General features: G+C 39.4%; 1 protein-coding gene, 5 long non-coding RNA genes and 1 other non-coding gene across 18 annotated transcripts; 4 read left to right on the top strand and 3 right to left on the bottom strand.

Annotated features, from left to right (window-relative positions):
- The first annotated feature begins 431 nt into the window (after window positions 1–431).
- On the top strand, window positions 432–65,381 carry LOC131253504 (putative wall-associated receptor kinase-like 16). Of its 4 annotated transcripts, XR_009175217.1 has the most exons (4): window positions 432–1,337; window positions 1,693–1,857; window positions 3,384–4,616; window positions 4,797–4,940. XR_009175217.1 is itself a non-coding variant. In XM_058254533.1 (3 exons), exons 1-3 carry the CDS (start codon window positions 464–466, stop codon window positions 4,562–4,564), a joined length of 2,220 nt encoding a protein of 739 aa, XP_058110516.1. In that variant the 5' UTR covers window positions 432–463; the 3' UTR covers window positions 4,565–4,940. The 4 variants fall into 4 exon arrangements, 3 of the variants coding, with proteins under 3 accessions (XP_058110516.1, XP_058110515.1, XP_058110514.1); XM_058254533.1 differs by having other exon boundaries at window positions 3,384–4,940; XM_058254532.1 differs by lacking the exons at window positions 1,693–1,857; window positions 3,384–4,616; window positions 4,797–4,940 and adding exons at window positions 60,120–60,284; window positions 64,093–65,381 and having other exon boundaries at window positions 449–1,337.
- On the top strand, window positions 14,281–31,197 carry LOC131253507 (uncharacterized). 8 transcript variants are annotated; one of them, XR_009175225.1, is made up of 9 exons: window positions 14,282–14,813; window positions 14,927–14,953; window positions 15,532–15,734; window positions 16,863–16,932; window positions 17,530–17,641; window positions 17,745–18,086; window positions 20,520–21,157; window positions 28,602–28,802; window positions 30,557–31,197. It is a non-coding gene; the product is annotated as an uncharacterized LOC131253507 (long non-coding RNA). The 8 variants fall into 8 exon arrangements; XR_009175229.1 differs by having other exon boundaries at window positions 14,283–14,813; window positions 17,530–18,086; window positions 20,520–20,589; window positions 20,928–21,157; XR_009175230.1 differs by having other exon boundaries at window positions 14,284–14,813; window positions 17,530–18,086; window positions 20,520–20,589; window positions 21,071–21,157.
- On the top strand, window positions 45,690–50,223 carry LOC131253508 (uncharacterized). The gene is made up of 3 exons (XR_009175232.1): window positions 45,690–46,048; window positions 47,705–47,764; window positions 48,171–50,223. It is a non-coding gene; the product is annotated as an uncharacterized LOC131253508 (long non-coding RNA).
- On the bottom strand, window positions 63,909–64,203 carry LOC131253511 (uncharacterized). Its single transcript, XR_009175236.1, has 2 exons — window positions 64,075–64,203; window positions 63,909–64,034 (listed from the first exon to the last, which is right to left on the bottom strand). It is a non-coding gene; the product is annotated as an uncharacterized LOC131253511 (long non-coding RNA).
- Window positions 65,382–84,542: 19,161 nt separating the features above from the next.
- On the bottom strand, window positions 84,543–86,123 carry LOC131253509 (uncharacterized). 2 transcript variants are annotated; one of them, XR_009175234.1, is made up of 3 exons: window positions 86,014–86,123; window positions 84,732–84,854; window positions 84,543–84,651 (listed from the first exon to the last, which is right to left on the bottom strand). It is a non-coding gene; the product is annotated as an uncharacterized LOC131253509 (long non-coding RNA). The 2 variants fall into 2 exon arrangements; XR_009175233.1 differs by lacking the exon at window positions 86,014–86,123 and adding an exon at window positions 84,999–85,029.
- Window positions 86,124–91,944: 5,821 nt separating this feature from the next.
- LOC131253510 (uncharacterized) lies at window positions 91,945–92,558 on the top strand. The gene is made up of 3 exons (XR_009175235.1): window positions 91,945–91,971; window positions 92,060–92,128; window positions 92,419–92,558. It is a non-coding gene; the product is annotated as an uncharacterized LOC131253510 (long non-coding RNA).
- A 15,093-nt stretch (window positions 92,559–107,651) lies between these two features.
- LOC131254513 (small nucleolar RNA R71) lies at window positions 107,652–107,758 on the bottom strand. The gene has a single exon (XR_009175624.1). It is a non-coding gene; the product is annotated as a small nucleolar RNA R71 (small nucleolar RNA).
- Window positions 107,759–131,233: the final 23,475 nt, after the last annotated feature.

Here is a 131,233-nt window from a genome sequence, read left to right on the forward strand (position 1 = left end):
CAAAACTTCAGTGGGCCCAAAGAACCTTTCAAATGCATGCATCCAATCGTCACTTTTCCTTGTGGTGTGTTCCTAATTGGTTTTACATGGGCCTGATTTTTGGGACTAAGTGCTAATATGATATGGCACAAATGATAGACGAAGTGGATTTCACATACACGTTACTGTGGCATCACAGACCTTTGAAGGACTCCTTTCCAAAACTTTTGGTATGAGCGCGCGAATCGATCCACGTTTAGCCGTCTTCCAATCCGGATGTTTTTGGACATGGTTCCATAGCCTATACTTTCTTTTTTTAGAAAAAAATTAGATAAGGTTACATCAAACCAATGGTCACCACAAGTCAATCGTGGGCCCCACAGGTAAATACTTGGAACAACTGCAGCTTCAGATTGAGTGATGCGTGGCCTATTTATTGATACCATCTCCCACCTACTCTCCACAGATACATTTTTAGAGAGAGATGGCTTTGTATTTGTTGCTTCAGATCTTCTGGCTAGCAACAACGCTAGAAGGATTAGCATCACAACCTCAAGTAACAACCAAGCCCGGCTGCCCCGACAAATGTGGGAATGTTGAAATTCCCTACCCGTTTGGTATCGGCGATAGCTGCAACATTGGCGTGGGAGGCTTCAATATCACCTGCAACGACAGTGCTTATGACCCTCCGAAACCGTTTAAAGGCGGGCTTGAGGTTCTCGACATATCATTAGTCTCCGGGCTAATGAGGATTTCAGGCTATGTATGTTGGCAGTGTTTCAACGAGACAGGAGGAGTGGTTTCCACCTCCAGGAGACGGCTCAACTTGAACAGTAGTTCGTCATTCACGTTCTCTGAAACTCATAACAAATTCGTGGCCATCGGTTGTGATACCCATGCCTACATCATTGGCTCATTGGGCCGTAACTTCACAAGTGGTTGTATGTCATTTTGCAGCGACACTTACAGCATGATTGATGGCGATTGCTCCGGTATAGGATGTTGCCAAACCTCTATCCCAAAGGCTTTCAAGAGATACGAGGTGGATTTTGATAGCAACACTCAACATCAAAATGTCTTGAGTTTCAATCCGTGCAGCTTCGCCTTTCTGGTGGATCAAAATGCCTTCAGCTTCAAAGCATCAGATCTGAACAGATTGAATAGAAGCCAAACCATGCCGGTAGTGCTTGACTGGGGCATTGGAAATGAATCATGTGAGATTGCACGGAAGGACGCGACCACCTTCGCTTGCGTGAGTGAGCATAGCACCTGCTATGACTCCACTAATGGTGAGGGTTACCGGTGCAATTGCTCTAAAGGTTACCAAGGAAATCCTTATCTCAGTGGAGGGTGCCAAGGTATGATAATCCCTTCTTAGTCTATTATTATCTCATGCAAATGCTTAGGCACTGTGTGGTTGTTAAATGAGGTGGATTGGACAAGTCAACAATCCAATCATTTATCTGGACAGTAAATTCAGTCCAATCAACTCTTCAAGTGACACCCCAGGAAAAAAAAAAAAAAACAAAAATCACTTTGATCAGATTATTCTGCTTACATTTTAGATACAAACTAGATGTTCCAAACAGTGGACACAACCTCAAGATTGCCAATATCTTATACAAGTTGCTTTGATCTAACAATCCTAGCCATCTAATTAGCATAATATAAATTATTGACCTTTTCTTATTGCTTGTGATGGCTGGTTTGCAGATATCAACGAGTGTGAGGAGAATCACGAGAAGAAACTTTGTGAACATAATTGCATAAATTTGCCGGGAAGTTATTATTGTTCCTGTCAAAAGGGCTACAAAGTACTCCAGGATGATGAAAGATACTGCACCAAAAATAAAAGTGTGGTATTCGCTGTTCTTATGGGTAAGCCCTCAATTCCAATGAATATAACATTTCAAGAGCTCACTGGTCGATTGGAAACGCAGTCGAGTTAACTCAGTTTGAATTAAATCGGTCAATTCATCCAGATGGTCGATTGTTCAATTCTATTTCAATTTGTTATTTTTTTTTCAAGGTTTTTCTTTTTCTCTTTCTTTTAAGTTGTTACGAAGTCAATGAGTATTTGATGAATTTTCTGGTGTCATTTATAGGTTTTTTGTTTTTTAATGAATATCCCTCCACTTTTTTTTCTTTTTTCTTTTTTTTTTTTAATAGTGGAAAGGTTTTTTTTTTTTTTAATAGTGGAAAGGTGGAGAACACCAGCTCCGGTTTTAGCCTAATTAGACTAAAGCAGAGAGAGAGAGAGAGAGAGAGAGAGAGAGAGAGAGAGAGAGAGAGAGAGAGAGAGAGAGAGAGATTTTAATGAATATATGATGTAGAACCGGTTGTGGACACTTTCATGGCTAAGATGAACTAGAGAAGGCCTGTTGGAGGCGGAAGTGATCAGGACTGTTAGAACCCTAAAGCATGCTTATCTCACAAACCCGCGGAATGCGTTATTCAACGTACAATATATGATTTTGAGATAGGAGGAGCTACTTTAGCCAAACAACCTTACTATTTCGGGTTGCCCAAGCCCAATTTGCGAGAATCCATCAGATCGACGGTCAAAAGTACATTTTAGTTTTGTTTTTACTATTTTTAGTAAGTTTTAGTTTTATCATAACTCTTGATCCTTTAAGCTTTAGGAGTTGGGCCCAACATGAAAAGGGCTTAGAAAAATTAAGAGAATAATACGGTTAGGCCAAAGTGCATGGCAAATGCACTGGTGTGATGTCATCAAGCACGGGTTCGATCGGCGATGGTGGTACCTATCGTGGACAAGATTGATAGTGCTGGTCGGAGTTGGGGATGGTGTTGCCAATTGGGGATGGGTAGGGATCGAGGTTGGTGATGTCACCTGGTTTGATCGGGGATAGGGTGCTGCCAGTTGGACTGAGGTGGTGTCGATTAGAAATGGTGGTTGTCGGTTGGATAGAGGTGGTGCTGGACAAAAACAGGGATTGTGGGTGCTGGTTAGAATGTGGGAGATGGACGATGACAGACGGATTGCAACAACAACAAGATTGATGAAATCAATGGCTTGGATCATATCCAGGCTTTGATACCATGTGATCAAAGCAAGAAGTTAATGAATTGTGTGTATCTTTTGTTAAAGGTAATGGTGTTTAAAAGAGTGAGTTTCAACATTTAGATCCATACAAAGATTATTTTCATGCAAATTGACAAAGTTGAAAATGGACAATAGACAACATGTAAAACTCAAATGGGCCGATTTTCCTAATGTATCATTTGGATTGTAATGACAGGCTTACACAAATAAGACGTACCATAGACATGCTTTCAAACAATTATAGTGCTCTAAAAAGATCATTTTCTTATAACACGCTTAATGTATAGTTCTTGTCAAGTTTGCTTACTAATTCACTTACCTTTGAGCGTCCGTACAGGTGTAGGTATTGGTGTAAGTCTCTTGCTTTTACTTATTGGTGGTTTTTGGTCGTATTGGGCAAGGAGGAAAAGAAGGCTCATCAAACAAAAAGAAAAATTCTTTCAACAAAATGGAGGTTTTCTATTAGAAGAAAAGCGTCAATCATTTGCTGAGACATTCAAAATTTTTACAAGAGAAGAGTTACAAATGGCAACCAATAACTATGACAAAAGCCAAATCGTCGGTCAGGGCGGTTTTGGTACAGTTTACAAAGGAATATTACGTAACAATAAGATGGTTGCTGTTAAAAAGTCCAAAATAGTGGATAAGACCCAAATTGAGCAGTTTATAAATGAGGTCCACATCTTGTCGCAGATCAGCCACAGAAATATTGTTAAGCTCTTGGGTTGCTGTTTAGAAGAAGAAGTTCCAATCCTGGTGTATGAATTTATTTCCAATGGAACCCTCTCCGAGCATATCCATGGCGACGGCTTTGCATCGTCACTTTCCTTAGAAAACCGTCTAAGGATTGCTACAGAAACTGCAGGGGCACTTTACTATTTACACTCCATAGCTTCTGCTCCCATCTTTCATAGAGATGTGAAGTCCGCCAATGTACTTTTGGATAATAATTTCACAGCGAAAGTGTCTGATTTTGGAGCTTCAAGATTGGTTCGGCTGGATCAAACTCAAGTAACGACATTGGTGATGGGGACATGGGGATACTTAGATCCAGAGTATCATCAAACAGGCCAATTAACAGCAAAGAGCGATGTATATGGCTTTGGCATGATTCTTTTGGAGCTCTTGACGGGTGAGAGGCCCATTTCTTCCACTAGATCTGAAGAATATAAAAGCCTTTCCAGGTACTTCCTCTCATCGATGAAAGAGAATCGGCTATTTGAAATTTTAGAGGACCGAGTTCGAGATGAAGGGGGAGAAGAAGAGCTCATGGCAGTTGCTCAGCTTGCTAAGAGATGCCTAAAACATAAGGGGGAAGAACGACCTACAATGAAGGAAGTGGTAGTGGAGCTGGAGCGGCTAAGGTCCCATGAACATCCCTGGGAACCCAACAATCATGAAGAGATTGAGATCTTGTTAGGTGAAACTTCACAAGGCCATGCTAGCAATTCAACATATTCAACATGTGAATATAGTGTTGATAGCCACACGCTATCAGCATTAGAGATCGGACACTAGCGTGCCTTTTTTGTTAAGAAGATGAGTGTATTCATTCCTATTTGTTTCGATGGTAATTCTCTAGCATATTATTTTGTTTCAACAATTTGGTCATTTGGCAGTGTGAAATTCGACACCCAAAACCAACAAATTCTTACAAATCCCTCGAATTCCGCTCTGCCAAACGACCCTTAAAGGGAATTGATATATTTGTCTGGCTAGATTGTCTTGATCATTCCCACTTTTGTTTCAGGAATGGAACACTTGTGCTGCTACTCTTCAATTCCAAAAATGGAAAATAATGTATGCAAATCAACTGATGAGATTGTAAACAGTGGCTCCCTATTGTAATATGATATTTGAATTTTAATTAATGTGAGGAGATGTGTCTTGGGCATATTGTCCATGTATTGCATGTGTTGTAAGATGTTGTCCATAACAATGAAACTTTAAACTAAGAAGTAATATTAGAATGTTAGGAACACCTTGAGTACATATCCCACGGTGATTCTCTCAATTGAAGATGAAAGCTTTACTATTTTTGAAGTTTGAAAACTTTACATATTTTACAGTGTGCAACTTTAATGTGTGTGTGTGTGTGTGTGTGTGTGTGTGTGTTGAGTCAGCTTCAAATGGGCACTCTGGATGTGGTTGTTGGTGCTGCTGGATGGCCTTTGATTGATAACATCTTTAATTAGTAGTGATTGGATGTGGGAAAATAAGTAGAAGCTGAGGATAAGCAGTCCATTGATGAGAATGCTCCTTTGCCGCGGGAGGGATCTGAGTGCCAGCCTGTCTGAATTGCAAGGCTAGACAGGTCTGCCCATGGGGTTATTCTAAGTATAGGATGTGCATGGTTGGGATAATTGTATTTGTATTTGTTCTTGATGTGGGTAGACTAGTTCTGTATAGTCCCTGTTTATATGATAGGTGTGGCCTTCTCCTTTTCATCGAGACTGCCCGGATCAACGTACAATTTCTCCAGGAAAAAAAAAGACAAAAGAAGAAGAGGAAAAGTTTCAGCAATTTTGAAAGCAGTTTCACTGATCCCAGGTCCAAATTAACTAGCGATGTGTAGTTGCAGCAGCTCCAGCGATGGATGAGTTTTGTTGGCTTTCACCCCTATAAGCTGGCAGAGTTGTGATGCAGTCCACACTCTGGCTGCAGCAGCAACCTCCTTGTCACTTAGCTGCTCTTTTCCCTATTTTCTCTACTGGTACTTGCTGTTTAGCAATTCTTTTCTGGGGTCAGCCTGGGCTGTGATCTGTTTGCAGCGAAGGTCTGGTAGGGAGTTGAAGTTCAACCCAAGTGTGGTGTGTTCAATCTAGAAGCATGTCTTCTGGCACCTTCAGCTAAGCGTTCATAGGGAGTAGTTGGAATATGCCAACAATGGTTTGGCGTAGCAATTCCCATGCAAGGAAGCTCCAGTAATTTGAAGAATCTTCTCTCAATCATTCAGTTCATGGAGCAGCTCTGGCATTGAGATAACACTACACCAAAATCTTAATTTAGCAGCAGGTGTATCTTTAGTTCTAGAACAGTTCCAAACCGTTTCAAATTCAATATGGTTTAAAACCGTTTCAGATATTTTTATGCCTGGCAGTCTATCATATATATATATATAAAGGAAAGATGCCTCCATTTCAATATAACAAAAGGAGTACAAAGGGGAAAGAAGCCGCCCCTAAGATTCGGGCTTCCCCTAACAAAAATTTTTTTTTTTGGGGGGGGGGGGAAGCCTATCGTAAAGAAAGCATCAAAAGAAAGAAAATATTGCCGAGGGAGGCCACAAAAGGGGGCCAAGACCACTAGTGCTCCCTCCTGACTGAACCTAAACCCAACCTGTCTAGAAAAAGCAGACCCCTGACTTCGTGAGGGAGATCTGGACGGGCAGAAAATAGAGCCGATCCTTGCTTTACGCTACCTAATTTGGCCAAAAAGTCCGCCGGCCCATTACCCTCTCTACAAATATGAACAAAATTTACATTTAAGGAGGCGGTGAGGCTCTTGATTCTCGTGACCTAATAACTCCATTTCCATCCCGGGCAAGAAAGCCCCGAGAGAAACCGCACCACCAAAAGGGAGTCAGATTCCACAATAATGTTGGAGAAGCCGTAATGGATGCAATGCTGCAGGCCGTCGAGTACAACAGGAAGCTCCACTCTGTTGTTCGAAGCGCCGCCGTAACCTGCATAAAAACCGAAGCAAAACTTGCCTTTGTCTCCTCTACAGACGCCCCTACCGCCAGCTGCCCCTGGGTTACCCCTAGAAGAGTAGTCAATATTCAACTTTACCCAGCCCTGTGGAGGTTTGGTCCAAACAACAACCTGGGCCGGCTTCATCGGCTGGGGTTGCCATGAAATGCCCAAAGCCTCCAGCGCCCTGCTAGATGAAATCGCACGGGATCGAGGGGGCTTCCAATTTTCCAATAGACAACGAATCCAGCCTGTGACCCGCAAGATGATCACACCAGCGTTCATGATTACCCCGTCAAATTTCGACGCGTTTCTCCCTTTCCAAAGTTTCCAAAGAATGAAAAAAGGCACCATCTTCTTGAAAGGGGGGGACGGCCCGTTTGTAGATCGCAAACTCCACCAATGGACCAGCCATCTCTCCACCGACGGTAATGGTCTAAGCTGGATATCATAAATACGAGCAAAATGGGCCCAGACAGCTCTCGCTGGGCCGCTCCGCATAAACAGGTGGACAATAGATTCCACCGTAGGCCTCTGCGTCAGCTAGAGGCCCTCCACACAACAGCAGCAGCGGCAGGCAAGCTGAATCCCACGTGTTTGGACGACAACATCAACCGGCAGCGCCCCCCTTATAATTCTCCAGGCTAGTAAGGAGATCTTGGGCGGTAGTTTGGCGTTCCAAATATTCGTTCCCCAAGTCGTGTTGGGGTTGCACATCCTACAAACATCCCATGCTGACGAAACAGAGAAAACACCAAACGGATTTGGCTGTCAAACTGGAGAATATGGGCCATCAGATATGCATTGCCCACCATGGAAGATTTCGTCAATTACCTACTACGGGAGAACCGAGTAGACGGCCGATGGTGGAAGCGAGCCCATCCTACCCAGGATAGCATTGACCTGAAGAGGTCGAAGCGGCGGAGGGATATCGCACGACGTCATACCCTCCAGCAGCACACTACCTGTCCAGTTAGAGGTCCACAAGTCCAAATTACCAGCACCAATCTGCCATTAAACGTGAGCTTCCAAAATCGGGAACAAGCTTCTGATTTTCTTCTACAGGGGTGAGACAGAGTTCATAAACTGCGTCTGACCCGCAGTCTGAAAGTTGTGGGCATATCTGGTCTGCATGAACGAACCCCACAACCCCTTGTTTGCTTTGTACTTCACAATCTAAGCCATTTTGAGCCGGCACGCCTTCATGACTTCCGAAAGGCTCCTAATTCCCAAACCCCCTTCCAGCTTTGGCGTTGTAATGGTCCTCCATTTCTTCCAATGAAGTTTCTTTTTTCCATCAGCCCAACCCTAAAGGAAGTCAGCAAAACGAGTTTCTAAGCTCTTCAAGACCCCAACTGGGACATGGGTCGTTGCGAGAGTATGAACTAGGACACTAGCCAGGACATGCTTCACTAACGTGGCTCTACCTACCATTGATAGGCAACGAGCTTGCCAACCTTTGATACGTCCATCCACCTTGTCCACAAGTTTTTGAAAAGCGTCCTTCTTCTTTCTGCCTGCGGAAATTGGGACACCTAGATAGGTGATGATGTCCCTAATTCTCGCCATACCCAGTTCTCTTTGGACTGCCATGACTCTGGATGCAGACATACTTTCTGCGCACATAAACTGGCTCTTGTGGAAATTAACCTTCTGGCCCGACGCTCGCTGATATGCATAAAGGAAACACTTAGCTGCACAGATGGATCTGAGGTCACCATTGAGAAACAGTAGAGTGTCGTCGGCAAACAACAAATGAGAAACCACCACATTCCCACGCCGGCCTCTGAAAGGGAGACAAACACCTGAATCCATCTGTTTTTTAAAACCTCTCCCTAGCACCTCTGAAGCTAGGATAGACAAGCTAGGTGATAACGGGTCCCCTTATCGCAACCCGCGAGTGGATTTGAAGAAACCATTAGCTTCCTTGTTGACTAAAACTGAGAACTAGCAGTTATTCTAGCAGCGTTCCACGAGCTTAATCCAAGAAACCGAAAACCCAAAGCATTTCAGCACCCTTTTAAGAAAAGGTCACTTAACTCGATTATACGCTTTCTCCATGTCAAGCTTTACAAAAATATTACCTCCCCTTACCCTTCTATTCATATCCCGAAGGAGCTCTTGGGAGAGCGTGAGATTTTTCGAGATGGAACGACCTTGGACGAATGCTCCCTGCTCCAGGGAAATCAGCGAGGGCAGCAACACGTTCAACCTGGATGCAATCACTTTAGCAAAAATTTTGTACATGACATTGCATAAGCTGATGGGCCGGAAGTCTGAAAACCGCTTCGGGGTTGCCGCCTTGGGGATGAGGGTAATCAGCGAGGCGGTGATGGCCCTAGGCATAGAGCCTCCCTCAAATAAATGAGTAGCTGCTCTCCAAATATCCTAACCCACAATGTCCCAATAGCCCGTGAAGAAAGCAGCGGAAAATCCTTTCGGACCAGCGACTCTGTCCCTTGGAATGGAGATGACAGCCTGATGTACCTCCAACAGAGAAGGCGGGGCCATCAGCTTCGCGTTTTCCTCATCAGTAACCAATGAAGGGATGGACTCAAGCACTGGATTCTCCAACTCAACCACCCCAGCCGAGAATTGATGATGGAAGTATCTAACTGCCTCGAGCTTGTTATCCACCTGTGACTCAATAGTCTGACCCGTCTCCAATCTGATGGAACTGATCCACGCTCTTCTGGCTTTTTCTGTAGCTGAAGCATGGAAAAACACCGTGTTTCTATCCCCTTCCGCCAGCCAGCTATTTTTGGCTTTCTGTTTCCAGAAGGACTCCTCCATGAGTTCAAGGCAGGAGAGGGACACTCTAGCCTCCATTAACTCAGCCTGGGTAGCACTGTCGTCCTTAGCCTGACTCGCATCTTGCTGGATTTTCAGTTCCAGATCTGCCAATTTTCCCTCGCCCTACTTAACTGCCTAGAAGATATTCCCTACCACCTCCTTATTCCAGCGTTTCAGACTGGATTTCATAGCCTTCAATTTGGAAAGAATGTTAACCATAGGATGAGGGTCATCAACTGACACCCAAGCCTCCTTAACCAGAGGAAGGAAATCATCATGATGTAACCACATCCGCTGAAAGCGGAATGGTTTTGGGCCTGCATAATTCTGGATAGGTAGAACGAGCAGCAGGGGAGCATGATTGGAATTATGTCAAGGGAGGTGGCGTACCTGGAATGACGGGAAGGTGCTGCTCCACAAGGCATTGATCAGTACACGGTCCAGCCTAGCCCACACTCTAGAAGAGCCAACTTGATTGTTGGACCACGTGAACTGGTTCACAACAAACCCTGCGTCAAGAAGGCCAGCGTTGTTGATAGCCTCCACGAAATCCAGCGAGCTACCACTGTCATTGGCCCTTCTGCTACGCCTCTCTGAAGCATCGATAATCGCATTAAAATCCCTGCCCAGGACCCAGGGTCCCTGGACTGATCTAGACATGGAAGCCATATCATCCCACAAGGTTCTCTGGTGGATCCTCGAATAGCTCGCGTAGACAACAGAGAACGTGATCGGGTTGCTGCTTTGGTGAAGACCATGGTTAACGAGATCATCTGCTTCGTGATGGCTACGTCTGTCATAGTGGACTGATATTTACAAAACACCCAGATCTTGCCGCCAACTTCAACATTAGAGTACGAGGAATGAAAGCCAATACGCAGTCCGATCTGCGTTCTCTTAGATTCCCTGACCATAGGCTCAAGAATAGCCACGATCCAAGGGTTATGGGTCTTGATTAATCTCTTCAACGAACTGATAGTAGGTGAATTGCCTACCCCTCGGGCATTCCACACTAGGGCCTTATCCGTCATGGGTAACAATGCTAGAAACGGCCCTTCGCTGCAAGCTTCTCAGTCTGAATAACCATTCGTCCCTGGACACTGCACTCTGGGGATTTTTAAAGACCCTCTTTGGCCCTTTCTTCCTTGGTAGAATCTTCTGGCAGGCAGTTGTTCTCTTTCTCGGAGTGACTTGCTCACGGTTCGTAACCTTGGTCCAAGGGGGAGTTCTACCCACATCCCCAATAGACCCAATGGGCAGATTGTTTGGAGGTGGAATCTGGTTCTGAATGTTACGCCCATCGACATTCAGAGTAGCACTGATGGATCCTCTATCATCCCCCAATTGGGAGAAGTACGGTGAGAGGTCAACTACAATCCCTTTGTTTGACAAGGACCGATCAGCAGCGCAAGAGGAGGGAGTACAGGGGGAATTGGGGGAGGAGTATCCATCAATTGAAGGGGACATAGGGAGGCGATCTAGTCCAGGCCCTCACCTTGCTGCTCCAAACTGCAGGTCCCTAACTGATTTGGAACGGGTTGGTCCCGCCACAACCTTTTGGGATGGAATAATCAGGGATCTACATCGCCTCAGGGTGGACGCACACTGGTCTCTGGGAAGCGTAGTACTATGCCCCTTGAGGTGATCCAACATGATAAGTTGTCAAGCAAGGACCCATCTCGTCTGACTAGGGGCTGAGCAAGCAGGAGAGAAAACGTCACTGGGATTCAAGGCCTGATCGTTCCCTATATGAAATCCCACGAGGGCCTTGGACACCTGAGTATCATCCTGGAATTCAGTATGTTGGCCATCCACTTGAGGATCTGCTGGATGCGACATACCAACTCCCCTAAGGCCATCTATAAGGAGTAAGACCGGTTACATCAGACCTTGGTTCACATAAGCATTACCACAAACACCTTGGCAGCCAAGGTTGGGGCTGTCCGAATTCAGGACCCCTGCTCCCCTGGAATCTGCATCTGGCAATTGTTCAATCGCTTTGAAGTGTTCCTCGACCCATTGTTTGGTACTGCAACGAGGCGGGGTGGCCTCCCTTGGGACGTTTTCAATGTTGCCCAACCCCAACTCTGCTTCAACTACCGCATGAACTAGGAACTGTTGGCCCTGAACAACTAATCTCAGCACTCGCTGCAGATCTATTCCCGGTCATAATTTCACCTTAATTCGGGCAAAACCTTGGAACAGTCCAAAGGCAACTGATGGAATCAATCATTAGAACGCTGCCAAAATAATTACCTAGATCCAGCAGGACCGATTCAAACCAGGCGTGGCCTGGGATGCCGAACAGTCAGATCCATGTACCCCCTCCCACGCCTTCCTCAGCAGGTGACCAGGGAGCGATCACGACCAACCCCATTTATTGGTGTAGCTCCTTATCAGCAATGAATAGTTGGAGCTCCTCAGTTGTCTTCAGCTTTAGGAGAAAGCTAGTAGCTGTTAGGCGTACCACATCAATGCATGAGGAAGCAAATTTATAGGACCTGATAGCCCGAACGAGATGTAGAATCGATGTGTTTATGGCTACTCTACCTACCAACCCTAAGGGCCTGTGTGGATGCCTGTAACTTTTCTAAAATGTAAGTAAGTCACAGGTGACTTTGTTACAGTTGGCGTTTGGGGGAGGAAAGTCACAAGTGACTTTCTCTCAACCTGTAACTAAGTTACAGGAGAAAGAGCCGAAAATCTTATAGGCGCTGGAGTCATTTTTCAAGTTACCTGTGATTAAGTTACAGATAACGGTTGAGAATTTTGAAATGAAAATCACTGGGAAGAATCGCACCTGCATCTGTTTCCCTCTCTCAAGTCTCCTTCTCCCTCTCTCAGTCTACTTCTCCCTCTCCCATAGAGCTTCCGCAAGGTACGAACCCCTTTTCTCTCTTTTGCGTTTTCCTTTCTTTCCTTTTTTTTTTTTTTTTTTTTTCATTTTCTGTGTTGATGGAGGCAGTTTGGTGAGGTGGTGTGGATAACGTAGATGATCTGTGGGGCCCACCATATTGCATTTGTTTTATCCATGCCGTCCATCCATTCTTTTGGATCGTTTTAGGGCTTGATTCCAAAAATGAAGGATATCTAAATCTCAGGTGGACCACACCACTGAAAACAATAATGATTAAAAGTCCACCATTAAAAATCTACTAGGGCCCATTGTAATGTTTGTTTCACATCCAAGCTGTTGATTAGGTCATAAAAACTTGGATGAAAGGAACAAAACAAATATCAGTTTGATCGAAAACATTGGTGGCCCACCAAAAGTTTTTAATGATGGGTGTTCAATCAACATTGTTTCCAGTGATGTGGTCCACCTGAAATTTAATGTACCTTATTTTTGGACTGATGACTTAAAATTTTCTGGAATAATGGATAGATATGACTTAAAATTTTTTGGAATAATGGATAGATGGTATGGATGAAACAAATACATCATAGTAGGCCCACATAACACGTCACATGGCCATCATGACTTTTGCTGTTTTTTTATTTATTTGGTATTGATCCGAAGATTTGGGTCTATTGATATTGTTGTAATGAATTTCTTTTTCATGTTCTTCGTTTCTTTTTCTTTTTAAAAATGAGGATCTATTTTTCAGTTTCTATTTGTGGGTTCTGATGATTTAAGATTGATGTCTTGTTTCTTTCCATTTCTTGAGTATGAAATGATAAGATTGTTGTTATTTGTTATTTGTTTTTGACTTTCTTTCCCTTAAATCATTGTAAACATATCTTGTTAAGAAAATGAAAATTTTTGCTTGGATATGTTACTTCAAGTTTTTTGTTAATATTAATAGCATTTTGAAAACATGGGCCCACTTTTATGACTTTCCTGCTGATTAGTTTAGCCAAAGAATTGGTCAAACTATTCATTTACATGGGCTTAATAAAATGGAATAATTTTATTCCGATCTTTTGTATCCCGATCTTTTTTATGTGTAAATCTGATTTTTCAACGATTATCTATTTCAACTCGTTCTAGTGTCAATATCTAACTTATTACCCGTAACAAAGTTATAAGTTATCCAAACACAAAAACAAGTTACCTGTAAGTAAGTTACAACTTACAATCAAACAAGATAACACCAGCTCCAGTTTTGTTTTTTTCCTTCTTACTGCCCCTGAATGTGCTTGCGTGGTAAAGTCATCGTGAACCGGCATCGGCTCATGGGGAGCTCTGTTCCCTCCGAAATCGCTGCTGCAAATGTTTTCGCCGTGGGCTGGGGGAATAGGGATGTGGTGGCCAGTCTTCGATTCTGAAGACAGTTTGGAGGGTTGGGTAGATCTGGGATTCGCTCTCTTTACAAAGACGCGGCGGCCATCGAAACGTTTTCCGTTCAGCACATTCATCGCATTCTTAGCTTCCTGCTCGTAGAGAAAACGTACGAACGCAAATCCCTTACGTGTATTGGTTCCAGGACGCCTAGGGATAAATACATCTTGTATTCTACCGTATTTTCCAAAAATTTCAAACAAATCATGATGGGAACAGTCATAGGGAAGATTACCTACGAATAAGCTGAAATCATGGTGAATGGGGCTGCGATTACGCATGAGGGATCTCCCTCTGGAAGGTACTTTGAGCTGAGCGGCAGCAGATCTGCTTCTTCTTCGCATAGGGTCCCACCCCCGGAGACGGGACATCTCCAAGGGTGGAGGAGAGCACCCCGACGTCGATGTGGGGATTTTCTCGAACCCTAGCTATCCGCCCATCCGCGGTGTAATATATATATATATATATAAACTTGCCAGAAGTCATTTTCCAAATCGAGCGGACGCTCCCAAACCCTCATCTCTCAAAACCATTCTCTCATCTTCCTTCCTCCCTACAAAAACTGAACATCTCTATCTTCACTGCCCCAGCGAATCTAGTGAATGCCGTCCTCATAGGAAGAAGGTAAGGCAGCCATTAATGGCGGCAACAACCTTCTATAAAAGAACCCATTAAGATTAAATACCTATTAGGGGTTTTATTTTTCACCATCCTCAAAGAAAAGGGAGGCTACCATCACTGCCGATTTCAGCAAGGGCTTTCTCCATTGCTGCCGTAGTGATAGATGGCTGCCATGTATTGATGGTCCGTGGTGCAACGTATTGCAATTGGAGCTGTCGACCGCTGAAGGAATCGACTCTTGTCGCCATTGATTTCGACAGTGGTGGCTGTCAGTGTTGGAGGAGATGTTGAAAGCAGGGTTATCCATGAGAAGGAGCTAGTAGACGGGTTTACGGCTAGGATTTTCAACCTTATTGATTACCCGAAGCAGATTCCTAGTGTTTTATCTTTCCCCTTTCCCTCTCTTCTCGTTTTAAGATATTTTTTCTGAATCTATCTTGGATATGTGCTTATCTTTCTTCAATCTGATGAGATTTGGTCTTCTCTTTGTAGGTTGATGATTTTTTGCTGTTCGATCAGGTAAAATGGCTTATTCATTTGGTAGCCTCTTTATCATGTCTTAATGTTTCTCTTCTTCTTCTTCTTCTTCTTCTTCTTCTTGTTTTTTGTTTTTTGTTTTTTGTTTTTTGGTCTGAACTCTCCCTTAGTATTAGAAAAAAAATGCAGGGGAGTTGTTTGTTGAAATGCCAAAGAGATGTGATTTTGTGGAGAATAGTATACTTTCAGTTTGATTGTGTTCTCTCTCTATCCATTGATGGAAGATCGAGCATCAATGTACAGAACCATGAAAGGAGGGAAATCCTGTGGGAGATGAACGGCCTTTTATGGCACTCCACAGAATAGGCCAATGGAAAATGTTATGATCTGTTTTTTTATTCACTTTTGTCTTGGCATCTCTCATAGAAGCTTCATATGAATCCATGTTATGATTAAACGTCTTTGTCATGATGCAAATGTCTTAGTTTGATCATTTTTCATTCAATTGATTTGTTACTATAATCAGTTTTTGAGCTGACTACATGTATATCCCTGTTGACATGTATATATGCTTTTGTATGCATGAACATATGATGCATATAGAATTTTTTTTTTCTCAGGTGATGGTACACGGTGGAAGCGACATATATGGTCAGTTGAGGGAGCCATGAAAAATTTTCAGCACCAGTCCAAATGCTGGAAGGAGAAAGGTCATTGTCAGCATCTGGCTACATGCACGTTCCATTGCTCAGTTGATGAAGCTGAGCCGGCCGCCATTGGTGGGCTGTTTTGACTGGCTTTGAAGTTCTGCAGGCTGTGACAGGTTTTTTTTTTTTTTCCCAACACAGATTTCAATGACAACATGAAAACATTAGTCCAAGAACAAGTGATGAAAAATAAAAAGTAATTGCTATTCTACTAAAACAAATCCACATGTCAAGCTTAATAAGTGCATGAAACTGCTATCATTAATGCCATAGTTGCGAGTAGAATTTGAAAATTGGAAACATGCTACAAACAAGGAACCCTTTTTATACAATGGCATTGGCTGCGCTAGCGATACGGGGCCACAGATCAGCACACTCCTTTTCAATGGGGCCAGTGATTGCAGATCCTTTCATTTCACCCTTTGGGTTCACTATAGTGCCAACATTATCTTTGAAATACATGTAAACACCATCCTTTCGCCTAAAAGGTTTCCTTTGGCAAACGATCACAGCAGGCATCACCTTCTTCCGGAGATCTGGTTTACCTTTCTTCGAGGTGGCCATCACCATGTCGCCCACACAATTTGAAGGAAGCCTGTTAAGCCTGCCCTTGATGCCCTTGACAGGTTTTGGTCATACTCTAGTCATTATCTCCTATTTGTGGACCATGGAATGGATTAAATAGTTAGGATGCCCCAATCTGGAAGATTTCACATTTAATAAGAAGCAAAATGTTTGTCTTGAATGAGTGATTGGCCCTCACTTTTGAACAAGATATTTCGCCAATTGAAACTTTTTTTTGTACTGCATCCAAGCTTATTTCCATGAGTGGCATGTCTCAAATGGAAGCAGCCTGGATGGTTTTGATTATTAGGCATCTACTTTCTGTTTGAAGTACTTTATCCTTGAGCCCTTCTTTTCTCTTAAAGTCCATTTTTTAATTTCCAGCACTCTTGAACAGATCAATTTCCAGGCCTGCTGGTTTTTATTTAGATACGCCAAAGATGCTGCTAATTGGGTAAGTTCTCTTAATTTACTACACCTGAAATTCCACTGTTCTATCTGTTTTCTTTCCTTGGTGCCATCCACCCCGAGTGTGTCCCCGCATCCCACGGGCTTCCCCACTCGAGCCCGGTGTGAAATGCGCATTAATCACCCTGGTGAGGAGTCTTGAACACAAGACCTCCCCCGTGGGCCCCAAATCGCATGGGTTTTTCTCTTAAAGTCCATTTTTTAATTTCCAGCACTCTTGAACAGATCAATTTCCAGGCCTGCTGGTTTTTATTTAGATACGCCAAAGATGCTGCTAATTGGGTAAGTTCTCTTAATTTACTACACCTGAAATTCCACTGTTCTATCTGTTTTCTTTCCTTGGTGCCATTTAAATATCAATCCTTAATGTATTAGATTCCAAAGTCTCACATTATATTGTATAAAAAAAGGAGAATGGCATTTTTGGGCCATCAGCTCATTTTTATTCTATTTAATAGAGAACTAACGTAAAGCCTCTGATCATTTCGACTACAACTTCATACTCAAATGTCGATTTATGACGATCTAGAGCTCATTGGAAATTTTATCCGATGGGATTCAAAATAGTTGCAAAGATCATGGTAATTAGCCACGGGAGAGTAGAGCAAAGCGAGCCTCAAAACAACATTTTGCAGTAAAGGCTCCTAATAGTGAAAAAAGGATTTCCTCCAAGCAGCAAATTTATTATTATTATTATTATTATTTTTAATTGCAGTTTCTGGCAGAAAAAAAGGATTTCCAGTACCTAAAGAACATTGTTTTTGGTGCATGGAACTGTTCACTTCTACTGCATAACATCTTGCATTCATGTCTTCTTTATTGCAATATTTTAAAATGAAGTTCTAGGACTAGTTTCATATGGGCGCTCTGTTTTTGTAGCTGGATTGAGGAAATCAATCAACGGCAAGCAAAAGTACTAGATGCCCAACTGACGGTTGACCAGCTTCAACAACGAGATCAGTTGCTCACAGCCCAAAATGAGATGTTGAAGGTGTGGAGAATTCCTTTTTATATTGTTCGAGTTCATTACCATCTACCGTACCTTGCTTTAATGATGTTTGCTATCACTTCTACCTTTTGTATAAATGGACAAGGCTAATCTCAAGAGGAAGGTTGCAGAATTGGATGAGATGGTGAAGAAACTTTTTGGATCACAAGATATCCAAAAATGGGTTCACCAACCCACGAAGATCCAGGCATGAACACATATATGAATTGATTTTTTATTTTTTATTTTTTCCAAATTCTATATGCCAAAGTTTACTCAATCTTGCAGGAGAACAGCTTTCTGAGGATCGGCAAAGAGGAACTTTCCAAGAGGCTAGCCCATTCTATATGCCCTATGAATGCTAAGGAAATTACATTTGGAACTCCTGTAACTGCACTATTGAGCCCAAGCCCTATGAATGCTAAGGAAATTACATTTGGATAATTTGGTAATTCGTTTAATTAGTTATTGCGATTCAATACAATATTGCATCCAAACACAACAGCAAATTCTGCGTCGTTCATGGAATGCCTGTTTCTTCTCATTTGTAAATGCCTCTCCATGGTTGAACAGATAATTTGTATCATGTGCTATTCGTTTGTTAAGAACCTTATCATGTCATGCAATGTATGTACTTTTCATATGTACTAATTGGGTAGAGTATTTACTCTAGAGGACTGGTTGTACATTACAACCCAGTTTTTTCATGCCTTCTCTTCTTCTACAATCATCCATTTTTAAGAGGATGGTAGGTGATTTATAGACGATCAGTTCTCATTATTATCTTATTAACACTCTGTTTGTGGAGTTTATAACTTCACAACCTTTTGGCATGACTTTGATTATTGTTACATTCATATATTTATGTCATTCTGTTGACATGTCCAATCACAGCTCATTCCAAGTGTGGCATCCATCTGATGAGTGTTCAACCATGATTTTTTGACTGGGTCTTCTGCATAGCCTAGCTGTCCACATGTGCAGTTTGTTTTTCTTAGGAAACAGTCTAACATTGTCAGTAACCTCTAGCTAGAGAGCTTTGCCAGCTCTACACTCATCTCGGTGTGGCACGCAGGTGTTTATTCCTTTTTCTTTCTTTTTTTTTTTTTTTCTTTTTCTTTTCAGAAGTGAAACATGCTGTGGAACAAAAACTGGTGGAATTTGCAAGCAAGAATAAATCTATTATAGTCTGCGACTCATATGCAACTTACATCTCAAATGACAACCCAAGATCCATTTACCAAATTCCTGGCGCCAAAGAGGCATGCTCAATGATAAATTTTTTTTTTTTTTTTTTACATTGTAGGACGTTGAAGATGAATCTGTGGATGTGAGGAAACCGACTAAGAGTACCCAGCAAAGCCGAGTTACTAAGGAAGGCCTTTCTGTGTACTTTATAGATGCATGGTCCTGATAAGCAAGAACTGGAAAACAAGCAGTGGCCCTTTCTCCTTTAGGGGAACTGATTGCTTACAGACAGTCCATTCTAAAGGCTCACTGCTTATCAGTACTGGTGGGATAAGACCTCAAAATCAGAGTATGGGTCATAAATCTTATCCATGATGTTTGCTAATCACCAATGGAATACCAATTTCATGACCCACTTATGACAACTATAGAATCGCCTTAATGATTAAAATCCTAGAGCAGCTGAGGCCCTGCTATTCCGAAAGCACCTATTAGTTCTTTCCAACCAAACTGATCATGGGACCGCCAGCCTTTGAGGATTTTCAGCCTTTGTATTTGAGGACTTATAGGGAAAATTACAACACATCAACACATGCTCCTCTCGCTATCCTTTTTTCCCCTAAAGGAGGTGCTCGAGTCCAAGGGCTGGAATTGTCCAATCAGGGCTCACCTGATCATCAATTCAGATGAACTACACCTTACATGCGTGTGCAAATAATGAGTTGTTAATGTGCTATGCAAAAAGAAATTTTTTTTTTTCCCTCTGTGTGATATAGTTTCTGTTTGAACTAGTGAATATCTGATTCAATCATTCAAGTGTCATTTAATGTTTATTAAGCTACTGAAATTCGATTGTTGAATGTTCTCATATTGCTTTGTGTTTGTTGATGTTGTTCAAGGTGCTAATTTCCAGCACCTTTAGGGTGTGTGCACATTTGGATGATCTATCCAATTGAATTGAATACTAATCTAATAAAGATGGAATGATCCAATTGCAATTAATTTCTTTTATGATACTGAGGAATTGGAGGAACACCACCTGCAGCTTTTTACAGACTAGACTGTTTAAATGGAACGTTCAAATTCATCTCACATGCTCATCCAAACATTGCCAACTAGGTCCACCTGTGGAACCCACTTCATCTTAGACTGTGGGACCCCCAAGCAACCCATGCATGTATGGTCCAATTCATATGTGAGATCCAGAGAACCTATTTATAGAGATCCATATACATAAATATTTGGACTCTATGCATACACTTGTGCCACTACTTTATTCATGAAAGTCTGGGAAAACCTTAGAAGAGTCTAAAATCCTGTTTTAATTCCCCAAGTTTTCCACTCCCCACCTAGAAGTTGGGGCAAGATTTATGACCAAAAGGAATTCATGGGAAATGTAAAAACCAACCAAGAACTGATTTTTTTTTTTCAAGAAACCAAGGAATTACTAAGCTGAGAAATGTAAAACTCAGCAACCAAAAATTTTCCTCACATAATGAATGTATTTTATTTATGCCCACCATTCATCTTTTCAGCTCATTTTCAAGCTTGAATCCGAAAATGACGCAGATCCAAATCTAAGGTGGGCCACACCATAGTAAATTACGTAATTGAATGGCCACATCGTTAAAAACTTATCATGGGCTACAAAAGTTTTGTATCAAACTGATATTTATGTTTTCCCTTCATTCAGGTCTTTGTACCAACGGGTTTTAAAAAATAAGGAGCTCTTTGCTGTGAAATATATAGAGAGAGGGCAGAAGGTCAGAGAGACCTCTTGGATTTCAAAAATCGCTCTTTCTTTGCCTTTTCCCATCTAGGTTTTGTTTCTTGATGGTTGTGGCATTCATAATTCAAATTAAACCAAGTAAATTTTGGAAACCACTATTGCTAAGTTACAGTCTGAAAATCAGATTAGTTGAGCAGTCCTAGCCCCTGACTCGTTGATGCCTGTTTGTTGAAACCATTGGATATTTTTCATTTTTTAGACATTCCAATAAATTTCCACCAATCTGATAGATAATCAAATAAGCTTAACTTTTGGTTCGTCTTTTTTTTTTTTTTTTCAATGCATCTTGATTTGGTTTTTATGTTGTGCAAGGTTGTTTGGAATGTTGTTCAAAAATCCACTATTGAAAATCCTAACTTCCAAGAATCTATGCTGCGCCAAACGACTGCTTGGAAAAAACTGCTAAATGCAGCAATAAGAGGTTGGTTTTCTTAATTATGTTATTTGTTTTGTAGGGGATTTGGATTGGAATGTTGTTCGGCACGGTTGTTCATACTCTTGTACTATCTTACCTTACATGGAGAACTGACTGGGACAATCAGGTAATTCAATTTCATTTATATTCTCTTTTCCTAATCAGGATTGATAAATGCATTTCCAATATGAACAGAATTTTCATCTTTTTATATGTTCTTGGTTTATGAATGACCACCTTAGTGCCCATTTCACAAAAATAAAAATAAAATCACCCTCATCAGAAGGGAGGCAACCGTTGGATCTTCAAATCAATCGTGCCAGGAGCCCACCCACCATCCAACAGCCAACCATAACTGAAACCATAACCTATGGGCAATTTTTAAAAAAGGTAACACTCCAATGATTATCATAATGCTTTTGAGAATTTTCCTTTCCTTTCCATTTCTTAGTTCCCGTACTATTGCCGCTATAGCAATTCTCCATGAATGATCTTAAGCCATCCAAATCAGTGCAATCATGCAATTGATGAACTGATCTTTTATTGAGCTGTGTACTTTGTATCTTCTGCAAATGTTTAATGTGGTTAATTGCTCAATCTGCAACAGGTTTAGAGGAATGGACTTTTTTTTTTTTTTTGGAAAAAGGAGAAATTCATTGATGAGGCAAAATTTACAAGGAGGGAATTCGGGCAAAGACCAGAGACAAAAAGGCTGGCCCGCCTATCATATCGTATACATAGCCGATCTTCTCTTCCTAAAAGATCCCTGCCCTGTATTGTCCAAAAAGAAGGAACCTCTAGCAAGAGGAGGGAGATCTGAGGGAACCGAGAGGCGCTTGGATTCTTGGGATGTACTACTCTGCTTAGCTAAACAATCCGCCGGGCCGTTGGCCTCTCTAGGGATGAGGGCAAGGGAAAAGGACCCTTTGGTAAGGAGCTTCTTGATTCTATCTATCCAATATTTCCATTTCCACGCGACAGAGGACTTCCCTAGAATGCAATCAACGACCCATCTTGAGTCAGATTCAATGTGAACATTCGGCAGCCCGTGGAGGACGTACAGCTCCACCCCATCATGGAGAGCCCTGATTTCCGCTCTGTTGTTGGATGCTACGTCGTAGCCGTTGTAAAAAGCGAAAATCATGATGCCATTATGATCTCTGCAAATGCCGCCACCCTCGGCAGGCCCCGGATTCCCGATGGCTGATCCATCTACATTGAGCTTGCACCAACCGGCTGGGGGTTTTTTCCACCTCACGACCTCGAAACGAGTGGGAGGAAGGGAAGACATGGAGCTGGGGACAGCTAGGTTGGAGGGAGAAGACTGAGGAGGTCTGTGCCATGCGGCCGTATTCAACAGCCACCGTGAAGCTCTACGGAACACACCATGGACTGAGACTTTGTGGCCATCGAATCTAGACTCGTTCATGGCCTTTCAAATCTCCCATAACAGAAAAGCCGGCGCCAGACGGAATGCAGAAGATGCACAACTACGCGGGCATGGGAGAACCCACCACCACAAGAGTCGGTCAAGAATGGAGAAATGAGGAGCTGACGACACTTCCAGCATGTTGGCAACAAGGTTCCAGATCTCTTGCGCCAGGGACCCGTGCAGGAAAAGATGGGACAAAAATTCGGGGGAAGAAGAGAGATTATGCCCCAACTCGCGGCATTCGCACTTCAACGCGAGGGAGATTCCTTTTTTCCGAACATTTCCATCAATGGGGAGCACATTCATCAGAACCTTCCAAAGGAAAACAGAGATCTTAGGGGGAAGTAATGGGTGCCACACCCACTTGCCCATGCGTCCTCACCACCTCCCACCCTGAATTTATAGAAAAAATACCACCAGGGCCATGAGGCCAGATGTAAGAGTCGTCGCTGTTGGAAGTGCAGAATCCTCCATTGACGATGTGAGCCCGAATCGAGGCAGGAAGAGCTACCGGCGTGTCCTGCTTCAGGGTGTTAGCTGTAAGGAAATCAGCCACCAGAAGGTCCCGACGATCAGAAGGGATGATAATGGAAGGGATGTCTTGCAAAGGACCTAGGCTCGACCAATTACACCGCCACATATTGCAGTTGCCGCGGCCAATTTCCCACTGGCCATGCCTATCAAGAATGGGAAAGAAATTCACCTGATTATTCCAAAACGGCGAGCACCCAACGCCTGATCTGAAACTATTTGGATTCGGGCCAGTCAATCTATATTTAGACTGCATAAATTTCTCCCACAGATTATCTTCGTTGATGTACCTGACCCTCCACGCCATCTTGAGATGGAGAGCCCTCATGACATCCTTCAATTTTCTGATGCCCAGCCTGCCTTCAGCCTTAGGGGTAGAGACTAAATCCTAGCTCTTCCAATAGACCTTATTTCTACCTTCTCGCCAGCCCCACAAGAAGTTTGCAAGGCTAACATGATGTGCACCGGGATGCTGCACAGGACTTAAGAGATTAATGTAAGCCTACTCGCTTGAGAGAGGAGCCGACCATTCCACCCTTGAATCCTAGCTAATATCTTGCCAGTTAAGGGGCTGAAATCTCTACTGGAAGTTCTCCCTTGAACAATGGGGATACCCAGATATGTAAGGCCTCTAGGGGCTTTCCCAAAGCCTAAGGTCCTCTCGATGCTCCTGATCCTACTTGCAGGGAGCTTAGAAGAATAGAAAAATGCACTTTTCCATAGGTTAATGGACTGACGCTGACTGATATTTATGCAAGAAATCTCGAACTGCTGAGAGCGACTGGCGGGACCCATTGATGAGCAGCACCGTGTCATCTGCATACAGGAGGTGGGAGAGTTGGAGGCATCCCTGTTTCAACTTGAAAGGACTGCATAGCCCGTCCGCAATCAGAGTAGAGAAGCCCCTACTGAGAGCCTCGGCTGCAAGGATAAAAAGGCATGGGGATAACGAGTCACCCTGACGCAGCCCTCGGGTGGATTTGAAGAAGCCACAGCTCTCCCCATTAACTAGGACTGAGAACCAATTATTATACTAGCAAGATTCGATCATCTGGACCCAGGGAGGCGCAAAACCGAATTGAAGGACCCGTTTCAGGAAAGACCAGTCCACTTTGTCATAAGCCTTTTCTATATCCAGCTTTAACAAGAGATTCCCACCTCTAACCTTCTTGTTGATTTCTCTGAAAGCTTCATGGGCAATGGCAATATTTTCCACAGTTAATCTTCCCTTAACGAACTCGCTTTGTTCTTTGGAAATCAGCTTAGGCAAAATGGAACTTAGCCTGGCCACCACAATCTTTGCGAAGATCTTGTAAATACAGTTGCATAGACTAATGGGGCGATAGTCCGAGAAAGATTTCGGGCCCAGTAGACTTTGGGATCAAGGCAATCAGGGAGGAGGTGAAGGCCCGAGGAATCTCTCCCCCTTGAAAAAATTCTACCGTAGCTTTGTGGATATCAGCCCCCACAATGTCCCAGCAGCTAGCAAAGAATGCACCAAAGAAGGCATCAGGCCCAGGAGCACCATCTTGTGGAATAGCAACCACCGCGCATCGGACTTCCTCCAAGGATGTGATCTGCATGAGGATTGCGTTATCATCCTCCGAAATAAGCAAGGGGATAGAGAACTCAGCTGGATCCGCAGGCGGGCAACCAACAGGGGAAGAGGGTGCTGTCAGCAATGTTTGAAAGAAGCTGACAGCTTCCCACTTAATCGTCTCCTGATCGGTCGACGTAACACCTGAGTCAAACTTGATTTGGAAGATGCCCGACCTCCTAATCCTGTCAGAGGCTGATAAATGGAAGAATTTGGTGTTTTTATCGCCTTCAGTAAGCCACCTGTTGCGAGATTTCTGCTTCTAGAAAATCTCGCTTGCTAGTTCCATACGAGCCAACTTGGATCTGGTTGCCGCAATCTCTTGAGAGCTGATGTTCGGAAAAGGAGATTGGGCTGAACCCTCTAGCTGATCTAAAGCTTCTGCTGCGGCTTTGATGTTTTGGGAGACATTTCCAAAGACGTCGCGATTCCAAGATCTCAGATATCTCTTCACATTCTTGAGCTTAAGGAGAATGTTCAACATGGGCTGGTCTGATAATGAAGGTCTTCACGCTTCCTCAACCACTTTAAGAAAGGATTCATCTAGCACCCACATCCTCTGGAACCTAAAGGGCCTCGGGGCAGAAATGAAGGGCTTCGGGAAAGCCAAGGTCAAAGGAGAATGGTCAGAGTTCATCCGCGGCAGATGGTGAATATGAAAACCAGGAAAACTGCTCATCTAGTTCCCATTACACAAAACTCTATCAAGCCTCGCCCAGACCTTGGCCGTACCAGTACGGTTATTGCTCCAAGTAAAATTGTTACCTATGAAACCGGCATCCATAAGACCAGCCGAATCAATAGCATCTTGGAGCTCACTGGAGCTTGCCTGATCAAAATTCTTGCTGCCAATCCTCTCAGAAGGGTCTAGAACAGCATTGAAATCCCCACCGACAGACCATGGCCCAGAAAAACCTACTACAATCGACGTCAGGCTATCCCAGAGCAACCTTTGGTCAAGTCTGGAACATTTAGCATAGACAAAAGCCTGCAGGAGGGATAATAATCTGATGGACAAACATCTATAGAAATGATCTGGTTAGTCATATTAATGAGGGAGATAGAAATTGAATTGCTGCAGAAGACCCAAATTTTACCCCCTTCGCTGGCATTGGAGAAGGACAAGTGAAAGCCCAGCTTAAGCCCAATCCCAGCTCGTTTATGCTCACCCGCCATGGGTTCTAAGATGGCCAAAATCGCTGGGTTATGATCCTTAATCAACCTACGGACAGTTTGGGTAGTGGCCGAGTTAGCCATGCCCCGAACATTCCATATGAGGATATTATTCATTAAGAACACCCTCGGAGACGGACTCATTGCCATACAAACAAGACTTACTTCCCTTCCTGAAGTTGCTGCCCAAACGGGAGCCCGTAGCAATTTTCGAACACTCGATCTTCTTACGCATATCAGACCACGGAGTCCTGCTACCAAGCTTCATAGACGTGATAGGAGAGCGGTTGACAGCAGAGATATCTGATTGGGGGCAGGAAGCCTCACCGAATTGGGGAGCACCCTCAGCTAATGTACTACAAACAGGGCCGCCATTAGCCAGATTTTGGATTTCCTGGGGGCTGGTTCTATGATTTTCTCCTTCGCTGTGAGATAGCCGATAAGGGGAAAGATCGACCTAGAAGTCTTAACTTCCTATATACCGAGACGCAACCATTAGACAGGCTAGGCGGCATTGGCCATCCCACTGCATTCTCAATGGGTAGTGGAGTTTGGATAGGGGATTCAGAGCCTATCGAGTCCGGGTTGTAGTCACTGCCCTCTAAAGGATAGATTGGAGAGTTCCCGGCTGATCTGGATACTCCCGGGGGGCGGTAATCGAGCAGGACGCCACCCACAGGCGGTCGCTGGGGACCCGATGAAGCCAAACAACCTGGATGGGAATCTACAGTTCTATTATCAACATTTGTATTCTCAGAGAAATTGCGCACCTAACTGATTATCATTTCCTTCGATGAAGCCGAAGGTAGGTTATCCGGGTGAAGAGCCTTGTGCAACTGCTTCTCTGATTGGGCATTTTCTTCGGTAGCTGGATGCTCAGAGAAAGTATTATGCGATACATCAGTATCAGCGGGTTGGGAAGGGGGCAAATCGGCTGACTTTGCTGGGGGAGGGTGGACAATATTGACTGCTAGGAGCTTTGTGGAGATGCTGGAGGGGATGTCTTGTTCTTCAGGATTCAACCAAGGTAGCAATGGAAGGAGTGGGGTAGCTTCCAAGACTAGATCTCCTTGGTGAGTAGAGTAGTGTTGGTCGTGGTCCATCACAAGAGATGGGACTGAGGGTTGTGCAGGCCTTTCAATAGACTTGGTGCTGGCTTTAGCATTTGCCCAAACATCTGTGGGGCGCTCCTCTACACCGGATTTTCTGCCATAAAATCTGTTGAAAACCCACTCCCTAGTCGATTCGGGGGGCTGCATTATGATCACCTTTAGAGATGCTGTTGGGAAGGGCTGGGGCATAGGCCCTGATGTTCTCCAAATGGCACCAGATGGGGAAAGATTTCCCTGCAACCAGCAGGGAAAGTTGGGATTGAAAAAAGGAGCCCAGAGCCAATCTCACATGAATTCTTGCGAATCGCTGGAAGATCCCATATCGAGAGCATGTGTCTATCCGAAGAACCGAACCTAGTGTGGCTCCCAGATCGTGGAGCACTGACTTGGTCCACGCATGGGCAGGAATGCCATAGAGCCTGATCCAAACTTCTTCGCACAGAGGGTAGATATCCAGGGACCATGGGGATACCCTGACCAACCCAAAACCTTGCCAGAGGGAAGAATTCTCAACAAAATCAATCATTTCAGCCCTGGTTTTGAAGGTGAATAGGAAAAGGGAGTTGGAGAGTCTGACAATGTCTATTGCAGAAGCCCTGAACCTAGAGTCCCTGATACCACCCTGAAGATAAGTAACTGAAATCTCCTTCTCACCTGACCATCCAACCAAACCTAACTCCAGATCCTGCAGCTTGGCTGCCACCGCAACTGGGTCCGCCGTAATCTGTCTGTGGGAGGGACGCTCATCTCTCAGGTTTTTAGGGGGTGACTTCTAGCCTCTCCTCCTAGGGCTAGGGTTTCTACTGGGGGAGGGGTTTTGGCAGGCGGAAAAGGATGAAAATCGGAGGGTTTGGGTGGCGGATTGGAAGGGTATTTCGGGTTAGGGGTTTTAGGGTGAGCGAATAGGACAAACACCACTCTGCCATCAATCCTTTTACCATCAAGCACTCTAGCAGCTCTAGCGTCATCCTCATACATGAATCGGACAAACGCAAAACCCCTAGGTTTTCTGGTACCAAGTTAAAGGGGCAAATGAACCTCGACCACCCTACCGTATTTCTGGAAAATCTGGAAGAGGTCTGTGGTTGAGCAGCTGAACGCCAAGTTGCCGATGAAGAGAGTAAACGCAGGGAGTCCTTCCTTCTCCTGGCCGTGAATGAAGCAGAGACTCCTGTTCCCGTGGTGGCATGGGCTCTCGAGCGGCCCCACGCATGCCCTCTCGAATGCCTTCTTGAGCGCCCTCTCGTGGCGTCATCGACTAGCTATTTACCTGCAGAGTATTTTGTGCGCGCGCTGGGGCTGCAGGTTAGTTATGTAAAAATATAAATATTGATGAATGGGGCCAGTAGCTGCTATGGTTACATAAAAAAATAAAATAAAATAAAAATAATAATAATAAAAAGTGTGCACAAACCACAAGAGGGATTTTTTACCTTTTGTGAATCCTCTCTGTTCAATTAGTCTAGGTAGTGACACTTGCTTTGATTATTTAAGAGGTTGGATCAGTTGTGTCTGACTTCGTGTTCATATGGTGATAGGATCTGTCAATAGTGTGTTTAGGAATTTGTGTTTGGTACTAGATTATTTACCATTGCATGTTGCCATTATCATCCACAACACACAAACCACTGCATGCACACATTTTACTAATGTTCCAAATTTTATAATTTTGATGAAATGTCTAGATGTTGTATGTCTACTACATGTATTGATACATCTTTAGCAGGTACCATAATTTGGACAGTTTCTTAACCTATGCTGCTCAATCACCTTGGATACAGAGCATGAAAATCGAAGAAAATATATTGTTTGGTAAGGAAATGGATAGGGAGAAGTATGAGCATGTTCTTGAAGTGCGTTCTTTGAAGGAAGACTTGGAGTTTGAAGAAAGACTTGGAGATTCTATCATTTGGAAACTCTATCAGAAGTACATCTTTTTTTCCTTTTTTTTTTTTTTTTTTTTTTTTTTTTCCGAAAGGTACAACTTTGTAATCTAAAGAAGAATGGCTGAAGCTTAAAAGGTCACAATTTCCGATCTACGTGATTCTTGACTCAGGATGAAGCAACAACCAAACCCAAAAATAAAGTTATGTTGTACATGCCAATCGTAGGATAAAATTTCACCTCCAATTTGCAAAAATAACTTGTGGGAATTAATGAGAAACGATATCACACCACTAAAAAGGAGATTTAGATAAAATGAGCATCACATGCCACTTTATGGCCTCAGAGACAAATGCACTGACCAGTTTCCTTATTTAACTTATACAACCATTGTTGCTTGTGAATCAAGTTTAATTGGAAAAGGTTACTTGAATGTGATGGTAAACTAAGTAAAAATATGGACTAACTTGTCAATTATCCAATTCATGCTTGTCTATAGATGAACAGACATGTCTGAACATTGCAGTTGTGTTAACAATACTCACATCTGGGTCTATAACTTGATCGGGTAACCTTTGTAGCCTGCCAATCTGGTTGAATCACCTGTATCATGATTTGAACTGCTAAACCATGGGTATCTCCTGCTTGTCACGAAACCATTTTCATGGCCCAATAATTCCTCATTTTACTCTGCCGATTGATCTTATCAGCCTTGCACATGTAGTAGCTTTCTACCATTTCATGGGACCTGTTTTATACCAGATGTTATGAGAAATCAAAATTGTATTGTTTACTTTTTTTTTTTTTTGGTGTGTGTGTGTGTGCGCGCGTGCTCGTGCGCGTGCACATGGATGTATGTATACATACACCTACACGGCCGTACATGCACATATATACGGGAAATGTTCCTATGAGGTTGACCTTACCGTAGCTTACGGTAAGGTCGAGCTCTATGGACCCTACCATAATTGTCTCAGACAAGCTAATCCATGCATCCAGTGAATCCCCTCCAGGTGATGAGTTGTCCCAAAACCCAGCTGTATCCGAAAGTCAGGTGGGCCATACCATCTGGAACAGTGCAAAATCATGCTTAAAACATCTGACATCAATTCATGGGGCGCCCCTAAGTTTTGGAATAACTTGAAATTTGGTGGGACTCATCCAAGAGGGACACACAATAGATGAGTCAGATGTTTGGACCACACTTCGGTGAGTCCCCACAAGCAATCAGCAAGGTTTAATTGGTGGGTGTGGATCAGGCTGAATTTTGGGCTGTAGGCCTAGAAAGTGGGGGTACATCTGATGGATGGGGTCTACACAGCTTGACCTTTTCCTTACAGTAAGGTTGACCTTCTAGGAAGACTTTCCTTACACACACACACACACACACACACACACACACACATACATACATAATTTTGCTAAGCCTACACAATTCTACATGTAGCTGGCATGTGTAGGACATCCAACCCCTGCATCAGGTGTGTCCCTGTCAGCCTGATCCAACAATCAGGCCTGTCAGCTCATCACGCAGGAAACATTTACATTGCTTGCGTACTGGCTTTTTGACTGTGACACCTGGCCCACTTGTTGAGTTGATCAACCTAATTATTGGGCAGGTCATCTCCATGGTGGGATACCCCCACTTGATGCAAGGGTTATGCCAGGTTTGCATATGTGGCAATGTGTAGAAACACCCTGGCTCAGCAAAGCTAGTATACAAGCCTGTACCTTGTGTTTGGGCGTGTCATTTTGTTTGCTGAGTTGCTTATATTTCCACTTTGTATCTGTATGTAGGATGCTTGGAAAACCTCTCTACTCTTGAAAGCGAAGAATGCACTGAAAGCCAAAGAAGAAGAAGAAGAGGATGATCTTACCTAAGTCTTCTCTGTCTTTCACTCCATGCTTTCGGTTTGTATTTTACTAATTTGCATCATGCTGCGGTGGAACTCTCTTGTGCTTGCTTTCACTAGCAATATGATCAATCATTTGTATCTACCTTGGTTTGGGATATAACTCTTTAGATAGATTGGATTCACTTTCTTGAGTTGTCCATGGGTTGGCTCTTGAATGGTTAATTTGTGTTGATAATAAACAAGAACCTTTCACGGGAAAAGCGGATGATTTGAATTGTTGCTATAATGGTGACCTTGTGATTGGTCCCACCTTAGCAGGTTAGGTCCTTTCAGGCTACGAGGTTGGATTTGTATGGGATGCTTTGGACCCACACTAGAATTTTCTGCTTCCCAATTGATTGTGGGTGGTTGGGATTTGTTATTTTAGTAGGGATGGTGGGAGTCCTGAAATCGTACATTGTTCTTGGAACTCAAAATCTATGGTACTATGGATCTGTGGCGACCCTTAAATCTCTTCTCTGCTATATTCCTCTCTTCTATGGATTCCAATGTTATCCCGGAAGTGTTTATTTTGCTTGTTAATATGGCTGTCTTGAGGTTGTGTTTGGATGCAGGATTGAAATGAATTTCGAACTAAATGAATTGTAAATGTTCAATATGATGGAGAAATATGTTATGGAGATTTAGAAACTGCTTGCTTCCACCATTAGACTAGTAATTACTATTCCGATCAGGGATGCATCCAAATGCATGCAAAATCCAACGTCGGTTCCCTTGACACCCATCTGATTCCCAGACGTGGCATGTGGTTTGGTGATTTGGATATGGATTCATTTAATTGGCTTCATTGTCGGTGATGGCTCAAATTCGCATTAGATCAGATACTGGATTGGCGAGCATTGCCTCTTGTTTATCATCAATCTAGTTGCTGAGTTATTATTATTATTTTTTGTAGTCTGGAAATAGATTATATGTGATGTATGCATGGTTAAAAGACTTGGCCACTTGGATCGACTCAACTTGTATTGTTGAACGGGATTGGTTCCTACAGACTCTTTGAGTCAGTTGGGATAGGTCGCAACAGCATCGTCCAAGTCTTAAAACCATGGCTGTATGGGGATACCATTAGTTAAGAGCCATGCCACTCACATTATCATTCCCAGATTATTTACAGTTTTGGGCCTGACTTACCAGGCCGGCCTTGGAATTTTCTTTGTACAAACAGGCATCATGGTCCACTAATTCAAACCTTTAATGATGAGCCCTTACTGTGGAGGTACGCGCATTAGCTGACTTGTACACGCTTATGGGCTTAAACAGGTGGATTGATGTATGCCTTGATAAAAACAAGGGTTGCAGATGGATTTTGTTAGCTCTCTATTCGAATATTGTGGGCTCGTTACATGGGTTCTTAAACCTTCTAATATGCTGGCTGTTTCGTATGTTTTTGGTAAAACAACGATTAAATAGGCTGGGGCCAGAGTATGACAACCTTTAAGTGGGTCCATGGCTAGGCCAACGTCTCCCATCAATAAATAGATTTGAGTCGGACCTTTAGCCGTCCATTAATGGTCCCACAGGATGGGATGCAGACCTAAAAATGTCACGTCGATGTAACAACCCAAACTATCTAGTTACGGAACCTTTGCTGTCCATTCTTATAACAGCCTTTCGTTTATATAAAACCTTGGAATCACTTGATCTACCCTTGTTGCAACTGTCATTAACTCATGTTTTATGGATTAGAAAGAGGAATTCTAGGATCTCACTTCTAAGGACTATTGGCATGTGGAGAGCATGGTTGGATGATCTTAGCCATTGAGATGATATAGTAGTCACCATGGATGGAGGCAATCGTAATGTCCTAGTTCTAACACAGGGTTAACATACAAGAAAAGCGGCTGGAGAAAAAGGGTCAAATATCGAAGGTACATGATCTTCCAATCTGGGAGATTCTTGTAGTATCCCTCTCCATGGTGAGGTCCATCATATCCACGGTTTAGATCATTGAACCGTGGGCAACGTCCAAACCCTAAAATTCGTAAGAACACAAAAATCGGGGATGAGAAATCATCCACGTGGAAAGTCAAATACTGTAGATCGGACCGTCTACCTAGCAGTTTTTGCCCTGTACAGTAGATCTCTACCTAGTAGGACGGTCTTGATCGATGTCAGGAAGCATACAGTAGCTTCAAATCGAAGCTTCGTAAAGATTTTCTTCGTGGGTTCCGGTTTTGAAGGGTGTGGCTGCCGCAAGTGAAAGTTCCGGAAAATTAAACCCGGATTTCCAAACATTTTATGATGATTATCTGGTCATGAATCTTGTTGGAACATAACCAGGAGTCTCGTAACGTCTACGATCCGGATTTGATCGGGTTTCTCGTGTTTTTGGTTTGAAGATCTCTTCCACCGCACACTATTCCGACGAAAACGGAGGTTCGATCACTGTCGTAAGGTCCCGAAGTATCATGACAGTGGGTTCCACAACTTCAAATGACCTTGATCAGACATCACGTCTCCTGCTGTGATCGGGTCTTGAAGGAGACGTCATGCTGGAGGTGTATTTCAGGCCCGCATCTTGCGCCTTGTTTGGACGGCTGAGATCATTCTCAACGGATGGTTGAGATCAGACTAAGATGATTTGTGGGAATTTAAGTTTGATTGGGCTTTTAATTTAAAGGAATTAGACAGATATTCTTTCCTACGAACGCTCATCATGCACGCGGGAAGCAGATTTCTGTTTTTCGGTTTGTTTGTATGCAAACACGCACATGTGTTAGTTTGTACATGTGCAGAGTTAGGGTTGGTTTGTAAGTTGATTAAAGGTCCTATAGTCCCAAGACCCACCCAACATGTGATAATGGATCGTTATTAATTGATTCCTATCAATCGTCATTGCGTTAATGGCTATAAGAGATTTGGGATTGTATTTAATGGTCGGATTACGTTGGTAATATAGCTCAAGTGGTCCACATAGGTTTTTTGGGTTGTTATTGCATATATGTGTAAGTATTTTCTCAGATCAACGGTTAAATAGTGCTTTTATTAAGCGAGGGTGCATGATGAGGAATGTACATACGACTACTGTATATATTTTGAGTTTTAGAAATTACGGAGTGTGTAGGATTCTCCTTGGACGTGGGTGGACTAGGTATAGACATGATCTTTTGTGGATAACAACGACAGTCATTAAATGATTTTCGGTCAGGTCACCTAATGAATATACTGCTTAATTGTACTAGTTGAACATTGTCTGATACTCAGATCCATAGCTCAACTAGCAGACTGAGTGGAGATACCTCGTTTCAACACTTGAGGTCTTGGGATCGATCCCTAGTGGGGGTGGCTAACTTGGAGTGTGTGTACTGACACGGGTGTGTACTAACAAGCTATGGATTATGTTCTTGAAAATAGATTTTGTGAGGTTCATTGTCGGGTATAAACATATACACCCTAAAAAGCTATAGGTAATCCATGATGTATTTTTACCCATTAGAATTTGATTTCAATAATATAGAATATTCAACTATATAAGAAGATCATAATCTAACTAACCTATATAAGAAGATCATAATCTAACTAATGTTAAAATAGTTGATGATTGAGTTTACATGCTAAAATTATATACGATTTTCTAAAATTTCAAGTTAGGTTATTTCAGTTGCTACACATGTAATTAAATTTTCATGATAACATTTGAGGACTTTCAGTACTCTAGTATTGAAAAGTTTGGTGTATAAAAGGGGCCCACTAATTATGTCCATGATTCTAAGTCATCAAATTAAAAATCAGCCAAATCCACAATTCAGGTGGATCACACCAGGAGAATGATGGGAATAGGATTTTCCAACCATACGTTTGTGCAGGGTAAGCATGGTGTGCATCTTTCATCAAAACTGTTAATCAAATGTAATTCACTATCATGAAACGAAGATACAAAAAATAACTCCTCTAAAACATCGGTAGGCCAAACCACATGCACTTTAGAGTTGTAGGAGAAACTTTACATTGTTCCTTTTAGTTTGGCCTATATGAGTTTCCTTACTAATATTTTGCACGAATAGTTCAAATAAAGATTTCCCACTTGATATATAGAGTGGATTTACACAGAGGATACGGTGGGCACCACAAAGCTTGGAGTGCAGATGATCTACGTTAAGGGCACAATGATGTCCTGTGCCCTAAAATTCCATTTGGCCACGACATTTATGCTCATGTCAGCACAACAATGACAAAGAAAAGAGAAAATTAAACAAAAGAACAAACTAATGATTATGAATTTTACATTCCATTACTTAAAAATAAAATGACTCATCTTGTTCCTTTTGTCTGACATTCGCCACGCAAGCGATGGATGGCCTGGATGGTCCCACTGTGATGCTTATGTAAAATCAACCTTGACTGTCAAGTGTGTCACCTAATGCTATGTGACGAGCCCAAACCTCAGCCTCATCTATGATTAAACTAGACTACATGATTGGAACGATGTATAGGGCAACGCTCACCCTCCTAACAGTGTACGGGCCATATCCTATTCGAAGAGATAGCTACGAAAGAGGTTTTCATTATGAGATGAAGATTGGTAGGAAAAACCGGCCATATCCTGTTCTAAGAAATAATTTTCATTATGAGAGGAAGATGGTTGAGAAAAAGTGATGTAGAGCAGGTCACGGACACTTTCATATCTAAGATGGACCAAAGAAGGCCCAATAGAAGGTAGAAGTCATCAAGACCATTAGAACCTTAAAACAAGCATATCTCGCATACCGGAATGAATTATTTGACGTACTATATATGATTTTGGGGTAGGACAAGCTACTTTAGCCAACCAACCTGGCTGTGCCGGGTTCCCCATGCCGAATTTGTGAGATTTCATCAGTTCGGCAGTCGAATTCCATGTTTATTTTCATTTTTACTATTTTTAGTAAGTTTTATTTGATTATAATTCTTCATCCGTTGGGCTTTAGGAGTTGTGTCCAATATGAAAAGTGCTTAGAATAATTAGGAGAATAACGTGGTTAAGCTATATAGGACACTTATGGCCTGTTTGGTAACACTGAATTTTTGTACTTAACGTCGAATTTGGAAAATATTCCATGTTTAGTGGTGTTTGTTAACGTAGAAGAAAGAAAGCGCTCTACGATTTTTTGCCAAAAAATTTATGTGATAGGAGTCTAGCTTAATGGGGAATCAAAAATGCGCTCTGTGGTTATTTTTTTAAAATCCAAAATTGTCCTTTGCAAATGTAAATAGAGAGTGATCTAAGCGATAGAAAGATGTAGAAAGGCTTTTCAACTATGATAACCGTTGTTGTAATGGAAGAAGAATTTGGAAGAATATTAATAAGTTACAACATAAATTTATAGATAGCATGGGAAATCAACAGAGCAAGGCTAGTCCAACATAATCCAATAAAAAATAACTAATCAATTAATTTATCTTTTATCTCAGCTTATCGTAGGAGTAGCAATAATTCTTAGTTATAATTTTTAGCTGTAATTTAAATTTACGCTTATACGTCAGATTTGTTTTCTATTCAATATCACACAATTCTTTTAAGAGATGCATTATTGCAGTTACTTCTAGTGACCGATTGTGAATTTTTCATTTTATTTAATTGCACTGGTATTATAAAAGTTTTTTCTTGTAGAAGTCACAAAGCAACTCATCTTCGTAGGAAAAACTCTACCCTCTAATTATTGCTTGATTTTTATATAATTTTGCAAGTGGTTGAATAAGCAATCAATCTTCTCATAATCTGGCCATATATATTCATATTGAACTTATTTGATTATTTTAGTGCTTGGGGTTAAAGCTGATCAATTTATGTTGAGTTGTTTTATTGATTTTGACATGCATGCACACGCTACATATGACATAAATCAGACCCAACGGCCAACAACCATAAAGAGTTGATGAAGGAAAAATTACAAATATCAGCTTAATCCAAAACTTTTGTAACCCAGCAAGTTTTAATTGTGGGCGTTCAGTCACCACTATTACTGGTGAAATAGTCCACATGTGTTTAAATCTCTCGTGTTTTTGGGTTAATGCCTTAAAATGAGATGATAAAAGATAAAATAAGCAGACCGTACGCATAAAACATGGGCACCACCAACCAGTGCGGATCAGAGTCACCGCCAAGTCTTGAATTCTATTGCCAGCACCAACCACTGCGGATCAGAGTCACTGCGAAGTCTTTAATTCTACGGATACCGATTTAATTTGTACAAAAGACAGTGCCATTAGATGTATCTGAAAATAACGGAGGCACGTACGTCGACTTGACTTGTTGAGATGATTTGTTGCGATGAAGCACATACGGATCAGAGTCACTGCCAAGTCTTGAATTCTACGGATCCAGATTTTGGACAAAAGACAGTGTCATCCTTTCACGAGTCATGGCTTTTCTCCTCGTTAAATGCATGGGGAAATAATGAAGGTACGGACGACGACTGACTTGTTGAGATGAAGGACGCAGGTATTTGATGACTTGACTTGTTGGAATCAGAGTCACTGCCGGTCTTCATATCTCAGCTTATACGAAGTGGTCCCCTTCCCACGGAAAATTAACTAGGATATGCTGAAAGCATCTAAAACACCTGTTTTACGTAGAGCACAGAACACCCAAAGCCTATATGGCCCACTACCTTGTATATGTAAAATTCATTACGTCCACCAGGTTCAAACTTCATGCCATGACTTGTGGCAAGAAAAAGGAAGATGCAAAACTAAGGCTTGCCACATCACGGGAAACAATTGGATGGGATGCTGGACATACGTTTGTGTGCAGACAAACATGATACTATCTTTCATTGACGTAGAGAGGGATATGATGAGGTCAATCACCGATCTTTCGTAGGGAATAACTATTCGAAATCCATGGAGCTCTGTATACTATTCACTCAACTTCCTTGAATCCACGAGAGATAAAAGATAAAAATAATTCAACTTTTAGACTCAAACTTTCTAAAAATGTTGCGTACAATAAATAGCAAACTTATTATTTATAACCGGTCACCATATTCCTCGACTTCATGGTTTTTGCCCAAAAATAGTAAGTGTTAATTTAGCCTAGCCAAGTTGTTCTCTTGGCTTTTCTAAGCCATTTTCATGTTAGGCACGGCTTTGATAAGTCACATGATCAAAAGTTATATTCCAACTAAAAGTTACTATTTATAGGTTTTTTTTTTTATAAAAAAAGCAAAAATAAAAGGGACTTTTGACTGTCGATATGATGTAATCTCACAAATCTAGCATGGGCACCTTAACGTAGCAGGGTTGGTCAGCTAAAGTACCATCTCCTACCCAAAATCATATATGATATGTCCAAAATCTTATCCTGGTTTGTGAAATACAACTGTTTTAAGGTTCCGGCAGTCCGGATTATTACCATCTCAGTTCCCCCTTCTCTTGTCCTTCTTCGCCATGAATGTGTACGCCCACATCATTAATCAAATCCCTTCATAAGTATAACTCACGTGGATGTCCTGAAAATGGAGAAATGAGCCTCATCCAAAAAATTAGTATTGCCACACGTTAACGGAGGTTTTAGGAGTAGTTTTACGTTGCTTCCATTTGTGGGGCCCACCGTATCTTCTTATTTGGTCTGATCTTTTGTATGCATTGTTCAAATAATAGTTCTCACCTAATGCATGGAGTGGATTTACATATAAAACAAGGTCGGCTGCATATAGGAGCCTACAACATTTTTGCAAAGACTCCTGTGGGACCAGCCAATATTCAAAGTTTCTCATATCATATTCCAGCTGGCTTCGGATGGATTTAGATGGTGTGTGACCCGGCGTCTTGGTTTAGTGTTGCAGGGTTTTAAATTCCTCCTAGTGAGCATGTGGTAATTTAAGATTTAAAGGTGGTAACAATTTGATTTTGTACCACTTAATTAGTGTGAATTTGGATGGTTGGATAGCTAGTAAACTATCACAAAAGGCTAGGATATAAAATAGTAACTAGAATGAAACCTTCGTGGTATGCAAATGGTTAAGACAGTGCCGTCCTTTTACGAGTCATGGCTTTTCTCCTCATTAAATGTATGCGAAAATAACGTGGGTACGGATGACAAATAAAGCGGTAGTGGGTACGGACGACGACTTGATTTGTTGAAATGGAGATAGTGGGTGGTTGATGACTTGGCTTGTTGGAATCAAGGTCACGGGCCTACCACTATTCATAGGTCGGCTTATGCGAAGTGGTCCCTTTCCCATCGAAAAGAAATTAGTACAAGAGCATGTAAAACACCCAGGCTTATATGGCCCACCACCTTGTATACGTAAAATCCACTACGTCCATCAGGTTCAAACTTCGTGCCATGACTTGTGGCAAGAAAAAGAAAAGATGCAAAACTAAGGCTTGCCACATCACAGGAAACAATTGGATGGGATGCTGGACATACGTTTGTGTGCAGACAAACGTATGTCAATCACCATCTTCCATAGGGAATTACGTACTACTCCAAATCCATGGAGCTATCTGGGCTCTTCACACAACTTCCTTGAATCCACGTTGGATAAAAGATAAAAATACTTTCGACTAAATTCAAAAATAAATTTATTTATAATAAAAAATAAAATAAAATTACAACCTTTTAAATAATGAGCTCAAAGTGAGGATGGACTTTTAGATTCAAACTCTCTAAAAATGTGGCCTACTATAAATATTTAACTTATTGTTTATAAACGGTCACCACATTCCTCTAGACTTCATGGTTTTCGCGGGATAACAGTCAGTGTCTAATTTAGCTTAGCCAAGTTGTTCTCTTGACTTTTCTTAGCCATTTTCATGTTACGCACAAAAAAACAAAAAAAAAAAATGTTAGGCTACACTCCCATAAGTCACATGATCAAAAGTTATATTCCAACTAAAAGTTACTATTTATAGGTTTTCTTTTTTCTTCTTTTTTAAAACCAAAAATAAAAGGGGACTTTTGACTGTTGATATGATGTAATCTCACAAATCCAGCAAGGGCACCTTAACCACTACAAGAAATATGGTCTTTACCTACGAAAATATTCATAGGTAAAAGGTCTTTTGAATTGAAAACCTCACTTTTACCTGCGAAAGATAAGGTCGTAGGTAAAATCTATCTTTACCTACGAAAATTTTCGTAGCTAAAGGGTGTTTTGAATTTTTGAATTAAATCGTTTTTTAATCCACGGTTTACTTTTACCTACGAAATCTAATATCGTAGGTAAAAGCCATCTTTACCTACGCAAATTTTCATAGGTAAAGGGTGTTTTGAATTTTTCAAAAAAATAAAAAATCGAAAAGATTACTTTTACCGAGGAAATATAAATTCATAGGTAAAAGATATCTTCACCTACGAAGCTTTTAGTAGGCAAAAGGTGTTTTCAATTTTTCGGATTACTTTTACCAACGAAATATAATTTCATAAGTAAAAGATATCTTTACCTACGAAACTTTTGGTAGGCAAAAGGTGTTTTCAAATTTTCTATGTTCAAAAAATGAAAAGTTTACTTTTACCTAGTAAAAGCTATCTTTACCTACGAAAATATTCATAGGTAAAAGGTCTTTTGAATTGAAAACCTCACTTTTACCTGCGAAAGATAAGGTCGTAGGTAAAATCTATCTTTACCTACGAAAATTTTCGTAGCTAAAGGGTGTTTTGAATTTTTGAATTAAATCGTTAAGCGGGTTTGTCAAAAAGTCATCTTTACCTACGAAAACCTTGGTAGGTAAAGGGTGTTTCGCAATTAGCCCTATTTACCTACGAAAATTGTCGTAGCTAAAGGGTGTTCTCTATTTTTAAAAAAATCGAATAGCCTACTTTTACCTACCAAAGCCATATTTACCTACGAAAAAATCCGTAGCTAAAGGGTGTTCTGAATTTTCTAAATATCAAAAAGTTTACTTGTACCTACGATACTATATTTCATAGGTAAAATTCATCTTTACCTACAAATATTTTATGTCGTAGGAAAAATCCATCTTTACCTACGAATTCGTAGGTAAAGGGTGTTTTGAAATTTTTGATTATACCCAAAAGTCTACTTTTAGCAATGAAATTGGATTTCATAGGCAAAAGTCATAGGGTGTTTTGAAATTTTTGATTATACCCAAAAGTCTACTTTTAGCAATGAAATTGGATTTCATAGGCAAAAGTCATAGGGTGTTTTGAAATTTTCAAAATACAAAAATCGAAAACCTTACTTTTTACCTATGAAATAAAAGCCCTCTTTACCTACAAAACTTATCGTAGCTAAAGGGTGTTCTAAACATATTTACCTACGAAACTATTCGTAGTTAAAGGGTGATTTGAATCGAAAATAGTCATAGGTAAAGGGTGTTTTGAAATTGTAAATTCTAAATTTTTATGTACCTACGAAAATATTCGTAGGTAAAGGGTGTTTTGAAATTTAAATCTTTCTTCTATGTCGAAAAGTTTACGTTTACCTACGAAATAAGATAGTGTAGGTAAAAGTCATCTTTACCTACGAAAAGTTTCATAGGTAAAGGGTGTTTTGAACTTTTCAAAATATAGGTAAATGGTGTTTTGAATTTTTCAAAATACAACCATTGAAATCTTTAGTTTTACCTAGTCATCTTTACCTACGAAAATTTTCGTAGGTACAGTGTGTTTTGAATTTTTCAAAATACAAAAAATTATCAGCAAAAGTGTTTTTCCTAATGTAAAAATGTTTTAATTTTTAAAAAATTTTGTCAGTAAAAATGTGTGTGTGTGTGTGTGTATATATATGTTTAGTTTTTATATCATATGAATGGAAATTGTAGAGTTTTACTAAGCGCACACGCGTGTGCAATTAAACTCGTGTACGTGCCACACATATGCCAGCATGACACATACATGCTAGATCTCATCCATCCATCAGGTTGGTCCTACTCTGTATATGCTTTTTTCTTCAAAATAAAATCTGGTCCAATGAGTATGTGGGCCTCAATTTGGAAACAATGAATGGGTTAGAAAACTTCAACCAGGTTTTTCAGAGCCATACTTATTTTAAAAATTGTGGCCCACGTAACACCTGGACCAAACGGATTCTTGAATTAAGTTATTATTATTGTGTTTCTGTTCTGATGGATGGACTGGATCTCATATCTATTGTGCCATGCTGGCAAATATATGGCATGTACTCGAGCTGTATTGCACATGCGTGTGGGCTTAGCAAAGCTCGTAATACAATATTGATATTTCAACATTTTAAAAAGAGAACTAATCACCTATATGCAACGGTACCATGGCTCGCGTTACCGTGTCATTTATGGAGGACATCAGTACCATGAAAAAGGTAGGCCCCTCAATGAAGATTGTCCTTTTCGAAAAACAAGCTGATCGTCCATTCATTTTCCTTACGCGTGACAATGATGTACGACTATCCAGACCATCCAAATTGTGAGATTAAGCAAATCTCTAGAACCACAAGGTCAAGTAATCTTGACCATCCAATTAATGGCCATCAAATAGATTATTAAAAGAAAGCAGCGAGTGGTCCAAATTCAAAGTAAAAAATCAGGTGCATGGTTAATAATCTTCTCTTTGTCATTTTTCAATTATACTCCATCCACACTTGGTTTAGCGATTTGGACGGTTGTGATTACTGTAAAACCATGCCACCTGTACAGCTAAAGAATTACCTCCAATTTTTAAACGTTGCCCACTCTAGAGTCATTATGGTTGTACATTGAGCCTAGCAAATGGATCATATGGATATACAATATATAAATCAAAGTGGGCCCACAACTACCCCATCAGTCAAATGCACCATTCCATGGTGGGCCTAGGGCTTAAAATTCAAGTCAATTCGTGACTTTTTTGGGCCACACCACATACAAAAGTTGAGAGGGATTACCCTCCATTAAAATATTCATAATCATTTGTTAGGCCCACCGAGATGTGGTTCACAAATCTAGCTCATCCATTATGTGTGTCCCACTTGGATGAGGAGTCAGACCAAGTTTCATATGCATGAAAATTTCAAGTGAGCCCAACCAAGTGCTTTTATATGTTTTAGGCATTTATTCACATGAATTTAGAAGGTATGGCCCGCCTAAGATCCATATACGGCTGATTTTTGGGATATCTCATAATTTAAAGGGGGCCCATCAAATGCACGGTGATGATGTTTGACACATGTCATGGTGGAGCCCACACAACTTGACCTTTGTGTTTAATCCATGCCATCCCCATGAGGTCAAGCTGTGTGGGCCCCACCATGACATGTGTCAAACATCAACACCATGCATTTGATGGGTCCCCTTTAAATTATGCGATATGCCAAAAATCAACTGTATACGAAACTCCGTTGGGCCATACCATCTAAAATCATGTGAAGACATGCCTAAAACATATAAAAGCACTTGGTGGGCCTCACCTGAAATTTGGATGCGTCTGAAACTTGGTATGACCCCTCATCCAAGAGGCACACACATAATGGATGGGTTGGATTTGTGGGCCACATCTCGGTGGGCCCAAAAAATAATTATGAATGTTTTAATGGAGGGTAACCCCTCTCAACTTTTGTACGTGGTGTGGCTCACAAAAGTAATAGATTGATTTGATTTTTAATCCCTTGGCCCACCATGGGATGGTGCATCTGACTGATGGGGTAGATGTTTGACACGCATCATGGTGGGGCCCACTGAGCCATACCAGACCAAGGACTAAATTTGGGCGCGCGCTTAAAAACAAAGCCGCGCCCAAAAAAAACCCCCAAATCCCAAATCTCTCTCTCTCTCTCTCTCTCTCTCTCTTTCTCTCCCTGTTCCCTAACCCAGATCTGGTCTGTCTTCTCCTCTTCGGTGAAAAGAGGCCACGCCGACGGCCGAATGGCAGAAACGATCCCAGCCGTTGGATGATACTCTTCCTGCCTATAACAAGGATCCAGTTCCCTTCAGAGTTTTCACACAAAAAGGGGTGAGAAATGAAGAAGAAAAGGGAGAAGGAGTAGAGCCAAGCCCGGCTAGGTAATCAGTCCACAACTCAGCCTTTCTCTTCTTTCCTTCTTATCTGTTTCTCCTTCTTCCATATGTGTAGCTATAAGGCCCTGATATAAGCCAAGTTTGGGGCCACGATCCGTCCATGGCGGAGCTTGAATAGGGCCTGAATACGGTCCCTGTTTTGAGGATAAACGTGACCTGGTTACGGGCCCTGTTTGAGGCCGAACATGGCCTGAGTTCAGGCACTAGTTGGGGCCGAACAATGGCATGAAAATGGCCCCAGCTGAGGGCTAAAACTTAGTCCAGAAACAGTTCATAATCGGGCTCTGTTTGAGCTGCAACAAATCCCAGAAATCAGACTGATATCAGTCCGGAAATCCGGGTAAAAATGCCCCTGTTTTGGGCCGTTCCTTGGCAAGAAAAACGGCAGCCACCGTGCCTCTATTTAAACTCTGATGAGGGTTGAACATGGGCCCCACTTGTACAAGTTGAAAACCCAAACATGCCATAGAAAGCCTCAGGCCAAGCATTATATATACCTCAGTTTATAAACAAAAAGCCAAAAATAAGCAAACTTAATTACACCTTGTTAATACAACAAATCCATCTTTGAGTGCCTATAGATATACAACATCCTTAAAAACATAATGCAGCAGAACTCGAAGTCGACAACAACACTACATTCTTTTTTACTTGCGCATTAATACGTGATTTTGGATTTCTACTCTTACACTATTAGTAGAAAATCCAAAAACAGTTAAATGATATTCATGTGGATTTGAAAGAACTCTTTTGTTTTTTCCTAATACAACACAAAACATCCCCATTTGTTAACTTAGGAAAGTTATCCTTAATTTGTTCTTCTTTTTTTGTTTTTTTACAAATTTTAATTTATTTATTTTTCATATTTTTGATTTTTTTTTTTAATTTTCAAAAAAAAAAAAAAAACAAACAAAACAAAAATATGTTGTCGCATATGCAATTGCACATGATCAAATATGCAATTCAATAAAGTTGCTTGTCACAAATAAAAAAATTCTTATTTATTGCAATGTGATTGAACCACATTATCACAGACTACATTTAATGTAGCAATGTTGCCAATGTCGACGATGAAGAATTCAAAGAGCTTCATAGATTTGGAGTAGTTATCCTAAGGAAGACAGTGATCAACCTCATCATGTCTTTCCCTGAGTTAAATTTCAAGAAATAGATTCGGAGTAGATATTTTCTTTTAAGAATTGAATGGCCGTTTTATTTATAGTTTCACTATAGTTGATGGAACCATTGAAATCCTTCCATACTTTTAGAAGCTCTTGAAAATCTTAGATATTCATAATCTTGTTATTCCTTTTCTTTTGTAATTCAATATAGCAGTGTTGTTCGCCTTTTTGTACTTCCCAAGGTTCTGTCTCAGCTTTTGAAAGACTGTTGCTAGTTAATAAATAATTTATTTACTATACATGCATGCGATTCCCTTTTTATCTGATGCTCAATAATTTATCTGAAAACCAACAGTAATTTAATAAAAAGACAGGACTTTTGGAAAGGGGGAAAAAAAAAGAAAAAAAAAAATAATCTTGGTTGTCTTTGAGTCAACCGGCACACATTCATCTACCAAGCTTCATTCATTCTAGACTAAAGTCAAATGAAGGAGAAACAATGGTATTAAATAAACTATATGGTTAATGTAGAGATCAGTCTTGTATTTGCCTTTTGAAATAGAAATATGATTGCTAGGAGTAGGAAAGAGAATTTGGTTTTAAAGATGTATTTGGGAGGCAGACAGTCATGTGAACAGACTTGCGGTGGGTGACTGGATTGGAGCTAGTCATCTCCGATGCAATGCCTCTGTTGTATCTGAGCCCTTGTCAGCCCTCTCTGTATTTATGTTTCTCTTTCTTTAAAATAAAATCATCACTGATGTTTGGGAGAATGTCCTTTCATCTGCTATTGGAATGCAGGTTGTATAGGCACCTCCTCATTGTAACTTTCTCTGTTTGAGGTCCCACCTCCTCATTGTAAGTACTAGCAAATTTCTAGATGTAGCAAGTCTTATAGTTCCCCTGAAAACCAAACTTTTGCAGGTTCATCTTTTAGATGTTTTTAAAGAAGTGCCATCGTTGCCTTGAATTTGTTCACTGTTTGTCAACTTTGGGCTGCACTGAGTTTGTTTTCTTCCAAGTTCTTCCAGGCAGTCTCATCTGTCATTATGCATTTTCTAGTGAAACTTTTATGTAATTGTGTTAAAATGCAAACCTTTCTACAATTACGGCCATGCTTTGAGAATCTCACCTAAATCTCTCTTTTCTCTATTGAATTTCTTACTTGTTTGTAGGTCCTTATGGTTCATGAAGACATCTCCCATGTATAGCTTGAATTGATTCCCATGATTCAGGAAATACTTACTCAATGGATTATTCTCCACTTGGTGGGAACAACACCATCTGAGTCACCACTTTTGGAGGATTTTAGCTCCGCCTTTCGTCATTGCGCATTGGTAACTGCATGTTATGCTTCTTGTACAGCTGGAGCATTTTTCTCTTAGTTCTCAGTTTCCTTATTGCTCCATAACTTAAATCACCTAATAGACAATTTGAAATTACTAGAGCCTGTTGGCTGAGACAATTTCTATGCAAGTACCTATTAGCCTTGTTATTTTTTTAGGTTCTTTTTTCAAGTTTGCTTGTTGCATTAATAAAATTTTGATTTGTGGTGTAAATGGACTTTCTTGGATGTTGGGTTTTGCTTTATCAGTTATTTGCTTGAGGAGGAAGATCTCTTTTTCCTTATGAGGTACCATAAGAAACTTCTTTTGCCTTTATACAAAGCACAAAATGTATCCTTCTTGTTGCTGAAGTGGGGGTCAAATTGGGTTGGGTCTGGAACCTTTATTGCAGTACATATGGACAAAACTAGACAAAATTCGGGTTCAACTTCCGAATTTGAAGTGTTGTGGCATATTTCTGCACATGGTATTGTTCAAAAGTTAAGAGAACTTTTAATCATCACATGTGGCATATTTCTGCATATGGTATTGTCAGATTTCTTAACTCAGCTCCTTGTTGAATCTCACAAATTTCTGTTACTACGAAGAATACTATACTCAGAAAGTTGTGCTAGTGTTTTTTTTTTTTTTTTTTTCTGGTTGTATTTATTAAATAGGTATGAGATGAGTTGCACTAGTAGGAGCCTCACCTACTTTGAATTGGGTGTGTAGGATGCTATCGAATTTGGTTGCAATTAAAAGTATACTAAAGTGGAAATAAGCAAAAGTACCTGGCAATCATATTCAAGGACTTGGCTTCCAGTTGCAACTATGCCACTTTCAAGTCAGATTGGAAAGGAATATGGTTCCAGTTTGAGGCTTACTTCTTCATTACAATCATTAGGGAACACCATTAGCTTAATTGTACATACAAACATGGGTTTTTTTTTTTTTCCTTCTTAAATCTTATTTTCATAAATGTTGTACTTCAATTTTTAAAGACAGTTGGAAACATATTCTCATGTGTCTCTAGTGTTTGTGGTTGATAGAAATTAAATGTAAAAGTTGATTTTTATTTTTCATTATTTGTTTTCCTTTAAGATTTACGTGTCCTTGGAGGGTGTGGAGCAAGAGAAGGTGGAAACTGTTTTCAAGCCTGTCTGTTGATATTAAATTCCATGACGTTCAAGGGAAGAATTACCGTTGTGCCATACTGAAGTTGAACAAGGAGATTGTGCCTAAGCAATGTAAGGTGGTTGTTAAGCCCAACCGAGTCATTGTCACACTGTCTAAAACTTCAGAAGGGAATTGGCTTGATTTGCACTTCAAAGAAGATAAGGTAAATGCCAATTTTTCATTTCCTCTTTCATTTCCTGTGTCTTTGGATGATGAAAGAACATATGCATGGCATGGTAAAAAAAGGCATTGTTATTATTATATGGCAATCCACATTACTGCTATCCAAGGAGTCAGCCTGTCTTTGGATGATGAAAACCGAAATTGATATTGTTTTGTGAATTATAGTTGAATGTATATGTCCACATGGGTACTTGGGAACCTTGGAGATTATCATCTTTGAACAGCTCTATACATTCCAACTTGTGTGGTTTTGTCTCGGAAATGGTTATAAGGTTTGTTTTATTATTTTGCAGTTTTATTATTTTGCAGTTGAAGCCAAATATGGATACATAAAAGGATCCAATGGCTGGAATTATGGATTTGATGAAGGTAAGTCCTGTATCCATTCTTTTCTTGGGAAATGTCCTATGCCTCAGCCTGAACTAGCAGTTTTTTTTTTGAGCCAACATTCTGTGCATATGAGTCCTAGCTTTTGTTGTGCCCCATTGTTGATTGGGTAAATGCTGTGGAAACCACCTCAGGGAGAAGATCCTCGCCATCTATAATTGCTTTCCTATAAATGGATGATTAAAAACCGAAAAGCAGTTATGCTAGCATGAAATGAACTGTCTGGATCACTGAAAAGCAGGCCTCAAGTGTCCGGCATGCTGACACAATTGAAAATTGCCCTTTTTTTCTATAGGCTGAGCATCATACATTACCTCCTTTTGTCAACCACCATGGATATCAAGGGGTTGCACATTCTGGATTAAGCTGAGAAAATGACCTGTTGCAGAACATGTATGAGGACGGAGATGATGACATGAAGTGGACGATTGCAAAAGCATGGACAGATGCAAGATCTGGGAAAACAGCTAACCCATTGCAGGGATACCGGTGAAATTCCCTTAGCCTGATGATCAAATGGTAGAAATAGGAGGTTTACCGGTAATGCATCTAGGAGTTTGATTATACTGAATGAGTGGTACACTTGTGAAAGTTACTCTAAGGGTGTCCTCAGATGTTGCTGCTGAAATTTAGCTACCAGATGAATTGCTTTCATTTAAGAAAAAACACCCATTTGAGCGACTAACTCAGATGTTGCTGCTGAAATTTAGCTACCAGATGAATTACTTTCATTTGAGAAAAAACTCCCATTTGAGCAACTAACTCATGAGTGGGCTTCATTTAATAAAATAAAATAAAATAAAAAGCTATTCACAAGGTAGTGCATCTGCTGTAGTCCAAAATCCATGTTGGTTAATTCTCTTCAACTATCAATTATTTATTTATTGTACACATTTGGCCTTGCTGATGATAGTACCAGCCTGATTTGTAGGTAATGACAGTGGTCCCCACCTGATGAGTGGCATGGATCTTGTTTGGATGTGTTACGTTTCCATCTCTAATTAGGGTAGCCTCTGCATTGCTTGTCAACCAAATAATCCCGATGCCCCTACTTAGGTGAGCCTTTGATATTGTGGACCCATTAGTGTGGAACGGTCAGCTTTCCTCAGTGGGAGCAACTGGTCGCAGAATCACTCGAACTTGTATCTATTAAAATCATAAAACGAAATTCGATATGTTTAAGAGCCTGTTTGCACACAACTGGTGTTGAACTGCAGATCAGTTGAATAGGATTAGAATTAGCTCCATCCATTCGTTTCAAGTGGGGAGATGAAAGAAAATTGGTAGGAGAACTGCTGGATTCTGCCAGCTTCCAGCTTCCATCCCTGAAAGTATTTGAGATGTGTGCACCGTCTCATATTTGAATCCCCTTTCCTGTGACAAATCTGAAAAACTTGGATTTTTTTATTTTTTATTTTATTTCTAATCCCATATTCTGTCATTCCTAACACACCTTCGGAATTTTAAATTTGGAGAAAATGAGGAGGTATGGCCAGAATTACCCCCTCAGTTCATGGAGATTGCCAGAGTGGATTAAAGGTAAAAGATGCCTTTTCTTTTGGTGTTAAACCAAAAAATGGTAACACCTATTTGAGATTGGACTATTGGCAGCAACAAAAGCCTGCTAAACAATGTAAGAAAAACAAGGAAAGAAACTAACTCTTAATAAAAACCCACTTAACTTCCACTAACGAGCTCAACAATGTATATCCATCCCAAGAAAATACAAGCAGGACTACATCTCCAACTCATCTATGAAAGGCTGAAAACCAATCACCGCCGTTAAGGGCCTGCAGTTCTATAGATAGCAACTCATTTATTCCTGCAACAACCTGCTACAGCCTACAGCTAGGCAAAGGTGAAATTCCCTCAGTCTTCTTTTTTTTTTTTTTTTTTTTTTTGATGTATTCTATTTGTATCACTTGTATTCTTACATAATCGTTTGCGATGTGTATTTTCAGGCAGTGGAGTAAGATATGTGGGTCCACTAAATTCGCTTAACAATTGGATGAATGTAGTAAGGAGTAACTATGAGTTGGTTCGATCATGTTGCTCCATGGATGGTGATCTTTGACGCAACATTTAGGTCTCAGGTGTGATCCCAATTTACCTACCCACAGAAAAAAGGGGGAAGAAACTACTATTTGGTGGAATATACAATATATTGGAGTTTTCTCCTATTGCTTTATTGGCATGGAGGGAGGGGCTGGAGCTGGCTTGACTTCGTGATATTAAGAAATAATTTGAGTATTAAAAGATTATGAGTCTTAATGCTTTCTAAATGTCCAACTAAGTCTTAAAAATTGATATAACAGAAAATATTAATCCAAACATGAAAACATGATACAACAGTTTCATGTTTTTATGTTTTATTTGGAGAATTCATCACTGTTACTATGTGCAACATTTTACTTTTCTGTTTGAGTTACAGTTCATTTACAGCAACATGGAGCACCTATGAAGTCTCCTGGTTCTTGGCTTCAACTCTAAGATGGTATGTCCTAAGGTCATAGGATCCAGCTGCGTATTGTGTTTTCTAAGATGTTTATGTTTTGCTTATAATTGTTGATGATTGGAGCATTGTGATGCTTTTATGTGATTAGATTCCATTCACTAAGTTTTCATGTTCAACTTGAATATAAAGAAATTGTTGCTTATTTTATATTTGCACTCAATGACACATACGTAAGAGCTGTTGTTGAACATGGATGCTTTACTCTAGGAAAGCATTGATAGGTTATCCCAATGACATATCCAGAATCCTCTGTTTCTCTTTGTTTTCTTCAGTTCTGCTCTTGAAAAAGAAAAAGCAAAAAAAAAAGAAGAAAAGATGGTGTTGTCGTCCCAACCAGCATTAGATCAAATTAGTTTTGTAGAAAACCAGAATGCCTCAGGTCAAGGATGGATGTAGTTTGTGTTTGTTTGGAAAAATGCGAATGTGAATATAATGAAATATATTGTAACAGGTGTATAACAGGAAATTTTGCCTGGATTTGGGGGGAAAAAAGAGACTTTTACCATGCAAATTTTCGTAGGAAAAAGTCTTAGCAGTGTTTTTTAGCTACGGAAATATTTGTAGATAAAAGTCTAACACACTTTTTACCTACGAAAATGTTCATAGGTAAAAGTCTTGGCAACGGTGATTTACCGACGAACTATTTCGTAGGTAAACCTCTTTGCCTACGAAATAATATCATTTACCTACGAAATATTTCGTAGGTAAAAGTCTTATTAACGTTTTTAATTTCGTAGGTAAACGTCTTACCATTGCCAACGATGACATTTTTCGTTGGTAAAAACCTTTAGCCACGGTGTTTTACCAACGGAATTATCGACGGAATTTTTCGTCGGTAAAGCTCTTTGCCTACGACATAATATCATTTACCTACAAAATATTCGTAGGTAAAAGTCTTAATAACGTTTTTAATTTCGTAGGTAAATGTCTTACCATTGCCAACGATGAGATTTTTCGTCGGTAAAAACCTTTAGCCACGGTCTTTTACCAACGAAATTATCGACGAAATTGTTCGTAGGTAAAGCTCTTTGCCTACGAAATAATATCATTTACTTACGAAATTTTTCATAGGTAAAAGTGAAATTTCTTGTAGTGGAGGAATAAGAATATACGACTCTCACACTTAGTAACTTGTCAGATTGAGTCACATTTTGTACCGTTGTCTCAAGTTGCTTGATCAATGATCTCCTATACTTTAATCAGATCCCTTTTGCTCCCCTGATCATGATGTCAATGCTTTGTCAAAGCTTCAGCTCCAAGATCAAACACCTTACATGTAGTGTTCCTCTGAAGTGGCCAAGGTGATGGAAAGTTAGTTAAATTTCCTACAAGTAATGTGAAGTTGTATTTCCTAAGGGATTCACCTATATGGATCTTCTAGAGAATTTAAACAATGGTATGCCTATAGAGGTTGAGTTTAATTTCTAAAAAATATGAGAGTTCAAGCACATCTTCAAAGTAGAGGTTGGAATCCTTATTAGAGTGTTAATTTTAAGGAAGATGACTTACAACTCAATGGTATAGAGGTTTGGGATAAGGGATATGATCATATAATCACTTAAGCTTTTATTGCTCCAAAAACACATTCAAAAGCCTAAGAACCAACTTAGTTGATCGAAATCCAACAATGTAAGATTACGGACATCTAATTTAATTTACTCGTGCGGTACTGTAGTGAACAATAGTGATCAATACTTGTTACATTAAATGTAAGAGTTATATTTGGTGTGGTCAACTTGAGCGTTAGATTTGCCTCATTTTTTGGATCATGTCTTGCACTGATCTGTGAAAATGGATGGACGACGTGGATAAATAGATATATCACGGTGGGCCCCACAGGAGCGCTGGTCGGACGGCTTATTGTCCGAGTAGAGGTCGGACACAATTTACTTTTCAAAATGGCCTAATTTGACTAATTACCTGATAACCTTGCCTCCACAAACATATATGACGACCTAATTTGGCAGTATTTGATTGGGTTGCATGTTTTTATCAAAGATGGGCTCGGCCGAGTCCACCATCGACCTAATAACTTTCAAACATTCTTTGTTTGCATGGGCTCATCTTTCATAGTGTGGCATGTGGCCCAATGAAATATCGTCATGTCAAGTAGCCACGGCCGTCTATGGTAGTAGGGTCACTTTAGAATGGACATACTTATATTCAAAATGTAATGTCGTGGTTAATAGGGAAGTTGATTGGGTGCAACCCCTCCATTTACTCAAGTTAGTATATGCACAAAGTGGCTGGATTTTATTAGACCGCAAAATGTTGTCAGAGAAAGGGTCCATAGTGGATTAGGTGAGACCCCAAATCACCGAGGTGGTTAAGACCCCTAACTGTGGGGCTCATAGTGATGTGTGCCTTAAATCCACACCGTCCGACCATTTTCAAAGCTTATTTTAGGGCATGATCCCAAAAATGAAGCATGCCCAAATGTTAGGTGGACCACACCATAGGAAACAATCATGATTGAATCCCAACCGTTAAAAACTTCACGAAGTCCACCTGAATGTTTATTTGCCATCCAACATGTTGATAAGGTCACAAAGACCTATATAAAGATGCCACAAGAATTTGCTCACAATAAGTTTTTAATGGCCAACTACTAGCTACTATTTTCTATACTATGGTCCATCTAAGATTTGGATCTACTTTGTTTTTTACATCATGTCCTAAAATGAGTTTTCAATACAAATGAGGGCCTGGATGTAGTCATATACATCAAGGGGAACCCCGTGGTTAGGTTCCATGCATTTTGGTCAATGTGGGATCCACTGTAGTGGTACCCAAAAGGCCCAATAGGGCAGGCCCCACAGCATATGCCATCCAATTAAATCACACCATGTTATTCTAATGCCAGTGTCAGTATAGGCTAAGTAATACCAATAGGGGTGCACATCGAACTGGTAAAACCATAGAACCGGACCGGAACCGACCAAATGGTCCGATTTGGTCTGGTTCTAGAGTGCACCAGTTCCGGTTCTGGTTCCAAAAATCAAAGAACCGATTACATAGGTTCGGTTGTCGGTTTAGGGGTATGTAGAACCAAACCGAATTGTGAATCGAACCGTAGAACCGAACCTGGAACCGAACTTGGAACCGAACTAGGAACCCTTTGATTGTTTCCATATTTGACTCATGATTTATAGTTTATAATTCAACATTTGATTGTTTCTATAAATGTATTTTTGCACACCTTATATAATATCTAAACCATTCATCAAATTGATCACAACATGCATGGACATGAGCTAAATAATAAAATAAAACATGCAATTGGGTTGGATTATAAAAAGTCTAGAATCGTGGAACCGATCCGAAACCGAACCGGTTTTAACGGTTCGGTTCTGGTTCGGTTCTACAGTGATAACGGTCTAGTTCCGGTTTCGAATATCCTAGAACCGTTAGGAATGGTTTGGTTCTAATTTCACCCCAGAACCGGACCGAACCGACCTGCGTGCACTCCAAAATACCAATCCACATTAGTTGTCTACAGTGAAAACTAGTTCCCAACAGAAAACAGCGCCATTTTATTGATGACGTATTTTTCATGAGTAATCTTCCCATTGATTGCTCATTTTTAAAATATACTGACCATGATGGACCATGTTTGGATAAAAAGTTAAAGAGCCAATCTTTTTGGATTTTAAAAATCATGACTCTTCTTCCATCAGTTTTTATTTTTTATTTTTATTTTTTATGTCAAAGAGCATATAAAGTTAAAGAGCAATCATGACTCTCCTTCCATGATAGTGGTCCGACGGGCGACCTTCCTTTTTTCTTTTTTCTTTTTTTGTTTGGTGGGAATCTACGCTTTCAAGGGACTACCACTTTACTTTTATTTTATTTTTTAAAAGTTAAAGAGCATAAAAAGTTAAAGAGCAATCATGACTCTTCTTCAATGACAGTGGTCCGACGGGCGACCTTTTTTTTTTTTTTTTTGTGGAATCCACGCTTCAAGGGCCCGCAACTTTGCTTTTATTTTATTTTATTTTAATAATTTTTATTTTAAATCCACCCTATCTTTTTTGTATCGACGACAATGAGACAACGTACAAGGCCTACCACTTGTACCATGCCTAATTTCTGACTAAGTGGGTCTCATTCATCCAGCACCTAGCACTTGTCGTAGAACGCCCAAGCTTGTAGGGTCCACCATATCTTATAATATTTAAAATCCACTCCGTCCATCAGCTTCAACCCTCGTGCTAGGACCTGCAACCAAAAATAAAATAAAATGCCACAACCCATTCATTTGATAGCAATCAATTGGATGGTCGGGATTTTATTTTATTTTTAAATCAGTATGAATTTGGGTGGTTGAGATTGCTTAATCAGTGTGAATTTGGATGACCTGACAGTATAAAATGGTAAATAAATCAAGCCGAATCGGACTGCCATGTACCACCCGTGGTGTGTTTACGTCACCAAGTTCTGTGGTCCCCACCATGATGTGTGTATTATATCCTAACCATCCATCCATTTTGGAAGATCGTTTTAGATAACGAGTCTACAAATAATGCAGATCCAGACCTTAACTGGACCACACCACATAAAGCAATGTCACAAGTGAAGCCTACTGTTGAAACTTTCTTAGGGCCCACCATGATGTATATTTGCCATCCAAACTGTTCATAAAGCATAGCCAAATCTCAGGTGAACCACACAACAGGAAACTGCATTGATCAACCGCTTGAAAACTTCTTATGGGCCACAAAAGTTATGGACCAAGCTAATTTTGCATGGTCCCTTCATCTAGGTATGTGTGACCTTACCAAAATGTTGGATGGCAAATAAACATTCTGATAGCCCTCAAAAAGTTTTTAATGGTGGGTATTCAATCACTACTATTTCCCTGTGTGGTCAACCTGAGATTTGATATTCTTCAATTTTAGGGATAATGCCCTAAGATGAGCTTTTAAAATGGATGGACGGAGTGGATGTAAAGAACATACATGACGGTGGGCCCCACAGTCAGGGATCGACCATAGCCACGCCCCTTTTCCGCGGCTGGCGGGGGTAGGATGCAGTCCACATCCATTTTCCACGGACGTAGATTATTCAAAGTCTCATACGGTGGGCCCCACGTAGCCCTTGCCCTGCCAGTCCGTCCTGGCAGCGGTTCCGCCTGTAATCGACTTTTCCACAAACATGCAACAGTGACGTGCAGCATTTACAAAAAATGGCCAAAAAATCCGGTGACAAAATGACGAAAATGTCATTTTTACTCTAAGAAGGAACGTGCACACATTGGATTGAGCATAACTTTCCATTTTATTAAATGTTAAACATTGGATGTAAGTTGAGCCACCTATTGAAGGAATTATGTGGTATCCAAGTAGTAGATTTCTGTAGTCCTCCTGCTACTATGAAGATTATGATCTGACAATCTGGACTGTTGATATGATGGGAGTACAAAGGATGGAACAAGCCCTAAATGCCCATCAAATTGTGTGCCATCAAATAGATGGTTTGGATCTTTTATCCATGAGATCCCTTTGAAAAGAATCCACTCATTGATTGTAATCAACTTATATAATAGAGGGTTGGATGGCGTTTGATTTTAATCAGGTGTGAAAGTATTTTGCAGTTCAACCTTGGGAGTTTTATAGTCTCATAGTTGATTCCAACACTAATAAACGAGGGGGTAGCATCATGATTATAAAAATATTAATATATAAGATATACATGTTTTTCTTTTAATGTTTTTTGCAAAACTCTTCGTAATAAAATTTGAATGACCATTCAATAATGTCTTAGAAAAATTTCCCGTGCATCATCACCGTGAAATGATCATCTACAATCTTCTATATACCATCTACATGATCTGATGTTAGATGTTATTAGGCTGCTTTTCTAGCATGCTTTTGGCCCAATTGAATGAATTTACACCTAAGTTAATGTCATATCATTTTTAGTGTACAATAATAAAGTAATATGAATATTAGAGTCATATACAATACTAACATACGCAACAATTGCAATGGAACAGATACATCACTTGCAGATAATAATTGGTCTTGCATCTCATGCAGCTTAATTGACACCTGTGAATTATTAAGCTTTCGTCATTAATGTAGTTATCACAATGGTTTTATCCATTCAACCAATGATCTATCCCTGCTACAACATATAGGCTTGTATGATCTGACTGGATACTAGCTGATTGTGTCTGTCACTGTGAGATCTCATCTAGATTATCTTATAAATTAGGAGATACATATTATATGCATATGCATCTCAGTATAATTACTCTAGTTGTACCGTAACAATAGTTCAGACACCAGAAGCTAGCGGACCAAACTTTTAATCGATCCAGTATTGGTCACATCTTAGCGTGACAGTACTGAAAAACAATGTTTATGCATATAAATCAGTGTGGAATAATCACATGCACATGTACAAAAGAAAAAAAAAAAAGTGTATTAATATTAGAACAGCAGGAGGCAAAAAGTCTAATAGGAAGTGTCTTACACTCCGCGCTACCCAACCCATTTGCCATCTACTTATGTCCATACTGTTGGCACTTTATGTGTTTTCTGTCACATGTGGTGTGTACAGGTATACTAGAATTGATATAGCAGTTCAATTCAAATCGATCAACTTTGACCCCAAGCACCGAAATAAGTAGATACGTCCAATATAAATGTTTATGATTTTTTTATTTTTATTTTTGGTTACCTTGTTAGTACACACCATGTCAGTACACACACTCCATGTTAACCACCCTCACTAGGGATCGATACCAAGACCTCAAGTGTTGAAACGAGGTATCTCCACTCAGTCTACCAGTTGAGCTATGGATCTGGGTGTTAAATATATATGATTAGAATATGAGAAAATTGGTTGCCAACTCAGTCACTTGCAAAAGTTTTGTAATGATCAGGCGATAATCAGAGGGTAGAGTTCTTACTCCGACAATAGGTTGCACTTTGCATTTCACAATAAAAGGCTTTTCAGTATACCAGTGTAATTAAATAAAATGAAACTTACAATCAGTTGCTAAGAGCGACTGCAAGAATGTATTTCTTAAAAGAACTATTTGATATTAGATAAGGATCAAGTCCAACGTATAACCGTGGACCTATAATATTATCGCTACTCCTATAATAACTTCAAATAAAGTAAATTGATATATTTGGTTGGATTAGTGTGAGACTTATTTCTCTGTTAATTTCGTCAACTATTTATGAATTTTTCCTACTGCTTTCCTTCACATATTTTATTTAATTCGGTAGTTACGGTAGTCAAAGAGTCTCTATCTATATCCTTCTCTTGTAAAGTTTTTCTTTCTTATTGTTTAGGTTTTTTTTTTTTCCTTCTACCAAGCCCTGTATTTTTATTTTTCGATCACCGCTCATTTTTTACTATTTACTCACGGTCGGATGCTATAGGACCCCACCGGAACTGGAGCTATTTACTATTAGATCGGATCTAGGGCGCAAACAGGTGGCGGATTTCGTGTAGCCCATGCAACCTGAATCTCCGTGGGCCCACTGCAATATCATGTGACATCCACTCAATCTATCAGTTTTGTCCACACATATTATAACATGAGACGAGAAATGGAGGAGATCTAAATTTCAAATGGACCAGACCACAGGAACCAAATGAACCAGTGGTGATGGAATGCTCACCACTAAAAACTTCCTAGGGGCCACTAAAATGTTTATTTGACATCTAACCGGTTGATAAGGTCACATGGTACTGGACGAAGGGAAAACACAAATATCAGCTTGATTCAAAACTTTGGTGGCCTCCAAGAATTTTTCAATGGTAGACATTCAATTTATACTGTTTCCTATGGCGTGGTCCACTTGAGCCTTTTAAATGCTTCATGAATTTAAAAAAAAAATAAATCAGTACTAAGCCTCCTGAGTTAGGCAGTATGCAATCCGCTTCCTTCTTTGACGGACTCCTTTCCTAAAATTTTGGTGCGAGTTCGGGCTACAGTTGCCAACGTTCCACGTTTAGCCATCTTCCAACCCCGGAGGTTTCTAGGCATGTTCCAAAGCTCACTACAGGTTACATCAAGCCAATAGTCATTAGTCAGTATCAGGGAAGCGGATCGCGTCCTGCCCCTATGTCGCCACCATGATACATGGGCTTCATCCATGCCGTTGATCAAAATTTAAAGATCATTCTATAGCACGAAAAAATAAATGAGGTCGATCCAAGGCTCAAGTGGACCACACCACAGGATACAGAGACGATGATGATCCCCACTGTTGAAACCTTCCTAGGACCCCTCATGATGTTTACGAAAAATCCAAGGTCACACAAATGTCAGATTGAGCCAAAACTTTTGTGGCCCCAGTAAGTTTTTAGTATGGACCACTTGAGCCTTTGATCTGCCTTATTTTTAGGTTCATACACTAAAATGATATGGAAAATTGGATGAACGGCATGGATAAAACCCATACATTACGGTGGGTCCCACAGATCCCTCTCTGGACCGATTCCTTCCAGGCGGAGTAGGACGCAATCCGCTTCCCAGTATCAGTCAATCGTGGGCCCCACTTTTAGAAACTCGGAGCAAGTGTGGCCCGAGGTTCACTGATGTTTGGTCTATTTATAGGACCATCTCTCACCTACTGTCCACAGATATATTTTGAGAGAGAGAGAGAGAGAGAGAGAGAGAGAGAGAGAGAGATGGGTTTTTATCTGTTGCTTCAGCTCTTATGTCTAGCAACAACAATAAAAGCATTATCATCACAACCTCTCGTGACAACGAAGCCGGGCTGCCTTCACAAATGCAGGAACGTTGACATTCCCTATCCGTTTGGCATCGGCAAAGGCTGCCACATTGGCATGAGAGGCTTCAATTTCACCTGCAACCACACTTTTAAACCTCCGAAACCATTTTGGGGAAAGCATGAGGTAGTCAACATATCATTAGCGTCGGGCATAATGAAACTTTCAAACGATATGAGCTACGAGTGCTACAACAAGACGGGAGGATTGGACAACTACTCCGACAATGGGCTCAGCTTGTATGAAAATTACTCATTCACATTCTCAAAAACCCTTAACAGATTCATGGCCATCGGTTGCAATAACGTTGGCTTGATTTATGACTTATCCGAAGTTGACTTGCTTCTTGGTAGTTGTTCATCATTGTGCACAACAAATGATAGCGCGACCGACGGCACTTGCTCTGGGACAGGATGTTGCCAAACCAAAATCCCAAAGGTTTTCAAGAGATACGAGGTGTCTGCTAATAGATTGTTATGGAGAAATGGCTCAAGTTTCAGTCCGTGCAGCTTTGCATTTCTGGGGGAAAAAGATGCGTTCAGCTTCAAACGTTCGGATCTGAACGATACCAACTTTTTAAAAAGAAACAAAGCCATTCCGGTGGTGGTTGACTGGGCCATCGGAAATGAAACATGCGAGATCGCACGGAAAAACTCGGCCACCTTCGCTTGTGTGAGTGAGAATAGCGACTGCTACAAATCGACTAACGGCCTGGGTTACCGTTGTAATTGCTCGAAAGGCTATGAGTGGAATCCTTATCTCCATGAAGGGTGCCAAGGTATGATGATCCTTTCCAAGTCTATTTATTATCCCATGAAAATGATTAGGCACACCGTGTGGTCGTGAAAATGATCTGTAATGGACACGTACAAAGTTCCATCATCGATCTTAACTGTTAATTACTTGGGTGCTGCCCACTCTTTCGGTCTTAATTTATATATAAACTAGACAGTTCAAATAGTGGATCGTTAGAGTCAGTTTGATCCAATTAATGATCCTAACCATCCCATCAATGTGATGTAAATTACTGATTTATAACCGTTGCTTGTGATGGCTGATTTGTAGATATCGACGAGTGTGATGAGGATCACGAGAAGAAACTTTGTCAACATGGTTGCAAAAATCTTCCAGGAAAGTATTCTTGTTTCTGTCGAAAGGGCTACAGACTCCACGAAGATAACAAATACTGCATTAAAGATACAAAATTTCCAGTACTCGATTTTGTTCTAGGTAATCATTCAATTCCAATTCACATTCTAGTTCTGGAACTTGATGGTCGATTAGAAACTTGGTCAAGTCAACTACGCTTGAAATAGAAAGAAAGTAGTATTTCATGATTTTTCAGCACCATTTTATAAGCTTTTTTGTTTTTAATAATGTAAACCCATACATATTTTAGCCTAATTAGATAGAACCACCGAAAAAAAAGAAGAAAAAAAAAGGAAAAAACTTCAGGAGTCAGCACTTGTATTTTTCTTAACACGGTTGCTCCATTTTTTTATTTTTTATTTTCGAAATGACAAAATTATTCATAATCAGTTGTAACCTTTCGTATATTTTTTTCTAAGAACATCCGACTCACCTTAACGGTGAACAAGAGCCGTAATATGAAGCATCTTACCATGCAAGAGATTAGTTCACCACCTGATTCATGATTTGGATCTATCAAAAGTGGCTTGCCAAAAATCATGATAATCAAAATCTCAGGTAGCGCATGGCACAGGAGCAATTGGTATGGAACACCCATCATTAATATTTTTGTAGTACACACCTTGGTGTTTATATGCCATCAAATTCATTAATTTGATGTTGATCATTAAATGAAAGAATTTTCAAAATCACGGTATTTCAAAACGCAGGTGAGCCATAAAATGTGAATTTAGTGGTTTTTTTATGGGTTAGTCCAAACTAGGGGTGGTGTACCTGATGAATGGCATGGATTGTATGCGCATCAAAACATTCACCAAGGTTAGTGAAAGTAACCCTGGTAGTACATAGGCCAGTTACCAAAGTGTCTTCTCGCATAAAATGGTATCATGATCAGAAGAGTTATAGGAGGCTGCATATGATGTCAGGCACACACAAAATGTATATGTGGCATATTTTAACTCAAAACAGAACCGACTATATATATTTTATATCCCACTGTCTCCAAGTCATAGTCCTAAGATCAGATTCGTTGAACAATCATTGTAACCTGTGATTTGTGGACCCTTGTTTGTGGAAATAGGACGGTTGGATTTTTTTCATTTTTAACCATTCAATGTATGTCCATCAATCCAATTTTCAAATAATCTTAATGGTTGGTTCATAATACATCTACACCGGGTTCCATATTTTGGAAGGTTCATTTTGACTACTAGCATGTATCGTGTGCAATTTCTATGTAATTTCTCAGTGTTTGTGAATCATCCATTACATGACCTTCCTCCCACCCTCTCTTTCTTTCTCACGACACTCCTCTCACAACTCTCTGCCTTACAACTCCACTGTCAACAGGCCAGATCATTTTCCACAATAATTGGATGGTCTAGATCGTTGTCCATTGACTTTTAAATGTTCTAGATTGTTGTCAACCATAGTTGGATGGTTCATATCACTGTTTATAGATTTTTGTATGGCCCATATTGCTTCACACCATCACTGGACGGTCCAGATCGCGTCCACATCCCACATCAATAGATAATCTAGACCACTAACCATGGACTTTTGAATGGCCTAGATCACTTTTCACCATTATGGACAGGTCCAGATTGCTATCCACTGACTTTTAAATGGTCCAGATTGCTGTCCACCATATCCTTGGATGGTCTACATAATTGACCATGGGTTTTAAACAGTCCAAATTGTTCTACACCATCATTGAATGGTCCAGATAGCTGTCCGCGGACTTTTGAATGGTGTAGGTTCTTGTCCAGCATCATTGGATGGTCCAGATCCTTTTCTACATCCCCTTTTGAACGGATGATTACTTTCTAATATAATTCGAGGCGAAATCGGATTGCCTACTGAGTTACTTTTACGCTTTTATTTTACTGAGTAAACTAAGTTGAGCCCACTGTGAATGTATGTTGTTTATCGACACCGTCCATCCGTTTTTCCCGCTAATTTTAACGGTTAAGCCCAAATTTGAAGTATATCCAAAGCTCAAGTGGACCATACCACAGGAAATAGTGTGGAATAATGATTTCCACCGTTGAAACCTTCCGAGGGTCCACGGTAATGTTGATTTGTCATCCAATCTGTTCATAAGATCACAAAGTCATGGATGAAGAGAAAACACAAACATCAGATTTATACAAAACTTCTGTGGCCTCCAAGAAATTTTCAATGGTAGAGGTTCAATCACACTGTTTTCTGTAGTGTGGTCCACTTGGGTTTTGGATATGCTACTTTTTTGGGATCAAACACTGAAATTATCTGTTACATTGGATGAACGGAGTGGATAAAATAAATAAATAACAGTGGACCCACAGAGTTTACTCAATACGCTGAGTTACTCAATACGCAATCCGCTTCCACTGAACTTTCTAGATTGTCGTTCATTTTGATTGGACGGCCCAGATGAGGAAGCAACGTCGCGTGCCTTTCATCTGAACAACTAAAATATCCAATGTATTAGGTGGGCATTTATGTCAATTTGGTAGTAGAGAAGGTATTCCCTTAGTTTGCATTTAAGGGCTAGTTTTTTCTTTTAAACAAGATAAGGTCAAACTGAAAATATGGTGCTGACTTCTTAATTTTATTTATTTATTTATTTTGGATGGTTACTAAAAAGTGGGTGGATTTCATAGAAAAGACTAACTATTATTCACATCCAACCATTGATTTATTTTTCTGGACATTTGTTTATCTTTACTTATGCATTCATTATAATTAATTTTTACATTTTAGGAGGTTTAGTTGATTAATAATACAATAGGTGGTGTGCCCCCACGTTTTCAAAAAATAAGGATATAAATCAAATGGCCGGGTCCAGCACTTGTTAGCTGGAAACATGGTCTAATAGTATAGAAAATAGCGAGGGCCTTTACTCTCTCGACATTTTAGATGCCCTATGCACACCTCTATGTGCCTCATGTGCAATCGTTGTAGAATAAACTTATTCTCTCAGCCTCTGCAATAGCAATCCATTACTTTTCATGTAGAAAAAGAAGGCGTTACTCATGGTACATGTAGCTTGTTTCCATTGATCTAAAACATCGATATGATAAACCCTATTGTGAGTTGGCGTGCACTGAAATTTTTTCTAGAGAGGAAGATCTTTAGCATTTGATCTTTTGTGTGCCCTTTGTCAAATATTGAATGTGTGAAATTTTTTATTTACTTATGTTCATAGATATTAGAAATTTATTTTTATTTAAGCTGGGTTTGATAGAAACATACATAGCCTTACTACTCACCTGCCTATAAAGAGAAATTTTAAATATTTTTTAAAAGATTTTTGTTGTATTTGTGTCTTGTTTGTATTTTACCTTATTTTGGCCCTTCCTATCTGATTTTTCAGGATGACATATCTTATATCATTGTTTACTCGAAGTTTGGGCAATATGAACCTAGTTGCCCATCTATGATTAATTCTTCTTTAAAAAAATAGAAAAGAAAAAGGGCAATTTCAATTCCTATTTCATTTCAAGTCCAAAAATTCTCCTTTCCTAAGCTCAAAATTACCAGATCAACCATTCGAGCAGTTATATAGATTGAATTAAAGCCACAGACAAAAACTCCTCAAATTATCAAGGTTAAAACAATAAGTCTCAACATTTAGATCCATACAGATTATTTGCTTGCAAATTGACAAAGGTGAAATGGGCAATTGACAACATGTAAAAATCAAATTGCCCAACTGTCCTAATGTATCATTTGGATGGTAATGACAAGCTTAGGCAAGTGAGACATGTACAACAGGCATGTTCTCAAACAATAAATTTATAGTGGTCTAAAAAGATCATTTTATTAGAACATGCCTAACATATAGCTCTCATCTTCTAGGCATATTATCAACATCTAATTCACTTACCTTTGAATGTCTATGCAGGCATCGGCTTAAGTCTCTTACTCATACTCATTGGTGGTCCTTCCTTGTATTGGGTATGGAGGAAAAGAAAGCTCATCAAACTCAAAGAGAAATTCTTTCAACAAAATGGAGGTTTGCTATTACAAGAAAAGATATCATCTTGTCAATCATTCGCTGAGCTGTGCAAAATCTTTACTACAGAAGAACTGGAAAAGGCAACACAAAACTATGACAAGAGCCAAATTGTTGGTGAGGGAGGTTATGGTACAGTTTATAAAGGAATTTTACCAGACAATAGAATCGTTGCTGTTAAAAAGTCCAAAATAGTGGATGAGACCCAAATTGAGCAATTTATAAATGAGGTCCATGTCTTATCTCAGATCAACCATAGGAACATTGTGAGGCTCTTGGGTTTTTGTTTAGAAGCAGAAGTTCCCATCCTAGTGTACGAATTTATTTCCAATGGAACCCTCTCCCAGCATATCCATGGTGAGGGCTATAATTCATCAATTTCATTGGAAAACCGTCTAAGGATTGCTGCAGAAACTGCAGGGGCACTTTACTATTTACACTCTGCAGCTTCCACACCCATCTTTCATAGAGATGTCAAATCTGCTAACATACTCTTGGACGATAATTTCACAGCGAAAGTGTCGGATTTTGGAGCTTCGAGATTGGTTCCATTAGACCACACTCGGGTAACAACATTAGTGATGGGAACATGGGGATACTTAGACCCAGAGTACCATCAAACCGGCCAATTAACAGGAAAGAGTGATGTTTATAGCTTTGGCATAGTTCTTGTGGAACTCTTGACAGGTGAGGGGACCGTTTCTTCCACTAGATCCCAAGAAAATAGAAGCCTTTCCAACTACTTCCTCTCATCGATGAAAGAGAATCGGCTCTTTGAAATTTTAGAGGAACGAGTTCGAGATGAAGGGAGAGAAGAACAGCTTATCGCAGTTGCTCAGCTTGCTGAGAGATGTTTGAAACTTAAGGGGGAAGAACGACCTACGATGAAAGAAGTGGTGGCAGAGCTAGAAGGTTTAAGAAGGTTTCATGAACATCCTTGGGATTCAAAGAAGCATAAAGAGACTGAGAATTTATTAGGCGAACCTGGATCTTCACGGGGCTACAATAGCAATGTAATAAGCGAATATAGTGTGGATGGCCACGTCCTATCAACACTTACGACAGGGCGTTGATTAGCGTACATTTCATTTCCATTAAGGGCCAGTTTGTTTCGCCAATTAACACAAAAATGTAAAGGAGATGGGGAATGATTACAAATTACTTTACCTATTTCCTGATATTAACTGCATTTAATTGTTACTTTACCTAAAAAAATCACTTAGATTTTATCTTCGGCTATTATAATGATGGTTGAGAAGGAAAATACTTACATTATCAAATATAAGTGGGATGAACGGTAAAAAAAATAAAAATAATTGAATGGATAGGATTGTCTTGTGGTTATATATTTAAATGTTGCTAACAGTCTTAGTGCTAATGCATGGGTGGACCTGATCAGTGCATTAGTCAGCCATATGTTCTATGGGTGGTACTCGTATTCAATTCCCAAAATGAAAAACTAGTGTATGCAAATCACCAAAATGGTTGTAAATAGTGGCTCCCTGTCTTAATATGGTGTCCGACTTAACATTTTGGGTAGAATAGTGTTGTATTGTATAAAGGGAGATGTTTTTCATGCACTAGCACTGCACCAAAATCTGACGCATGGAAGGACGTGAGGTCAAGCACCATCTTCCTCGGGGGATAAATGTTCCTAATCCACAAAACTTCTCACTCTCACAAAAAAACCTTGAATCCATAAAGAAAAAAACAAGAAAAATATAAATAAATTCTATAAAATTCGTAATTTGATTGATATCTAAATAAATGAATTTAAACCCCTTTAAACAGGGATACTAATTTATGGAAGAAGTTTCAAAATTAAACAACTAAAACTCTTAGCATTCACGACTTACTATAAATAGTAAACATACTATTTATAGACAATCGTGATTCCTACCAGTGCGCATGGTTTGCAGCCAAAAATAATAAGTGTCCTATTTGGCTTCACCACACTGTTCTCCTAATTATCCTAAGCATTTTTCATGTTGGGCACAACTCCTAGAGCCTAACGGATGAAGAGTTATAATTAAACTAAAACTTCATATAAATAGTAAAATCGAAATTAAAATAGGGATTCGACTATTGATCTGATGGAATTTCGTAAATTTGGCAAGCGCAAGGGTGGCTAAACTAGCTCGTCCTACCCCAAAATCATATATGGTACATCTGATAGATCATTTTGGTTTGTGTGAGATATGTCCATTTTAAGTTTTGACGGTTTGAATCATTTCCATCTCCAATCGGGCCTTTACTGATCCATCTTGATCATGAAAGTGTCTGAGATCCACTCTACATCAAAATCCCTAATTAGGAATGGTTGAAAGCCTTTTGATTTTTTTCAGAGTTAATCATTCTTCAATCTTTTTTTTTTCTTCATAAATTCTTGTTTTTGTATTCGAATTTTTTCCTTTTTTTTTGTTGTTGTTGTTGTTGTTTTCATTCAATCAAACAATAAGTAGTAACCTTTTTCGATATACTCTCAATTGTTTTCAAGAAAACCAATGAACAAGATAAATAAGGTTCAAGGGGCTTGGTTCCTAGCACTCTAAGTAATCATCGGGTTATCAATTCTTGTGTCAAATTTAGCCCTTGGTAGTGTAAGCCTGAATTTCACATTTCGCTATTGGCATCAATAATGTTTATGAAGTTTCATAAAAAAATTAATAAAAAGAACTCATCGTTGAACTTTACAAGTCAACTAATTTCTAAGCTTCAAATTTCATATCACCAAGTGCCTTATCATTCCAATATTCAAATTACTTTCAAATCATGTGAATACATATAAATCAAACTATTTATTTAATTCAGCCCTAAATAGCAAAAGACCACAATTTGAAATAACTTCCCGCAGGAAACCCATGCCTAACATAAATGATACATTATTCGTAATGTTAAAAAATGAATGCATACAAGAATAAAAGCAACATGTGAGCCAATGAAATGTAAAGAATGTTGAGGGTCAAATATTACATATTATACCCTAGTTATTGCCTGGATTTACGAACATGGTACTGTTTAACGGCCCAATTTAATCGTATTTGTGATGCAAGGTGTATTTAGGAGCTTGGACTGAAACAAGATGCTAAAAGCATGGATTTAACGCTCTGAAATCACCAAGACAAGGGATGGATCCCAGGAGACCAAGATCGAAGAATCTATATGCCAGAGATTGGAAAAAATCACGCGACTCGCGTTAAACGGGCCTGAAAACCGTCCAGAATGCAAGATCACAGGGTTCCCACCATCCATTCGGCTTTAAACTTCTTATATGGTCTAAGGACCATAAATTAACCGTATATGTTTAATTTCACCCATTTTATCCTTGTGGAAGTGGCCTAATATACAGATCAGTCCTTAAAATATTGATCTGGAGCCCACTTGACCTCTATATATACTTCAGTTTGGTATAACACCTTAAATGGGGTAGTACAATGAATGGACGGAGTAGATTTCACATATACATTACAGTGGACCTTGAATATAAGGAGAGAGTGCACCGAACGATGCACTCCTGCGCCGCACCGGACGCCAGGCTTGGTCATGGTCAAATTGCATTTGACCCGAGCTATCTCATGCGCAGAGACAGCGAATGGAACCAATCCGCCAGTTCGTGATAGTGGGCCCCACATATCTCATATTTCAATGATCTGAACCGTTAATTAGTCCCGGAAGGAGGCCACGACAACAACCATGCTGTATTTTGACCCCATGCAAGACGTTAAACGCAGGATGGACGGCAGAGTAGAAGATCTTGTGGGCCACTCGTATTTCACTCCAAAAACCACCATTACCGAACGGTTTTTTGAGGCTAACACAACGGTCGGACTAGATTTCCTGTCTGGCGCCAATCCTGGGCCCCACCATCTCACCAACGCGATAGAGCTGCGTAAGCTCTGTTCTACGGTCGGATCTGTCGATCTAGGTGGGCCACCACGGCTGTTCAAAAAGATCTAATCTATCCATTATATTGGCCGTCCAAAAATGTCCTAGGTGACGTTAATTTTTGGGAAATAAAGCAAGGAAAGCGGAAGGTTCACGTCTATTTTCTTAGCTGCGTAAACAGCTTTACGCAGACAGTTTCTTGGCTGCGCAAGGAAGCACCGCCTCTGGCACACATAACCGACTTCGTTGCCTATAAAAGAGATACAGAGGGCCATAGATCATGATCTTGGAGACGTTGGAAGCTAAGAAGAGCAAGAAGGAGAGAGAGAGTTCAGCCGGCTGGTTCCGTTTCTTCCCTGTTCTTCTCAATATTAATTGTTTTCTTTTAGGATGTTTAGCCTAATCATATATATGCTAAGCTAAACCTCTTAGCTAGGGCTAAGAGGTGAAGCTTGTAAAGTGATGGGGAGACTTTTTTGTTTATGCCTTTTGTTTAGAGTGAACTGATCTTGAATTTGGTTTAATTATGGAAAATGTTTTCAGTTTTTAATGGTCGTTGTGACTGAAATTATAATGGGTCTGAAATAGCTTTGAGCATGTTCATTTCCTTATTTTGATTATGACGTCAGGAAGCCTTGTTGTTCACCATCGTCTCCTGGCATGGTTGGATGACAGAACCCTTCATAACCTTCATATATCTTGTTGATTGGTTACCTATTGGTTTAATTCTGTTGTTTACTTTATCTCCTAGGCATGGTTTGGTGACGGAATCCATTCTAATTCTTATACCTTTCATCTCTTAAAAACTAGATCAAAAGAAGTTCAATTTTGATTTTCACGGTTACACCCTTCAACTGGATGAGATGGGACTCTAAGTCCAGTTGAGTTCTTGATTTAAGCATAAGATCTACCTGATCTCTACAAGTGGATCCTTTGAATCCCTAGTTTCTTATTTCTGAATTCTTTAAGTTTTAAATTAATATTTCACCATTATTCCCTCAAATTCATTCGATTTAGATTTCATCTTAGTCTAGTTCTAGTTCTACTTAGGTTTAGATTATGTACAGGTTTCAGTCCCTTGAGATTCGACCTCAGTCTCGCTGAGTTTATTACTACATCCCAACCCTATACTTGGGAAGTGAACAAAGAACAAGGAAGAGAATAATCATAAGTGATAGAATTCTCTATGTAGTTAGTATTAGTAGAACTCAGCAGGACAATACGTTGGATGGCGTCAATGGTGGTGTTTGAAATTTGAAATCTCCTAATTTCTTGCAAGTGTCAACGGTGGTGTTTGAAATTTGAAATCCCCTGATTTCTTGCAATCAGTTTTTCATGCAATCAACGGATTTCTTGCAATCAACATATTTCAAAAATCCCCTGATTTCATGCAATCCAGATGATGCGCCCAGACTTCATGCAATTAACACCCTGACTTCTTGAAATTTGAAATTTGAAGAGATGCAGTGCCAGATTTCTTGCTATCAATAGCTTTCATGAAAATTCCCATTGCTGATTTCATACAGTCTGTTTTTTGTACATTTAAATATCAATCCTCTGTATTAGAATAAATGATGACCATTGCTTGAATACAATCACCATTGCCGAGTGTTCACGTTTTTAAACATCTCCATTGTTTTTCAACTTTTCCTCTTCGTATCAAAGCCCTGTGTGACCACAAGGCACAACCCAGTAGCTCTTTGCAACCATGACTTCACTATCTCTCAATGTTGGTAACTTCATTACCCTCAAACTCAGTCCTACAAATTATCCCTTGTGGCGTGAACAAGCTTTGGCTCTTGCAGAAAGCCAAGAACTGGTCGGCCACCTTACCAATGAAGATCCTATCCCCACCAAATACACCATACCAGATTCAAATAACATCACAGATATAGAAAGTTCTGCACTAAGATTAACCGAAACATACATTGCCTGGTGAAAGGCAGATCGTCTTCTTTGTGGGTGGATAATTGTAACACTCTTTGAAGAAACACTTGGCCTCGTTGTTGGCTTAGACACAGCCCATGCTGTCTGGGATGCACTTAAGAATGCATATACAGAAGATTCACAAGAACGTAAATTCACACTCAAGCAACAGGTAACATATCTTCGCAAAGAAGATGACAAACCAATTGGAGAACATATTTGCACCTTCAAGGGTTTTACGATAGTCTTGCAGCTATCGGGAAACCTGTCCCAGACAAAGAAAAAGTTTTCTCCCTTCTCAGTAGCCTTGACCCTCAATATGAAACTTTCACCACTACCATGCTAAAGCCACCAAGGCCTTCATATGCTGAGCTGGTCTCATAACTCCAAAGTTTTGATCAGCGACGCAGTTAGTTCTCTAATCATACAAATGTCCCAAACTCATTCACTCCTCAAATGGCATTTTATGGGCAACAAAAACAGTGCTTCCAGCAATCCTCCTCAGGATATCATGGCAACAAACAAAAATTCATATCAACTAGGAGAGGATTTCAGGCACAACAACCAAAAGAATGAAACCATGCTTATTCTGCTAGCCCCACTTCGGGCTCTCAACAAAGACGTCCTCCACCACCTGGAGAACGCCGTATGACTCCTGCAAAACGAGAGCTTTACCGTGAAGAAAAATGCCAGTACTGTGGCACGGTGGGACATATTGCAAAAATATGTTGGTGGGTGCCCAAAAAACCAACTCAACATGATGACATACCACAAGCTCTTGCAGCTCTCACCTTGGATAACACCATCACTAAAACAGAGTGGACCTCAGACACAGGAGCCTCTAACCACATGACAGGTAAGCCAGGTATGTTAACCAATATTCGCAATTACTTTGGTGCAGATTCAGTTCTTATTGGTGATGGATCTTCTCTACCAATTCTTGGTATTGGAGATTCTAGCATTAAGCAAAAAAATAATACCTTACCTCTTCACGATGTCCTACTAGTTCCTGACTTAAAAAAAAATTTGGTCTCTGTAAGTCAGCTAACAACTCAGTTTCCTGTTAATTGTGAATTCTCTAATATTGACTTTTGTGTTAAGGAACGACAAACCGGACAACCGGTGATCACAGGGAGGCGAAAGGGTGATCTCTATGTTCTTCCCACTTCGCCAGAGCTCTATTTTTCTCATCGATTCAAATCCGGCTCAACTGACGTTTAGCATCAACGCTTAGGACATCCTCAGTTTTCTGCTTTACAGTTATTAAAGAATAAAGGATTGATTGATGTTATAGGCGCTGTAAAAACTGAACACATTTGTGATAGTTGTCAATTAGGAAAGCTTAGTAGATTACTGTTTTCCTATTCTGAACATTCTAGTTCTGGTATTTTAAAAAAAATTCATTGTGACTTGTGGAGACCTATTCCTATTTTATTAATTGAAAAATTCAGATATTATGCATGTTTGGTAGATGACTTTTCTAAGTATACTTGGATCATTCCCTTACAATATAAATCTGATTTTACAAATGCTTATTTAGTCTTTGAATAATATGTTACTAGACAATTCAACAAACAAATCAAGATTTTTCACTCTGATGGAGGAGGAGAATTCATAAACTCCAAGCTATCATCTCATTTTCTTTCCACAGGTATCATTCATCAAGTATCATGCCCATATACTCTAGAGCATGGTTGAAAGATGACATAAGATAATACGGGAACTAGGTATGACTATGTTATTTCACAGTGGTGCCCATTTATTTTTATGGGTTGAAGCTTTCACTACCGCTGTCTACCTTATTAATCGGTTGCCTTCGTCTGCTCTTAATTTTGAAACTCCATACTTTGCACTGCATAGCACTCATCCTGATTATTCTTCAATTCATGTCTTTGGGTCTAAATGTTTTCCTTACCCAGGGATACACGGCGACACAAGTTTGATCCAAAAACCGTACTTTGCATCTTTGTCGGCTATAATAATAAACATAAAGGATACAAGTGTTTTCATCCTTCTAGCAAAATTTTTTTTATCTCCCGCCATGTGGTTTTTGATGAGTTGTTTTTTCCTTATATAAACGTACTCAGAATCAAAGCATTACTCTTCCTACATCACATGTCATTAGCATCTTTGATTCATGGTTACCTCCTACTGACTCCAATCCTGTTGTAAAGACTCAGTTGCCAACCCTTACACCACCATGTTTGAGTCCTTTACTGGCAGTGTCAATATCCCCTCCAGATTCAAAATCCTCTGCACGTTCTCTCTCTCCAACTGAAAATATAAGTCAAAATGGGAACCAACAGCTTAGGTCTAAACCTGAATCCGAGATGCAGTTGGCACCCCTTGAGTACGAGTCACTCCAACTCGAGTCTGAGATGCATGAGCAACCCACACATTCTTCATAGCCTGAGTCTGAGCCCTCTCAAACAGTCTCACAGCCCCAAATTGAAATAATTCAACCTCCACAAGCACAAGCACCCCTCTCACATTCCATGGTTACTCGCTCACATAGAGGAATTGTTAAACCCAATCCAAAATATGCCTTGACTTCCTCCACATCCTCAGCCAATATCCCTCGTGAACCTCGTAATATTCAATCTGCCTTAGCTCACCCTGGCTGGAAGGCTACAATGGATGAGGAACTTGAGGCTCTTCATAAAAATCAGACTTGGCAACTAGTTCTTCGCACTCCTGACATGCATGTTATTAGCTCTAAATGGGTGTTCAAGCCAAAACTCAAACCAGATGGCTCACTAGATCGTCTCAAAGCTCATGTTGTAGCAAAGGGGTATCATCAAGTTGATGGGTTGCACTATACCGAGACCTTTTCTCTAGTAATAAAACCTGGAATTATCCGCTTGGTCATCACTATAGCACTTGTTCAAAAATGGTCCATACGTCAACTTGACGTAAAAAATGCTTTCCTGCATGGTCTACTTTCGGAAGATATCTACATGAAATAACCTCCAGGAATGATTGACCCTCAATATCCAACACATGTTTGCAAGCTTCAAAAAGGTCTCTATGGTCTCAAACAAGCACCTCATGCTTGGTTTGATTGATTTAGTGCTTTTCTTCTTAAATATGATTTCTTTTGCAGCCTAGCAGACCCATCCTTATTTATTCTTCATTCTGATTTTGGTTCACTAATTCTTCTTCTTTATGTAGATGATATACTTCTCACAGGATCCTCTACTGCCCTCGTTACAACCTTCATTCAGCTTCTGAGTTCCGAATTTGCGATGAAGGACTTGAGACCAGTTCATCACTTTCTTGGGATCGAGATCTCTCAAACACTTGCTGGCCTCCACCTGTCCCAGTCACACTATGCCCTTACCATCCTTGAATGAGCCAGCATGGTGGATTGTAAGCCCATGAGCACACCACTTAAAGCAAAGACCAAGACCTCATCTAATGACATCTTATTGGAAGATCCAAGTTACTTTCGAGGACTTGTCGGTGCTTTACAGTATCTAACTCTCACACGTCCAGATCTTTCATACAGTGTTAACTATGTATCTCAATTCATGCATGCTCCTACTATCGTGCATTTAAAAATGGTTCACCGTATCTTAAGATACGTCAAAGGGACTATTGACATAGGCTTACACTTTACTTCCAATACTACACTTGATATATGTGCTTTCTCAGATGCAGATTGGGCGGGCTGTCCCACCACAAGGCGCTCCACCACTAGATATTGCACATTTCTTGGAGGAAATCTCATCTCCTGGTGCGTAAAAAACCAGCATACCATATCTCGATCTAGCACCGAAGCGGAATATCGTGCCATGGCCAACACTGCAGCTGAACTCACTTGGATGACATTTATTCTAAAAGATCTTCACATTCCACTTGCCTCTCCTCCGATCCTCTACTGTGACAATCTTAGTACTCTTCATATGACAATTAATCCAGTGTTTCATGCTCGTAGTAAACATATTGAGTTGGATTATCATTTTGTGCGCGAACGAGTTGCACTTGGCTTTCTCATCACTCAACACATCTCCACTAATGATCAAGTAGCAGACCTCTTCACTAAACCAATGTCCAAGGGACGTCTCAGTTACTTTCTAACCAAACTCTGCCTCGAACCCCGGCACCGTTTGAGGGAGGGTATTAGCACAACTCAGCAGGACAATACGTTGGATGGCGTCAACGGTGGTGTTTGAAATTTGAAATCTCCTGATTTCTTGCAAGCGTCAACGGTGGTGTTTGAAATTTGAAATCCCCTGATTTCTTGCAATCAGTTTTCATGCAATCAACGGATTTCTTGCAATCAACAGATTTCAAAAATCCCCTGATTTCATGCAATCCAGATGCTGCGCCCAGACTTCATGCACTCAATGCCCAGACTTCATGCAATCAAACCCCCTGATTTCATGCAATCCAGATGCTGCACCTAGACTTCATGCAATCAACACCCTGACTTCTTGAAATTTGAAATTTGAAGAGATGCAGCGCCAGATTTCTTGCTATCAATAGATTTCATGAAAATTCCCATTGCTGATTTCATACAGTCTGTTTTTTGTACATTTAAATATCAGTCCTCTGTATTAGAATAAATGATGACCATTGCTTGAATACAATCACCATTGCCGAGTGTTCACGTTTTTAAACATCTCCATTGTTTTTCAACTTTTCTTCTTAATAGTTAGAACAAGAAAAATACAAACAAAAACAATAAACCTAATCTACTAATATATATATAAAATGAATTTCTATCAAACTAGAAGAGCAATTCTTATAAACGGGATCTTTAAGAGGTATAGACTCTTCCTATAAGGATAATTTCCCAACAAATGACTTCAAATATTGTCCATTGATCCAACTTATTGATAATATCAAGAAAATCTGAATTAAGGGAAAGTAGAAATATCACATTAATAAAAAAAACTCTTGTAACTTAGAAAAAGTTTTTTTTTTTTTTTTTTTAATGGTTATTCATCTCTATTTCTATTGGTATGGTCCACCTGAAATGTGCATCTTCTTCTAATCTGGGATCATGTCTTTAAATAAGATGGAAAGGTCCACCTGAAATGTGCATCTTCTTCTAATCTGGGATCATGTCTTTAAAAAAGATGGAAAAACATATAGACGGCATTAAAAAAAAATAAAAATACATCAAGGTGTGCCCTACACTGTTATGGTAACACCCACTGGGTAACAGCTAATCCACTCCCGGTCCAATATCGGTTTGAAAGGAGAGGGGATCAAGGATGCCAAAGATGTCTTCGAAATTGGACACGGCGAGATCTTGTGTCCATGTGGAGGCGGCGCGGACAGAAGAGAAGGGGTATTCTCGAGCAGACGCGGATTTCCTGCCAAAGCCTGCTCAAGGATTCTGGTTGGGATCCACTGTGATGTTTCTGAGAAATCCAACCCGTCCATCCGTTTTTAAATATCATTTTAGGATATTAGACCAAAAATAAGGTGGATCCAAGATGAAAATAAGCCACACGAGAGGAAACAGTGCAGATTTAGTGACCACCGTTGACATATTTATATGGCGACAAAAGTTTTGTATCGGTCTAATTATTTTTTGTGTTTTCACTTAATCCTAATAAAAATGACCTTATAAACGATTTGGATGGCATATAAACATCAAGGTGGAGCCTAGGAAGGTTTCAACGGTTGGAATTCCTTTCCCACTGTTTCATCTTGTATTGCCCAGTTGAGTTTTAGATCTATTTAATTTCTGGTCGCATGTCATAAAATGAGTTCAAAAAATGGATGGACAGGTTGGATTTCTCATAAACATCATGGTGGACCCTAACTTCCAGCGCATGAACTTCATACGAAAGGCTTTCGCAGGAAATCCGCGTCCTTACGGAGCTTTGGCGGGAGATTCTTTGGCACATTTGGATTTGGAAGCTGAGGATGAGGATTTGGAGGAATAGAAGCAGAACGATGGGGAAGGAAGGGAAAAAAAAAAGAAGGAGATTTTGATGGGACGGGGATTGGCTGTGTCGGGATTCGAGAATTTGAGGGTTTGTGATTCGTGCCAATGGTGGTGATTATGATGTTGTTCGGAGTGAGCGGAAGAGATTCTACATCTTTGAAATGCAGAGAGAATGTGAGAGAGTGAGGGTTTTCAGAGGTTTTGGAGGTAGGAGATTGTGAACTACAAGTGGGCTGGCAATGGGTCGAGTTGGCCTGTCGATCAAATGGCAGGACCTGCTTCCTAGTCGGGTTTGGGCCATGCTAAATGGGTAGTCGATCGGCCCTGACTATAAATGAGGCCCATTTAAGCAAGATTCAGATTCGGGAGTGACCCCTCCAGTACCCAGTTCCGTGCTCTATGGCCCCTACCATGATACGTATGTTTTAGCCACACCATCAATCCATTTTTTCAGCTCATTTTGGGGTGTGAGCCCAAAAATGAGGCAAATCAAAATCTCAGGTAGACCACAGAACAGAAAATAGTAGCGATTGATCATCTACCATTAAAATTTTCATAGCGCCAACTGCAATGTTTATTTGCCATCCAACCTGTTGATTAGGTGACACAGGCCTGGACGAAGCGAAAACACAAATTTCAGATTAATCGAAAACTTTTGTAGCCCCAAGAAGTTTTTAACGGTGGGCATGCAGTCAATCACCAGTATTTCCTTTGGTGTGGTCCACCTAATATTTGGATCTGCCTCATTTTTCAGATCTTGCCCTAAAATGATTTGGAAAAATGGATGGATGGTATTGGCAAGACAAATAATCTTGGTGGGCCGACAAAGTATTGACTAATAACAACTTCCGTACAAGATGAGTTACTATGGAATCCCACTCTGATTAAACAAATGGGCCCGGCTCAGGTTGTTAATGTGGCCGTCTAAGCAAATGGGTCAAGCTCCGGTTGAACCCCATCCCACATGCCATATGTGCGACATGGGCCACCAATCATCTTCAAACATGCCAAAATATGCCAATCTGTCACTTGAGGCAATGTGACGTAAACATGGCAATCCATTTTCAATTCATATATGTTCATCTGGTCTTTTAGTAAAAAAATTTAAAATTATTTTTCTCCAAATATCGTATCATGAAATGAAGAAAAAAATTCCAAGAAAATCTTGTTAAAAAACAATTAAGAGACAGACTTTCATTTATCACTGATTCCTAAAAACAATATTTCCTTAAAAATGCCACTTTTCTCACAATTTTTAATCCAAAATGAGGAGGTATAGGATGCTTAGAGAACCTTATGACGCTTAGGACTGTCAGTGGGCTGAGCCTGGGTTGGCTGGGCCCGGATTTTGAACTGTTTAAGCCAGGCGTGACGGACTACCCATATTCAAAATTTTGATTTTGCTTGGCTTGAGCAAAGACCATTGACATGATATGGAGCACTAACAAATTGTATACGAGGCATGCATTAGCTCAAGTTAACCCTCTTAAATTGTGGAGCCTTGTACTGTTACTAAGTCTCTGTCCCAAACTCAGATTGGTCTATAAATCCTAACCTCTCATTTGTGGACAGTGCGTTGTTGGAACAGGACCATTGGATTTTTGCATTTTAAACCGTCGAATGAATGTTTACAATTCCTTTGGTGTGGCCCATCTGAATCATAAACCAGCTTGGTGTTTTGGTTCACAGGCCTAATGTTGGATTACATAACTAATGGTGGGAGTAGGTTTCACATACACATCACTGTGAGTCTGACCAAAAATTGACAGTGGCATCCTTCCCGCAAGTAATACACGAAGAGATTTACAAAGCGTGTTGTGCTCATATATGTGTCATATCCACACCGTCCATCATTTTGCAATATCAAGTCGGGGCCCAAAAATGAGACAAATTCAAAGCTTAAGTTGACCAGCTACATTATAGAAATCCACCATTAAACCTTCCTAAGGCCCACCGTGATGTTTATTTTTCATCCAACCTGTTCATAAGGCCACAAAGACAAAAGGCACAAGGACAAAGGGAAAACACAAATATCAACTTGATCCAAAACTTCGGTGGCCCTCGAAAAGTTTTCAATGGTAGACTTTCAATTCCCACTGGTTTTTATGGTGTGGTCCACTTTTCTTTAGACTGGTCTCATTTTTTGCCCATGCCCTAAGATGATCTCAAAAAATAGAAGGACGATTACACGCATTGTGATGGGGCCAATAAAACTTGGTGATGTACAAACAACCACCAAAACTGATGGACACCAGGCAATCTACCTCTGGAGATCCAGCTTTGGTACATGTGGTGGCGTCATCCCCCGCTATTGATTGAAGATATCTACCCTTTTCTTTTCTTTTTTTCTTTTTACACACGCACACACACCCCCACACACTCAGGCCAGTGGGATTTCACCACCTATGGATACTTGAACCCTCATCGGGAGTTGAAACTCCTAAGAGTCTACCACCCGAGCAAGAGTAAGGATCCATTGAAGATATCTAACTTTCCTATATTACAAGAAGAAGAAAACTTATAGCAGGCACACCTAATCCCGTTGCAATGTGCATGTGAAGCTCACTCCAACCATTAGTTGCGTAATCCCACAATAGGCATTAGACCAAAAAATAGGCTGACTTGTGATTTAGATGGACTCCACCAGAGGCAACAATTGCAAGAGATGTCTAACATTGATTTTTTACAGGGTCCACCGTGAATATTATAAGAAATCCACTCCAACCATTCTATTCTACACAAACATTTAAGCATAGGGCTAAAGAATTAGCACAATCCATCATTTAGGTGAGTCACACAGAGGAAACAACTTAGAGGGTGGGATTGAATTGGATTTTTGAAAATACAACAAGTTATGGCTAACATAATTTCTGATTTCTCAAAGTTCCATACCAAGGAAAGACCGGTTATGCAAAAAGTAATTTTAATTTTCCATCCTACATTTACACCGGCAGAGGAATGTTTTCACCAAATATAAAAAGTCGAGAATATCATATGCTCACAGGCTGCTAGGGAATTATAACTTGAAAAGGTTTAATTAATGGGAAATGGTACCATGAGGTCGACCTCATGGGAAGTTCCGGTGAGGTCTGAGCTGTGTGGGCCTCACCATGATGTGTGTTGAACATCAACACCGTGCATTTGATGGGTCCCCTTTATGTTATGGGATATCCCAAAAATCAACAATATATGGAACTCAGGTGAGCCATACCATCTAAAACCATGTGAAGACATGCCTAAAACATATAAAACACTTGATAGGGCTCACCTGAGTTTTGGGTGCGGCTGAAACTTGGTCCGACCCCTCATCCAAGTGGGGCACACACAATGGATGGGCTGGATTTGTGAACTACATCTTGGTGGGCCCATTAAATGGTTATGAATGTTTTAATGGGAGGGTAAACCCTCTCAACTGATGGATGTGGTGTATCCCACTCAAGTGATGGATTGACTTGATTTTTAAGCCCGGGCCCACCATGGAATGGTACATCTGACTGATAGGGTAGATTTTCGACATACATCATGATGCCCCACACAGCTTGAACTCATGAGAAGTTCCCATGAGGTGGAACTCAAGTACCATTTCCCTTAATTAATTTACGGCATCCGTCACACACTGCCAGAGCATCAAAGTTTCCCTCTCTAACCTTCATGCTCCTCTTTCTCTGGGCTATCATTGTTAAGCTGGTCATGATCACAAGCGGCTGTTAGTCACTCTACGATGAACTGTGTATGGCCCACCCTTGATGTTTATTAAGAATCCAAAACATTAGTCGGTGAGACTCATCATTCGAGTCATGCATCGATCCATGAACCATCCCAGTTAAAAACTTAGATGGAAGACACCACATTGTTCAGTGTAGAGTCATACCTACATCCTACGCATTCTTTTGTTGTCCCCCAGTTAAATTCTGGAACGTTTTGAATTTCAATGTGTGCCGGCCTCACTTTCTAGATGGGATGGATGAAAAATATAAAAGATGGACATTTCATCCAGAAGTTTTTTATTGTGGCGTTGGATCAGACTAATGATCTTAAAGCCAATCTACATCAGGTAGTCTTTCCTTAAAATCATTAGAATAAGACTATTAATCTTCAATAATATTGCTCCCATTGGATTGCTGTTGAGAGTCAAATATTACATATTATACTCCAGTTATTATTTGGATTTACGAAAATGATACTGTTTAATGCCCTATTTTAATCGTGTTTGTGTTGCAAGGTAAATTTAAGAGTCTAGACTGAAAAAGGGTATTAAAAGCATAGATTTAACACCCTAAAATCACTAAGGTAAGGGATAGACCCCAGAGGACCAAGATCGAAGAATTTACACGCCAAATATCCGAGAAAATCAAGTATTTCATGCTAAAGAGGCTTGAAATTCGTCAAGAATACAAGATCGCAGGGTTACTACCATCCGTTTGACTCTAAACTTCATATCTGGCCTAGGGACCCTAAATTAACTGTACACGTCGAATTCTAACCCTTGGATCCCTGTGGAAGTGGCCCAACGGTCAAATCAGCCCATGAATCATCAACCTGGGGCCCACTTGATCTCTAGATATGCTTCAAACTTAGGCTTGACCCATTAAATTATTTGAAAGATCAGACGATCTTTGCTGTGGTCGGATCAGCAATCCAGACCATCCATAATCTTTAAAAGGGGGTCACGACCCTTCCCATGAAGTCAGACTAGACGGTTTGGATACTCCCTTCGCCAAAACTTGTTCCAACCGCGGCTGTTTTCGAGCCTTCGCTGCACAACGTGCATAAACAGAGTCGGTTCATCTGACTCCCGAACCGACATGCTGGGCTGCTTATAAAAGAAAGAAAGGAACGTGAAAGGGGGATCAATCTTAGTTGGGAACGCGCACAAGAGAGAGCTGGTTTTTCAGTTTTTTTTTTCTTTTCTATTGAGTATTAGCTTAATCATGCTTGTGTTTAGTTAACCTCTTAGCTAGGGCTAAGAGGAGAAGCTTGTAGCGTGATGGGACAAATTTTACGGCTTTGATTTATATCCTGAATAGATTTTGATTTAATTTAATTTTAAGGAATGCCTCTAGTTCTTAATGGTTTGTTGTGACTGAAATTACAATAGATCTACGATGGCTTTGAGTATTTCCTTTTCATTATTGTGATTATGCAGTTAGGAAGCCCTGTTGTTCACCATCTCCCCTTGGACATGGTTGGATGACGGAATCCTTCCTAACATTCATACATTGCTCAGATTAGCTGTGGATTGGTTTAATTCTGTTGTTTGCTTTGTCTCATGGGCATGGTTTTGTGATGGAATCCATTCTAATTTACATCCATCTTATCTCTTAAAAACTAGATAAAAAAAAACGTTCAGATTTGATTTTCAGGTTATATCTTCCAACTGGATGAAGATGGGACTCGAAGTCCAATTGAGTTCATGAATCAAGCGTAGATCTCCTTGATCTCTACAAGTGGATCCTTGGCACCCTAGTTTTCTACCTTTGAATTTTACAAATTTTAGTTTTCTATTTTACCATTATTCCCTCATATTCACTTGATTTAGATTACATCTTATTCTAGTTCTAGTCCTGGTTAATTTTAGATTACGTATAGGTTTTAGTCCTTATGGATTTGACCTCGATCTTACCGAGTTTATTACTACATCACAACCCTATACTTGGGGTATGAAAAAGTTTTTTGCGCCATTGCCCGGGATTGACGGTTACGTTTTTCTGAAATTGATTAGTTTTAGAATTATGATAAGATTTGGATTTTCTATCTTTAGGTTTAGACTTTTCTGATTTCTAGAAAATAATCTATTTTTTTGTTTTGTATGACCTTGCGATACACATTCTAAATTGGTAATATTTTTCTAATTTTCTAGTCTTTCATGTCTTTCTGTTTTCTATTTTAAATTAGGTTTTATCTTTAGAAACTTTCTAATTATAGGATTTCTTCTAATTTAGAAACTAACTTTCTTTCTGGGTTTAGAATTTTCCTAATTTGTTTTTAGAAACTTTCTATTTCCCCTTTTAGAAAATTTTCCTTTTTTAGAAACTAGTTTACTTTTTATTTTAGGATATCTTGCTATTTCTAGAGTTTCTATCTGTAGAAACTAACTTGGTTTGTTTTGTTTTGTAAGTTCTTAATTTAGGACTTCTAATTTGGTAACTTCCTTCCAACTCCTTTCTCTTATTTTGTAGATTTGTATTTCTTCCTTTCTTTTAGGTATAGGTTTAGAATTTGAATTGAGGGCTGCAAGTGTTTCATACCCAAGTGGGTTTGTAACAACACTCTACGTCTCAAGGAGGATTGGTTGAGGGGTTATCTATCCATCGTAGGATTAGACACCACTTGAGATCTTCAGAGTTAACTGAGGTTATGACCGCAAATCAACCTCTTCTACCCCAACCTAGGGTGAAGGACATCCAGGATGAGAATGAGGTGCATCAAGCACCCCTGCCTCATACTTTACGAGATTATTTACAACAGGCGGGGATGAGTATGTCCTCATGCATGGTTTTTTCTAAAAATACAAGCACATAAATATCAAGCTAGGGGTGATCCAACTCCTTCCAAAGTTTCATGGGCTTGAATCTGAAAATCTGTATCTACACTTGAAAGAGTTTGATGAAATCATAGCCATTTTATACTTTCCTAATGTGTCTGAGGACACGGTCAGGTTGAAACTCTTTCCCTTTTCTTTGAAAGAGAAAGCTAAGACGTGGTTACATTCACTACGTCCCCGATCTATTGGCACATGGAATGACATGATAAGGCACTACCAGAAAACAAGGAAAAGGCTACGGATAAAAACCGTAGCTAAAAGTCTATGGCTACGGTTAAAATCCGTAGCACGACCGTAGCCATTGGTTCCGTAGCCATAGGTCTAAAAGCTATGGATATAATCCGTAGCTATAGAGATAATAGATACGGATTAAAGCCGTAGCCATTGCTTCTATAGTGGTCAAGGATTTACGACTACGGATTATATCTGTAGCCAAAAGTTGGGCAAGAACCGTAGCAATAGGTTGAAATTAGCAACAGCTACAGTTTTCAGATACAATGCTACGGTTAATAGCCGTAGCTAATGAATGTATAGATACGGATTAAATCCATAGCAATATTATTCGTAGTTTAAAATTACATACAGCTACGGATTTTATCTGTAGCGAAAAGTAGAATGAGAACCGTAGCAAAAAGCTAATTTTAGCAAGAGCTACGGTTTCAACAAAGGGCTACGGTGAATAGCCGTAGCTAATGCTTGTTGTTAATAGAAAATTTAATTAGTAATGGCAGCTCTTACCATTGTAGTATACCCTGATAAATCATTCATTCATTCAATCAAACACAATCATTCATTTTCATTCACAAAAGTACAATGCCAACATAATAATAGTTATATGTCTATTTAAAGTTCTCATTAACAACAAGATCCAATCGGCATCGACAGTAAATACTCATAATCACTTGCTCTTACAACTATTCCCACCTCCGGTGTCTCTTCATTTTCTTCTGTTTCCATTACCTCGCTGGTATCAATGCCTTTGGTTTTAAGGAACGGTGTGAAACCCTTCTGCTGTAACTCGAGGACCAGATCTGCTCTCTTCCTGTTACTTACAATAATCTCTCCTTCTACCACCCCAATGATGAATCTAACTTTATTAGACAATCTCAACAGCTTTATTTCAAGACTATCCAACATTACTTTCTGCATGAAAGTAGCAAGTCAATACTACTATCTTCTCAATTACCAAAAAGAAAAAATGGGGGGCCTAAATCAAAGCTCACCTTTCTCTTTATATAGAACTCAAGTCTTAAATGAAAGAATTCTTCAAGAACTGCAAGAAAATAAGGCACGGTGATGAGAAAGCATATATAGATTTAAGAAATTCATAGCAAGTACATAGAATAAGCAAGCTTACTTTGTTCGGGACTGTCATATTTCTTGATGACACCCCTCACGTCGAATGAGCATATCAATGATCTTACCGAGACTGAACATGATGAGCATATCAATGATCTTACCGAGACTGAACATGGCCATCCCAAGACCTGCATTCGACAAGATCGTGACAAAATTTTTCATGATTTGAGGCTTCTTAACACCCCATCTATGGTAAGAAAGATGTTAGAAGAAAATCAGGTTCACATGGAAAGAGCAACACATCTAAAATTCAAATCTCTATCGGAAAAAAAGAAAACTATAATTCCAAATACCCACTTTCAGTTCATGAAGAAAGACTAAAGATCACATTGAAATCCATTGCTCTCCCCGAGGACCTGAAATTCCAAACTCCCAACCTCAAATTCAAGAAAAAAAGAGCAAAAGAACAAAGATAAATTCAAATATCTCTCTGAAAATCTATAAAACCCTTCACCAACTGTTCTATACAACAGCAACTGTTCAACTAAACCCTTCATACCCCAACAACTGTTCCACACACTTTAAAAATCTGCTACCATTGTTCTGTACAGCAACAGCATTAAGATATATTTAAACAACAACGGTGAGTGAAGGGCCAGTGAATAATCATACATTTTGACCTGTGTTTGGACAGAGATGCTAAAAAAGATTATTTTCTGTTGATCTGAAGAGGCTAGTGAATAATCAGATATGATGCATCATGTGTTCATGAATCTGTAGCTCCACCATTTTGCAGTCTTGGATTAGCATGCATAGATGATGCCTGCAACCTTCTCAATTCCTAAGAAAGTTGGTGGGAGATGAGCTAGCCAGAATGGGCTTGAAGGACCTGTGAAATATTCATGTGCATAATAGTTCTCTATGACGCTATGTATAGGTAATAGAAAAAGAAATTTTGGAAGTAAAAACCTTCAAAAGAGTAGAACTTGTCTCTAGATAAAGATTCATGATAGAGCTGGAATGTTGGAAAGGATTGGCAGATGCATCATTTGTTGCTGCAGAAGGTATTTCTTTTAAGAACTTGAGGCAATCCTGGGAAAAAAAGAAAGAAAGACGTCCATGAGTGGACTCTTAAACATTTTCATGTTCAAGAAGCTTTAAGAGAAAAAAAAATGCAGCATATATTGAGGACAAGTTCATTCATACAATGGCAATGAAATAAAGCATGTGAATCACCTCGAAAAAAGTATCCTTGTATGTGCACAGAAGTTTTGAATCAAGCTTATATTTTTGTTTAAATGGACCACACTACATGAAACAGATAAAATGTTCTACGATTGAAAATTTCTTGGGGGGCACAAAAGTTTTGAATCAAGCTTATATTCTTGTTTTCCATTCATCCATGTCTGTATGATCTTATGAACAGGTTGGATGACAAATAAACATCACTGTGGGGTCTAGCAATCCAATTTCCTTAAAATGTCATGTCCACATTCAATTGGAAAAGTCAAACTGCATGTGCAAGATTTTCCAGAGGTGAACTTTGGGAACAAATTCATGATGGCGCCACCAGTGAATGGTCAGGTCACAGAAATGTGAAGGCCAACGGCACCATTGCTAGCAAAACCAAAAACACCTTTTTGTTCGGCCAAACATCATCTCTATCCTTGTAAATTCATCAGAAATTGGGTCAAGTAAAAAGAATTGATGTATTTTTTAAACAGTTAAGATTTATCCTTCAAACTTCATCAGGTTTGAGAAATCAAGTTCTGTTTTCAACTATTCTCATCCGAGGAAAACATCAAGATTCATGCATTCCGTGTGAAAGCTGACCCCAAATGGCTAGGACAAGGCTACTACTATGATGACAACATGCCTTTACAGTGTATCCTTCTCTTCTGATCGATAAGCTAAAGCAGAAACATTTCAATGCAATATCACAATGTCGCAGAGTCAGATCCATTTATCTGCTGCTACTGGGGCCAACTAAGAGTCTGCACCAAGACAGTGACAAGAAAGGAATGCTAATAATAGTTCATTTATGACCAGAAGACGCTTGTTTTTTGTCCAGTTATGATAGAATTTCATTGTTAGGAAATGAATGAATGACCAGCCAAGTTTTCAAAGAAATCAAAGTTAGATTATGCTGCATTTGGTCTAAAATACCCAAGAAAAATTTAACAACAGATAGCTAATCCCATGATATACTACATAAGAAAAGCGTTCAAGAAACGAGGGAATGGAGACTTACTGCAATACATCGACAACACGACCACGGTCCATTAAGAACTCCCGTAGCTGCAACAGAGCATCAAGACGATCAGACAATGCTATGAATTATATTAGTCTTTGTTGCTCGTAGCTGTCACTGTTCACACCCCAAGTGCAGGGTTGTGATGTAGTAATAAACTCGGTAAGACCGAGGTCGAATCCACAGGGACTGATACCTGTACGTTACCTGAAACCAAGTAGAACTAGAACTAGACTAAGATGCGATCTAAACAAAATAGAATTTGAGAAATAATTGTGGAATAATTATCTAAAACTTTAAGAAATTCTGAGGAAGGAAACTAGGGATTCAGAGGATCCACTTGTAGAGATCAGGGAGATCTTATGCCTGCACCAAGGATTCAAACTGAACTTGATCTGGTTTTCAAGAGATGAAAAGTATAGAATTAGAATGGATTCCATCATCTAACCATGCCCAGGAGACAAAGTAAACAACAGAATTAAACTAATTATCAATCATCCAACAACGTATGAAGATCAGGAAGGGTACTGTCATCCTACCATGCCCATGGAGCAATGATGAACAACAGGGCTTCCTGACTTCATAAACATAAAAAAAAAAAAAAGAAATATTCAAAGCCATTGCAAACCCATTGTAATTTCAGTCACAACAGACCATTAAAGACTAATAAAAATCTTCCTTATAATAATCATCAAAGAACAGATTCAGTTCATGCATTCATATTTAAAGCATAAAGTAGTCTCCCATCTCGCTACAGGCTTCACCTCTTAGCCCTAGCTAAGAGGTTTAGCCGACCATGATTAGGAAAAAATCCTTAGGGTTCATAAGAATAGAAAAGATCAACAACCCAGAAAAATAAAAAATAAAAAGAAAAGAGAATCGAGCAAACACTTCCCTTTCTTCCTTCCTTCCTTCACATGTGCCAGAACGAGCAACTCCCTGACATGCAGCAGCAACTCCGTCCAGCCTTACACGCCCAGCAGCTCCCCACGAAACGTCTAGCTCCCTCCCTGATGTGCAGCAACAGCCGTAGCTCCCTTTTTCTCTCCTTTCTTCCGTCGTTTCCTCCTCCTTACTCTTTCTCCCTCTCCTCCTTTTATAGCATTCTCGTCGGGGCCCAAGAAAACTCCTCACGTTTGCTGATGTGGAGTCCTGAAGGGATTCGGCTGCTGAAAGCTTCGCAGCCAGCGATGCAGCAACGTGCGTAGCAACGCAAGAGGAGTTGCGTTTGGCCTCAGGTTGGGTGGCTCTCCGTCCAGTAATCTCAAAACCGACTTCATGGGTAGGGTCATTCTTGGCTTGGTCATCATCTGGACGGTTTGGATCACCAATCCGATCACAGGCAGTGGCCCACAATCGGCCGAAAATTTTGGATTTCCCGGACGCGAAAACAGGGTAGCGTCATTGACGCTGTGACGATGGTGGGCCCCACGTCACGGTCTTTTTGGAAAATCTGATCCGTCCACTGCGTTCTACTCGAAAAATCAGGTGGGAAGCACTACTTTTGGACCAAATTCCATGTGGCCCACAATACCTTCTACTCCGCCGTTCATCCTGTCTTTAACGGTTAGGATTCTGTAACATTTTACATGTTCTCAAAAGGCTGCCTTGGTGAGGTAAATACCCCACCTACGCGCACAATGGACGGTCCCGATTGGTGCTATACATGATGTGTGGGGCCCACAAGTAGAACCGACGGTCGGCAGCGTTACGTTGCTGCGTAATTTTTAAAAAATCTGAGTTTGAGTCGGTCAGCGCCTGCTGACCGACTTTGAATGCACGGGTGCACGGCTGGTGCACGTGATTGCTATGCACATTCATCACCGGCGGGGCCCCACAGAGATGTTAATGAGAAATCCGTTCTGTCCATCAGTTTTGTCAGCTCATTTAAACTGTTGAGACCAAAAATGGAGAATATCCAGATATCAGGTGGGCCCCACTTAAGGATTTAAGGGGCTGATCTGTCCGTTGGGCCACTTTCACAGTGATCCAGGGGCTGAAATTTTACGTGTACGGTTTATTTATGGTCCTCAAGCCACGTGTGAAGTTTCGAACTGATCAGATGGTGGGAACCCTATGATCTTGCATTCTGGACACTTTTCAGGCCACTTGAGCTTCGATTCCTCGATTTCCGCAGACCCCTGGTATATAATTTCGTCTCTCTTGGTCTTCTAGAGTCCGTCCCATGCTTTAGTGTCATCAAATCGGTAAATCCATGCTTTTTCGTGTCCTTTCCCAGTCCAAGCTCATGAAGACGCCCTGCATCACAAATTCAATTAAATTAGGCTATTAAACAGTGTCATGCTTGTAAATCCATGCAATAAATGGGTCTGATATGCAATATTTGACCCTCAACAGTCACCTTTATCATTACCTTCGCATTCTCCTTTGCTTCCTGCTGAAGTTTCTTTGACTCTTGGACCACCCTTTCCATGATGAGTTCTTGTTCAACAAAAGAAAAAAGAAAAAGATTCTTCCTTTTCACGCTTCTCCTGTTCAGCCGCTACCCTTTCTGCCTCTGCAGCAGCCAGTCGGGCTTGGAGATCTCGGCACATCTGGTATAAAATGCAAGATAAGGTTAGAGAAGAGGTGAGATCTGAAAATATTAATATCTTTCTATCAAAACAGTGGGTGGCATTTGAAACAATTGATACTATCAAACATAATAATTGCTAAAATTAAATATATTATTTAAAGCATTTGGCTGAAAACCAATCCAACAAACGTCCTTGGTTTTGGTGCAAATATATATAAGCCATCATTAGTGACAAGTTCTCAATCAGGTAGCTACACATTCCATAGAATTTCAAGTTTAAAGGCTATGACAGATTACAAACACTGATGAAGAGATTGGTGCCATGTCTTTTTCTTTTCTTTTCTTTTTTGTTTTTTGCCATTTTTGGTTTCATGAAAAACAGAACCCAGATTCAGATAGCAATGAACTGAACACAACATTATTCATGCAGTGCTCATACCAGGATCATGATATGATGATACCAATGCCAATCACTATTCAAATTCACTGTTCAAACTAGATTAATGTTCAAATTCACTGTGCAAAACCTCAGAATTTGATGGCGTGTTTGCATGGTCCGTGTCAAAGAATTCGATGACAGGCATGCATCCATTTTAAACCAGTGCTTTGGAAATAAATAACCTACAATAGGTGGTTGTTTGATTAATTCAAACTAGGAGGAATTTACCAAGGCCTCTAATTGAATGCACAAATAACCTCCCTAACTGCTGCTGCTGCTGCCACCATCAAAGTCCCAAACAAGAACAGCTTGCATATCAGTGAGCTTCACATCAAGTCATCATAATTTGGAAACATTGAAACTGTTTAAATCAAATTCATTCATGGTTGAAAAGAGACGTCTACTTCTCACAAACTTTCCTAGGAGCCTTCTGTATGTATATCACAAACCTGACCTTTGGAGAGCATGTGGAGGCATGGACAGCTTACAGAGCACCATCACTTTTCACCCTCGCTTGGTGGCTTATCTTCATCTTTCTTTGATGCCAACAAATCCTTAACTGAAGGATCATTAGGGTTAACTCCAGGAAGCGAAGCAACAATAGATGACAAGAAAGATTGGTCTCTAAGCACCTTGCTCATGTCATTCTGGCTCTGACATATCTGTATCTCCCACAAACACATCACCAGATTGACTAGATATAGGATCATCCATTGACATTGCTAGGGCTTGCTCAAGCAAGGCAGTCTCATCCTCTGTGAGATCAGCTCTTTTAACACCCTGCCAATACAATTCATATAAGAATTCAATCGATTTCTATGTTAAGAAAACAAAAAAAAAAAAAAATCCTGACAGATGGTTCACAGCTGATCTCTACTGCCGCCTGGAGCATGCAAAAACAAAAAAGAAAAAGAAGATGAATATGCTAAATGGGTAGTAGTCAAAATTGTCATTTCGTTTCATTTAGGTGGGAAGCAGGCCCTTAATTTCAATCAAATTCAAAAAAGCATTCACTTTGACAAAAAACCAGTAACAAGCACGCTGCTAGAGGGGAAAAGACCGAAACTGCAAATTCAGATGATTTTGAGTCTGAATTAAAATACATGATATGCAATGCCAACCTCATTCAAATTAGAATAATGATACCTGATTCAAGATTGTTTTTTTCCATTTTTCTTTGTTTCCTTTAGTTCAATTCAATGAGCATGCCTTGCATCCAAACACGCCTTACGTTTAATATAACAACCCATCACCTAAGATGAGAACCCATACTCCCAACAATGACCCCCTTACAACATTTAATAATTTAATTGGCAATGGACGCTCATTTAGACTGATGTCAACTGAACATCCAAGATACAATGAACCAGCCATTTTCATCACTCGACTCAAAAACATGAAGGACAATGTGTTGTGATATTGGGTCTAGCAAAAATAGATTAAGCTGCTACCTGTTCAGCTTGAGGAGCTACAGGTGGTGAGTTAGCAATCATACCCATTTTCTCTTCAAATAGCTGCTCAATTTCTTCACTCTGCCCTGCTTTCCCAAAAGCATCCAATACAGACTCGTGGAGTGCTTTCCCAAAAGCATCCAAAGAATTATGACTTGCAAATTACAATGCTTTTGGATTTTAGAGTGTGACTGTCCCATTGTACTGTTTTTACGAATAGCAAATTTTTAACAAAATGGGACTTTTCATGTTAGAGTGAACTAATCCCATCATGGTTTAGGATTCTCAGGACAAGAGCATGGTTATTATGATCACTTGAGGGAAGAGAAGAACGATGAACTTGGTATTTCCTCAGGGAAAGAGAGAACTCACACATGAGGTTGCAACAGATCATCCCATTGCTCCTGATACTGTTCATATATACCCAAACTATGATGGAAACATTCATCAATTTAGTTTCCATTCATTGCATGAAGCTCAGTCAGAAAAAAAAAAAAAAAAGATCGCTACCTTAATAACTAAAACCACAAGCTTTGCATACATATCAATAACAGCAAATGAGAGATGCTGGACTTGTTGTGGCGTTTGTAGGGACAATGAGCTTGGATTAATCATGTCAGTGGCCAAACAATTTGCTACAAAAATTTCCTGAAATTATAGGTAGAAAGAGAAGGAAAACTCTTAACAACTGTGAGGGTCTAGAGGATTCTCATGGAAACATAATAAAAACCACAGAAAAAGTTTACCATGAGGATTCAAAAAAAGCGATCCGTGTGGTCATCCCCTTTAAGCAACCCACTTTGTTGTAACTGTGAGATATAATGGGTATAAGCTACATCATACAAAGTCAACTAAAGTTCTGCATTTAGCTTTATAAAAATTTAGACTATATTTAAATTTGAATTTGAATTTGTTTATGGATTCTTTAAATATTTTCACGCTTTTAATTGGATAGTCTTCTGTTTGTTTAATTCATTTCAAGGTTTTTTGAGACTGATCAGGTTATTAGCTTTGAAAGAATTCCAAGTATGCTACATTAGCTTTTTTGTTTTTCCTTTATCAAGAATACATGGACTTCAACTCAAGAATACACATGATATACTCATGTATTCAGTTTACACTAGTGAGGTCCATGATTCATTTACACAGAGCATTAGTCTCAGCTTGGCAGGAGGGGAAAAGGAAGGTGGGTGACCCAACTGGAAAATGATTCATTTATACCCATTTTTTGCTTTCACATGGCCTTTACTGTTATGCAACTGTAACACCAGCCAGCTTTTTTGTGGTCACAATTCCATTTGCTGACAGGAACATTGTCTCCTGATATGTGCCAATTGACTGGCCTATGGTACTTGTACCTGGATACTAATGGAACTTGCATCAATGGTTGTCTGGGAATTTATATTTGAGATTTTGTTCATACCCTTGTTTGAACCATCTCTACCGGTGTTGTTGCAGTGATGTGAGCGGAACAATAACCTCTCAGGAACCATACCGGACAACATTGGGAATTGTACGAGCTACGAAATCCTGTAAGATGGCTGGCATTCCTTTTGGTGTGGGCGTTGTGCTTGTTCTGTCTTCAATTGCTTATGGTCTATTGACTGTTATGACTTCCAGGGATATTTCTTACAATCAAATCACTGGAGAGATTCCTTACAACATTGGTTTCCTGCAAGTAGCTACATTGTATGTTTCCATCTCTCAAAAGCTCTGCTGTATCTCTTTTCATCTGCAAATAACTATTCGTTTCATCTACTAATCAACCAACTAGAATCATTCAGCTACTGATATTTTCGAACTCTTCTAGTTAAACTGCTTGCTGTAGTATACTCCACTGACATTACAGCTGACAATCTGCAACTTTTTTTCTTTTATTTTTTGCTCCAGTTGTCATCCATTCTTATTGCATTTAATTAGGTTTGTTTTTCTTGAAAATGGTGTGCTGACCCTAACGAAAAAAAACTTTCTATTATTAGGTCTCTTCAGGGAAATAGGCTTACTAGGAAGATTCCAGAAGTGATAGGACTCATGCAAGCTCTTGCTGTTTTGTAAGTTTTGTACTGTCTTCTCAAATTCTTTTCATTTTTTTTTTTCAAAATTTCTTTTCTTCCTAAATAACTGCATGCATGCATCTTTTAAGAAATAAGCTCACATAACCAAATCCAACTATAATTTTGACTATAGTGCAATTTTTTTTTAAAAAATGAAAATTCTTAACTGACCTTTCAGAGGGGATGGTGTCAATATCATCACTCAGTTTTAGCAATGATGCAACCTCCTCAGCTATCCTTTGCTTCTCAACAGAAGCTGGTCCAAAGAGCAATTATAGGACTTAGGTAAGAGATGACGTTGTCAATGAGTATATGCAGTGTTCTTCTTTTTTAAAAAATTAAAAGGGAAAACGGAAAAATAGAAAAAATCACATGATGATATGCCTGACCATATTCTTCCACAGAACATGTGACTTGAATGAATCTTTTGACAATGAAGGCTACAGAAGATCAGCTACTAGAGCTTAAAATCTGTGTAATTTCTGGAAGCTGCAACCTTATTAGAATAAGCATTTTCCAAGCCAACAACAAATGGTGACCAAGCCTGAAAACAAAAAGCAGAACATAAGTGTAGTCAATCCACAGAACAAAAGTACTTTTGGATCAAGCTGATATTTGTGTTTTGCGTGAGATATAATGGGTATAAGCTACATCAATATAATTAGTTTCACAACGCATAACATCAACTTGAAAGTAAATCATAAGTACAAAACAGTAGTTTTCCAAGAAGTTATGGACACCGAAATTTCGGCAGTCTAAAATGGTTGTATATTCTCCACTGTACAACTTAACAGTCCACCATGTACAGCTTTCAATTTCCGTACTAAAAAAAAAAAACTGTACAAGTATGAAGCATGCTAACCTATGTGTGATTTGGAGACGATTAGATTGTTATATCACCTCCCAATTCATCAATGACCATATCTACTCTAGTCATAAAATCTGGTAAGAATTGAACAGAAGTAGCATCATAAAAAGGAGTAAGAACAGACTGCTGACCAATAAGAAGAATATTGGGTCGTTCATCTAATCCATGTTTAACTCTTGATCCATAACAATTGGACTAACTAAATGAAGAGTCTAGATCTCACTAAAGACTAATTACAATATAGGAGGACAGTGACTTCCATACTACTTACTGGGTGTTGATTAATGAAGCCCATATATATATTATGGGGAAGAGCTCGTTTTTTTGTTCTTTTTTTTTTTTTTGCTTTTTCTTTTTTCCTTTTTCGAAGCAAATAGTGAGGAAGAGCTTTACTAAGCCCACAGACGAGCACAGTCAACTCATGCTCACACCAGAACATGTGACAGCATGGTACATATGTATGAGCCAATCCATCCAATAGAAGGATCCCACCATCTTGATGCCCTGTACAAAGAATCAGGTCGATCTAGGCACAACCTTCAGATTAGAAGCAGAGAACTAGTAATGGAAGAAATTCACATACCATGAAAAGAAGAATCGGATATGCATCTCTGCAACCAAAAAAGTTCAAAATTTTAAAACTACACAAATAGAGAGAAGGTCATACTAAAGAAACTAGTAAATATAGTTTGCATATCTTACCATTGTTCTCATGTTCAGTCAAACGGCCAGTCAATAGTTCAATGAAGCTAGGAGGCAAAGCTGAGAAAACAGTTCCGAAGTTGTTGTCAAGTAATGGTTGCTGAGAACACTCAAGCTGCTCACTGTCAACTCTGGAAACAGGCATCTTGGTATGATAACTAACATCATGTTTAACAAAGCTCGACTCCTAATTAGTTCTGCAAGACTAAAGAATTTGTATGACTAATGCTCTTTCTTTTTACGTTTTACAGAAACTCAAATTAATCAACCAAATGGAGTATAAAGAAAACAAAGATGCATCAAATCCTTTGAAAAATTTCTACACATGGATATTTTACCCTCTCCTGCTCCTACATCCAAGTAATGAGTTACATGCGTAGAAACCACTGCAAGGCATGGAATGAATAAGTTCCTGAATTGAAGTAGGGGAAAAAAGGATCACAACTGCGAAAGGAAAAAATAGGAATTTGGGGATTGTAGGGTGGATTTGTCAATGCATATGGCTAGGATCATATAATTCCTGGCAGAGGATCATATAATTCCTGTTTACATTAGATATGTTGGAGTCCTTGAGGAATTCTATTATGGTGAGTGAATGATTGAAGCAATATGCAGTTCCCTCATCACTGTACACATGAAAAACATGTATGGTAATTGGGACTGTCTGGCGGGAGTGGGTTAGAATTGACCTAAGATAAGTTTTGTTGTTTTTCTTGCTATTTTTTGTATGTGGCTAATTTTATTTTATTTTATCTTAACTACTCTCTCCAGTGTGGCCCACTTGAGTTTTGGATCTACCTCATTTTTCATCCCATGTTTTAAAATGACCTCAAAAAACATATGGATATAAACTATGTGGGGCCCACTATGGATGTATGTCTTATCTACACTGTCCATCCATTTTTCCAGCTCATTTCAGGGCATGAGCGAAAAATTGAAGCATATCAAAGGCTTAACTGGACCACACCACAGGAAACAGCGAGGACAATTGCATCCAACTGTTCATATGGTCACATGGACATGGATGAAGGGAAAACACAAATATCGGCTCGATCCAAGACTTCTTTAGCCACTTAACAATTTTCAGCCATAGGCGTTACATTCATACAGTTTCCTTTGGTGTAGTCCAATTGCATCTTCATCTTGGATATGCTTCAATTTTCGATTCAAGCCCTAAAAGAAGCTTCACGGATCATATACCCCAACAAAAAAGATTTTTTTTTTTTAAAAAAAACAATGCTGCATGATAAACAGCTTGCATTGACTCAGAGACACATCCCCAAAGCAATACTAACAATTAACTTCCTTCTCAGCTGAGCATTGTGTCTGCTTCCCGAGAGTACACCTCCTCCCAATCCAAAAATCGACTCTGAGCTTCCAAACAGAGCATGAAGACTGATCCTTGAACTAACTTGCTAACCAGAAAAGCAAGGCAATTCAAATTCTTTGCATAACAAAGATTCCCCATGCAACCCAACTTTTGTTAACATTTTCAGGTACACTTCCAAACAACTAATATGTTGCTGAGTTGCAGTTGCAAATTTCTTTTGGGTTGCAGGGCTGAGAAAAATGAGAATGCAAAGGTGGCATTCTCTTAGTATGCTATTATTACTCTTAATGCAGGCATGAGAAAAATGAGAATGGAGAGCTGTCCATTAATTTATGAGCTCATTTTAGACATGAAACAGAAAATGAGGCAATTCCAAAGCTCAAGTAGACAACACCACAGGAAGTAGTAGGGATAATGACACCCACCTTGAAACATTCACAGGGCTACTATGATGGCTAATTGCCATCCAACTTGTTCATAAGGTCACAAAATTTGCTTACAGTCAAGCAGTCCAAAGTGGATCAAGGTCACTACCGATCCGGTTTTAAATGGATCATGGTTCTTTTTTCTTTTTTCTTTTTTCTTTTTACCCATTTAAAATTCAAGTTAGTCATAGGTCCACAATGTTAGACCTGATTTTGTTTTTTTTTTTTTCAAGTTACTCATAGGTCCACAAAATTTACGATTACTCTTCTACCTTTGTATAAGCTAACTACCTCACATAGAGACACCCCAACAACAACTAGGATCTGAGAGATATCAATAGACAGACATTTGATACTCCAACACATTAAAAACCAGGCTTCTCAGGAGCATTCATCTCTTATCAAAGTAATCATAAAAACTCTTTGAGTTGCTCGTCAGAAAATATGCAGGTTGAGTTGAATGGGGCCCAAGTACTAAAAAATTATGGAAAACAAACTATAACATATTCTTGTAAACTAACTGTAAAGAGATAACATTCCTATCTGTTGTCCCAAATGTAAACAGTGTAATTCTTTTAAATCAAATAACTACTGTACTTAAATTTTGTAACCACATCTCAGTAAGTTCAAAATGTGTGTAAACCAAGGATCAGAGCAAGATCGTACCTGCAATAAGTTCAAAACCCAGTATGCTATCGAACAGGTTGCCGTGTAATGCTGCATCAAACAGGTCAAGCTACTGATCGGTTTGCTCATGTTCTAACCTAGTATGCTATCGAATAGGAATTGTAAGTCTCAAAAAAAAAAAATCCTATTTTCCACAGAATAAAATTCCAAACTCTGCTTACAGCTGGAAATACAGAGTTCTGAAGAGCTCTTTTTGCCTGAATCTCCTATAGTTAGGTTGGAAAAAACAAAGATTTTTAACTACAAAACTTCAAAATAGAGAAATTCAAGAAAGTAATCTGATCTATGACTTCTCATTTCCCATTGCTGCATACAACCAAAAGAGTAAGACCAATATTAAAATCAATATAAAGAAGGCTAAGGAGCTGTCCTCATTGGTAGGCAGATTTGTAACAATTAAAAAGCTCATAAAGAAGGCTGAGAAGTGTTCTGCATGCTTACTTTGAATAAATGCAACCTGTTCTGGAAGCCATGTGTCGAGTGTAGCAGATCGTACCTACAGCACATAGCCAATACTTTCATTTTTAGACCTAGCAGGGATACAAAGCTAACCAGTAAATAGATGTGTACAAAAGGGATGTGTACACAACTTACCTTCATAGGCTTTCAATTTTGGAATAGTGATTTGTTTGGGGCTACAAATTCCTGTAACCATATCAAATTTCAGGATCTTCGACAAACAACGTAACTAGCAAAAAATAAATAAATCTCACGGGCCTGCCACACGTATAAAAACATATTCTTAGGTCTGAGGGCCATAGACACTTCTGTCTAACCTGAAAGCCATCATTAGTGATAGATTCGTTTTGCTGCAAATATATATAAGCCATCATTAGTGACAAGTTCTCAATCAGGTAGCTACACATTCCATAGAATTTTGAGGGATGAAATGTGCAAGACATTTTGGATTTTGGGCCTCAAGGAATCTCCATTTTTTGGTTTTTACCTATGTATAGAAGGATATGGGATAATCTCTCATCGTCCCTTTCCAAGAAGGAGAAGAAGAAGAACTGACAGGTCAGTGGTTAACTTCAGAGAATCGGTATTCTCTTTTTGTCAAGATATTAAAAAAAAAAAAAAAAAAAAAAAAAAAAAAAAAAAAAGAATACAGAAGGGTTAAGGGTGTTTTTAGACTGAAAGATAAAGGATCCCAGAAGCCAAGTGTTTCTGTTTCATGTTCTTCAAACACCAAAAACAAGCCATAAGACCATCGAAATCTTCATGATTCAGAGTTTCAAGGCAGAAGAATAGAGATGGACCTTTTTAATATCCTCTAATAGAAGGGTTTTTGTAAACAGTGACAAGGGATGACAAGGTGAGGATTCTAGGTAAAACGACGAGGAATAAGAAGACTATTTGCACTGACCGGTAGCCTCAGCAAAGGATCAGAATGACAAGAAGACGATGAATTATGTTTCATTCTACCTGTCCAAACTCTCTCTTAGATGCTTCATTTTTATTTTGTAATTTTTGGTCTAGCCAATTGAGCTGAACATGACCCCCACGAACCACAATGCCCTAGATGATGTTCAAAAAATTATGGCTTAATTGTCCGAATACATGAGCTTGTTGTCAATGCAGGCATCATTGAAGGAGGGTAACTTCTAGCTAAAAAGGATGATAAACTAATAGACATGGGTGACTGTGCAGTTTAGGTGTACATGTGTGTGCGCGCATGCACAATGTGTATTGAATACATGAGCAGTTACAGTACAATTTTTTTAGAGGTGTGCAGGAACAGAACAATGCACATAATAGAGATTAAGAGGTTCCACAACTGGTAAACAAGAGTGAGAAGTGATGGGAATATCTGTTCAAGATTGTGGGCTGCAAATAAAGGGAACTGATAGATATAATGGCACACAGCAACATTTCACAGCAATCTTCAAAAAGCATCTAACCTGAATGGAAGTCAAACAGTGAGCTGCTCTGATTGCCCTTGATGCAAGCACCGACCCAAAGCTATAGATCCAAAAAGAATAGAAAAATATCATGGAGAGAACATTGAGGTGATTTGAACATGTAAGTGATAATATTGAGATGATTTTAGTGTATACGCAAGTGAGAGGTTTAGCCTTACGTTGCCTTCTCAAGAGAATAGATGCGCAGCTCATACATGACTTGGTACATGCGCCTCGATCAAGGTTTGCCACTTACGGACTAGCGATCTTAATTTGTCGGTTGTAAAATCCTGTAGGACTGATCCTCATCAGCCTGAAGGTCAGCCAAGGAATACTCAAACACTCGGTGTTTGAGACCTTCATTCTGCAAGTTACAGACATTAAAATAAATGTGAGGCTTGTGACTTTAAACAGACATTAAAAATACTGTAATAATGTCTTCATACTGCACTTCTAGCAGCAAATATTTAGCATACAATTTGCTCCTTAGATTTCCACCATTGGAAACTCATTTTCTAACTTTAAATAGTATCATTTTCAATACGACCAAGCGTGTCAACACATTTAATAAGCTGTCCTTCATATTCCAATAATTCGTAAATAATATGAAATTACTGTGCTCCATACTCAGAAAATGCTCCAGCTCCCTTAGATCACTATAAGTTACTGTGCTCCTAGTATAACCAAAGAAAAAGATCCAAATACAACTTCACCTTGAACTGCAGGGTACTGTTGATAGCATCACTTATCAGCTCCCAGTTTGGACCCATATCATGCATGAGGACAACAAGTGCCTGAAATAAGAAAATTTTAGTTAGGGAGTTCTCAATTGTCCTTGCAATTAGATTTCATATTTATTCTATTTACACGAGTTTCAATTTCTCAAAATCATTAAAATGACCAAACAGAATTTTCAAAAACAGAGTGTCTCCATAAACATCATAATCCACTGAATGTAAAATCATAAGATACAACATGAATGAACTTATAGGCCAATGATCCTGTTAAGTTCCATGCGTACCTCTAAGAATTGTAAGGCCATATGCCAACATATGCGAGTAAATCTGCCAGCCTGCAAGCAAAAATAAACTCAAAAGCTATAACAGCTTCAAAAAATGAAAAAAAAATAATGATAAAACTCACCTTGAAGCCCTTCCCCCTCCTCCTTTAGACCGGCAATGCAAGGAGTTGCATTGGCAGAGTTAAAAAAGGGCTTAAGCTCCATTTGGTTTGAGATAAATTTACATTCATAAACACCAATGTGATGACCAAATGGAGCCTAAGACTATAAATATATTCAAATATATAGTGCAAAATTCAAGCAGACTATAAATATCGATGAACTATAGAGTACGAAAAAAAAAAACAAGCCAAACATCATGTAGAGTAACTACTTAGGCCAAACATCATATAGAGTAACGACTTAAGCCAAAAAACAGCATCATGTAAGCCCCAACCAAAACCCACTTAAGCCAAATTACTATATGTTCAATTATATAGTACTATATTTGTTCAAATTATAGGAATCTCATTGATTGCTTCCCCCATTGCACAAGTGATCCCGGACCGGCCTCTCCAAGTGTAGATGCGAATCCATCTTCTTTCCACAAAGGAGCATCAGGGTGTATAATCTCAGTTAGGATAACAACAAAAGCTCCCTCTGCTAATGGCTCACAATGGACAACTGCATTTGGACTAACTTCGTGTACTTGACCACGAGCAACAACACCACGTAAGCCCCAACCAAGCAACTCGCATTTCTTACCATATCCGGCGACATGTACACATATAAAATGGCGTTAGTATTATTAGCATTTATAATATAATTGCAAGCTTATTACATTAGCGAAATTATAATTGCATACCGATGATCCCTGAGTAGATTTAGCCACTGGTGGTGATGGGAGGTTTTGACCAGACTGTGCCTCTTGATGCATACCCACCCAGGACTTTATATCAATCAATGATTTCTTTATCTCTAATATCTCCTGCACTAGGCATTCTCTTTCTTTTGCCATATTATGTAGCTTTGAACGGGCAGGGGTTGACTTCTTCAGTCCTGTTTTGCTTATCGAGCAACCCAGACCACGCATTCGTCCTCTACTATCAGAACCAACCAACTGTAAAATATTGCAAATCAAGTTATTAGAAAATTCATAATTACCGTAAAACTCAAGTAATTTTAAAACTTTATTAGTACCTGTGTAAGGGCATCGTCAACACCGGTCATCTTAGAAGCAGGATTGCTACTATAAAGCTCATCTAGTTTTTGCTGTGATAAAATTAATACAAATAAACGTAAAATAATTTAAAGTTATATAATGACATTTCATAATGGTACTAGTTAGTGGTAAGAGGGGCGCACTTACAACAAGGTCAGGATACTGGATGACTTTTTCCTTGCTCGTATGGGCTCTTAAGTAGACATCACCTCTACCTATCTCGGCATCAGAGGTAAGATTCCTCTCCATCGCCTTTGGCATATAACATATCGTTCAAATACACATCATTAATAGAGTTAATTAGATCAAAATTAAATTTAATTTTAAACTATAATACCTATCTTTATATACATACCATCTGATGGCGAGTAATAGCCATGCTGCGCCTCCCAAGACACGCAGGTCCTTTTAGCTTTACCCGATTGACTTTATTCCTTGCACTTACTCTCTTGAATTGCTCGGTGTTGTGTTGATCCACAAAGGTCCTCCAATCCTCCATAGGGACACCTGGGGGGGGCAAGACTATCTCTAACAACTATAGGATCATTGTTTTTTATATATTGTTTAGTCAACCTTTTCTTATAATTTCTCCATGTTTCATTGATGCGTTGTGTTATGTACCAAACACCTGCATCCCAACTTTGACCCTCAAACTCATAAAACAGTGACAATGTTTCTATAACCTTTTGAATGTGTGCACAAGGCACCTGGCGAAAGTCCTCGTATATGATCGGGATATGAGCACGGGCTAGGACACCGATATGCGATTCAAAGTCTTTGTGATTGGGACTGTCCTCATTCGGTTGCCCGAATTCATTTGTCTTAAGGACTTTTTTCCTATCAGGTTGCACATGTAAAGAAGCACCCTTAGTAGGGCCTCTCTTTCTAGATGAAGAAGAAGCTGGAACATCTACATAAAAAAGAATAATAATTATATATAAACATCGTTGATTACCGCTAATATATAAGAAAAATGAAATCTACGTATCTAATTAATGAGAACTATCTTGTTACCTTTGGTGTTGCTTGCATTTGCAACCAATGCCTCTGGCTGTGAGTCCATGTGCTTATTTATATGCTAATAGAAAAAAAAAACCCTAATAGTAAAGAAACAATTTAGATAACAGATAAAGCAAAAACAATTCACTATATTATCCATACCTTCATTATATTTCCTTCGATATATATCATTTTGTTACATGGATTAAAAATATAAAGAATTCAATAGATTCTCCTTGATCGCTTTCTTTTCTTTGTTTTCTTAACTACAACGCTGACTTCTTCAGGTTCATTGAATATCAACTCATCGGCATTTGCTAAGGTGGTGAGATCAGGTCCTGCATCAGCATCAGTTACAGCCTTCAATCGTTCTGATAGAAGGCATGTCTCCTCTTTGACAAAAATCTTTTTTGGAACCTCCAAGACCACGTGCCATTCAGGATTTTTATGATCTTTGGAGTAGAAAACTTGTACGGCATGCTCCGCGAGGATGAACGGCTCGTCACCCACTTTGTCTGAACTATAAAGACTAGATAAATTTACTAATCTCAGATTCGCTTCAACATCAACAGCAACACCATGATGTGTCACCTTCACCCAATCACACTTAAATAGGATGGGCTTATACCCTGTACGGTACTCCAATTGGATAATTCTATGAAGGACTCCATAGTAAGGTTGATTTTCATCCACTGTATTTATATCCTTAGCACTAGATTGGAAAGTGGTCATACCCTCTGTCATAACCCCACTATTTTGGTTCATTTTATTCTCCTCATATTCCTTAGTGACAAAAAGGAAACCATTAATACAATACTTATTGTATTGCATAGCAAAAGCTAGAGGTCCTCTCACTATATCTTTAAATTCTTCTTCGTTAGATTCGTTGAACTCTGTTTGTCTCTTCAACCAAGGTATGAATTCATCCTCGCTAGGCACCTTGTTAGTCCTCCTGTAGCATCGTTGCAAGAAATCTTTGTACTTCCTGTGGGTTATTCGATACCAATGTTATATTGAAATTGCATAAAGTAAAGAAGATATATATGAGCTAAAAGTACATACCCTTCCCACGCATCATAGCTGGGATAACTCTTCATGACCCAAGTACGAGCTTGTTTATATTCGATACCCATTAGGATAACACTTTGACTCGAACCTACTGGACCAACATTGTCATCATTAGAATCATCGTCAATAATTTCTTGTAACTTTTGTGGTTTGCAATGACTCCATCAAAACGTTTTTCCAGCTTTTCCAAGAGGCTTGTTTTATGTTTTCCTCTGTATTGGTTGCAGTATATAACCGTCTCCTCTTGGATGTATTGTTCTGCAATGCAACCCTCAAGTTGCGTCTTGTTACGGACATAAGCCTTGAATATCTTCATGAACCTGACAAAAATAATGATACATTACATATACATGCATCTTTAGACGTTTCACCTACTTACTCTTACTAAGTTCATAGCGTACCTTTCGAATGGATACATCCATCGATAGTATACAGGACTACATATGCGAGCCTCATAGGCCAAGTGGATGGTAAGATGCATCATCATGACAAATATCGATGGAGGGCATATAATCTCAAGCTAACATAACGTCCTAGCCATGCCCCTCTCGAGAGTAATGAGCGTTTGAAGGTCTATGGTTGACGAGCACAAGGCATTAAAGAAGGTGCAAAAGCTTATAATTATAGGACGAATGACCCTCTTATCCTTGAATGCATGCTGGATAAGAACCGGGAGTAGATGTTGCATCAACACATGATAAGAATGAGACTTCATTCCCTTTAAATCCATGCAATCTTCCGTTACAATGGTCTTCCAGTTCACACTAAAACCAATAGGAACACGCAGATTATGTAAAGTCTAAATGAAAAGCTTTTTCTCTTCTTTTCTTAGACAGAAAGGACCTTGTTCTGAATCGTCTTGCCATTACTCTTTTTCAGCCATAGACGCTTCTTAATTCCCAACCATTTCAGGTCCCTGCGCGCATTAACATCATCCTTGGTTTTACCGGGCGTGTTCAACATCAAAGCGACAAGGATTTCACATATATTTTTCTCGACATGCATAACATCAAGGTTGTGGCGCACGGGAATATCTTTCCAATACTCCAGATCAAATAATATAGACCGTTTGAAGAACCACAGTGATTCAACGTCATCGATTAGCTCTTATCGGCCTCCATCAATACCTCTTCTATTCTTCTTCCCAAACTTCCCCCACCGCATATTGAGGTTCGCAGTTTGTCTTTCGACCTCAATCCCATCCAGACGGATCGGTTGTCGTCGTATCTCCACTTTCTTATTGTAAGTGCCAGCACTTGTGTCCTTTCTAGCCTGGTCCAACATTGGCAACCACCGTCTATGGCCCATATAAACATGTTTCTTTCCATACTTGAGTCGCAAGGAATCTGTGTTGGGACCACATACAGGACAACCATATTTACCCTTGGTTCTACAACCGGAAACGTTGCCATATGCTGGAAAGTCATGGATTGTCCAGAGTAGAACTGCACGCATATTGAAATTGCTTTCATGGTATGCGTCGAACGTCATGACCCCTTTCTGCCGTAAGTCTTGAAGTTCATCAATCAATGGTTGTAAGTAAACGTCAATATCCTTTCCCGGTTGTCGTGGTCCCTTAATGAGCAAAGTCAATATAGTAAATTGAGGTTTCATACAAAGCTTAGGTGGAAGATTATATGTCACACACATAACGGGCCATGAACTATATGAAGCGCTATAAGTGCCGTATGGGTTAAACCCATCTGTAGCCAAACCCAATCGAATATTACGAGACTCAGCTGAAAAATCCGTATACTTGTCATCGAGATTCCTCCATGCAATAGAATCAGCTGGATGCTCCATCTTTTCATGTTGCAATTTCCTGATTGAGTGCCAGGACATTTCTTTCGCCAACCATGGCACACTGAACATTCTTTGTAGCCTTGGTGTTAATGGAAAATACCTTAACACCTTGGTAGGTACTTGAAATTGTTTTCTGTCATCATCCATTTCTGTCTTGAACCTAGAAGCGTTACAAGTTGGACAACTAGTTTTCATCTCATGCTCTCTCCAGTACAAGATGTAGTCATTTGGACAAGTATGGATCTTCACATAATCAAGACCCAACTTTGTAATAATCTTCTTTGCTTGGTAGGTATTAGTTGGGGCCTTATTACCAGAAGGCAACACCTTCTTTAGTATTTGAAGGAGCTCTGTAAAGCTTTTTTCACTCCATCCATGGTTCACCTTTAATTTAAAAAGTTGTACAATGAAAGTCAGCACGGTGAAATCTTCTGCCCCAGGGTATAGGTCAGTCATTGCTTCTTGTAGATTTGCTTCAAAATCGTTACGTTCATTTTCCCTAAATTCACCTTCGACTACAGGGGTCACGTTCGGCTCATCCTGGACAACTTTATCTAGGTTATTACCACCGAGTTCTTGAACGATCGTGTTGTGAACATCATTTAAGTTTGGGACACTATGGCATTGTTGGGAACTTGATGCACGTTCAGTGCACTCAGGTGATACATGCTCACCATGCATGTTCCAAACCCTATATTTTAGATCGAATCCATTTTTCATTAGATGTATTTCCAAATCATCATAAGAAATCGGTAAACGTGCACATCTGCAAGTGATACATGGTCAAAAAATGGTTTCTCTACCAGGAAGGTGATCTCACGCAAACTTTAAAAAACTTCTCATTCCAGAAATGAAACATGGGTCCAGAAAACTTAGTGTTATCCACTCGCTATCCATTACAGGTGAAACCCGATTAACCAAAGGGTCCTTTTTGAACCTGCACCTTACCAAAAAAATAATTAATAAGTATTTTTTCACTCATTCACAAATATAATTCTAAACACATGTATCTATGATCTTGATTTGAAATCAACTAAAACACCAAAGAGTTTTGAAGTACTTAGCTAAAATGCAACAAGAGGTAGTTCCCTGTTCAAGCTATCTATTCTAATTGTGTAACTACTATATTGACGTAGCAAAGTTCTTTGAGTTGAATATATGTGATTTAATTACTAGAAATGAAAGAAAGCAGGAATTGCAACAAGAGGTAGTGGGACCATAAGTGGTTGAAGTGGGCCAGCACCTTAAAAGTAGGGATTCATGCGGCTACTATAAATTTATGGCATTCCTTTTGAGTTGAAAGAAAGCAATCAATTGCAGGTTATTGGATTAACCAAGGGAGTCATTATTAACGCCTGTTCCAATTGATTTAGCTGCACCCTATTTTCAATTTTGGGTCTTGAAATAGTACCACAAATGTACTCTTTAGAATGCCCAAAATGGAAAATGGAGGGTAAGCAAATCAATCAGGTTGGGTGTTGACATCAATACCCTTTACTAATATTTCAGCATCATCAAATAAAATAATAGTCTGTTGTGAGTATCAAACAACAATATACCCTGAAAGTATATTCCATCAACGGATAGAGAGAGAATACAATCAAACTGAAAATATACTACTCCACAAAATCACATCTCATTGACATTTTAACAACCAACTCCCCTGCATGTTTTAACAACCAACTCCACAAAAATTTCATATTCATTGAAATCAAGTGATTGAAAACATTGATCTAGAAATTGAAATAAAGATAAATGTTATATAGAACACTTCATATGAGTTCTAGTAATTGAAATCATTGATCTGGTGTGCCACCCCATGAGTGTATATAGGCAAACAAATTCAGAAAACCCATCTGTGCAATTAAGATTCAGAAACAAAGGCTCCACAGGCAACAGGTAATCATACAAAGAACTTTCTATCCTTACATGGCATTTGCTATGATTGAGGTTTGATTTTTTAACCCATCCCACTTTGAAATCCCACCATTGGATTTCTGATCATCCCATGACCACTCCCCAGGCTCTGTCTTCTACAGCCCGTCAACCAATGCTTCTTGTTTGAGTGAACAGTTCCTTTCTCATGCCATTGGTTGGATGACTACTACAGTCCAATGACTTATTGCAGCATTTCTCATCATCATCCAAGCCTCATCATCCAATAAATTGGGATGAAGCTTGATTTGCAATGAATCAAGGTGACGGAGATCAAGAGAGACAGAGAAAAGGGGCCGGAGATCGAGAGAGAGAGAGAAGAACGCATACCAAAATCCTCTCTGATGATGCAATCTAAGGAATGCCGATGATGATTTTTCTGTTTCAAACAATGGTGCGGGAGATCGAGATCGAGAGAGACAGAGAGAGAAAGGGACAGGAACAATGGTGCCGGAGATCGAGAGAGACAGAGAAAAGAGAAGTGGGAGATTGAGAGTGAGAGAGAAAGGGACGGATGTGAGAGTGAGTGAGAAAGGGACGGACGTGAGAGCGAAATAAAAAAAAATTGAGAGAGGGGGAAAAGAAAAAGGAGAGTGGTTTTTCGCATTTTGTACCTGCTACGGATTTACTATGGTCTAAAGCTGTAGCTAAAAATCCATAAAGCCGTAGCTATTATTCCGTAAGTAACCAGCCCTCGGCGTTCACACGTTTGATGGGATCTAGACGGACGGATTTTTTTTTCTATTTGGGGGGCCCATATTGATGCATTTGAAAAATCCACTCCATTCATTAATTTTGAAATTTTTTTATAGGAAAAGTTGCCACAAATCTACAAAATATTTTGTCCAATTAAACCACACCAACTTTCAATGATAGGTATTAATCTCCACTATTTCCTAACGTGTGGTCCACCTGATCATTCGAACTACTTCATTTTTTGGATCTTACCCTAAAATTATTTTTCAAAACGGATAGACATATTAGATGGAGCATACGATTTTTAATGGGCCTCGTGGAGTCCCTCGAGGGGCTTGGACGGATGTGGGAAGGTGGTCACTTTTAGCTACGGTTTTTTACTTTTAGCTACGGATCTGAGCCGTAGCATATGAGCTACGGTTTATATCCGTAGCCAAAAACTAACATAGTCCGTAGCCGTTGATCATTTTTTTAGTAGTGAGGGAGTTCTTAAAGAAATTTTTTTCATATCACAAAGCAAACACCCTTAGAAAGTCAATTATAAACTTCGCCCAAAAGCAGGATAAAACATTCTTCCAATGTTGGGAGTGGTTCAAGGATCTTGTCAGCTCATTCCCACAACATGGATTTGAAACGTGGCGCATTACACACTTTTTCTATGATGAACTAACATCTTCCATACGCCAATTGGTCGAGACAATGTGCAATGGAGAATTTATGAATAAAAATGTCGATGATGTATGGGATTACTCGGATAGACTTGCTGAAAACACACAAGCATGGGACACATACTCAAAATAAAATACCACTTCTAGGCCCACTCAATCAAAGGAAATGGGCGGAGTATACCTTTTAAAAGAGGATGATGATCTCAATTCTAAAGTGGCTAATCTCATAAAGAAATTCGAGGCCATGGAATCAAGCAAGGACAAGGGTAAGGAAGTTGTTTGCAGTATTTGTGGTTGTAATAGTCATACAACTAAAAATTGTCCAACCATATCTGCTTTTCAAGAGGTACTGACTAAGCAATCAAATGCTGTAAATAATTACCAAAGGCCTTTCAATGGACCCACCTCTAACACATATAATCCTAGCTGGAGAAATCATACAAACTTCAGTTGGAGGAATGAACAAACTACTACTCCTCATGGTTTCTTTAATCAAATCTCAAATCAAGTGAAACCTCAAGAGGATCTGGTTCTAAAATATATTCAAAACCAAGAGCTACTTAATCAGAATACGGCACAAGCAATACACGAAATCAAATCAGCAATTGGAACGCTTGTGTCGTCTGTCCAAAGGATGGAGTCACAATTATCAATTGTGAGAAAGGGGATGCTTCCTGCTCAACCTCTCCCCAATCTCAAACCGCAATATGAAATAAGTGACCCTAGCTCTACAAATCAGATGGAACAAGCTAAATCCATCACCACTCTTAGGAGTGGGAAGATCATTAACAAAACCATTCCGATTAGGGCTGAAAAGCCTAAGGATCCATAAGAGGACAACGAAGATAGACTTAGTATTGCTCCACATGAATTAGAATCGAAACCTCAAGGGAAACCGATTGTTCCATTCCCCCAACGGTTGATTGCACCACAACCTCTCTCTAACTCTCAGGATATTTTAGAGGTGTTGAAACAAGTGAAGGTCAACATTTCTCTACTTGATGCCGTAAAACAAATACCTTCATATGCCAAATTTTTGAAGGACTTGTGCACGACCAAAAGACGACAAAATATTCAAAAGAAAATCTTCTTGACTGAGAAGTAAGTGTCATCCTAAAGCAAGATGTACCGCAGAAATTCAAAAATCCTGGTAGCCCAACCATATCATGTGTAATCAAGGACTATCGAATTGATCACGCACTTCTTGACTTAGGAGCGAGCGTCAATCTGATTCCTTACTCGGTATATAAATAGTTAGCTTTGAGTGAATTAAAACCTACCCTAACCACACTACAACTTGCTGATCACTCTGTTTGTATACCAAGAGGGATAATTGAGGATGTGTTGGTCTAGGTCGACAGATTTTACTATCCTGTAAATTTTATCATCCTGTATACCGAACCCATCAGTAACATGAGCACTCAGATTCCCGTCATTCTTGGTCGCCCATTTCTTACCACTTCAAACGCAATTATCAATTGCAGGAATGGTGTCATGACTATGTCTTTCGAGAATATGACATTGGAGTCAAACATATTTTTCAATACAGGCAAACAATTAGAGGATGATGACGATTTTCACGACATTAACATGATTAACTCTTTCATGGAAGAGAGGACACCTCTGACCTTATCCTCTGACCCTCTAGAGATGTGCCTGGCTCACTCCCATGATTTTAATGATGACATGATTAGGGAGATGGGTGTCATGCTTGATACTGCGTCGGTATTTGAAGTTAACCGGTGGAGACCATAATTTGAAGAGTTGCCTCAAACTGATGCAGTGTCTCTATCCTCTGATTTGAAATATGTATATTTAGGTCAAGAAGAGACATACCCAGTGGTGATTTCATCCCACCTTGAGAACAAACAAGAGGGTATGCTCATTTGTACTTGAAAAAGATAAAGGAGTTATTAGACATATCGTCACAGATCTCAATAAGATGAATGAACTCCTTTCAACTGAATGTTTTGACTCTTTCGATGATTGCTTGACACACTTTACAGATTTAAACGATCCCATGATACCAGAAATAGTGGATGCCTCACAAGACAATACCTCGGTAGTTGTCACGGACCGAGAGAACCCTTATTCTGAAGTACCTCTTCCCACAGATCCTGAATGTCTACCATTAAAGGAGGATAAGCTGAAAATTGAGCTAAAGAGTCAAACTTCGGTGAGTGTCGAGACTACACCACATACTACAAATTTTTCTGAATTTCATCTAGATCTACTTGTAGTCTCTGATTCATCATGGTGTGCTAACTTCGAAATTTTTTCTGCCATAGGTGAATCGTGTATACTTTGGACACTTCAGACGATTAAAAGAAAACTTTATGCTGAGGTTCCTCAATTTCTCTGGACATTCATGCTCCAGGACATCCAAGCCTACTGTAAAATGAGCTTTTGGATGATCTTGTTGAAAAACCTTCTGAGAAATTTACTAAGATACTGGCCGACGAAAGAACCTGGATGCATGATCGAGTAGATTTTTCGTGCTTTCACAGTTGAGGATTAGAACTTACTGCTTTCATAGGACTAGGGTAGTTTGCTTTATATTGTTCTAGGTTAGTCGGTTTTATGCCATTAGGTTAGTTTGCTTTTGTTGGTTTCTCTCTTGCGCTAACTTGCTTTCATGCTGAGATCTTTGTGGAAAAGCCTCTTAATTCTTTCGTCCAGGTACTATCTTTCCATCACTCCTCTTTTACTTTTGTTGTCCTGTGTGCATTGCATGCTTACTTCTTTTACATTGAGGACAATGTAGATTTTAGGTTGGGAGTGGACGATTAGGTCACCTAATCAGTGTTTTCTCGGTCTTGAGCAAAAATTGTGAAATTTTTTAAAATTTTTTTTTGAAAAATCTTGTGAATTCGAAGTGATTTTGACGATCATCATTGATTTAGAATTATAAGATACGGAGTGTTGTGAATTTACGTCTCTTGGATATAGCTATCTGATAGATTCAACGGTTGAGTTTGAATTATCAATCCATGATTAGAAGTTTTAAACATTAATTGAGTCATGATTTCACATGTCACATCTCGCTTACACATTGAAGTTTCAGTTCAATATTGAAGGAAAACCTAGTAATCCCACCAGCATGAAAGGAACCCACTAGAGAAAATTGAAAGGGTTGGAAGAATGGTCTTCACCATAGGTTTGCTCCCTATAGGTGAAGGTTCGATTCCCTAAGGTTGACATCCGAAAATTATTGGGCGATTGGTCTTCACCATAGGTTTGCTCCCTATAGGTGAAGAATTGATTCCCTCCTTGGCGTTACTTTTAATGGAAAAATCAAAAGCTGAAAGAAAGATAAAGGATGATCTATGAGGTAAGTTTTGGTTTATGTTTTGGTTGTCATAAATTCTCTTGTTGGTTACCAATGATATCATCAAATAACGAATTAAATCTTAATATTGATAAGCCGAGATTACACTATACACTCATGGATCCTAATGTTTAATTTTTTTTTCTAATTGATGGATTAATACTTTGAACTTGATTATGAAGTTTGCCATGCACTTGAGTCCAGGAGAGAGTAATGCCCAACACTCATGAATCTTAAAATTCTAGTATCTGGATTGTTTTTCAAAAATAACTCGAGTTTATAGAAATTGTCCTGTAATTCTCAACTTATTTTTTTGTATACTTTGCTCGGGACTAGTAAAATGTTGGTTGGGAGTTGTGTTGAGGGTCAAATATTGCATATTACACCCCCAGTTATTACCTGGATTTACGAACATGATACTGTTTAACGCCCTATTTTAATCGTGTTTGTGTTGCAAGGTGAATTTAAGAGTCTGGACTGAAAAAGGGTACTAAAAGCATGGATTTAATGCTCTAAAATCATCAAGGCAAGGGATGGACCCCAGGGAACTAAGATCGAACAATTTACACGCCAAGGATCCAAGAAAATTAAGTATTTCACACTAAAGAGGCTTGAAATTCGTCCAGAATACAAGATCACAGGGTTACTACTATCTGTTTGGCTCGAAACTTCATATCTGGCTTAGGAACCCTAAATTAACCATACACGTCGAATTCCAGCCCTTGGATACCTGTGGAAGTGGTCCAACGGTCAAATCAGCCCATGAATCATCAACCTGGGGCCCACTTGATCTCTGGATATGCTTCAAACTTGGGTTTGACCCCTTAAATTAGCCGAAAGAGCAGATGGATGGATTAGATTTCTCAAAACATCACGGTGGAACCCACTTACATGGAGTGCATGTGCTGAGCACACGTGCACCGGAGGTGCACTGGATGTAAGACTCGCGCTGGAACCAGCGGACGGACAGCGTCCATCCAGTTTTGGCCAGTGGGCCCCACTCATTGCTCGGATCAATGATCAGGACCGTCCATCGCATCTATTGGGGGAAAGTCTCTCGCTTAGGAGTCTGTTTTGTCCCTTATAAACGTACATAGATTCCAGCCGTTCAAATGCAGGACGGACGGCGGAGTAAAAGATTTTATGGGCCAATCCGAATCCAATCAGAAACTAGCCATTTCCAACTAGTTTTTCGACTTGCATTCAGTGGACAGTGGATTTCCATGAAGACATCAATCATGGGCCCCACCATCAAAACAACACAAGAAATTGCGCAAGCCCCTTGCGTCCGTGAAAACCGATTTCGATGGGCCATTATGCGATCTTGGCTGTGATCAGATCAGCAATCTAGACTGTCCATAATCTCCAAAAGGGGGTCACGACCCTTCCCATGAAGTCAGACTAGACGGTTTGGATACTCCCTTCGCCTAAACTTGTTCCAACTGCGGCTGTTTTCGAGCCTTCGCTGCACAACGTGCGTAAACAGAGTCAGTTTATCTGACTCCCGAACCGACCTGCTGGGCTGCTTATAAAAGAAAGAAAGGAACGTGGAAGGGGGGATCAATCTTAGTTGGGAACGTGCATAAGAGAGAGTTGGTTTTTTGTTTTTCTTTTCTTTTCTTTTGAGTATTAGCTTAATCATGCTTGTGTTTAGTTAACCTCTTAGCTAGGGCTAAGAGGAGAAGCTTATGGCGTGATGGGATAGATTCTACAGCTTTGATTTATATCCTGAATAGATTTTGATTTAATTTGATTTTAAGGAATGCCTCTACTTCTTAATGATTTATTGTGACTGAAATTACAATAGATCTGCGATGGCTTTGAGCATTTCCTTTTCATTATTGTGATTATGCAGTTAGGAAGCTTTGTTGTTCACCATCTCCCCTTAGACATGGTTGGATGACAGAATCTTTCCTAACATTCATACATCGCTCTGATTGGCTATGGATTGGTTTAATTATGTTGTTTGCTTTGTCTCATGGGTATGGTTTTGTGATGGAATCCATTCTAATTTACATCCATCTTATCTCTTGAAAACTAGATCAAAAGACTTTCAAATTTGATTTTGAGGTTATATCTTCCAACTGGATGAATATGGGACTCAAAGTCCAGTTGAGTTCATGAATCAAGCGTAGATCTCCCTGATCTCTACAAGTGGATTCTTAGCACCCTAGTTTCCTACCTTTGAATTATACAAAATTTAGTTTCCTATTTTACAATTATTCCCTTATATTCACTTAATTTAGATTACATCTTATTCTAGTTCTAGTCCTAGTTAGTTTCAGATTACGTAAAGGTTTCAGTCCCCGTGAATTCGACCTCGATCTTACTTACATCACAACCCTATACTTGGGGTGTGAACAACTGGTCATCTTTGAAATATATCAAGTTGGACCGTCCGTGTTTGATATCATTTTGATCAGACCATTTATCTTGAATATGGTTCATATAGCTGTCATCGTATTGAAGATCAGTCCAACCAGATCATTTATCTTAAAGATTGGTTTGATCAGATTGCTTATCTTTGAAATTAGTTGATTTCAACCATTTATCTTGAAGACTAGTCCGATCGGACTGCTCAACTTTTCAATCAATTAAATCATACCATTGGTGCAATAATTTAGGTGGTCAGTCTCCTACACCTCACCATGGATTAATGACACACGGAAGGTATGATTGGAGAGGGTCAATGCCCTACTCATAGTAATGGTTATCCTATACGATTAACAATAATTTAAGAGATTTATAAGAACAATGTGAGGGTTCTGATACATCTCGTACTTTACCACTACGAGTGGTATTAGTATGCATAACCAATATATATATGAATGCATGCCTAGCAAAGTGTGTGCCATCATACGTAGTGATCATCACAATGTAGAATATAATTTATAGAAAAACCGGCTTGCCCCGTATTCTCACAATACAAAGATTTGCCGACGTGTCCCATGCTACATTAATTTACGTGAATACCTCAAGACAACACAACACATGAATTAGATGAATTATATGACATGATTTGTTCATGGAGCGACTATTTGCGACATCCAATCCCAAAAGTGATGTAACACGCATTGCGGATTATTAACATCAATTTTTGTACCATACCCAAAATTGATAGAATTACATGTCGACCAAGAGGGTCACAACCTGGAGTGCATTATATCTACAATAAAATATATGAATCACTAAATGTAAGACCTTTAATACATCCCTTACGCCCAAGGAAAAATAAATTGAACCATGAGAGTTTTGAAATTCCAAGACATATGCCCAAGCCATAAAGGAAGGTAGTACAAGACTAACCTAATAAGGGAGAAAATTAGCATTAAGCTATTTCAATAAAAGAGAAGAGTAGCAAATAGGCTAACTCAATGAGAATAAGGGAAGATAAGCAAAAGGCCAACTCAATATAGAGTGGAAGCACGCATCGCTCTTACAATTGGCAGATGGCAAGACTTGTATCCATCACACTACATAAATTTATAAGAATCATGCATAATTAAAATCATTCCTTAACCATAATTCTCAAAAGGATAAATAATTGAAATGGCAAATCAATCAATTGCATGAAAAATCACAGTAATATGAAAGTATGTAAAAACAAGTTAAATCATATATATCAACTCAAATTAGTGTAAGCTTAAAGGAATCTCTTGCGCTAGCCTTAGATCTAAATCCTATGTAGATATCCATGTAGGAAAACTTCTACAAGAATCATGACATCGCTTGAGCAAGAGGGAGACACCACACATGTGGAGAAGTAAGAGGATTATGGGTGTATAAACATCTCCTTCTTTTCTCCTCCTTCTCGTTCTCCTACTCCTCTCTCTCTCTCTCTCTCTCTCTCTCTCTCTCCTCCTTGGATATTGGGAGTGTTGGCGTATGAGTGGAGAAGGGCATGTACTCCTCCTTTTATAAAGTAGTGGGTGTGTGAGAGGGTTGTGTTTCACATCTCACTTAAATTTAGTTTCTCCAATTTGACCTTTTTTAGTGATCTTTCTTTAAATCTAATTAGTCCAGTATGTGAGGATCATCGAATAGGGCCGGGGTATAAGATTTTCTTGGTGATCCGAAATTTAGATTTGCTTATCTTGAAAATTCTCATAACAGGTGCCAAAACGAACTTGATCTCAATTAATGTCAACGCTTAATGATCAGGGCTCAATTTTAGGAGAAATGTGTAGTCAGGATAAGCAAATGGTTGGATAAAATTTGGTTATTGATCGATGGTGGAAAAGGCCTAAATATAAAATTTCACCTTTTATACCAAAAGGAAGGAAGTAGCTTCAACGTTCAACGGTATAGGATCATAGATAGAGGTCTAAATTTTATATAATCTCGTAGTCATATGAGACCAAAGTGTAGTTCAAATTTGTGTTACGATGTACGACATGAAGTGGTTAAATCGAAAGATCCATATTTACAAGGAGTCGGTAAGCTTCAAAAAGATAACTTCGCGGCCTACCAAAGTAGGGTCTTCATATTTTACACTTGGTCTATATTATGGGCAATCGAAGTTGATCATATGAAGAGAAATATCCTATTACGACTACCCATGAGGTTTCTTCACTCGATGGACACCAAAATCAACGGCTAAGGGGCTGATTTGTCAATTGAGTCACTTTTATAATGATCTAAGGGCTGAAATTTGATATATATATAAATTTATGATATGAAGGCATGATATAAAATTTTACATCAAACGAATTATGAGAATCATGTGATCTAGAATTCAAGGGTCTAGCTTAATGGCATTTTCGTAATTAATACTGATATGAGAGTTTTGGAAAATCTAATGGTTCTATATGGTTATAGGCACGTTTCTAAGTAATTCTTACAAAAGAATTTATATCTAAATCATTATGAATAAAGAGTTATTCACTAAATTAATTAAGAGAATGTACATATATCAACCAACATAATGGATGGTTAGATGATATGTTAAAAATAGAAAAACTTGATAGTTAGTACTTTGATCATATATGTAATTGGGTGTATGGTCAGTTTTGTAAATGATTATCACAAGTGGGTTTTTGGAGTGATCAAGAGGGAGAACATGTATACCATTATATTTGAACTTATTCGCATGTATAAGTTTCTCATATTGTAGTTTTGATAATGTGTTAAGCATATTCATAGGTGGTGAACAAGATGAATGGATTAGAATCTTAATTTGATATGTGTACAAGCGAATGCAAATATCATGTAGTTAGTCTACTATGATCAGGTGGTCCAAACTCAAAGTGGATGGTCAAATATCTTTACCTATTGGTGGATAGTTGGCTGAATGGTTGGTTATGATGGATAAGTGGGAATACTTAGACATATAATGATCTTATCTTAAATCAACGGTCAGATGACTTGATCTATGGATGAAGATTATTTTTAACGGTCAGATTCATGTTGGAGAATAGATGTAAGGTTAAGATAGCTAGATTGGTATCGTACACATGTACATATTAAGTTTAATTTCATGGTAACATTTAAGAACTTTTAATATTCGGGTATTAAAAAGTTCGGGGTGTTACAATCTACCCCCCTTGAACAAAATTTCATCATCAAAATTTCATTACTTATACCATTTACACTGATTCATTATGTTTAAGTTTTCATTGTATTTTTCGTAAAGTAATTTTATATGTTTAGGTGTGTGTATGATAGGCTACATGAACTCGGGACGCCACAATCTACCCTCCTTAAATGAAAATCTCGACCCTGAGATTTATGTTCATACATTTATTTTATTTATTTATGTATTAAATTTTATAGAATTTCACATATTATTTCCCCCACAATCTAATAAAAATTTCTTTCTTTCTTTATTATTATTATTTTATTATTTTTTAAATGTTCGAAGCCATGGGATGTCACGCCCCAGACTTGGTAACTGGAATCACAAGGAACCCAATGGCTGGTTCTAGCCGTAACAGCCTCTATAGTACCACATTCTCGGCTCCTGAGGCAAGTTCCAATCCTGGGATCCTATAAAGAGGATTTTCATAACAGTATAATCATTTTCAATACGAGCATACCCAAGATCACAGCAAGTACATCTGAGAATAACAAAGGCACATATCGCAAAATTCACTATAAATTTGAACTTTTACAATCATCCATAAGGTCCAAAAGGACATACATGAGAATAAAATGAAAAGAGAGAGAAATCAGCAACACTAGAGTCCTCACTGCTCAACTTTACTCCACGCTCTGCTGCTAAGACGCCTGTCTAGAGTCTCCTGCACGCATCAATCGTGCATAAGCTTATAGAAGCTTAGAGGGTAGTGTAAGTGTGTGTCAATGGTATACAGAAGAATAGTAGGAGATATAAGGAGAGAAGCATGATCAATGAGCATATCACTAGTCTTACCAAGGCTTACCACGAACGCGATACAATGAGTAATGGGTGCCATACCAAGGCAACGCATGAAGGGGCTTGTACAGTTAATGCTAATGCGATGCAAGTAATGTCAGTGCTCATATCCAAACCATTAGTCAAGTACATTTCCAATCATAAGAAAATCACCGGGGTCCATTACATTGCTGAATGACTGCCGCTCTGCAGACCCCGTATAGTTAAATGAGCATAAGAGACCTCACTACCCACCTGTAGATAACCAATCACCAACAAGGCCTGAAGGTAACGGACCCATTTACGAGCTGGTCAGACTCAGCCTAGTAATGCCTCCTCACACCAGGCAAGTAAGGCCACACCCCTATCCAATCGACTACATGGTAGTGGGAGTTGCGTCCTAACAGTATAAGGCCCTCGTGCGCTCATGTATTCCACCCGGTCATGGCGTTGGAGCAGATCCTTGGTACCATGGAAGTTTTAAAAATTTCACCCATGGGCATCCTATGCACCCGGTATGCTCAACTAATATTTTCAGTGTCCACACATACGGCCATCCACGAATACCCTTGTGGAAGCAAGGCCCTGATAAAGTAAGGGCGGATATCCACAAGCTATCTAATGCCAGATGCATGAATCACACAATCACCCATGCATCAATCCCAAGCATCCATCTCTCGGGGAGATACCAACATGTCCTACACAATGGCACAACCATGGCCAATCATTCCTCAACCAAGCATGCATATTATGTATATGGGAGTGGGCCATGAAGATGAATAGGGGTGCCAATGAGGTGAAGATGAACTCTCTACCAAACCATGAAGGGTCTAGGTACTTAACCAATTCCTCATAAGGAATACAACCTCTAGTGGAGACCCATATACCTGGGGTAGCCCACGAGACTAAGGAGAACAATGATATGAGTTTAAATAGATGAAACGGGCCTAGCAAGGGTCTATGGTGGGCCTTTAACCACCCATAGAAGCCCATGGGCCTACCTTAGGGCCACCAATGTGGACATCCAACCACAATTGGTCCCCAAGAGGTGGCCCATCTCTAATTGATCATAGATCAAGGCCCAAGGCCCACGCGACATCAGAAATAAGAAACGGGCAGCCATAATCATATCACAAACACTCATGTTGGGCTTCAGAAAGGCAGCCCAAGGACTATCCAAAACATGGGTCCAAGAGAAACACACATAGCCCAACCCATATATACCACTATGGGCCCATAGGGGAAAGGTTAGGGCCCAACATGAAGGCCACTAATCCCATATATTGTGGTGGCCTAGTGGACAGCCCATTGCTCAAATCACATGGTCAAATGTCATGCTCTTAGTCAAGTAAGTTGGGCCTACAACCCTGCCCAAGTATTAAAGTTGATTTGGTGGCCAACCAAGGGCCCATCTACTTGTGTAATCTGGCCCACTAACCCAACACAATAGTATGGTAAAAATGGCCCAAGAGTTCAATGGGCCTATTTGGAAAGTTCCAGCCCAATTGGGCCTAAAGAGTTCAACAACTAGCTACATTCATAGACCCAATTAAATTCAACTGTGGTGGGCCTCAAAAGTGCATTTATTAAGCCCAACATTTAAAGAACCAAAGGTATAAATTATTCCCCCTAAGATCTTCACAATGTGGTGAGCTCCACTCCTCAAAATTTCAGCACAAAAGCCAAGCATAATTATACTAAGTTGCTGGATTTTTAACCCAACAGGTTTATGGGCCTATTGGAGTCCAGTAATTATTTCATTTGATTAGAACATTATCCTAAGTGGTCCAGCTATCAAGTCAGAGGGCCCCACTACATAAGATTATATCATACGATATAAGAGAGTAGGTGGGCTACACTACTAGACCAAAGTTCAGCAGGTAGCCCATATGGGGCGTCCCATATGGGCCTAAGCGGTCCAAGGCCTGGACGGCCTGGCTATACATACATCAAGGCGGGCTCCACATACACTAAAGTGGGTCCCACAGGGGATGTACACGTAGGGTGGACCCTCCTTACGTGGGCCACCCATGGATGGGATGGCTGGGATATACAACACATCAAGGTGGGCCCATGAAGCAGGCTGGACGCCCCAGCCTGGGGGTCCCTGCCTGGCTGGCCACTCTTGGCTGTACCACGGCCAGGTCAAATGTCCGTTAGGTCTGAAATTTAACAAAGTAACACTTCCATAGGTGGGTCACACCTCCACAAAATTTCAGAATTTTTGGATATTCTTAAGTATTTTAATTAATTTAAACAAAATAGTCTGTCCAAAAAATCAGACAGACTTGGACGTCCCAACGTGGTGGGCCAGTCCGGCCCTCGCCACGGTGTGCACAGGGGTCCATTAGCCCTAAAAATTGGTAGGTGGATCCTAACATGAGTGGATCACCTCCTTATAAATTTTCATGATTTTAGGATACCCATAAGTATTTTAATTAATTTGAAAGATACAATCTGTACAGGGTGGAGTATTGCTGGAATATGACTGTGCTGAATTTGGGCCATTTCAATGGGTGGGTCTTGGGCCTCCAAAATTCTGAAAATTAAGGGTCAAGGTCTCTCATCATGTATACAATAAGAGGAAACCCAAAAAGGTGACCCACTATCATCAAAATAATTTATGAATTTCAGTTTACAACAGTCTGCATTGCTGGACTGCACAGCAGAAAATTAGGCTAACCACCCCTCTTGGCCCACCCTTTGGGATAACCAAATGGAGTCAGTTAGGGCTGAAATTTGGCATACTTATAGGTGGGGTCCACACCTTTAAGAAACATATATTACATGGGACCAAATACCCCTCCAAATGCCTAAAAATCTGGCCTCAAGATGACCCAAAATTCTGTCTAGACAGTTCTGGACAGCAACATATAACTGAAAATAAATAAATATAAACACTATTTAAAAGAGATTTTAATCCTAACAAATCATAGTATGGACTACCCTAGTGGGCCCCACAAACATCCAGATCGTTCCCATTATAAAACACCCCTTGCATGTGCCCCATATAGGTGGATTAGGAGGCTCCAACGTCCAAGGGTGGACTGTCATGGACGTCTATCCTCCATGGATGGTCTGGATATTTTTGGTCGACAAAGTGGGCCACACACTTTTGATCAGAAGGTTATCAACAAAGGGAAATAAGGATTCGGCCACAAGGGAAGGGTCTCCGCCACATTGAGGCCCTTCCTCTCATCACTCATGCACACACATTCCACTATCACAAGATATACAAGATCTACATGATCATAGGATTTCTACTTGAGATCAATGATGGAGATGCAATCTCCACAAAGGATCAAGGGTCTAGATGACCCAAAGATCCTTGATCAAAGAAGGAAAAGTCATGTAGGGGTCCATGAAGAATGACCCCTTGCATGGAACATACATGCAAGTAAGATGGGCTATGAGCCCCATCCATGAAATCTTGGGGGCTACCACCATCATTTGATGGGCCCCACAAGCTTCAACATTAAAAAAAGGGAAGAACAAGTAAGAAATGGAAGAAATCTGAATTTACAATTGCATGCACACCCACCTTAAGATCTCTATCAAAACTCCACTCCAAGCTTCTAACTATCCAAGGAAGCAAGATGAAGGGTTGAGATGAGTTTTCAATGGAGGGATTGAGGGGAAAAAGGAGGAGAATGGGCTGGAAAAGAGGGAAAATGGGGCTGAATTTTTTTTTATTTTTTATTTTTGCAAGAGAGAAAGAAAGAGAGGAGAGTAGAGAGAAATGAGAGGGAAAGTATGGAAATTTGCTAGAAAAGAGAGAAAGAGAGAGTAATCATCACTCTCTCTCCTAGATAAGAGAAAAATCATCATAGCCTATGGTGATATAAACTATGTTGATATGAAAGTATGCAAAAAGAAGATAAATCATATACTCAAATTAGTGTAAGGTTAGAGGAATCTCTCACCTTAGCCTTAGATCTAAACCCTAGGTAGATATCTATGTAGGAAAGCTTCTACGTGAATCACGACATCGCTTGAGCAAGAGGGAGACACCACACATGTGGAGAAGGAAGAGGATGATGAGCGTCTAGGCTTCTCTCTCTCTCTCCCCTTCTCCTTCTCCTTCTCTTTCTTTTTCTCTTTCTCTTTCTCTCTCTCCCTTTATCCTCCTTAGATGTTGGTAGTGTTGGTGTGTGAGTGGAGAAGGGCACGCACTCCTTTTATAAAGTAGTAGGCGTGTGAGAGGTGGTGTGTTTCACATCCCACTTGGATTGGGTTTCTCCAATTTGACATTTTTTAGTGATCTTTTTTTTTTAAATCTAATTCATCCAGTGTGTGGAGGTCATCGAATAGGGCTGGGGTATATAATTTTCTTAGTGATCCGAAATTTAGATTGGGCTATCTTGAAAATTTCCCTAATGGGTGGCAAAATGAACTTGATCTCAATTAACGGTCCAAACTTAATGATCAGGGCTTATTTTTGGGAGAAATATGTAATCAAGATAGGAAAATGGTTGGACAAAAGTTGGTGGTTAATCGATGGTGGAAAAAATCTAAATCTAAAATTTCACCTTTTGTACTAAAAGGAATGAATTGGTTTCAACATTCAATGGTGTAGGATCATATATCGGGGTCTAAATTTTGTATAACCTCGTAGTCATATGAGACCAAAGTGTGGTCCAAATTTGAGTTGCGATAGATAGCAGGAAGTGGTTAAATTGAAAGATCCAGATTTATTAAGAATTCATAAGACTTGAAAGGATAACTTCGCGCCTAAGGAAAAGCCTACCGAAGTGGGGTCTTTATATTTCACACTTGGTTCATATTATGGGTAATTCAAATCATTCATATGAAGGGAAATATCCTACTACAACTACTCATGAGGTTTCTTCACTCGATGGACACCAAAATCAACGATTAAGGTGCTGATTTGTCAATGGGGTCACTTTTAAAATGATCTAAGAACTGAAATTTGATATGTATGGTTAATTTATGATAGATAGGCACGGTATAAAAGTTCACATCAAATGGATCATGAGAACCAAGTGATCTAGAATTCAAGGGTCTAAGTTAATGTTATTTCGTAATTATTGTTGATATGAGAGTTTTGAAAAATCTAATGGTTCTATATGGTTATAGGTATGTTTCTAAGTAATTCTTACAAAAAAACTTATATCTAAATCATTATAAATAAAGAATTATTCACCAAATTAATTAAGGGAATGTACATATATCAACCAACATAATGGATGGTCAGATGACATATTAAAAATAGAAAAACTTGATGGTTAGTACTTTGATCATGTATGTAAGTGGGTGTATGGTCAGTTTTCTAAACAGATTATCACAAGTGAGTTTTTGGAGTGATCAATAGGCAGAACATGTATGCCGTTAGATTTAAGTGACTTGTTCACATGCGTAAGCTTCTCATATTGTAGTTTTGATAGTGGGTTAAGCATATTCATAAGTGATGAACAAGATGAACAGATCAGAATCTCAATATGATATGTGTACGAGCAGATGCAAATATCAGGTAGTTAATTTACTATGATCGAGAGGTCCAAACTCAAAATGGACAGTCAGATATCTTTATCTGGCGGTGGATAATTGGCTGAATGGTTGGTTATAATGGATAAGTGGGAATACTTGGATATATGATGATCTTGTCTTAAATCAACAGTCGAATGGCTTAATCTATAGATGAAGATCATTCTCAACGGTTAGATTCATGTTGGAGAATAGATGTAAGGTTAGGATAACTAGATTAGTATCATACACATGTACACATTAAGTTTAATTTTATGGTAACACTCAAGAAATTTCATTATTCAGGTATTAAAAAGTTTAGGGTGTTACAACTCACATACAACAAGAATAAGCAAATCTACATTAGAAGGAAAGTCATGTGTTCTTGGTCATTCACTTCATACTAAGATTTGTGTTGTTGAGCCATGAAGGTGGAATACACCTTGCTGGTCTTTTTTGGAAGGATAAAGGGTTATTGATTCTTCAAAGTGAAGCCTAGATAGACATGCTTCCCAAAGGGCAGAAGGTGAGTGAATGCACTTAGATCCATGATTGTTGGACCCATTGGGTTGCATCCAAAATAGAATGTATTGGTTGATCGACTCTGGAAAGTTGATAATACAATAAGGAGAAAGGTATTGGCTAGATATTTGTGTAAGAAGAGTTTGATGCATTCAAAGATTCTTGTTTGCCTTCATGTGTCACCAATGCTATGCTTCAACGCGAGTGAACCATTCGGCCCAGTCATTCATCAACTTTGACTATACTCGTGGGGATTTAAACATGTTGGAAGGATCCGAGAGATTGTTAGATTAGGCAAAAAAAAACTTCATTGGGACACTTTATAAAGTTGGGTTCGATCTCACGAAGTTGTTTATGAGTGATAACAGGATGGAAGGTTGGACCAAGTGTTAGTAATGGCTTGTTTGGTTCGATCAGAGTATTGAATAGGAGGTCATTAACTACTCCTGATTATAGAACATATAAATCTTTGATGGACGATTCTAGATAAAAAGATAGAGTGGAAGAAGAGAAAAATGCAACCATGATAATTAAGAGGAGAAAATTGGAAAATGAGGTTTGACATAAACGAGAAGAAGCAAAGGGTGAAAGAAGAGATGTATCGACTTAGAGTTTGTTTATATATCGGCTGCGATACGTGTGTATTAATGAAAGGATAATCATAACTCCTCATACGAGATGATTTTATGCGACGTGTCATATGGACAGCCTAGAAGGGTGAGGCAAACAATATCTTTTGGTACAGTCTTGGTAAGGTAGAATCAATGGGGAAACAACATGTGGACCAATGGCTAATTGCATTTATTGCATCAAAGAATGGAATAACATCACTTTCACCTATTCCACAAAGGTAAAGCAACATGGAGGGGGGGGGGGGGGGGGGGTGGCAATGTTGTACCCTATTTATGGCCATTGTGGGTTAAGCCAATAAGAATGTGACATGTGACATGCATAAGAAATAGGAGTTTAATGAAAAGATCATTAAGATACTCAGAGTACTTTTTTATAGAATCATAACTAGCATAAGTCCAATTTTACATGTCAGTGGATGGTCGATTGAGTGATGGAGTCGAGTTACTCAAAAAGTGACACAGGGATGAACGTGATGAGGTCGATCACCGTCTTCCTCAAGGATAACTACTCTGAATCCACAGAGCTTCTCTAGACTCCTCACAGAGACTTCTCGAATCCACGAGGAAAGAAAGTAAGAAAATAAAAATAAATTCTAATAAATTCAAATTTTAATTGATTAATTGAAATAAACGAGTTCACAACCCTTTAAATAGGGATACCAAGCAATGAGAGAGAAATCAGAAGCAAACTATAACTAAAACTCCTAGAAATTCGTAACTTACTATAAATAGTAAATTTACTTTTTATAGTAAGTGTCCTATATGGCTTAACCACGTTATTCTCCTAATTATTCTAAGCACTTTTCATGTTGGACACAACTCCTAAAGCCCAACGGATGAAGAGTTATAACAAACTAAAACTTACTATTTTGGCCATCGATATGATGGAATCTCACAAATTCGGTGTGGGTAACCCAGAATAACTAGGTTGGTTGGCTAAAGTATCTCATTCTACCCCAAAATCATATATGGTATGTCGAGTAACTCATTCTGGTTTGTGAGATATGCCTGTTTTAAGGTTACGACAGTCTTGATGGCTTCTGCCTCTGATTGGGCCTTCTCTGGTCCATCTTGAACATGAAAGTGTCCGCGACCCGCTCTACATCAGTCCCCTCCACTTCAAAAGAACTCATCCTTGAGTTCTCGTGCTGCTTCAGTTCATAATACTTGGTTAGGTGCGCCGTAACGATACTCGGATCAAAAGTTTTGATCAATTTACGATCCTCCTTCTTTTGGTCCAACCATGTTAGGAATGTATCTGTGACACATTCTACATCAGACCCCTCCGCTTAGAAAAAAACTCGTCCTCGAGTTACTCAAATGACTTGCTTCATGATTCTGAGATAACTTTTGATGCCGATGTTTATTAGCCATTTTCTTGTACTTGACATTAGACTTTTGAGTTGACACAATACATGTACTCATGCTCTCCTTGACTTGGTTAATATGAATCAGTTCATTTGCTTCTACCTTCAAGATCTCACATTCCTTCTGATAATGTGGGAAGTTAGGCAGACTTATCCCTGTGACAAGATCAATGTGGTTTTGTATATCTTGTATGAGAGACAATTATTAGGGAGTTCATCGAGCACAATCGCTTTAAACTCCTGCAACACTGGTTTCAAATCCCCTGGGGTGATCACAACTTCATATATTCTTTGTTTTCAACTAATGCATATATATCTGTTGTTTCCTCAGATTGTTTAACAAAAGCCTATTCAGTTGTGAGAGACTGTTTTTCAACTTTAGAAGTCGTGGGTTGGTTCTCTGCTCTCATAGGGAGGAAGCCAATCTTTCTACAATCTTTAATAAATTTAAATACGTTATCCTGACCTCTATATGAAGCAATAGCATCAATATTATTTTGCGATGGTCGACCAAGTAACATATGACAAGCCTCCATGTCGACTACGTCACAAATTACTTGATCATTATAATTTTTACCAATTGAAAACGAGACGGTACATTGTTCGGTTAACTCTGTTTTGTTGACCTACTTGATCCATCCAATTGTGTATGGAATTGATGTTTTTCTGTTTTCAATTGCAGCTTTTCCACCATTATTTTTTACATAAGATTCTTACTGCTTCTGACATCGATGATTACATTACAATGGAAGAAGAATCTGAAAGAGTATTAATAAGTTACAATAAAAATTTATAGATAGCATGGGAAATCAACAGAGCAAGGCCAGTCCAACATAATCAAATAAAAAATAACTAATCAATTAATTTATCTTTTATCTCAGCTTATTATAGGAGTAACGATAATTCTTAGTTATAATCTTTAGCTGTAATCTAAATTTATACTTATACGTTGGACTTGTTTTCTATCCAATATCATACAATTCTTTCAAGAGACGCATTATTGCAGTTACTTTTAGTGACCGATTGTGAGTTTTTCATTTTGTTTGATTCCACTGGTATTCTAAAAGTTTTTTCTTATGAAAGGTACAAAACAACTCATTTTTAGAGGAAAAACCCTACCCTCTAATTATTGTCTAATTGTTATAAAATTTTGCAAGTGATTGAATAAGCAATCAATCTTCTTAGAATCTGGCCATATATGTTCATATTGAACTTATCTGATTATTTTAGCGCTTGGGGTCAAAGTTGATCACTTTGTATTGAGTTGTTTTATTGATTTTGGCATGCACGCAAACACTACATTTGACATAAATTAGACCCAATGTCCAACAATCACAAACAGTCTACGAACGAAAAATACAAATATCAGCTTAATCCAAAACTTTTGTAACCCCACAAGTTTTTTATCGTGGGTGTTCAATCACCGGTATTTCCCATGTGAAATGGTCCACATGAGATTTAGACAGCCGTGTTTTTGGGTTCATGCCCTAAAATGAGATGAAAAAATAGGTGGACCGTATGCATAAAACATAGGCTGCACCAACAAGTACGGATTAGAGTCACTACCAAGTCTTGAATTCTACGGATGCAGATTTTGGACAAACGACAGTGTCATCCTTTCACGAGTCATGACTTTTCTCTTCATTAAATGTACGTGGAAATAACAGGGTACGGACAACGACTGACTTGTTGAGATAAAGGAAATGGGTGGTTGACGACTTTGACCTGTTAGAATCAAGGTCATGGGCCTACCCACTGCTCATATCTCAGCTTATACGAAGTGGTCGCCTTCCCACGGAAAAGAAATTAGGACATGCTGAAAGCATCTAAAACACTTGTTTTACTCAGAGCATAGAACACCCAAGCTTATATGGGCCACCACCTGGTATATGTAAAATCCACTACGTCCATCAGGTTCAAACATCGTGCCATGACTTGGGGCAAGAAAAAGGGAGACGCAAAACTAAGGCTTACCGCATCACAGGAAACAATTGGATGGGATGCCGTTTGTGTGCAGGCAAACATGATACTATCTTTCATTGTCGTAGAGAGGGATATGATGAGGTCAATCACCGCCTTCCACAGGGAATAACTACAAATCCATGGAGCTCTCTCGGCTCTTCACAAAACTTCCTTGAAACCACGGGAGATAAAAGGTAAAAATAATTTCTAATAAATTTAAAAATAAATTTATTTAATATATAAAATTAATATAAAATTACAATCTTGTAAATAATGAGCTCAAAGTTAGGATGCACTTTTAGACACAAACTCTCTAAAAATGTGGCATACGATAAATAGTATAAACTTATTATTCATAAACGGTCACCATACCTTGACTTCATGGCTTTTGCCCGAAAATAGTAAGTGACTAATTTAGCCTAGCCAAGTTGTTCTCTTGACTTTTCTAAGCCATTTTCATGTTAGGCATGGCTCCGATAACTCACACGATCAAAAGTTATATTATTCCAACTAAAACTTATAATTTATATTAAAAAAATGAAAATAGAAGGGACTTTTGACTGTAGATCTGATGTAATCTCGCAAATCTGGTGTGGCCACCTCAACTTTGCGGGGTTGGTCGGCTAAAGTACCTTCTCCTACCCAAAATCATATATGATATGTCCAAAATCCCATCCCGGTTTTTGTTTTAAGGTTCTGACGGTCTGGATCATTACCACCTCTGATCCCCCTTCTCTGGTCCATCTTTGCCGTGAAAGTGTCTACATCATTAATCAAACCCCTTCATCAGTATAACTCACGTGGATGTCCTGAAAATGGAAAATTCACCCTCATCCAAAAAATTAGTATGGCCACACGTTAACTGAGGTTTTAGGAGTAGTTTCAGGTTGCTCCCATTTGTGGGGCCCACTGTATCTTCTTATTTGGTTTGATCTTTTGTATGCATTGTTCAAATAATGGTTCTCACCTAATGCATGGAGTGGATTTACATATAAAACAAGGTGGGCTGCATATAGGAGCCTACAACAGTTTTGAAAAGACCCCGGTGGGACGAGCTAATTTCAAAGTTTCTCAGATCATATTCCAGCTGGCTTCGGATGGTGTGTGACCCCGCGTCTTGGTTCAGTGTAGCAGGGTTTTAAATTCCACCTAGTAAGCATGTGGTAATTTAAGATTTAAAGGTGGTAACAATTTGATTTTGTACCACTTAATTAGTGTGAATTTGGATGGTTGGATAGCTAGTAAACTATCACAAAAGTCTGGGATATAAAATAATAACTAGAATCAAACCTTCATGGTATGTGAATGAATAAAACGGGCATTACAGCCAATATGTACTATATTTTGAATTCCTTAGGGCCCTTTTGAATACCACTAAATAAGTAGCTTTTTCTACTCACAGCAGTAGGTAAGTGACTTATTTAAGAAAAGTTAGTTTGGTTTATGATTAGTTATAAGTAACTTTTTATTATTATTTAAAAGTACTTAATCAGTTAATTTTATTTTTTATTTTTAACTTTTTTACTTTTTCATAAGTTGTTGAAGAAAGGCATAAGAGAGACGGAAGAGAGGGGGAGCTGATTAGTGTGTTGTTTAACAAATATACTCATCTTCTTAATAAGTAGAAACTAAGATAAGCTACTTGTAGCATAAGTAACTTATCTTAAGCAACTTAAGATCCAAATGCCCCCTTAATGCCAACAAAGCTAGAACATATAAATTCACAAGAATTTAAATGTGGATTGGCCGTGGCCCAACAGCAAGAGTTGGAAGCTAGGTATGTCCACTATGATGTTTTGTGAGAAATTCAACTTGTGCATCCATTTTTGCCAGCTCGTGTTAATATATTTGCCCAAAAAATAAGTAGATTCAAGACTTGAGTGGGCCATAGGTCACAAAAAGGAGGGAGGGAAATGCTTACCATCCAAGGTAGGGGTGCACATGGTTCGGTTTGGTCCAGTTCTAGGGTGAAATTGGAACCGAACCGTTCCCAACAGTTATAGAAAAACCAGAACTGAAACCAGACCCTTTACACCCTAGAACCGAATCAGAACTGGACCATAAAAAACTAGTTATGTTCCAGTTCAGTTTTACAGTTCCGGGTTTTTATAATCTAGTCCAATTGCATAGTTTGTTTTTATAATGTAGCCCAATTGCATGGTTTATTTATTTATTTATTTATAATCCAGTCTAATTGTGTGGTTCTTGAGAGACAAAGAGAGCCATGAAATAGGGGGAGAATAAAGAAAGATCAGGATTTTTTTCCTTAATTTATTATTATTATTATTATTATTATTATTATTATTATTATTATTATTATTATTATTTGCTTATGTTTAAAAATAAAAAATAAAAAATAAATATTAATTAACTCAGGGGTCCAGTTCCATATTTGGATCCAAGGTTCAGTTTTACAGTCTAGTTCAGTTTTATAGAACCCCAAACCGAGAGCCGAATTGCTGGTTCTTTAATTTTCAAAACTAGAACTAGACTCGGTGCGCTTGATAATCACACCAAACCGTGCAGTCTAGTCAGTTCCAATCCATTTTACTAGTACCACCAATTCCGTGTGCACCTAATGCAGGGAAAGATGTGAGGTCAAGCACCATCTTTCTCAAGGGGATAACTGTTCCAAATCCACGGAACTTCTCTAGACTCCTCGAACCCACGAGGAAAAGAACAAGAAAATAGAGAATAATTTCTATAAAATTCAAAATTGATTGATGAATGAAATAAACAAGTTCACAACCCTTTAAATAGGGATACTAAGCAATGAAAGAAATTTCAGAATCAAACTTCAACTAAAACTCCTAGAATTCGCAACTTACTATAAATAGTAAACTTACTATTTATAGACGGTCGTGATTTCCACTAGTGCGTGATGTGCCAAAAATAGTAAGTGTCCTACTTGGCCTCACAAAGTTGTTCTCCTAGTTATTCTAAGTACTTTTCACGTTGGGCGCAACTTCTAAAGCCAAACGGATGAAGAGTTATAATCAAAATAAAACCTACTATTTATTGTAAAAACAGAATTAAAATAGGAAAACGACTGTCGATCTGATGGTATTTCGCAAATCCGACTTGCAAAACTTAGCTTAGTAGGTTGGGTGGCTAAAGTAGCCCATTCTACTCCAAAATCATATATTTTACGTCCAGTAACTCATTCCAGATTACGAGCTACGCCCGATTTAAGGTCAAAACGGTATGGATCACTTTTGTCATCGATCGGGCCTTTTCTGATCCATCTTGGCTATGAAACTGTCCGCGATCGGCTCTACATCAGCACTCATAGCCCAACATGATGTTCTTATGTCATCCAAACTGTTCATGAGGTCCCTCACACTGGTATAAACTCAAAGAGCAAAAGCATTAGCTTGATCTGAAATTTCCGTGGCACCACGAATGTTTCAACCCTGAACATTCAGTCCCCACGGAGTGAATAATTCTTATAAACATTACCGTAGGCCTCACCTACCTTCCGACCGAGGTTGGAGGCAGTCGTGTGAAATTGATTTAAAATGGTTGGCAGTACAGGCAATTTTCCACAGACATCGTCCCTGTCAAATTTATTAAAAAAACTTGTACAATGGGCTCCACATAGACTCTTCGGGGACGATTTGTACAATGTTTGTTGGAGAGGCGCTTTCCAGCGCTCTAAGGCCTAACAAAACTCCGTGTTAACCTCGCTTGACTCATTCCACTCCCCCATTTTCCACACCGTTTCATACACGCCTGTGCAGGAATCCGCAACATTGATGTACGTGTTAAACTCGAGCTTTAGTCTGGATT

Source organism: Magnolia sinica, chromosome 8, assembly GCF_029962835.1.
Source record: "Magnolia sinica isolate HGM2019 chromosome 8, MsV1, whole genome shotgun sequence".
Taxonomy (NCBI): Eukaryota; Viridiplantae; Streptophyta; class Magnoliopsida; order Magnoliales; family Magnoliaceae; genus Magnolia; species Magnolia sinica.

Coding starts and splice junctions, on each gene's coding strand:
- LOC131253504 (XM_058254531.1), top strand. CDS start 58,953: ATGGGTTTTTATCTGTTGCTTCAGCTCTTATGTCTAGCAACAACAATA. Junction 59,833..60,119: donor TCTCCATGAAGGGTGCCAAG/GTATGATGATCC, acceptor GCTGATTTGTAG/ATATCGACGAGTGTGATGAG. Junction 60,285..64,092: donor AGTACTCGATTTTGTTCTAG/GTAATCATTCAA, acceptor ATGTCTATGCAG/GCATCGGCTTAAGTCTCTTA.